General features: G+C 41.1%; 1 protein-coding gene across 1 annotated transcript; it reads right to left on the reverse strand.

Moving 5' to 3' along the window:
• Nucleotides 1–13,352: 13,352 nt before the first annotated feature.
• Nucleotides 13,353–88,532, reverse strand: oprl1 (opiate receptor-like 1). The gene is given in 6 exon segments (XM_026333066.1): nt 13,353–13,797; nt 13,799–14,310; nt 53,343–53,433; nt 54,908–55,090; nt 55,506–55,593; nt 88,484–88,532. Coding segments are annotated over 5 exon segments (903 nt in total). The 5' UTR covers nt 55,584–55,593; nt 88,484–88,532; the 3' UTR covers nt 13,353–13,758.
• Nucleotides 88,533–115,703: the final 27,171 nt, after the last annotated feature.

Below are 115,703 nucleotides of genomic sequence, written 5' to 3' on the forward strand. Positions count from 1 at the left end.
AGCTCTCAGCCTGGGTTCAGGAGGCAGACACTCTCTGTACTTTTAAGGCTAGACTTAAAACCTTCCTCTTTGACAAAGCATATAGTTAGGGCTGGCTTCAGGCAACCCTGAACCATCCCTTAGTTAGTTATGCTGCTATAGGCCTAGACTGCCCGAGGACCATCGGTGCACTGAGCTCCCCTACCCTAACCCCCCCTCCCCCCTCTTCTCTCCCACCTCATGTATATTCCACCATTGAATGTTACTAACCTTGTGCTCTCTCTCTCCCCTAGTTTGTGCTCTCTCCCTCCCTCTCTCTCTCTCTCTCTCTGTACCTTCTGCAGGTGTCCCTGGTCCTGGAGCTGTTTATCGCTGATGTGCAGTTACTGGCCCCACCAACTTGCAGTGTCTATTTGTTGTTTATTGTTGCTGTTCTTTTCTCTCTGCTCTATCCACTCACCCCAACCGGTCGAGGCAGATGGCCTCCCAAACTGAGCCCGGTTCTGCTGGAGGTTTTTTTCTTCCGTTAAAGGGAGTTTTTTCCTCTCCACTGTCGCCAAGTGCTTGCTCATAAGGGAATTGTTGGGTTTTTAGTTTTAGTTTTTGTAAAGTGCCTTGAGATGATTTGTATTGTGATTTGGCGCTATACAAATAAAATTGAATTGAATTGAATTGAATTTTCAACAGTGTTGAATTTGTGAGGAAAGTACCCTTTCGCCATACCATCAAAGCCTAAGGTGGCTGGTGTTTTAGCCAGACTCATAGGCAGAAAACTGTATGAATCAATCCACCGCTGGCTGTAGTCGTCATCGTACATCATGATTACAGACTACCTTTCATGATGACTAGGGGGATAATGCATTGTCTCACAAGATACTCGAGCACAACATAACTGTCAAACCCTGCTGCGTTATGAGCCATGAACGTATAGCCCTTGTACTTCTTGCGTCTAAACTGTCTGATAAATGCTGCCACACAATCAACACCTGTGTAACAAAACAGGTGGGGTCAGCCTTTTCACTCATTTCCACGGCACAAACATGATTCGCTTCGTGTCTCCCATCACGGTATCTGGTGTCAAAGTCATACAGAATGTAATTATCAGGGAGTTCCTCCTCCTCTACCTCTTTAGGCGGTGGCGGCTGGATGTAGCACTGATGCACCATACCCCGTCTAAGGACACCGCAGTATCTGCACCCGTGGGGCTGAACATCTGTGTTTAGGGCTCTGTATATAAGTCCTGTAAATTTTTCCACACCCCTCACAATATTTAATTGTAGCACAGGGAATCATATTGTGTTTAGGGTCAGGCAATTTGTGGTTCTGGAAACACTGCATTGATTTACAAATGCGCTTGCATACATCACATTTGACTGTGGGGCCAGGATGCTGCTGCTGCTGCTCAAACATGGTGAAGCAAACATTACACCTGTGTATGCAATTATGCAGCAAGGGTGTCTCGTAGGTGTTGTAACAAAATTCACAGACATATGAGCCACCAAAAAAACCTTTAGGGTTGGTTATCAGGTAATGGTGCTCAGCATGTAGATAAAGCCAGATGGTGCGGGGATCCGTGTGTTTGGAAACAAATTGGCCGTTTTCTACCAACGCCACCACCACCATGATGAAAAATTATTATCTTTGCATCTATTTCCCTCTCAAATCTAGTGACATCACTAAAACCCACCTACTGTTTGGGGGAAAGACCTACAGATTCCTGTAGTTCTTTAGCTCTGTGTCATATTTCCAGATCCCCCGTTGAGGTTATCATACAGGTTATCACACCCTGCCATTTTTGGCCAAAAGAGGTGGAAAACAGATTTTGTGCATCTGTTATGTAGTCGGTTAACACTGGTACTGCATGTGATACATATGCTTCTAAACGTGTGTATTTTGTGTCAAGGTGCTTCACTGAGGTACAGAGGTTTGACAATAGTTCTACCACATTGTGATTTACAAGGTCCGTGTTAGGTCCCAAGGTCTGTGTGCTAGCATCTGAGGCACCAGCAGGTGCCACATCAGCAGAATCAATAACTAGAGCTGACACACCGCTAATCTGTGAAGCCACAGAATAACAATCATCACTGTCTGACTCGCTATCTGATGAGGAACAAGTCTCAGAGTCACTCGTGTATGCAGCACCATCTAGCAACTTAAGCATAGACAACTGCTTGCCACCCTTCCGGACCAGATCAACAGGAAGAGGAGGAGGAGTGACATTGGGCGTATGCAAAAGCGACCTCTCGCGCACCGCCTCAGCCGGCGGTGTGGTGTCCTGACTGTACAACAACAAATCGCCAAAGTTTATGGTAGGAAAACATACAGCCACATCACCTTGAGATGAAACAGCCGCATCCTCCTGCTCGCCTCGAGTTGAATCAGTTGCTGCGGAATTCTCCTGAAGATGCAGTGGCCATGCTGAAGTGTCCTCCACCTGAGGACACATGAACTGTAGCACCCCCTGCTGTTCCAGAAAGTGTGTGGCGGCTGCAGTCTCCGCTGCCCACTCCGACACCCACAGCTCGGTCTCCTTATCGAGCAGCGGTGTCGCTGTAACACAAGTATCGGTCTCCTTCTTTTCCTTCTTCTGCTCCTCCTTCTTCTTTGCAGTTCTTGCAGGGGCGGCTCTCAGTCTCTTGGCTGGATGAAAATCATCTAGATATAAACACAGACAAACCAATTAAAAAAGTATTTAAAACAGTGTTATACACAACCCGTTTATTTAAATGTGTTGAAATGCACTTTTTTTTCTCAATCTCATACCCTCACTATCATAATCACAGAGCTGTTTGCGCGGAGTTATCACACGCTCACGACGGAGATTCGATGGTCCGGGGAGCTCGGCCTTCCTCAGCAGTCCGACCGGCTTCACCGGACGCTCCGTGACTCTTGAGCGGCTGGCTAGCGCTGGGGCTTCCTCCTGTCCCTCCGCTCACCGAGCTCTCGACACCCGCTACATTACCAGATTGTATAAAAGATAATCAGCTACACCACCCCGATAATACAATACTTAGTCTATTTTTTTAATATAAACCTACCATCACATGCATACTCATTGCTTATTTCGGTTAAAATAGCGTGCTCTCTGCGTCTCTTTAAAGACAGACGGCCTCTTTGCGGCCCTCCAGGATTTTCTGTAAAGCACACCAACAACTTGTAAAAATCACGAGTTTCTGCTAAGCAATGATCCTACTTTAAACATGAATACATATCAAAATAACTCTCACCTTTATCACGCAGGTATGCACTGCTACATTTATCCGACTCAGCGCTGGAGCCTGCTGAGCAGACCATATTACTGAATCATCTCAGTAACAGGCACAGACCGAAATAAAATATATTATAAAAATTATAAAAGAAGAATACATACCTCCAGCAGCTGTTGGATCTGGAGAATCCTTATCCAACAACGAAATGGTAGCGGCACCTGGTGGAGTCACGCTATTTTGAAATACAACGTATTCAATGCAGACGATCTGATATACACGCTATTAAATCGAGGAACAAAGGACACACATACCTGATGAAAAGATCATCATGGTTGTTCCCAAGAGTTCTTACTAATACACAAGCGGTAGAAAAGGCTCCCACGCACCTGTTGCAGGTATTTAAATGCCCGTGACACGTGATACACACAGACGCAACAGCATTCACGTCAGCACGCCGCATCCCACAAACAATGTCATGACCAATAGGAAAATAGCGCCGTCCGGTGGGAGGAGAGAGTGACGTCAATTTTATCGCTTTATTGTTTTATGACTGTCATAAAAAGGGTCATAAAAAGTGACCCCGCATGTGCCCACAAGCTAAACCAAGTATATACTACTTACCTGCATTCTAGTCATCATCGATCGATTCTCTAAATTCTGTCATCTTATACCTCTTATACCTCACAGGTCTTCCCACCACTCTCCAAACAGTGGAGCTCCTGTTTAACCCTCTGGGGTCTGAGGGGGTTTTTGGGGCCTGGACAAATTTTGACATGTCCTGACATTTGTGCTTTTTTCAGTGTTTTTTAAACATATTAATGTCTAAAGTCTAATAACACTGTAATCAGCACAAAATTGGCTACAATAATATGTGAGCATCAAGTTTATACATTATTGTGTTTTTGAGAAAAAAGTGTTTATGCATGGCTAGTGAAAAACTACAATTTTTTACTCACTGAAATAAGACCATAAAACACAAACAGGACATTGGTTCACAAGACTTTGGAGACCAGCATGTTGTAGGCTAAAGTGTTTACTTCAGAGTGATGTGAATGTCATCTTGTTCACACATTCACAGTAAACAATACACTGATTTGAATTTTCTAAGACACTTTTTGTCCAGAAAGGCCATATGCAAGAGGGTGTGTCTGAGGATGAATAGTTATGTGATTTACCTGAGAACACAAAAGACGCACTGAACGTCCAGACAAAGGCGCGCATAATGCCTGGCATTTCCAAGGAGTGTCCTGCCTCTTACCATGCTTTGCTTTACAAAGCACACAGATCCGGCGACCAGCAGTGGCATCTGAGGCCTGCTCAGCTCCTGGAATTGGCACATGGCCAACACTAGTCCGGTTTGGTGTCATTTTCTGTGACACATCACAGAGCTCTGTAATTAGTTCCTCCATAAACTCCTTGTGGCTCATGGTGCCATAAAGCTCTGTGTACAATATAAGCATTGGTGGCAGCAATGTCCAAGAAGTGTAGAAACAGCTTTCTGTACCACTTCATCGTCTTGTGTTGTGTCGTGTAGTACTGCAGCAGCTGATCAGACAGGTCAACGCCACCCATGTGCTGGTTGTAGGCAGTCACAGATGCAGGACATGGAAAACTCTTTGTCCTCCATCCATTTTGTGTTTTCACCCTCCTCTGCACAGTGTCCCCTGTATGAGCAGCATGGATGGTGGAACAGACAGACACCTCTCGTGTGTCCATCCATTTTGAACGTTCCAACAACTTGAAACCCCATCTGGTTGGCTTGGCTTTCATGTACTGTGTTTGTACATTCCTGTGTTTGCTTTGCATGCTACCATTCTTTCATCCACTGCCAAATTTTGTCTTGGATGATAAATGGTCTTACATGCATGCCGGATTGTGTCCATGAGTGGTCTGACTCTGAAAAGACGGTCGTGTTCAGCTGTGCCCCTCTTTCGATCATTGTCCTTGTCTGCATCTGGGTGACTCATGTGCAGATTCCATGAAATGGTGCGGTATCTGTCCCTTGACATGACTGTGGCAGGAAAAGCAACAGAGAAAAGAGTGTCCTGACGCCAGTAGTCTCTGATGGACCTCAACTTCACCATGGCCATGTAGAAGAGTAGCCCAATGTAGTGGTACAGCTCACTGATGCTGACGTCTGTCCATTTGTATTTGCAACCCTTTGTACGTGCCTTAGCAGCCTGAGCGTTGGTGTTTCGACACAGAGTTGACACAGCAGCTTCAGGAAAAAACATTTTGAAGAGACTCATGGGAGTGTGTGCATCACAGGGTCTTAGCTGTGGTCCAGGTTCATGTGTGGGCAGGAATCTCAGAGCCTGTGGAGCCATGTCAACATCAGTCTCTGTTTTCCATGACAGAGTGGGCTGCTTATTTGCTTTGGCTCTCTTTGCTGCTGGTTGTTTTGTGCCGTTTTTCCGACATCTGAAATAATAAGAAAAGTGAATAAGTAAACCTCATTATTAACAGTATTGTGATATTTACTGAAATTAGTACCAAAAGGGACACATTTACCAGATAGCACACATTTTACCATACAGCAAATAAATAAAATTAACATCTGTAGCATCTGCTAAGCGAAAAATTGAACAATACCTGCGTCCACTTCTGGTGCGAGATGCAGGCGAAGGCGACAATGGTGCACCCACGGTCCTAAAAGAATGGTGAAAATCGTTAGTATGTATTTTTCACGGTACCTTGGTATATGCACACAAAACGGAATGCCAGTAACAAGGAAATTATGTTGCGACACTATCAACCACAAATAATATTGGGTAATATATAAATATATAGGTGATACTATATAATGTTTGAATCTGAAGCTGATAGAAACATTGATCTATACATAAATAGCCGTGCGACATTATACATCATGAAGGTAATAGTGAAAAGCTTACTCGTCAGGAATTATATCCACCGCTGGGTCCAGCCAGTCCTCGAAATGTAAACGTTCATCATCTGAGTCACGTTCTTCCTCTGAGGACAAATTAAATTCTTCGTCGCTGTCCAGAACCATACGAAGTGCTTCCTCACCCGTGTAACGCGCCATCATCCAAATGCGTAGAAAAAGAGAGTAAATTCTACGTTGAAGCTTGACGTTTTATGTCATTTCTCGGGGGCGTGCACATAATTACCTAGTTCACCTCAGATTATTTACATGTGAACAGTGAACAGTGTACGAGGCGGGACCACATTACCTGTAATGAGGTGAGACAGGAAAAAATGGACTTCTCCTTACGTTCATACGGATTAAATAAAAAGTGATGATTTGTTTTCGACCTGGATGGTTTCATTTAACAGAAAACATTTCAAGCTTTCTAGCCATATAATTCTTATTTTTATGAGGCAAGTATTCACTTATATTCCGGTTGTTTTATTTACGTGTCTGTGAAGAGAAATGGCAGAGACAGAAAAGACCGAATGCGCACCCTGTTGGTTTTCTTTATTTAAAAAAAGCACAACGTTTTGTTGTTATTATGATGGTATACCACTAAAAGTAGACCCTTTACAGATTTGAATGATATACTTCTTTTATCTGTACGATCAGAATTGACGGAGTAATTTCAGTTTGTTTCAGCCTTATCAGAAAAAGATGCGTCAAAACGCGCCGGCGCGTGCGTCGACCCCAGAGAGTTAACTACTCATAACAGATTTCAGTGACCTGATAGAACTTTCTGTTGCATTTGCTGAATCAGTCGAACAACAGGTCAAACTCGCCCACACCTAGTTCCCAGTGTCCTCTCACAGGTTTGTGCACATTCAATGTCTGATCTCACAGACTCAGAACCTGTAGGCTGCAAATCTCCTGGTGGTTCCAAAACAACAGGTTGAAAATCAGTCAGTCTTATATGACAGTCCGTGCAAACAGAAGGATCACAAAGAGACAATCCATCCACCATGACAGTCAGCTGCAGCTGTCAGCTGGTCTCCTGTAGAAGCTGGAAGTTGAGAGATCCATGAAACAGTGTTGAACTTAGAAGGAAGGACACGCAGTTCCACATAAAGGAAGACTTGACTCAAACAGGGGTCAGCCTGTTGCATAGCTACCTGCTGGTCTCTGGGTAGGGGTCGGACACTAGAGTCTTCAGGTGGCCGAATGGAGTCAATAAGATGAGGTAGGAAGAAGGCCTGAGGTGGCAGGCGATCTTAATTTGCAACACTGATCCAGAACAGCAGACACTGCCTGTGAGTAGACATTGTGACTTTGTGAACCTACTGCTGCATGCACTGAGGTTGCTGTCACCTGGTGGTGTGTCTGTAGCAAAGCAGAGTGATCACAGGTGCGAAGAAAGGCATCTTGCACGCTGTCTGGTGTCACATTATTCGCTTCTTCAAGGAGTCCACCATAGGGAACTCTGGTTAGGTGACAAAGCACACTTGGCCTTCTTAGGGCCTGGGATGTAGCTAATCTAGAAGTTATAGGGAGCAAGTCTTGCCCCCCATCTTTGCTCACAGGCGTCAAGCTTTGGCTTACTGAGAATGTAGGTAAGTGGGTTGTTGTCAGTCCACACCGTGAATGGATGACGTGACCGAGCATGGTTGACAGATCTGAAATCTGTTATGAGTAGTTAAACACACACAGACCCACACGCGCACACCTAACTATCATACTTCGCACCGGCATAGGACTGCAGAATCTTACTGTCCTGTCTCACAGGTTCTGAGTCGCAGCTTGTTCAGCAGACGACTGACACATTTCCTCAGCAATTTCCATGTCATCATAAAGCAAGCATCTCCTAACCCCATCAGGATCTGAGATACCCTCGTCCTCTTTGATCGCATTGTCAATCTCGGCAAACACATGTTGCAGTCCATACCAGTCTGCCCTCTGGATGAAATAAAAATCCTTAAACCATGAGACACAGTCGCTGTACCATACCGGATAGGGGTGTATGCTCCAGGCTGTATGGATAGGCCGCTGCACACATTTTCCATGTACAAAACTACCTGCCACTCACTATATTTAAACTTGTAAACGTACCCTGTTGCACCCTCATACAGCCACTCGCAGGGACCTGCAGTACCGCTAGACACATGCCTTCTATGCCACTTACGCGGCGCATTAGGAACAGCAGCACTATACGTACCTAGGTCACACGACGCATGCCATTGTTTCCGCCAACGCGACCGCCGCCGCTTCCGCCCCTGATAACGATGTCGCTAGAGATACCGCTGTGGCCCATGGTTGCGTGAAGTCGTCCTTAGATAAAATCATACTGAATGAGGCACATACAACAACATTTATACAGTATAACAGACACATCCCACAAACAACGCCATAACCAATATGAAAATAGAGCCGCCCGGTGGGAGGAGAGCGTGACGTCGATTTTATGGTTTCATTGTTTTATGATTGTCAAAAAAAAGGGTCATAAAAAGTGACCGCCCCCCTCGCCTGTGCCCACAAGCTAAACCAAATATATACTACTGATATCAACATGTTATCTTATCTTAGCGATTTTATTAATTTAATATGCATGTAGATAACAAAAAAATGTTTTTTACTTACTCTTTATAATAAAAACAACAAAAAAACTTTGAATGGGTACTGTTTTTGTTAACTAAAGAGGATTATTTTTGTCATAGTTTGTATAAATAATGCTAAATGTGAATACTGTATTATGATGTGCAGCCACAATATCCTGTGAGCGCCTGATCCCGTCAGATCTCGGAAACTAAGCAAGGCTGGGCTTCATTAGTACTTGGATGGGAGACCACCTTGGAAGACCACAGGCCACTAGACTCAGCCGCAGAGGTTACCTGAGTAACTTGTGCCAAATTAAATAACATTTACAGTGAAAACAGTAAAACACTGAGTCATACATGGTCATTGTTTATTTAGTCATTTCATATGCAGAGAAAAAAGTACAATTTAAAATTCACGCCTCAGCATAAGATCTCTATGCATTGACAACAAGCCAGCTAGCATAGCAGTTCATTATGCCATCTACAGAACAGAAACAAGTAGGTTTAATATATGAAGCTACAGCCAGAGTCATGTGATACAAACAGCTCTGTCATCTGATCCCATTTATTTCAACTGATATTCAAATCCAACTCCAAGTAGTAAATTATGACATATTTAAAAGTATTTACTGTATTAGGCATCTAACTGATGGTCTGATTTAGCCCAGACTGCAAAAATGAGAGAAGAAGCACAGAAACTAGCTCATGTCATAATGTTTGCAAGGATTTGAGGGTGAAAAAGGAGAGGTAATGTTTAAGAGATGGAGTGTTGGCAGAATAATTCTTTAGTGGTCAAGCCCTAAGAACTGTTTAATTTCATGACTCAAGCAGTGAGCAAAATGCAGTCCACAAGTAATACATAGATACATACCTGATAGTCTCCCACATGGCAAAAAACACAAATGTTACACAGTTTTTATTAGCAATAATCGCAATAACAACATCAACATTTCATTATTTTACTTGATTTGGATTTTCATCAGGTTTTTCATTTAACATTCATGTGGTCCGTAAAATGTAAACAAATGAAAGGAATCTCCCTGTGTTACATATACATATCCTTACACAAATATATTTGATTTATACACAAACACTAACAAGAAAAGGTGGTCAGATGTCAAATGGTGATCAGAACCATGTTTTATACTTTTACATAAATGTAATATTTAAACAGAATGTCTATACAGAGCTAACAGTGTACTCCCTCTGTATTGTTAAGCCGAAGGATTCTGTCGTTTTGGAATTCTCTGTGAAATTTTGTGCTACAAAAACTACTAAACCGTAATACAAAATATCATTGCGTCTTCAGGTTTAACAGTTTACAGTTAAGCACAAAGAGCCTCACATCTGTGTTGTAGTGTCTTCATAGAAATGAAGTCAGTGTCCTTGATGCTCTTGCCATTTTTCCTACACAAAGTCTGCTAGGTTGTACAAAAGATGACCAGTAAACCTATCTTGAAGCAGAACAGATGGACTACATCATCAAGTAAGTTAAAATGTACTGTATACCAAAATCATGGAGCTCCAATCAGGCTCTGTTAACATCTATAATGGATAGTATTATGCTTGATAAAGACAAGACTCCGTTTTCCTTTCAAATTCACTCAAACTTTTAAATCTTGTTTTTAGGGATTTGCAGGTACCACTGGACTCTCAGTGATAACGTACTGTGGATTTCAACATAAAACAATAATGTAAAATTTGAAAAGACCCATGCAGATACAGTGAGAACATGCGACTTCCATACAGAAAGGGTTGAATGAGTTTTGAAACAAGAACCTTTTTGCTGTGAGGCGGCAGTGCTAACTACTCAGTGCTGTCAGCTCCCGTAATAACGATAGAAAAAGAATGTCTTTAATCCTGTATCTGTGACACTCAGAGCTGAAAATGTTTCCCCGGCCACTCTAAGTTGAATCTGAACTAATAGCAACTGCTTTTTATAAAAAAACTTTATTCAATATTGTCAGTGTAGAATTTAAAGTATCATGGTGTAAAGGTGTGCTTACATAATTGAACTTCACTGTAAGGAAGGAACCAAAATATAACACTTTTGAAATAATGCACTCTCAATACACCACTGAGTGTTATTAGGTTAGTATGGCTAATTATCATACCCAAAAAGACAAGTTGTCTTAAAATCATCATTTCATTTTTTCTGTGTCCGTTCTATATTCACTTAAAACCATTGCAATGTCTGATCCAGAACTCACTTTTGGTTTGGTACCAAGTGTAGAAAATACTGTTACTATGGATACATGCAGTTTAACATGATGTGCACTGATTTAGTACTGTTCATCATAGCTAGGTTTGCTGTGTCATGGACTGTACGACTGACACCTGCAAACCAATCAAGAACAGTATTTTCAGTGACCACGGCATAATGTGCACTTTATCAATACAACTCAACACAACACAAATCCATTTTATAGAAAGTCTAAGGGAGTGGATAGAAGAAATATCCACTAAATGCCCACTAAATGAATTACATACTTATGCAGCCATTTAGAAAATGCAAGCACAAAATTGGCTAATCCTCCTGCTTTATGAGTCCTGTTCTCAGATGCTTTATGAAAACAGGTCTGGACTAGTATAAAGTAACAGCAAAGCACCAGTAAAAACTAACACATTTTATCCAGCCAGAGAGGAAGCTTCAGTAACAGACTTCACTTGATATTTAAGGCAATGTAAGTTAAAAAAAAATGTTCCTCTCAAACAAAAGAAGAACAAACAAAAGAAGACTAAAGTCAGACAATAATATGTAAATGAACAAAATGCTTTATAGATGCAGCAAAGAGCAGCTGCAGTGAAGGAACTGGTTCAACATCAGTACTTAAGTAAGTACACAAAAAATGCACAGCAAAACATAATTGATTGTGACAGCACACACAATCAATTTACTAATCTGAAAAAGATTCTGTTGGTAAAAAAGTGAAAAATAAAAATATGGTTAAAGTTAAAGTTAAGAGAGGTTCATCAAATAAACTACTATATTAGGAGCACAAGATATAAATACACAGTTAACAGGGATGCCAATCCTAAAACCGAATCCACATTCATTCTTTAAGCCAGAACAGATGAACTTGGAAATGGAGAGACAAGCTCCATTGATATTACATCTGTTGTTTGTCCTAGCATTGACATAATATCGTCTCTATAACTCTAACTTAAAAGCATGTGGGGAAATATTCTACTTTATTTTAATTTTTTGTCATCACAATATCACCCATATAAATCCTATTCCAAATTGAACTAGAACAATGTAAAATCTTGATTAAAAATATCAAATTTCCAGTTCAGAACATATTTACATTTTTCATTCTATCTTATATTTGTCTTATTTTTGCCAGTTCAAGTGTGTCCCAAATGTTTATGTCCACATATTGTATCTAATTTAATCCTGTCAGTATAATTTCTGAATCTGTCCAGGGCTTTGAGAAAGTCATGTGATTTCTGTTTCAGGGTTGAATTCCACCTTAAGACACTAAGAAGAGACAGCCCCTTTGTCCCTTGGAGTGGGGTCCAAGTAGTGTGACTGGCTGCTTTGCCACTGTGGTGCTGGGAGTCACTCTTAACACCCATACCCAACCCTGTGTAAATGTCCCGACCTCAAAATATCTCAAACCCAGAGTTCATCATCAATATTCCCAAAACCAAATCACACCCCTAACCTGTGATTAGTTTCACCCCTAAACAGCTACAGAACTGGGGAAAACAGTATTCCCAGATGTGTCATTTTACAAAACATCTGTGATTATGATCCCTATTATGTTGTTGTTAAGTTCTGAATGATCATCCTGAACAGTTTCAGTTTTGCAATCATAAATGTGTTGTAAATAATATCTGGTAAGCATTTTAAGATTGTTTCTCCATTTTTGTCTCAATTAAGAATGTAATTTTGACAACTGCAAAAAAATTTTCACCCTTGTTATAAGATGTCTTCTAAAACCCTAGCTGCAAATATGATACAGGTACATCAACCATTTGATACAGGCTGATTAATATTATACACGTGAACCCACCACAGACAAGCAGTGTCAGTCATCTTGCAAGAAGAAAAGGGTTGCTACCCTACCTTGACTGTGAGGGGTAAAATGTTGTTTAGATTACAATTTCCAATGTTGCTCCAAATGAGAAAAAAACATTCATATGACCCATTCTAGGTCCACAGACACAGAAATCTGTTTCAGTCTTGTAGGTAGCTTGCTGTCCACAGTCTGAAATATTTTTTTGTGCCCATAATGTCCTGACAAGGGTTCAGCAGCATATTACCAATGTGTGGACCCCATATGGAGATCAGTATCTACTGCTTCCTACCACTGATGACAAATAGTTCTTTACACTGAATCGCCAACTCATAATGATAAATAAATTGCAGTGAAAGTGTATATCATCCATTTTACACTTCCAAGAAAGAGTTACTTTTCCTTGGCAAGTCTTCATTCTGTGGTCTTTACCTTATCCATGGTTTCTGCTGGTATATCATTTGTAATTTTTCTGTATATTCCAAAGTAGAGTTTGGTGGTTTCAGGGATTTGGAATCTGCAACTTCTTCATATCAACCATCATATCAACCAGTAGAGTCAAGCATCTTTCTAGAAATGCATCAACCTAAATTCATATTAATATAATACATCTAGAGATGTACCATCCTCAATTGCTACATCCATTATTTGCTGTTGTATTGGAGCTGCAATAAATGTCAAAAATTGCTCTTTTATGTTTAAATCCAAGACATGTTGATCCTTAAGCAAGTCATGAGGTTTTCCTGCAGGTACCAAAGACTGCAGAGCCATTCCAAAACATCTTACTGTCTGTGGACTGTGTGGGTTGTGCTACTTCCATATTTGGCACTAATTTGTACCCAGATGTCCTTCCTACCCAAGCATCCACTGAATTTCATTTCAGTTTTTATTCTAAATTCTTTTCCTATCAACCCCATCCTCCTCATCTCCCTCCCCCCCACCCCAGGCTAGTCTTCTAGTTGGGGGACGGGAGGGCTCGTGCCGCTAGAGAGCTGTAATCTGAGTCAGTTCTGTGTTGGAGCTCCCACTCCCTTGTATTTCTCCCCTTGGTGGGGGCTCTACCCCCATCAAGGGGAGCTCCACGCCTAGTCATGCTGGATTAGGTGTCCCTCCCCCAGGCCCCATGCCATCTCCAGCTTTGCAGCTGTAGGCAGCCGCCACCTCCCTGGCAATACTTCTCATCCTGCCAGACTGCTGGGTATCAAGACGGAATGGAGATGGATTGCAGAATTCACAGAAGCAGCGTTTAAAGTTCTCATCCAAGAATGCATAGAGCACAGGATTTAAGCTGCTGTTGACATAGCCAAGTGCAATGCAGAAGTGCATCAGGACCAGTGTGGACAAGCTACTCAAGTTGAAGCCTAGTGACTGAGCCAGGACCATGATTTGGATAGGTGTCCAACAGACGACGAATGCTGCCACCACTACCAGGACCATCCTGGTGATACGTCGCAGGTTGCGGTCCTTTTCTTTGGAGCCAGAGAGAATGCGAACACTGCGTAGGCGCCTGACCATTAGGCTGTAGCAGATGCTGATGATAGCCACAGGGATGAGGAAGGAAAAGAGGAAGACACAGGTACCAAAGACTGATTCCCAGTGACTCTTTGGTTCAGGTAAAACCACAATGCACTCAACACCTAGATACATTGAAGAAGAGGAGAGGGAGAAAAAAGGTTAGCTAAAACGGTTAAAATATGTAAGAGCAGCAGTACGGTACAATGACACATTAGTTCAAGGATGTTCATACAAGTCTTATACATTATACATACATGTAGATTATACAATGAAACTTAAAAACTACTTTTGCATAATACAACAAGCAATATGGGTGATATCTGAATCGAAATGTATTTATTAATACTATTTCTGTAAAACGAAAGATCCTTAAAGGCAAGGAAAGGCAAATTTATTTGTATAGCACCATTGTGTCCACCACACTAGGCAATTCAAAGTGCTTTACAAGGCATATAATTACATTAAAAGCATGGAAAAGAGCATTTATAAACAAAGACATTTAAAATAAAATAAATTTAAATAAAATAAAGTAAATTAAAATAAGATGTAAAAGCACCTTAAGAAAACAAGGATGAGCAATTATTTGAAGGCAGCAGTAAACAACAGTGTTTTCAGTCCTGATTTGAATGAGCTGACAGTTTGAGAAGACCTGGTGTTCAGGAAGTTTGTTCCACAAGTGAGGAGCATAGTAACTGAATGCTGCTTCACTTTGTTTGGTTCTGGTTCTGGGAACACACAGTAGACCTGTCCCAGATGACCTGAGGGGTCTGGAAACCTCATAGGGAACTAATACATCTTGAATATATTTTGGTCCACAACCATTTAGTGCTTTATAAACTAGCAATAAGATTTTAAAATCTATCCTTTGACTAATGGGAAGCCAGTGTAGTGATCTGAGAACTGGTGTGATATGGTCCAGTTTCCTGGTGTTTGTAAGGACTCTGGCAGCAGCATTCTGGATAAGCTGCAGCTGCCTGATTGACTTTTTGCTAAGACCTGTAATAATAATACTACTTTTATTTATAAGGCGCTTTAAGAACAGCAAGAGCTGACACAAAGTGCCGTACACCAAAACAAAGAATTTACATATATATATATATATATATATATATATACATACATACATATATACACACATACACACACATACATGAATAAGAATTTTAAGAGTAAGTTAAAAGTTTTTAAAAAAATAAAAACAATAAAAACAGTCCATGATCATTCCATCACGCCGGTCCAAAGGCTTGAGTATACAAATAGGTTTTAAGTTGTACTTTGAACATAGCTAATGTAGGGGCTTGTCTTATGTTCAAAGGCAAATTGTTCCACAACCTTGGGGCAGCAACAGAGAAAGATCTATCTCCACGGAGCTTCCTCCTCGTTTTTGGTACCTCAAGAAGCTGGAGGTCGGCTGATCTAAGGGAGCGGCTAGGAGTATAAGGGTGAAGGAGTTCAGTAAGATAAGGAGGGGCAAGACCATTTAAAGATTTAAAAACAAATAATAAAACCTTAAAATGAACCCTAAAAGACACTGGCAGCCAGTGGAGTGCAGCCAGGATTGGTGTGATGTGCTTGTATTTTCGCGTTCCAGTTAAAAGACGCGCCACCGCATTTTGGACCAGCTGGAGACGTAAAAGGGATGTCTGACTAACCCCAAGATACAGAGCATTACAGTAATCAAGGCGTGATGTAACAAAGGCATGAATTACTAGCTCAAAGTGCTGCTTTGACACTAGAGGTCGTAGTTTTGCCAAACGCCTTAAGTGAAAAAAACCGGATTTTACCACTGCACCGATTTGCTTATCGAATTTAAGATCCCTATCCATTTTGAAACCTAAATTAGTGACCAGTGGTGTAAGATATGATGTCAAGGGACCTAGATTAACACCGGAAGATACACTAGAGGCACTAGAGCCAACCAACATTACTTCTGTCTTTGCCTCATTAAAATGAAGAAAATTTAACGCCATCCAGGCTTTAATGTCATCAAGACATGCGAGCAAACGTGCAATTGAGAAACCCTCCTTTTTCTTCAATGGAAAATAGACCTGGGTATCGTCTGCATAAAAATGGAATGATATGCCATGTTGTCTAAAGATGTGACCCAGAGGAAGCAAGTAGAGGGAAAAAAGTAAAGGACCCAAAACGGAACCCTGGGGAACCCCGGAGGACAGGGGAGCAGAGGAGGATTCAAAGCTGGCAAGACCCACAGAGAAAGTTCTAGCTACCAGATAAGATCTAAACCACTCCAATGCAAGACCACGGATTCCCACAACGTCATGCAGGCGGGAAATCAAAATGTTGTGGTCAACTGTGTCAAAGGCAGCAGATAAGTCAAGAAGAATAAGAACCACGAAATCGCCAGTATCAGAACAAGTAAAAATATCATTAAAAACTTTAATTAAAGCTGACTCTGTGCTGTGGTGTGGTTTAAAACCGGACTGAAAGATCTCTAGAATCTCATGCTCATCCAAAAACGCTTTCAGTTGAGCATAAACAACTTTTTCTAAAACCTTCGAAAAAAACGGTAGTCTGGAAATAGGTCTATAGTTTGCCAACACAGATGGATCCAGACTAGGTTTCTTTATAAGCGGTTGCACTACCGCATGCTTAAAATTAGAAGGAACAACACCAAACGATAAACTACTGTTAATAATGTTAAGGACCAATTTGCCTACACAGGGAAAAACTTCTTTAAAAAACCACGGTGGAGCTGGATCATGTGGGGAGCCTGAGGGATTCAGAGAGCCAACCACATCCTCTAGTTGTGACATAGATATTGGTTGGAATTGAACAAAAAAGACAGCACAACAAGGAACAGACACCGAAGGAGCAGAAACAGGCAATGAGATAAGAGACCTAATAGTGGCAACCTTATCCACAAAAAACTGAAGGAAGTCATTACACAACTCAACAGAAGCTTCTAAGCAAGTAGACTGTGGAACATGAAAAACAGAATCAATAGTGTTAAAAAGCACTCGTAAGTTGTGACAGTTTGAGGAAATGAGATTTGAGAAATGTAGCCTTCTGGCCTCTTTAACAGTGTTCTGGTAATTATTCCAGCAGTCCTTCCATATTTGGAGAGAAACTTGCAGTTTGTCCCTTCTCCACGTACGCTCAGCCTTGCGACACTGCCGCCTGAGAGCTCGGGTTCCATCGTTGAGCCACGGGTCAGATTTTGCTTTTGGCCGCTTGGTCATAAATGGGGCCACAGAATCCAGGACAGAGAGACAGGAAGAATAAAACCAGGTAGTTAAGTCGTCACAGTGAGCTGAGATGGAGGCAGGTGGGGGACCAAGGCACTCGAAAGCAGCAGAAAAGCAACCAGCAGAAGAGGAGTTCAATGCCCGGCAGCGTCGAGCAGGAGCAGGGATTTTGACGATGCGGGTGGAAAACCCCACCTCAAATAAAACCGGCATATGATCGGAAAATGCTACTCGCCAATCTCCAAGTTGAGTACGGGCAGGCCAAAAGAAAAAACAAGGTCCAACGTGTGGCCTTGTTTGTGTGTAGGGCCAATAACAGACTGCACCAAATTAAAAGAATCAGCAATATTTAAGAAGTCCTTCACCAAGGGTTTATCAGGGCAACACACATGAATATTAAAATCTCCAAGAATGAGGACACAGTCGTAATTCGGCATAATCTCGGAAAGGAAGTCAGAAAAGTCATTAATAAAATCCTTATTATATCCAGGAGGCCGATAGATGACAGCACACAGCACAGGATTAGACCGACCGATTTCAATAGCGGCCAGTTCGAAACTGTGAAATGTAGATATAAAGGAAGGCAACTTACATTTAAAGTCCTCCTTAAAAACAATCGACATACCTCCTCCTCTGCCTGATGTCCTTGGAAAATTGAAATAGCCACAGCCAGGTGGCAAAAATTCAAAAAGAGCCATGGAGTCTTCGACTGTAAGCCATGTTTCAGTCATACAGAAGAAATCCATGTTTTGAGAAGTGACAAAATGTCTGAGTATAAAAGATTTATTAGTCAGTGATCTGACATTTAGCAAGCCAAACCTGGTGGGAAATAGATTCTGGGCCTGAAGTCCAACAGCTGGCGGGGCACGGGGCAGTAGCCTCAGGTGTCGAAGATTTATTCCACGAGGGCGAAGACGGGGAGCCGCCAGATACCGAAACTGAGGCCCCTCGTCCTCCAAGAAACCCGCAACTGGAACCAGACAGCCGCAGGTCGGGCCCAGAAGGCGCCATGACACACAAAACCGAGGGGAACATCCACATCCAGTCCCGGAGGCAGTTGAGGCACCACGCAAACCAGCCCTCGATCGCACCAACCAACCCGCACGACATCCGCGTCTCCGTCTTCGCCGCCTAGGTGGGAGCATGCGATGGCACAGGTAGTACGGTGGTCCGGAAAACAGCGGAGGCAGCGGGTTTTGTCCACAACCGTCAGACAACAACACTTCACGGGCAGCCGATCGGAGATTTAGTAGTGTTTGACGGTCATAGACCAGGACCGACGTGATCATTTGAGGGTAATACACTAAAAATATTAACATAGCAGACATGAGAAGCGAAAGACGGCCAGCCATACACAGCGGCGCCATCTTGTGTAAACACGCCATTACAATAATCTAACCTACTGAAGATAAATGCATGAACAAGTTTAAAACCTGCATATTCCTGTTTATGAACATTCCACAAAAATTGTGCTTGACATAGCTAAGTACATATGATTGCAATGAACAGTATGTATGAGGACTTTAAGAGAAAAATTTGCAAAAAGATTTTGACAGAAATCTTGCCTTCTAGTCACTAAATGGAAAGAAAAATCATTATCTGATATGTATATCCTCCTGAGAACCAAGGAAAAAAAATATCTTCCGACTTAACTTTTTTTGTGATTTCCTGCCTATTTGGAGCTAAAACAACAACTCACAATTTAGATTTTTATAAAAATATTTTTATTTAAAATTTTATAGCATGTCCACTGTAGTTGACAACGGAGCTATTTTATTGTAAAATACCAGCGGCACTTCAAAATCTGTCACAAACAAACAAAAACTGTCTGCAGAAAGACTTTTAAAAGATTAATCACAAAATTTCAAAGCATTTTAATTAAACTTTTTAAAATAAATTGAACATGAATGAATGAACACCCAACCATCAGGATGCCTGGATAGCACGAGACTAAATCTGTTATTTTTTCCTTCATTCATTCTACATTTCTTCATCGTCTTCCACTTTCTTTTCTTAATTCATTACATTTTTAGCGATGGTACTCCAAGAAGCAGTTTCTCTTCTTTGTAATGCAGAGGAACATCTTGCAACTGATACATCTCATGTATGTTTTGCCCTTACAACCTTGGTTTCGGCACCTCTCAGCATGGTTGCAGGCTACCATCTCAGGCATGTGCCTTGCCCCATATTTTCTTAATGATGCTTCTGGTTGTGGAATCCTCTTTTTGAGGGGTGGCTCATACTCTTCTTCACTCTCATCACTGTCTTCTAGTATCCTGTCAGTGTCATCAGGTTCTAAGTAGTTCAGAAGCTCATTTGCCAGATGCAGTTTGAAGTCTAGGAACTGCTCAGTGTTTTTTGCTGATCGGTTAAGCACAACGCTGTCAGACTTGTACTGGATCCAGGAATTTGTAATGGCAACATCAAAGAAATGAGCAATCACACGCATAGTCCATTTCTTGGTTCTGCTTGCCATGCGAGAGAAGCTCAGCATGCGATCACAGAGGTCTACACACCCCATGTTATAATTGTACTCCCTGATGACTGTAGGTCTTTGCACCTGGACCTGGATTTTGTCTTTGTTTGACCATCTGGTGCAGACGTCTTCCGGATCTTTTCCATGTGCAGTAGAATCCATCAGCACTGGTTTGGGATCACTTGTTCATCAATGCAGACTTTTACTGGTTTTGGGAGGCTAGGGCAGCCTTGCCTTACTCTGTCCAGAAGTGGTCTGACTCTCCAAAGAATGTCTTTCTTCTTTGTTTGTTCTGTTACATCCAGATCATTTACAATCTTTAACACTGGGCCACTGGATGGTGAGGGTACAAAGTAGGGGAGAGCCAATTATTCAGTGCCGTGAAATAAGCAGCTTAGGTTCGATTCCAGTCTGAGTGTTATTGTGGCAGTAAACTTACTTTTGAAGTTTTATTTGTCTTAACTTCATTAGATATTTTTTTTACACAGGTAACAGAACACAAACAGTCACATAGGCACAAGGTAGCAGGGCATGTTGCTTATACCTAATGGCGTAACGACATTAATTATTATTATCTCCAACAACTATGCGGTGCATTTATACCATACAATGCTGGTCGTCTGGGCACAATGTGGTTTATTTTGGTGTAAATGTTTGCTATCATGGAGTGATGCATATACTTTGATTACATACATAGATGCAGGTACTGTATACAGTCAGGGAAAAGAGGAGAAAATCAACTCTTAGTGACTTTTTTCACAAAGTAAATCCTTAGCCATGCATATTAAACAATGAATGACACTGTGTTAAAGATGATAAAACAAAGCTCTATTGGTGACTCTATAAACAGATTTTATTGCGATAACATGAGCTGCTTAAAAAAGGCTTCATTAACATAAATGATCAATTCAGAATCAAAACTACTAAGATAATCTATTTTTACTGACTGCTAGATTATGCATTTGGTTGTTTTGTTTCTGTCGGGGACTAGTCAGTTCTCAGGACAATGTGCATGTCCAGAGTCAGTAGAGCTTCTTAAAAATAGAATCCCCAGACAGCAAAATCACCAGTGTTAAATTCTGAGGGTGTTAATTTAACTTTAATTTAACAAGTAGGGGTGGGATCATGTGGAAAAGACACCATACAGTTCACTCAGCTTAAATTAATCATAATGTGAACCCTGCACAGCTGGGAGGGAGTGCAGCGTCATTGTGCATACATTTTTTTACTGTTTACTGGAGTGTTCATAGTTAAGCTCTGTGGATCACAGGTCAACCTGTCTAGATTTGCATTATCAATCACAGAAATCCCTTTTCTCTTGTGCCCTTCATTTTCAAACCAGTCAAGTTTAAAGACATTATATTGTATAACTTAATTATGGCGTTTCAGTCTGTGTCTAATCTTATGTCGGGTTTCAAGGTCTTTCTGTACTTTAAAGAAATATTTAGTAACCATCCATCCATCTTCTTCCGCTTATCCGGGGCCGGGTCGCGGGGGCAGTAGCCGAATCAGGGATACCCAGACTTCCTTCTCCCTGGACACTTCCTCCAGCTCTTCCAGGGGGACACCGAGGCGTTCCCAGGCCAGCTGGGAGACATAGTCCCTCCAGCGTGTCCTGGGTCTTCCCCGGGGCCTCCTCCCAGTGGGACATGCCCGGAACACCTCCCCAGGGAGGCGCCCAGGAGGCATCTGAAACAGGTGCCCGAGCCACCTCAACTGACTCCTCTTGATGTGGAGGAGCAGCAGCTCTACTCCAAGCTCCTCCTGGGTGACCGAGGTCCTCACCCTATCTCTAAGGGAGCGCCCGGCCACCCTGCGGAGGAAGCTCATTTCAGCCACTTGTATCCGCGATCTTGTTCTTTCGGTCATGACCCAGAGCTCATGACCATAGGTGACAGTAGGAATATTTAGTAACTTCATTCGTAAATGAAAACACATTTTCATTTTATTGCCTGACGAAGCAACAGTTATAATATCATACACTCCTCTATATTCAGTGATTCTGAACGACTGTGTACCTCAGGTCTGCAGTACTGCAGTAAAATGACAAAAATATTCATATTCCACCTGTAGTAAAACAAACAGCAAGCAAGTTAAACTTTATCAATCTGAGCCATCCTGAGTGTAGGACAAATGGTCTCTGTGCAGCTGTTGTGAGTCAAGTGCGTGGGGACCATCTCCAGCTTGGAGGACAGCTTGTTCTGATGCATCAGATGTGTTTTAACATTTCGCTAATGACTTATTGATCCAAGAACTCGGAATCTTTCCAACATCACCCAAATCCATGGTAGTCACCATCCAAGTATCAACAGCCTCATTCCCAGTGGCCAAATAATCCCTCCAATATACAACTGCAAATCATGCTGTCACTCTATCTAAACTGGTCGGAATAGGAGCAACTGTCAAAAGTTCTCCCTATCCATCTTAACTACTGGCACCTTTTCAGTGTTGAATGGAGAGGCACACTTTATTTTACAATTAGGCATAACTTTGGCTGCAAGTAAAAAAAAAAACAGTCCTAAGCTATTTTACACCCTGTCAAAAGTGCATGGTGCGTGTGTGTGTGTGTGTGTGTGTGCGCGCAACTGCGGCAAGGTCTGTAAGACAGAAAAGGGCCTAAAAATCTTTCAGGCCCAGATGAAATGCTTGGTACAGGAGACTGCAGCACAGCACATAGGACCAGGATACAGCTAGCATCAGCAATGCAACAGCAAAAGGAGATTTAGAATGACTCCATAACCTGACCTCCATCATTACAGGTTTCGCAGCTGAGAGGTTTGGTGTTGAGGAGCCCAAGACCAGCAGGCCCACCTACACCAAGAACTGCAGGGCAGATAATATCCAGCAGCTTCAGAAAAAGCTGTCGACAAAGCTGTTCAAGGGAACAGCTGAGGAAGCAAAGCCACCTCTCGCTGAGCTCTGACACACCTTCAGTAAGAATCTCATGACCCTGTGCAGAGCTGAATGGCACAGAAGACATAGGACTGAGAGCCAGGAAGCAAACCTCCTTTCTAGTTAACCTCTTTGGCTTCACAAAGTGGCTGTTAGGGCAGCAAGCATCTCAATTACACTGAGGAAGAGGTAGATTGATTCCTGCACAACACATTGAGTGATCCAGACAGAGAGCAAGAACTAGGAGCGCAGAAAGCCCCCTTGAATATATCAGCACCCCAAGTGGAGTTTAACCCTCTGGGGTCTAAGGGTGTTTTGGGGCCCTGGACAAGTTTTGACATGCCATGACATGCCTATTTCATTTGCTTTTAAACATATTAATGGCTAAAGTCTGATAACACTGTAATCAGCACAAACTGGGCTACAATAATATGTGACCAGCATGTTTATACATGATTGTTTTTGGTTTTTTTTGAGGAATTTTTTTGAGCGTTTATGCATGGTTAGGGAAAAACTAAAATTTTTAAGTCACTGAAATAAGGCCAGAAAACACATACAGAACACTGGTTCACAAGACTTAAGAACTGCATCTTGAGTCTAAAGTGTTTGCTTCAAAATTATGTGAAAGTCATCTTCACTGATTTACAGAAAACCATACACTGATTTAAATGTTCTAAGACACTTTTTGTTTAGAAAAGACATATGCAGAAAAGTATGTCTGATCATGAATAGTCATGTGATTTACCTGACAAGACAAAGACCCGCACAAAGACTCACATAATGAGCCTTTCAGTCAGGAATCTGGCCGAGAGGGAATTAGTGCAATACAATGCAGGTGAGGTGAGTAGCTGAACATCCGGGTAAGCGAATCACTTTTGTCTTGCAGGCGTGTCGTGTTGTGTGTGTTGTGTGGTTCGTCTGCAGACTGGCGGCAGACTAGCTGTGGTTTGGCACACCTGGGAACCGGCTAGACTTTGAACGGTTCACTGGCTGCTGCATTCCGGTGCTGGTCGGGTACCTTTCTGTTTTGACCGGTGTTTGTTGCTATTTCCTGACTTAGCGCTCGTTGGCCTACCGGTTAGCTTAGCTAGCTAGTTAGCTTGCTAACATGGCCTCTCCCTCTCTCTCTCTTTCTTGCTCGGTGTGCCACATGTTTAGTTATTCCTCTGCCTCCTTTAGCGATAATGATACCTGTATTAAGTGTAAGGTTCTGTTAGCCTTGGAGGCGAGGATCACTGATTTGGAAGCGCGGCTCCGCACCTTCGAACAAAAGCCAGCTAGCCTAGCCCCGTTAGCTGGTGTGGAGCCACCGAGCTCAGGGTCTGTTAGCGGTCCAAGGGCAGCTCCGGAGCAGCCCGGAGAATTAGCCTGGGTGACGGTCCGAAGGAAACATACTCCTAAGCAGAAGCCCACGGCTCATCACCTGCCTGTTCACGTTTCTAATAGATTTTCCCCGCTCAGCGACACACCCGCTGAGAAACCAACTCTGATAATTGGCGATTCCATAGTCAGGAACGTGAAAATAGAGACACCAGCGACCATAGTCAAATGTATTCCTGGGGCCAGAGCGGGCGACATCGAGTCAAATCTGAAGCTGCTGGCTAAGGCTAATCGGAAATATGGGAAAATTGTTATTCACGTCGGCAGCAATGACACCCGATTACGCCAATCGGAGGTCACTAAAATTAATGTTGAGTCGGTGTGTAACTTTGCTAAATTAATGTCGGACTCCGTAGTTTTCTCTGGACCCCTCCCCAATCTGACCAGCGATGACATGTTTAGCCGCATGTCGTCGTTCCGTCGCTGGCTGTCTAGGTGGTGTCCAGCAAACGATGTGGGCTTCATAGACAATTGGGCCACTTTCTGGGGAAAACCCGGTCTGATAGCGAGAGATGGCATCCATCCCACTTTGAATGGTGCAGCTCTCATCTCTAGGAATTTGGCCGAGTTTCTTAGCCGACCTAAAGCCTGACAATCCAGGGTGGGGACCGGGATGCAGAGACTCAGTCTAAAACGCTTCTCTGCAGTTTCCTTAGAGCCGCCGCCCCCTTCAAACCACATAGAGACTGTGTCTGCCCCTCGAACATATAAATCAAACAAATCAGAAGTTAACAGAAGAGGAGTTATTCATAAAAACTTAATAAAAATTAAGACCACTCCTCTTATTGAACAGAAAAACAGAACTGTCAAATGTGGATTATTAAATATTAGGTCCCTTTCTTCTAAATCTCTGTTAGTAAATGATTTGATAACTGATCACCAAATTGACCTACTTTATCTTACTGAAACCTGGTTACAGCAGGATGAATATGTCAGTCTGAATGAATCAACCCCCCTCAGTCATAAAAATTATCATGTTCCTCGAAGCACAGGTCGAGGTGGAGGAGTAGCTGCAATCTTCCAGTCAAACTTATTATTAAACTTTCATCCTCAGAACAGTTATAACTCATTTGAGAGCCTCACTCTTAGTCTCTCACATATAAAACTGGAAAACACAAAAACCAGTTCTACTTGTCATTTTGTACCGTCCACCTGTTCCTTACTCAGAGTTTTTAACTGAATTCCCTGACTTCCTGTCTGATTTAGTGCTTAGATCAGATAAAGTCATTATAGTGGGAGATTTTAACATTCATGTAGATGTTGAAAATAACAGCCTCAGCATTGCATTTAATTCTATATTAGATTCAATTGGTTTCATTCAAAACGTTAATAAACCCACCCACTGTTTTAATCACACCCTTGATCTTGTTCTGACCTATGGCATCGAAATTGAACATCTAATAATTTTCCCCCCAAATCCTGTTTTGTCAGATCATTCTTTAATAACTTTCGAATTTAAAATGATGGATCATGCAGCGTCTGGAAGAAAATTCCACTACAGCAGATGTTTATCTGACAACGCTGTTAATAAATTTAAGAAAATGATTCCATCTTTATTTACATCTATGCCAAGTATAAACATAATGGAGGGCAGCTGCCTTAATCCTACTCCCTACCAAATTGATCATGTTGTTGACAGCGCTGTAACCTCACTGCGTGAAACGCTTGATTCTGTAGCCCCTCTGAAAAAGAAGTTAGTGATTCAGAGAAGACTAGCCCCATGGTATAATTTACATGTTCGTACCTTAAAGCAGGCATCACGAAGGCTGGAAAGGAAGTGGCGTTCCACAAACTTAGAGGAAATTTTTCTAGCCTGGAAAAACAGTCTACTAACATATAAAAAAGCTCTCCGTAAAGCCAGAACTGCATACTATTCATCACTAATAGAGGAAAATAAGAACAATCCCAGGTTTCTTTTCAGCACTGTAGCCAGGCTGACAAAAAGTCACAGCTCCGTTGAGCCCAGTGTTCCCTTAGCTCTCAGCAGTGATGAATTTATGAGTTTCTTTACAAATAAAATCACAACTATTAGAGATAAAATTCAGCAGATGCTTCCTATACCTGCAATAAATGAATCTTTTACTACAGTAGCTCTTGAATCATCTGTAGGACCTCAGTTATGTTTAGACTGCTTCTCTCCTATAGATCTCTCTGAATTTACATCAGTAGTTGCTTCATCGAAATCATCAACGTGTCTCTTGGACCCCATCCCGACTAGACTGCTTAAAGGCACCCTGCCATTAATGAACTCATCTTTATTGGACTTGGTAAATTTATCTCTAGTATCAGGCTACGTACCACAGGCCTTTAAGACTGCAGTAATCAAACCTTTACTCAAAAAGCCTAGTCTTGATCCAGGTGTCTTGGCTAATTATAGACCAATATCCAACCTGCCATTTATTTCTAAAATCCTAGAAAAAGCTGTTGCTAAGCAGCTATCAGACCACTTACACAGGAATGAACTATTTGAAGATTTCCAATCAGGATTTAGAGCACATCATAGTACAGAAACAGCACTGTTGAAAGTTACCAACGATCTTCTCTTAGCCTCAGATAATGGACTTGTTTCGATACTTGTCCTCCTAGACCTTAGTGCAGCATTCGACACCATTGACCACAACATCTTATTACAGAGACTGGAGCATGTGATTGGTATCAGAGGAACAGCGTTAAAGTGGTTCCAATCCTATTTATCGGACAGATTCCAGTTTGTTCATGTCCATGATGAACCTTCCACACGAACAAAAGTTAGTTATGGAGTTCCACAAGGTTCTGTGCTAGGACCGATTCTGTTCACCCTGTACATGCTTCCTTTAGGATATATCATTAGGAAGCACTCTATTAATTACCACTGCTATGCGGATGACACTCAGTTATATCTATCTATTAAACCTGTTAACACAAACCAGTTAACCAGACTTCAAGCCTGTCTAACTGACATAAAGGCTTGGATGACCAGTAACTTTTTACTTTTAAACTCAGAGAAAACAGAAGTCATTATATTTGGGCCTAAAAATCTCAGAAATAACTTTTCTAAAATTATAGCTACTCTAAATGGCATAGCCCTGGCCTCCAGCACTACTGTAAAAAACCTTGGAGTTATTTTTGACCAGGACATGTCCTTTAACTCACACATAAAACAAATTTCTAGAACTGCATTCTTTCACCTGCGCAACATTTCCAAAATTAGGAACATCCTGTCTCAAAATGATGCAGAAAAACTAGTCCATGCGTTTGTTTCCTCAAGGCTAGATTACTGTAACTCATTACTATCTAGATGTCCTAATATCTTAATAAAAAGCCTCCAATTAATCCAGAATGCCGCAGCCAGAGTCCTGACAGGAACTAGCAAGAGAGATCATATTTCTCCTATATTGGCTTCTCTTCATTGGCTCCCTGTAAAATATAGAATAGAATTTAAAATCCTTCTTCTCACATACAAATCCCTTCATAATCAAGCTCCTTCATACCTTAAAGACCTCATAGTACCATATTATCCCAATAGACCACTTCGCTCTCAGAGTGCAGGCCTACTTGTGGTTCCCAGAGTTCTCAAAAGCAGAATGGGAGGCAGAGCCTTTAGCTATCAAGCTCCTCTCCTGTGGAACCAGCTCTCAGCCTGGGTTCAGGAGGCAGACACTCTCTGTACTTTTAAGGCTAGACTTAAAACCTTCCTCTTTGACAAAACATATAGTTAGGGCTGGCTTCAGGCAACCCTGAACCATCCCTTAGTTAGTTATGCTGCTATAGGCCTAGACTGCCCGAGGACCATTGGTGCACTGAGCTCCCCTACCCTACCCGCCCCCCCCTCCCCCTTCTCTCCCACCTCATGTATATTCCACCATTGAATGTTACTAACCTTGTGCTCTCTCTCTCCCCTAGTTTGTGCTCTCTCCCTCCCTCTCTCTCTCTCTCTCTCTCTCTGTACCTTCTGCAGGTGTCCCTGGTCCTGGAGCTGTTTATCGCTGATGTGCAGTTACTGGCCCCACCAACTTGCAGTGTCTATTTGTTGTTTATTGTTGCTGTTCTTTTCTCTCTGCTCTATCCACTCACCCCAACCGGTCGAGGCAGATGGCTGCCCAAACTGAGCCCGGTTCTGCTGGAGGTTTTTTTCTTCCGTTAAAGGGAGTTTTTTCCTCTCCACTGTCGCCAAGTGCTTGCTCATAAGGGAATTGTTGGGTTTTTAGTTTTAGTTTTTGTAAAGTGCCTTGAGATGATTTGTATTGTGATTTGGCGCTATACAAATAAAATTGAATTGAATTGAATTGAATGCAGATGCAAACATTCGTCACCTGAGTCTCGTTTTTCCTCTGAGAATAAAGTAAAGTATTTGTCGCTGTCTGGAATATAGAAAGCACTTCTTCACCCGCGTAGCCATCACTCAAACGCACAGAAAAAGTGAGTAAATTCTATGATGAAGCTTGATATTTTATTCCATTTATCGGGGGCAAGCACAGAACTACCTGGCTCACCTCAAATTATTTCCATATGAACAGTGCGCTCAGTACGAGGCAGGATCACATTAGCTATAATGAGGTGAGACAGGTGAAAAGGTACCGCTCCTTACGCTCATACAGATTAAATAAACAGGGATGATTTCTTTGCGACTTGAATTGTTTCATTTAAAAGAAGACCCTTTACAGATTTGAATGATATATTGCTCTTATCTGTACTATCAAAAGTGATGGAGTAATTTAAGTTTGTTTCTGCGTTATCAGGAGAAGATGCCACAAAACATGCTGGAGGGTTCATCAACACCTGAGGGTTAACATCTCAGAACCAACCTGAAAGGAAGTTCAGCAGGTGGTAACAGCAGCCAGGGCCAGTTCTGCCCTAGGCCCCAGTCAAGTACCCTATAAGATGTACAAACATTGCCCAGGGCTTCTTCGAATGGCGAAGAGGGACCAGTGGAAGCAGGTGGAGGAAGTCTCAATCCCTAAGGAGGAGAATTCAACCAAGCTGGAGCGGTTTCGATCCATCTCACTTCTCAGCATGGAGGGCAGTATCTTTAGCATCCTAGCCAGATGGATGACAGACTTCCTATTGAAGAACAAGTACATCACAGGAGCTGAAAAGAGGAAAGCCATCAGTCCACCACAGAAGCCACAGAGAGAGCTTGAAGGTGGATTTGGGTTTGGTTTTCGCTGGCTTTTTCTCCAAAACATCTAACATGAGTTGTTCTTCTGATGTATTCATTCCTGATCCTATCCATCCTCGTCACTCTCAAAGAGAACCTCAACATCTTCAGCTCTGCTACCTCCAGCTCTGCCTCCTGTCTTTTTCTCAGTGCCACTGTCTCTAAACCATACAACATTGCTGGTCTCACCACTGTCTTGTACACTTTTCCTGTCATTCTTGCTGTCACTCTTTTGTCACATATCACACCTGACACTTTCCTCCACCTGTTCCAACCTGCTTGCACGTCTCTTCACTTCTTTTCCACACTCTCTGTTGCTCTGGACTGTTGACCCTAGGTACTTAAAATCCTCCACCTTCTTCACCTCTACTCCCTGTAACCTCACTGTTCAACTTTAGTCCCTCTCCTTTACACACGTGTACTGTTTTACTGCAGCTAGCCTTCATTCATCTCCTTTCCAGAGCAAACCTCCACCTCTCTAGATTTTCCTCCACCTGCTCCCTGCTCTCACTACAGCTGACAATGTCATCGGCAAGCCTCTTGGTCCACAGAGATTCCTGCCTAACCTCATCTGTCAGTCTGTCCATCACCACAGCAAACAAGAAGGGGCTCAAAGCCGATTCAGGGTGCAGTCCCATCTCCACCTTGAACTCCTCTGTCACCCCTACAGCACACCTCACCACTTACAGCTCTTATACATGTCCTGCACCACTTGAACATACTTCTCTGCCGCTCCAGACTTCGTCATACAATACCACAACTCCTCTCTCGGCACCCTGTCATACACTTTTTCCAAATCTACAAAGACACAATGCAGCTCCTTCTGGCCTTCTCTGTACTTCTACTTCAGCATTCTCAAAGCAAATATTGCATTTGTGGTACTCTTCCTTGGCATGAAACCATACTGCGGCTCCCAAATGCTCACTTCTAACCTCAGCCCAGCCTCCACTATTCTTTCCCTTAACTTCATTGTGTGACTCATGAGATGCTTTATTCCTCTGTAGTTTCCACAACACTGCACGTCCCTTTGTTTTTAAAAATGGGCACCAGTACACCTCTCCTCCATTCCTCAGGCATCCTCTCACTCTCCAAGATCTTGTTAAATACTATTTGAAGATTTCCAATCAGGATTTAGAGCACATCATAGTACAGAAACAGCACTGTTGAAAGTTACCAACGATCTTCTCTTAGCCTCAGATAATGGACTTGTTTCGATACTTGTCTTCCTAGACCTTAGTGCAGCATTCGACACCATTGACCACAACATCTTATTACAGAGACTGGAGCATGTGATTGGTATCAGAGGAACAGCGTTAAAGTGGTTCCAATCCTATTTATCGGACAGATTCCAGTTTGTTCATGTCCATGATGAACCTTCCACACGAACAAAAGTTAGTTATGGAGTTCCACAAGGTTCTGTGCTAGGACCGATTCTGTTCACCCTGTACATGCTTCCTTTAGGATATATCATTAGGAAGCACTCTATTAATTACCACTGCTATGCGGATGACACTCAGTTATATCTATCTATTAAACCTGTTAACACAAACCAGTTAACCAGACTTCAAGCCTGTCTAACTGACATAAAGGCTTGGATGACCAGTAACTTTTTACTTTTAAACTCGGAGAAAACAGAAGTCATTATATTTGGGCCTAAAAATCTCAGAAATAACTTTTCTAAAATTATAGCTAATAAGGGAATTGTTGGGTTTTTAGTTTTAGTTTTTGTAAAGTGCCTTGAGATGATTTGTATTGTGATTTGGCGCTATACAAATAAAATTGAATTGAATTGAATTAAATAGCCCAGTCAGAAACTCTACTGTCATCACTCCTAAACACTTCCATACTGCCTTTCCTCTCTTCATCCTCTTCAACGACTTCCTTACTTCATCCTTACTATCTTTGCTACTTCCTGCTCCACAACAATCACCTCTTCTACTCTGTGCTCTCTGACATTTTCCTCATTCATCAACTCTTCAAAGTATTCCTTCCATTTTTCCATCACACTTGTGGCACCTGTCAACACATTTCCATCTCTGTCCTTGATCACCCTAACCTGCTGCACATACTACCAATCTCTCTCTCTCTCTCTGCCTCGCCATCCACCTCTCCCTCCTTAGAGTCCAACCTATCATACAAATCCTCATATGCCCTTTGTTTGGCCTCTGCCACCTCTACCTTCACTTTACGCTGCATCTCCCTGTACTCCTGTCTGTTCTCTTCTGTCCTCTCAGTGTCCCACTTCTTCTTAGCTAAACTTTTCCTTTTAACACACTCCTGAACTTCCTCATTCCATCAAGTCTCCTTATCTGCTTTCCTCTTTCCAGATGACACACCAAATACCCTCCTACCTGTCTCCCTGATCACTTTAGCTGTAGCTGTCCAGTCATCTGGAAGAACCCCGTGAACTCCCAGAGGCTGTTTCAGCTCCTCCCTGAAAGCCACACAACACTCTTCCTTTTTCAACTTCCACCACTTGGTCCTCTGCTCTGCCCTTGTGCTCTTCATCTTCCTCACCACCAGAGTCATCCTACACACCACCCTCCTATGCTGTCTGGCCACACTCTCCCCAACCACTACTTTGCAGTCACTGATCTCTTTCAGGTTGAAACATCTGCACGAGATGTAATCAACTTGTGTGCTCCTGCCTCCACTCTTATGTGTCACCTTATGGTCCTCCCTTTTCTGGAAAAATGTGTTCACTACAGCCATTTCCATCCTTTTTGCGAAGTCTACCACCATCGGTCCTTCTGCATTCCTGCCCTGCATACCAAACTTACCCATCACTTCCTCGTCACCTGTTTCCCTCACCAACATGTCCGTTGAAGCCTTCCCCAGTCACCACTCTCTCACCACTAGGGATACCCTGGATCACCTCATCCATCTCCCTCCAGAATTTCTCCTTCTCTTCTAACTCACATCCTACCTGTGGGGCATAACCACTGACAACATTCAACATCACACCTTCAACTTCAAGCTTCAGACTCATCACCCTATCTCTCATCATCTCCAGAACATTCCTAGCAAAATCATCCTTCAGGATAACTCCTACTCCATTCTTTCCATCCAGCTTTAACCCTGCTTTTAATCTATAGGCCTTGCTACCTTTCCACCTGGTCTCCTGAACACACAAGATATCCACCTTTCTTCTCTCCATCATATCAGCCAACTCTCTAGTTTTCCCTGACAAAGTCTCTATATTCAACATCCCTACTCTGTCCTACACTCCTGCCCTTTCTCTTCTGTCTTTGCCCACAAACATGCCTTACTCCTCTCCTTCTTCGACCAACAGTAGTCCGATCAGGTATGGAAGTCATATTTGTGATTCGCATGTTTGATTTTGCTTACATTTTATATTGGATGCCCTTCCTGACACAATCCTCTGCATTTACCCGGACTTGGGACTGGCACATGAAGACACTGGATTGTCCCCCCCTGTGGTTGTCCTATAGGGCTTTAAAATACACAGCAAAATAGTCTAGTAAAAATATTTTATGAAAAAGGATGAAAATGCTTTTTTTTAAATTATAAATTTAAGGAGTATACTGTGGTGTGGCATGAATACATAATTTTAATTTAAAGCATGTTCATTAAATTGAACAGCGCTGTCACGTACTGTCTCAGTTTCCTGTGTGTGTGTCTTATTTTGAAGTGTTTCCCTTTAGTTTTACCTTGTTAATCAGTGTCTGATTGGTTTTAACTGTGTCTCGTTTTGTGTATTTTAATCTCAGTTTCTCCTCTCTGCATTTGCTGGTATGATTTGTCTCCATGTTCTGATTTCCTCTATCTTGGATTTTTGTCTCCTTGTTCTGGTTGCCTGATCTCGCCCTGTTCCCTATCAAAAGCTACACTTGATGCTGAGTTTCAATAACACTGATGGGAACATTCTTTGTTCAGTTGTGAATCACGTGTGCCAAACACGCCAAGAATTGGCTTAGGTAACCTCAGCGGATGATGTCATTTGATTATGTGCACCTGAGGTTCTAAACAGACGTGAAACGAACATACCTTAAGGTTTTCTTGTTTTCAGAGACCACTTTGTGTGTGTGTGCATGTTGATTCCTGCATTTCACCATTGTTTCTTGTTTGAAAAAAAAAAAAATCGAACATGTCCCGTTCGTTGGCTAGGAGATGCTTGCCACCTCCTCTGATCGCTCCTCACATGAAGACGTAGTGTTTGGGGGAATTACTCAAGGTGGTGGCTAATGTGGTGGCCAGGCTTGAGATAGACTGGCCACACGAGCAAAAGAATCCCAGGCATTCCAAGTTAGATTTTTGTCGGGTGGCCAGAGTGAGAGATCCCAACATCAATCTCTCCCCTTTTTTCCAGACCTCCATGACGAGTTGTCTCGCTCATGGAGTAAGCCATATTCGTCGCATATCTTTGCACCCACAACGTCAATGTATTTGACTATCGTGGGTGCTAAGGCGCAGGGGTATGTGATGATGCCTCAGGTGGAAGAGATGCTCGCAGGCTATTTCTCCCATCCTCACTGGTGGGGAAAGCGTTCCAAAGAGCGGGTCAGGCTGGCGCTGCCCTGCACACCATGGCAGTTCTGCAGGCATACCATGCTGACCTGCTGAAAGACCTGAGTACGGGTGGGAATATTAGTGAGGAGGCGTTTTCAGAGTTGCGTCGAGCCACAGATCTCTCTTCGTGTGACCAAGCAGACGTCCCTTGGCCGTTCTATGGCTGCTTTGGTTGTCACAGAGACACACCTGTGGCTAACCTCATGGGCATCAAGGATAGGGACAAGGTGTTACGATCTACGATTGTTTCCCTGTTCTCACACACTCTTATCAAAATAAAATCTGTAGCATGTGCATCGAAATGATTGGCAATCACCCTGTGTAACTCTAAGCCAGCAGAACTGGCCCACTGGGTGACATAAGTTTTGTCCTCGTCACCCCTCTGGTTGAGATCACGACAGATCATGTTGCGGAATAGAGCCCAGTCTTTCACGCTCATGGTATGTATCCCACCCAGACCCCACTGATCACCATAGGCCGCATCTTCCACACACAACATTACCCGGGTACGTTTACAAGTTTAAATATAGTGGGGGTCACTATATTTAAACTTGTAAACATACCCGGTAGCTCCTTCATACAGACGCTCACAAGGATTAGCAAGATCGCTTGCAGCATGCCTTCTCGCCAGCTTACGTGGCGCATTAGGGACTGCACCAAAGCACATACCTAAGTCGCACTCAGCACGAATTTGATATCCAGATGGAAGAATTTATGAATAACTAACTTTTCAGTCCATTTGTCACCATTTGTTTTTCTGGTGTGTGTTGAACATTAAGGCTTTAAGGGCTGCTAGCATTTCTTCCTTCATTTCAACTTTCCCTCCTTACCTCTCTTAATCTTGTAGAAACTGCTTCCACTTTTTCTCTCCCCCTCTATTTTTTACATGGTGATGACATTTCTGACAGCGAACCTTGTGGATACTTAGATCTATAATTTCTGTCTCATTCTGCCAAGAGGCTGGCTGACAGCTCAGCAGCACATGGTGCACAACATTTAGACCTCTGCTTCACAAGAACATACAGAAACAAAAATAAGCACATGTTTTCACTCCACTGTCCACTCTTGTCAGAATGTAAGACCACCTGTTTGAATGTACTGTACTCTGATGTGGTAACCTAATAAATTACAGAGCACAAAATATGCATTAATTACCCAGTAATTGTTTTATTATCAATATTAAATTGTTATAATTACATATGAATTATACATTAATTAGTAATCACTAGTTGTTCAACTAGTTCAATAATTACATGGTAATTTGCAGTGTGAAACATTTATTTAATATGATTATCTGGCACTTTGACCACTATTGTGGCATATGTACACTACCATTCAAATTTTGGGGTCACCCAGACAATTTTGTGTTTTCCAAGAAAAGTCACACTTTTATTTACCACGCGTTGTAAAATGAACAGAAAATATAGTCAAGACATTGACAAGGTTAGAAATTTATTTGAAATAATTTTTTCCCTCAAACTTTGCTTTCGTCAAAGAATCCTCCATTTGCAGCAATTACAGCATTGCAGACAGACAATTGGGTTTAGATCTGGTGACTGCGCTGGCCACTCCATTACAGATAGAAGACCAGCTGCCTTCTACTTCTCTAAATAGTTCTTGCACAATTTCGAGGTGTGCTTGTGTCATTGTCCTGTTGTAGGATGAAATTGGCTCCAATCAAGTGCTGTCCACAGGGTATGGCATGTCGTTGCAAAATGGAGTGATAGCCTTCCTTATTCAAAATCCCTTTTACCCTGAACAAATCTCCCACCTTACCAGCACCAAAGCAACCCCAGACCATCACATTACCCCCACCTTGCATGACAGATGGCGTCAGGCACTCTTCCAGCATCTTTTCAGTTGTTCTGCGTCTCACAAATGTTCTTCTGTGTGATCCAAACAACTTCGATTCGTCCGTCCAACACTTTTTTCCAATCTTCCTCTGTCCAATGTCTGTGTTCTTTTGCCCATATTAATCTTTTTCTTTTACTGGCCAGTCCCAGATATGACTTTTTCTTTGCCACTCTGCCCTGAAGGCCAGCATCCCAGAGTTGCCTCTTCACTGTAGATGTTGACACTGGCGTTTTGCGGGTACTATTTAATGAAGCTGCCAGTTGAGGACCTGTGAGGTGTCTATTTCTCAAGCTAGAGACTCTAATGTACTTATTGTCTTGCTCAGTTGTGCAGCGGGGCCTCCCACTTTCTACTCTGGTTAGAGCCTGTTTGTGCTGTTCTCTGAAGGGAGTAGTACACACCGTTGTAGGAAATCTTCAGTTTCTTGGCAGTTTCTCGCATGGAATAGCCTTCATTTCTAAGAACAAGAATAGACTGTCGAGTTTCACATGAAAGTTGCCTTTTTCTGGCCATTTTGAGCATTTTATCGACCCCACAAATGTGATGCTCCAGATACTCAACCTGCTCAGAGCAAGGTCAGTTTTATTGCTTCTCTAACCAGCTAAACTTTTTTCAGCTGTGCTACCATGATTGCACAAGGGTTTTCTAATCATCCATTAGCCTTCTGACACAATGAGCAAACACATTGTACCATTAGAACACTGGAGTGATGGTTGCTGGAAATGGGCCTCTATATACCTATGTAGATATTGCACCAAATACCAGACATTTGCAGCTAGAATGGTCATTTACCACATTAACACTGTATAGTGTATTTGTGATTAGTTTAAAGTTTTCACGTCAGTTTCACGTTTGATGCATGGCATTACTGCTAAATACAGTTTTTCTCTTAAATATTTTGGAGTTGCTCTTTTGCTTTAAAGAATGAATAATGTCATATGCAGGTTATAAACAATGCATATCTAATTTTTGGTCTTTTATGAAAAGGCCATATTCCATATGTTTAATGAAACTTGTTTTTATTTAATTTTAAGTTATTTTGCATATTACAATAGTTTAACTAAATTACACTTAAATTAAACCCAATATATTTTAGTCGACTAAAACTAAAACAAAGCAGATGACTAAAATATGACTAAAACTAAAATTGCATTTTAGTCAAAAGACTATGACTAAAACTAAATTAAAATCTGCTGTCAAAATTAAAACTGCTGTGAAGCAAACTACAAGATGCATGTCACCAAAGTCTTGTGAACCAATGTTCTGTTTGTGTTTTATGGGCTTATTTCAGTGACTAAAAAACTGTAGTTTTTCACTAACCATGCATAAACAATGTTTTCTCAAAAACACAATCATGTATAAACTTGCTGCTCACATATTATCATAGCCCAGTTTGTGCAGATCAGACTTTAGCCATTAATATGTTTAAAAGCAACTGAAAAAAGCACAAATGTCAGGACATGTCAAAACTTGTCCAGGGCCCCAAAGCACCCTCAGACCCCAGAGGGTTAAGTCAGACACAAACCCAGTGTAGGCTATGATGATGTGTACTTGCGCATCCCGCGTCACTAGGTGGATCAGTTACTTTTCAAATGTGCGCGCGCATTTTACGTCTTACAAGATTAATTCTGATTGGATCTTTTCCAAAAACGTCTCACTCACATTTTCAAAAAGTGAGTAAATTCTATGATGATTGGCGTTTTATGTCATTTGTTGGGGACGTGCACACAATTACCTGGTTCACCTGAGATTATTTCCGTATGAACAGAGTACGAGGCGGGATTGCATTATCTGTACAGGACAAAACGTACTTCTCCTCACGTTCATACGAATTAAATAAAAAGTGATGATTTGTTTGTTTGTTTTTGACTTGAATTGTGTCATTTAAAAGAAAACATTTTAAGCTTTATAGCCATATAATTCTTATAATTCAGACAAGTATTCGCTGAGATTCTGGTTGTTTTACGCGTCTGTGAAGAGAAATGGCAGAGACAGAAAAGTCCGAGAGCACACCCTGTGGGCTTTCTTTATTTAAAAAAAGCACAACGTTTTGTTTTTATTATGATGGTATACAACTAAAAGTAGACCCTTTACAGATTTGAATGATATACTTCTTTTATCTGTATGATCAGAATTGACGGAGTAATTTAAGTTTGTTTCGGCCTTATCAGAAAAAGATGCCTCAAAACGCGCCACCGCGTGCGTCGACCCCAGAGGGTTAAGCTAGCTCCCACAAAATGCCATTTCATGAGATCGTCTGTGAAATTTTTGGGGTACATAGTAAGCAGGGATGGCATATCTACAGATCCGGACAAGGTCAGTCATTGTTGATTTGGATGAGAAAGATTTGATGGGCACTGACGTTCCCTGTCATTCCAAGATAAGATCGTTTCTTGGAATGGTTGGGTTCCATCAGCAATTCTTTGAGGGATACTCAAGTATCAGCAAGCCTCTGTTCACACTGACATCTGGTGTGAGGAAGCCAAGACATGCAAAAGGCAAAAGGTGCTTACTTGTGGCTAGAACACTTACCCATGCAGACTGGACTCCTGACTGCAGAGATGCCCTTAGCAAGCTGAAAAAGGCTTTGCTAGACAATACCACTTTAGTTCACCCTGATTTCAGTAAACCCTTCCTGCTGTCTGTCGATGCCTCTTCCTATGGCCTTGAAGCTGTGTTGTCTCATCTGGCTGAGGGGGCTGAGGTGGCACGTCCAGTGGCATACGCCATTAGATCTGTCAACCATGCTCGGTCACGTCATCCATTCACGGTGTGGACTGACAACAACCCACTTACCTACATTCTCAGTAAGCCAAAGCTTGACGCCTGTGAGCAAAGATGGGGGGCAAGACTTGCTCCCTATAACTTCTAGATTAGCTACATCCCAGGCCCTAAGAAGGCCAAGTGTGCTTTGTCACCTAACCAGAGTTCCCTATGGTGGACTCCTTGAAGAAGCGAATAATGTGACACCAGACAGCGTGCAAGATGCCTTTCTTCGCACCTGTGATCACTCTGCTTTGCTACAGACACACCACCAGGTGACAGCAACCTCAGTGCATGCAGCAGTAGGTTCACAAAGTCACAATGTCTACTCACAGGCAGTGTCTGCTGTTCTGGATCAGTGTTGCAAATTAAGATCGCCTGCCACCTCAGGCCTTCTTCCTACCTCATCTTATTGACTCCATTCGGCCACCTGAAGACTCTAGTGTCCGACCCCTACCCAGAGACCAGCAGGTAGCTATGCAACAGGCTGACCCCTGTTTGAGTCAAGTCTTCCTTTATGTGGAACTGCGTGTCCTTCCTTCTAAGTTCAACACTGTTTCATGGATCTCTCAACTTCCAGCTTCTACAGGAGACCAGCTGACAGCTGCAGCTGACTGTCATGGTGGATGGATTGTCTCTTTGTGATCCTTCTGTTTGCACGGACTGTCATATAAGACTGACTGATTTTCAACCTGTTGTTTTGGAACCACCAGGAGATTTGCAGCCTACAGGTTCTGAGTCTGTGAGATCAGACATTGAATGTGCACAAACCTGTGAGAGGACACTGGGAACTAGGTGTGGGCGAGTTTGACCTGTTGTTCGACTGATTCAGCAAATGCAACAGAAAGTTCTATCAGGTCACTGAAATCTGTTATGAGTAGTTAACTCTCTGGGGTCGACGCACGCGCCGACGCGTTTTGACGCATCTTTTTCTGATAAGTCCGAAACAAACTGAAATTACTCCGTCAATTCTGATCGTACAGATAAAAGAAGTATATCATTCAAATCTGTAAAGGGTCTAGTTTTAGTGGTATACCATCATAATAACAACAAAACGTTGTGCTTTTTTTAAATAAAGAAAGCCAACAGGGTGCGCTCTCGGACTTTTCTGTCTCTGCCATTTCTCTTCACAGACGCGTAAATAAAACAACCAGAATCTCAGCGAATACTTGCGTCATAAAAATAAGAATTATATGGCTAGAAAGCTTGAAATGTTTTCTTTTGAGTGAAACAATTCAAGTCAAAAACAAATCATCACTTTTTATTTAATCCGTATGAACGTAAGGAGAAGTCCGTTTTTTCCTGTCTCACCTCATTACAGGTAATGTGGTCCCGCCTTGTACACTGTCCACTGTTCACATGTAAATAATCTCAGGTGAACCAGGTAAATATGTGCACGCCCCCGAGAAATGACACAAAATATCAAACTTCATCATAGAATTTACTCACTTTTTCGGCGCGTTTGGATGATGGCGCGTTACGCACGTGAAGCGGCGCTCCTTACATTCCACACAGAGACAAATAGTTTAGCTTGTCCTCAGAGTAAAAACACTGATTTTAACTCAAATGAGGATCGTTTGCTCCTCATTGTGTTGTATTGTACAGCACTAATCCGTCCCATCTACATTGACTGAAAGGCTCATTATGCGCGCCTTTGTCTGGACGTTCAGTGCGTCTTTTGTGTTCTCAGGTAAATCACATGACTATTCATCCTCAGACACACCCTCTTGCATATGGCCTTTCTGGACAAAAAGTGTCTTAGAAAATTTAAATCAGTGTATTGTTTACTGTGAATGTGTGAACAAGATGACATTCACAGCACTCTGAAGTAAACACTTTAGCCTACAACATGCTGGTCTCCAAAGTCTTGTGAACCAATGTTCTGTTTGTGTTTCAGTGAGTAAAAAATTGTAGTTTTTCACTAGCCATGCATAAACACTTTTTTCTCAAAAACACAATAATGTATAAACTTGAAGCTCACATATTATTGTAGCCAATTTTGTGCTGATTACAGTGTTATTAGACTTTAGACATTAATATGTTTAAAAAACACTGAAAAAAGCACAAATGTCAGGACATGTCAAAATTTGTCCAGGCCCCAAAAACCCCCTCAGACCCCAGAGGGTTAAATGTGTGCTTTGGTAAATGTCTATGACTTGATTGTTTTTTTGTTTGAACTAGTGTAGTCTGTGACTACAGGCGGTGTATTTATGTTTAAGTGGACCTTGATCATACTGTAGAACTTACAAGATGTCTAACTGAATGTAACATGTAACTGGGCATGTTTTTCCTAAGGGTGCTGAAAGGTTTTGCAATACTCTCTCATCCTAATTCTTTAGGAATAGTCATTGACTGGATTACATTGATATCCATAATGGGAACAGTACTGCACAGATAATTTTTTTTCTTAATCATTTCTGGTTGTAAATAGTTGTTTACTGCACTTGTACCTGGTGTGTCTCTGCTCTGTGATATTTCCATTGTATTGTCACTTGGTTATTTTGTTGGGGGTTGTGTTGGAAAGTGGAGATCAGTGGAGGGAACTGTAGCAGAGTTAATGATTCCACTTGTCATAAATTGCCAATACTTACATAATAAGTCAACTGTTGGTGTTGCTCTCCGAGTAAGCGAATCACTTTTGTCTTGCAAGCGTATCGTGTTGTGTGTGTTGTATAGTTCGTCTACAGACTAGCAACAGACTAGCTATAGTTTAACACACCTAAAAACTAACTAAACTCCAAACAATTCATTAACTGCTACATTCCGGTACTAGTCAAGTACCTTTCTATTTTGACCGGTATTTATTGCTATTTCCTGACTTAGTGCTTGTTAGCCTACCGGTTAGCTTAGCTAGCTAGTTAGCTTAGCTAACATGGCCTCTCCCTCTCTCTCTCTTTCTTGCTCGGTGTGCCACATGTTTAGTTATTCCTCTGCCTCCTTTAGCGATAATGATACCTGTAATAAGTGTAAGGTTCTGTTAGCCTTGGAGGCGAGGATCACTGATTTGGAAGCGCGGCTCCGCACCTTCGAACAAAAGCCAGCTAGCCTAGCCCCGTTAGCTGGTGTGGAGCCACCGAGCTCAGGGTCTGTTAGCGGTCCAAGGGCAGCTCCGGAGCAGCCCGGAGAATTAGCCTGGGTGACGGTCCGACGGAAACGTACTCCTAAGCAGAAGCCCACGGCTCATCACCTGCCTGTTCACGTTTCTAATAGACACACCCGCTGAGAAACCGACTCTGATAATTGGCGATTCCATAGTCAGGAACGTGAAAATAGAGACACCAGCGACCATAGTCAAATGTATTCCTGGGGCCAGAGCGGGCGACATCGAGTCAAATCTGAAGCTGCTGGCTAAGGCTAATCGTAAATATGGGAAAATTTTTATTCACGTCGGCAGCAATGACACCCGATTACGCCAATCGGAGGTCACTAAAATTAATGTTGAGTCGGTGTGTAACTTTGCTAAATTAATGTCGGACTCCGTAGTTTTCTCTGGACCCCTCCCCAATCTGACCAGTGATGACATGTTTAGCCGCATGTCGTCGTTCCGTCGCTGGCTGTCTAGGTGGTGTCCAGCAAACGATGTGGGCTTCATAGACAATTGGGCCACTTTCTGGGGAAAACCCGGTCTGGTAGCGAGAGACGGCATCCATCCCACTTTGAATGGTGCAGCTCTCATCTCTAGAAATTTGGCCGAGTTTATTAGCCGACCTAAAGCCTGACAATCCAGGGTGGGGACCGGGATGCAGAGACTCAGTCTAAAACGCCTCTCTGCAGTTTCCTTAGAGCCGCCGCCCCCCTCAAACCACGTAGAGACTGTGTCTGCCCCTCGAACATATAAATCAAATAAATCAGAAGTTAACAGAAGAGGAGTTATTCATAAAAACTTAATAAAAATTAAGACCACTCCTCTTATTGAACAGAAAAACAGAACTGTCAAATGTGGACTATTAAATATTAGGTCCCTTTCATCTAAATCTTTGTTAGTAAATGATTTGATAACTGATCACCAAATTGACCTACTTTATCTTACTGAAAACTGGCTACAGCAGGATGAATATGTCAGTCTGAATGAATCAACCCCCCTCAGTCATAAAAATTATCATGTTCCTCGAAGCATAGGTCGAGGTGGAGGAGTAGCTACAATCTTCCACTCAAACTTATTTTTAAACTTTCATCCTCAGAACAATTTTAACTCATTTGAGAGCCTCACTCTTAGTCTCTCACATACAAACTGGAAAACACAAAAACCAGTTCTACTTGTCACTGTGTACCGTCCATCTGTCCCTTACTCAGAGTTTTTAACTGAATTCCCTGACTTCCTGTCTGATCTGGTGCTTAGATCAGATAAAGTTATTATAGTGGGAGATTTTAACATTCATGTAGATGTTGAAAATAACAGCCTCAGCATTGCATTTAATTCTATATTAGATTCAATTGGTTTCATTCAAAATGTTAATAAACCTACCCACTGTTTCAATCACACCCTTGATCTTGTTCTGACCTATGGCATCGAAATTGAACATCTAATAATTTTCCCCCCAAATCCTGTTTTTGTCAGATCATTCTTTAATAACTTTTGAATTTAAAAATGATGGATCATGCAGCGTTTGGAAGAAAATTCCACTACAGCAGATGTTTATCCGACAACGCTGTTAATAAATTTAAGAAAATGATTCCATCTTTATTTACATCTATGCCAAGTATAAACATAGTGGAGGGCAGCTGCTTCAATCCCACTCCCTACCAAATTGATCATATTGTTGACAGCGCTGTAATCTCACTGCTTGAAACGCTTGATTCTGTGGCCCCTCTGAAAAAGAATTTAGTGAATCAGAGAAGACTAGCCCCATGGTATAATTTACATATTCGTACCTTAAAGCAGGCATCACGAAGGCTGGAAAGGAAGTGGCGTTCCACAAACTTAGTGGAAATTTTTCTAGCCTGGAAAAACAGTCTAACATATAAAAAAGCTCTCCGTAAAGCCAGAACTGCATACTATACATCACTAATAGTGGAAAATAAGAACAATCCCAGGTTTCTTTTCAGCACAGTAGCCAGGCTGACAAAAAGTGAGAGCTCTGTTGAGCCCAGTGTTCCCTTAGCTCTCAGCAGTGATGAATTTATGAGTTTCTTTACAAATAAAATCACAACTATTAGAGATAAAATTCAGCAGATGCTTCCTATACCTGCAATAAATGAATCTTCTACTACAGTAGCTCTTGAATCATCTGTAGGACCTCAGTTATGTTTAGACTGCTTCTCTCCCATAGATCTCTCTGAATTTAAAATCCTAGAAGAAACTGTTGCTAAGCAGCTTTCAGACCACTTACACAGGAATGAACTATTTGAAGATTTTCAATCAGGATTTAGAGCACATCATAGTACAGAAACAGCACTGTTAAACATCACCAATGATCTTCTCTTAGCCTCAGATAATGGACTTGTTTCTATACTTGTCCTCCTAGACCTTAGTGCTGCATTTGACACTATTGACCACAACATCTTATTACAGAGACTGCAGCATGTGACTGCTATCAGAGGAACAGCGTTAAAATGGTTCCAATCCTATTTATCGGACAGATTCCAGTTTGTTCATGTCCATGATGAACCTTCCACATGCACAGAAGTTAGTTATGGAGTTCCACAAGGCTCTGTGCTAGGACCGATTCTGTTCACCCTGTACATGGTTCCATTAGGCTTTCTGTCGTTAGGAAGCACTCTATTAATTAGCACTGCTATGCAGATGACACTCAGCTGTATCTATCTATGAAACCTGTTAACACAAACCAGTTAACCAGATTTCAAGCCTATCTAACTGACATAGAGGCCTGGATGACCAGTAACTTCTTCCTTTTAAATTTAGAGAAAACAGAAGTTATTGTATTTGGGCCTAAAAACCTCAGAAATAAGTTTTCTAAAATTATACCTACTCTAGATAGCATAGCCCTGGCCTCCAGCACTACTGTGGAAAACCTTGGAGTTATTTTGACCAGGACATGTCTTTTAACTCACACATAAAACAAATCTCTAGAACTGCATTCTTTCACCTGCGCAACATTGCCAAAATTAGGAACATCCTGTCTCAAAATGATGCAGAAAAACTAGTCCATGCATTTGTTACCTCAAGGCTAGATTACTCTAACTCATTACTATCTAGATGTCCCAGTATCTCCATAAAAAGCCTCCAGTTAATCCAGAATTCTACAGCCAGAGTCCTGACAGGAACTAGCAAGAGAGATCATATTTCTCCTATATTAGCTTCTCTTCATTGGCTCCCTGTAAAATACAGAATATAATTTAAAATCCTGCTTCTCACATACAAATCCCTTCATGATCAAGCTCCTTCATACCTTAAAGAACTCATAGTACCATATTATCCCAGTAGACCACTTCGATCTCAAAGTGCAGGTCTACTTGTGGTTCCCAGAGTTTCCAAAAGCAGAATGGGAGGCAGAGACTTTAGCTATCAAGCTCCTCTCCTGTGGAACCAGCTCCCAGTCTGGGTTCAGGAGGCAGACACTGTCTGTACTTTTAAGACTAGACTTAAAACCTTCCTCTTTGACAAAGCGTATAGTTAGGGATGGCTTCAGGTAACCCTGAACCATCTATTAGTTATGCTGCTATAGACCTAGACTGCCCAAGGACCATCGGTGCACTGAGCTCTCCTACCCTAACCCTAACCCTAACACTCCCTTCCCTTCCCCTCTCTTCCTCTCCTCCCCCTTCACATGTACATTCCACCATTGAATGTCAATAACCTTGTGCTCTCTCTCTCTCCCCTAGTTTGTGCTCTCTCCCTCTCTCTCTGTTCCTTCTGCAGGTGTCCCCGGTCCTCGAGCTGTATATCGCTGATGTGCAGTTACTGGCCCTACCAACCTGCAGTGTCTATCTGTTGTTTATTGTTGCTGTTCTTTTCTCTCTGCTCTATCCACTCACCCCAACCGGTCGAGGCAGATGGCCGCCCAAACTGAGCCCGGTTCTGCTGGAGGTTTTTTCTTCTGTTACAGGGATTTTTTCCTCTCCACTGTCGCCAAGTGCTTGCTCATAAGGGATTTGTTGGGTTTTTAGTTTTTGTAAAGTGCCTTGAGATGATTTGTATTGTGATTTGGCGCTATACAAATAAATTGAATTGAATTGAATTGAATTAGAAAAATATGTGAAAAAAATTAAAAGAAATTATTATTAGATCAAAACAGTAAAAATATGGGAATGAAATTCAATTCAATTCAATTTTATTTGTATAGCGCCAAATCACAATACAAATCATCTCAAGGCACTTTACAACTAAAACCCCAACAATTCCCTTATGAGCAAGCACTTGACGACAGTGGAGAGGAAAAACTCCAAACTTTAACGGAAGAAAAAACCTCCAGCAGAACCGGGCTCAGTTTGGGCGCCATCTGCCTCGACCGGTTGGGGTGAGTGGATAGAGCGGAGAGAAAAGAACAGCAACAATAAACAACAGATAGACACTGCAGGTTGGTGGGACCAGTAACTGCACATCAGCGATATACAGCTCCAGGACCGGGGACACCTGCAGAAGGAACAGAGAGAGAGGGAGAGAGCACAAACTAGGGGAGAGAGAGAGCACAAGGTTAGTAACATTCAATGGTGGAATATACTTGAGGTGGGAGGAGAGAAGAGAGGGGAGGGGAAGGGAAGGGGGGGGTTAGGGTAGGGGAGCTCAGTGCACCGATGGTCCTCGGGCAGTCTAGGCCTATAGCAGCATAACTAAGGGATGGTTCAGGGTTGCCTGAAGCCAGCCCTAACTATATTCTTTGTCAAAGAAGAAGGTTTTAAGTCTAGCCTTAAAAGTACAGAGAGTGTCTGCCTCCTGAACCCAGGCTGGGAGCTGGTTCCACAGGAGAGGAGCTTGATAACTAAAGGCTCTGCCTCCCAGTCTGCTTCTGGAAACTCTGGGAACCACAAGGAGACCTCCACTCTGAGAGCGAAATGGTCTATTTGGATAATATGGTACTATGAGGTCTTTAAGGTATGAAGGAGCCTGATTATGAAGGGATTTGTATGTGAGAAGAAGGATTTTAAATTCTATTCTATATTTTACAGGGAGCCAATGAAGAGAAGCCAATATAGGAGAAATATGATCTCTCTTGCTAGTTCCTGTCAGGACTCTGGCTGCGCAATTCTGGATTAATTGGAGGCTTTTTATGGAGATATCAGGACATCCAGATAGTAATGAGTTACAGTAATCTAGCCTTGAGGTAACAAATGCATGGACTAGTTTTTCTGCATCATTTTGAGACAGGAAGTTCCTAATTTTGGAAATGTTGCGCAAGTGAAAGAATGCAGTTCCAGAGATTTGTTTTATGTGTGAGTTAAAGGACATGTCCTGGTCAAAAATAACTCCAAGGTTTTTTACAGTAGTGCTGGAGGCCAGGGCTATGCCATCTAGAGTAGCTATAATTTTAGAAAAGTTATTTCTGAGATTTTTTGATAAATAAATGATGATAAATTCAGAGATGAGAAAGGAATAAAAATGTAAATGATTCAATTCAATTCAATTCAATTTTATTTGTATAGCGCCAAATCACAATACAAATCATCTCAAGGCACTTTACAAAATCTAAAACTAAAAACCCAACAATTCCCTTATGAGCAAGCACTTGGCGACAGTGGAGAGGAAAAACTCCCTTTAACGGAAGAAAAAACCTCCAGCAGAACCGGGCTCAGTTTGGGCGGCCATCTGCCTCGACCTCACATTCTGCAAATGAGAATATGATGTCAGTGAAATTAATTTCATAAGAATGGAATGAAAGAAAGAGATCAGGGAAGGTGATGTGGATGAATTAAAGTACACAGAACAGGAAAAATTTTGTGATAAAGGGATGAATTCAGTAATCGATGATGAATGAAATGATGATGATGGTAATGAAATGAATTAGATGAGAATTAAATGAATCAGAGTAGAAGGATATAAAGGGAAAGGGCATATGACGGAAAATGAACAAAAATGTATAGTAGAAAGAAAACAGAAAAAAGAGGGATAAAGAAAAGGTACAAGTAAAAAAAGACAGAAGACATTAGCAAACAGGAGACAAAAAGTCGAGGCAGATGGCTGCCCAAACTGAGCCTGGTTCTGTGCTTGCTCATAAGGGATTTGTTGGGTTTTTTGTTTTTGTAAAGTGCCTTGAAATGATTTGTATTGTGATTTGGCGCTATACAAATAAAATTGATAAATTGCTGATAAAAACCAAATGTGGACAGCGGATAGAAGTCCAAGTGCCAATGTAGCTCAGCTGCAGAGTAGGCTAATAAAAACGATTATAGGATTAAACTGTAGCTGCAGGTGGAGACTGGATCAATATCTAACACTAAGATGCCATGTTTCCCTGCCAGCTACAACATATTAGTCAATTTAACTGCAAAGTAGTCCTGATAATGTGCTATGTATGGGCATGATTTTAGAAAGTCACTGACTGAAACAATCAGTAATTGTCATTCTATTTCATTATGCCTTTGATGAATAAAACATGAATCAATAAAAAGAACTGCAAAGAAATTTGGAAAGGAGGCTCAAAATACACAGAATGTTCTTTGGTAAACCAGCATCTCCTGCATGCCAGTTAGCATGCCAAGCCCAGTCTATGTGGGTAGAGTTGTGTAGTTCATTTGTAGCTGCCTGGTGTCACTGCTCAGGATTTAATCAAGTTAAAGATGGTGGAAGGTCGTATGTAATAGTGCTGTGCTCTGGCATGGCGCATCTCAAATCAGAAGCTGTACATTTATTTAACATATGTGCTCTGCTACCTTCAGAGGCCTGAAGGAGAATCTTTCCTTACAGTACAAAGCAGCTGTTAAACGTCATTTTTAATCTGATTTAAAACCTTCTGTGAACTGGATACTGCAATAGCAAGACTGCCAGCACAATTATATCACAAACTCATACACAAGCCTATAAGGCAAATGCATGCCAGGAAACACACTATTTAGAGTAGAATTGTTTCCACTGCATGACTTTTCCATTAATATTAGACTATAGATCTTTGTATATGCCTTATAACAAAATATGTGAAAGGCTGAAAGAGAGGTTTTAATGGCAACAAACACACACATGCTCTCACACACACAGTGTATAAGAAGGACCCAGCTGGCAGAAACTGATAACCAGCTATAAGAACAGAAATGAAACAAGTCTATTTCAAACTGAGAAGGAAGCTGCTGTAATTCATCAAGTGTTATCAGGGATCAAATGAACAGTGAGAGCAACTTTGATAAGGAGTCAAACCTTCTGGTTTATAAGCTTTAGAATTTGGTGCAAATCCAGACAGCAGCTCCACCAGCCTCACATAATTTCAAATTGAAAACATTGCTTGCTTCAACTCAGTGTGGCTTTATTCAGACATGACAGATGTCACAATGCCCACATAACATCTGGATCCTGGTGCATGAGAGGGAGCAGTCAGCTGAAAAGTAATGATGTCATGAATGAAGCCAGGAAGATCAGTGTCCTAAATTCTGCCACAGCCTGCATGTGGGTTTTTACAACATATTTTGCAGTTGCTGCCTTAATAACCCCCATAGATGGGGAAGAGTTTGGCATCTCCTCTTTTAAATCCCCTAATAAATATTCTTAGTTTCATTGTTTATTAGGAAGAAAATTTCCTATTATAATGTACAAATATAAAATTCCCATCCATTATGAGAAGAATCTGATTTCATTCCTCTTTGCTCATTATGCTTGATATTGTTTGAAATGAAATTCGTGAGGGGGTATGTTCTGAATATAATTGTGAATATATGAAACTACTTCCTAAGTACTACTTCCTAAACTAAAATGGTTTATTTAATAGCTTGAGTGAATTTATTTTCTTGTTCATAAGATACAATAATCATGTAATACAATTATTGCAATTGTAGTGGCTTATATGAGACAACACAGGAATGCAGTGGTTAGCTAGCCTGGCCAGCCAGACCCACTCCTTTATTAGCAAAAGAATGTGGGTGACACACGCCTTACAGGACTGTAAAGCTGCTAAAATTAGCCTAACAGCATACCTAGCTCGCTATCTAACTGTTAACTTTCTAACATCGTAACAGTGTTGTGCTCCAGGGGTTTTGCTGTCTCTCACAGACGGCAATTTTAGCAAAGGATAACAATGACAACATAACACTGACGCAATGAATAGGTCTATTTTGCATTACATTGTGACAGCGAGTTTAGCTTCACTAATTTAACTCTCTGGGGTCTGAGGGGGTTTTGGGGCCCTGGACAGATTTTGACATGCCCTGACATTTGTGCTTTTTTCAGTTGTTTTTAAGCATATTAATGGATAACACTGTAATCAGCACAAACTGGGCTACAATATCTCCAAATACATGGTTGTGTTTTTGAGAAAACAGCGTTTATGCATGGTTAGTGAAAAACAAAAATTTTTAAGTCACTAAAATATGGCTAGAAAACACAATCAGAACATTGGTTGATAAGACTTTTAAGAAATACATCTTGTAGCCAAAGGTGTTTGCTTCAAAATGATGTGAAAGTCATCTTGTTCACTCATTCACAAAAAACAATACACTGATTTAAATTTTCTAAGACACTTTTTGTTTAGAAAAGACATATGCAGGAAGGTGTGTTTGATCATGAAAAGTCATGTGATTTACCTGAGAAGACAAAGACCAGCATAATGAGCCTTTCAGTCAGGAATGTGGCTGAGAAGGAATTAGTGCAATACAATGCAAATGCAAACTTTCGTCATCTGAGTTGCGTTTTTCCTCTGAGGACAAAGTAAACTCTCTGTCGCTGTCTGGAACATACAAAGCGCTTCCTCACCTGACACCTGACTTTTCTCCTCAAATGCACAGAAAAATGAGTAAATTTTATGATGACGTTTGAAGTTTTATGCCATTTATCGGGGGCATGCACAGAATTACCTGGCTCACCTCAGATTATTTCCGTATAAACTGTGCGCTCAGTGCGAAGTGGGATCACATTAGCTACAAAGAGGTGAGGCAGGAGAAACCGCGCAGCTCCTTACTTTTATACGGATTAAATCAAAAGGGATGATTTGTTTTCAACTAGAATTGTTTCATTTAAAAGAAGACATTTCAAGCTTTCTAGCCATATATTTCTCATTTTTATGAGGCAAGTATTTGCTGAGATTCAGATTGTTTTATTTATGTGTCTGTGAAGAGAGATGACAGAAACAGAGAAGACGAGAGCACACCCTGTCTGCTTTCTTTATTTTACAGCCTTTACAGATTCGTATAATATATTGCCCTTATCTGTACGATCAAAACTGTAGGAGTAATTTAAGTTTGTTTCGGCATTATCAGAAGATGCCACAAAACGCGTCGGCGCATTCATCGACCCGAGGGTTAATGTGATACATCTATAACCTCATCTTCAGTCAGACTGTAGCTGAATTTTTCCAGTGCCACTGACGTTACTCTAACACATCGGTTCTACTCGTGGGGTTCCCTTTTCCCCAATGCCAACTAGTGGATTTAAGTTTCCTTTTGGTGGTCAAGGTGCACTATCCTGTAGCCATGCAACATTGCACTATCCTGTAGCCATGCAACAGATGTTGTTCATGTTGTTCCTGATGTTTCTCCAAATCCATGGCTAGCGAGTGGGTAATTTCAGGCATGGCTGAATTAGTACTGTCTTTCCTTTTACCTGAATCTATAGCAAGGATAACAGACTGCACAGCTTTGTCATAACTTTCTGCATTGGGCTGCCTGGACATTGCGTCCACACTGGCACTTACCTTCCCAGTGGATAATGTAGCCATACACATCCAGCTCCAAGATTCACCAAACTGAGGACTGTGACAGACGCACAGTTAGGTCATTATCCACTGGAGTTTTCTTCAGACTTAGGAGGGGCTTATGATCTATGACCACTGTAAAGGAACTGCCAGCGAAGAAATGCTTGAAGTGGCTAACTGACCAAACAATAGCCCACAATTCTCAGTCAAAAGTAAACCATTTCCTTTAAGAAGGATTGAGGGGGTGGCTTGGATAAGCTATGACACATTCTTTGTTGTCTTGCAGTTTATCCAGCACAGACCCAATGCTGTCCTGAGAAGTGTCACATTCAACATTCAGTTTGAATAGTGCTCCCTTTTGCATAAGAAAATGCAATGTGGCAGCAATGACAGAAAAGTTTCTAACAAACCTATGATGGTAGGAACACAGTCCAATAAATGCACTCACCTCTGTGGTGGTTGTTGCCATAGGCCATTTGCAAACCTTTTCAAGGTTTCTTGCATCTGGTTGGAGGACAGGTTGTCCAACTCAACAAGTGGGTGAAAATATGCAGCCTTCGCCTACAAGTTAGACTATTGTCTGCATAGTTGTTCTACAATTCATATTAAGAAACAAAAACAATGTAGAACGGCTACCTGCGCACTGCTTAAAGTTTCCGTCAACAAAATAGAGTTGACTGCTTTGGCTAATTAATTCTAAGACAAAGAAAACACAGCTGTCACCAGTTTGTGACCTCATTTCTTGATCGGTAGCATGCTCCAGTTCTCTCTGGATGGAGTTAATAAGCAGTTACAGTTTAATAGAACAATGGCTTTATTCAGAACCAACACGGCAAGTACAGCGCAAGAAAATCACACTGCATGCACTCTCTCCTACACACTTTTCCAACCATGCGGTCTTCCCCTAATTGCCACCTTCAAAAACAGTCCCCTGTGCAAAACAACAGGAAGGAACTAAAATTACTCCTGACCAATGGAACAAAACTCATATTATGCATGGCTCAAGATTTACTTTGTGAAAAAAAGTTGTTTTTCTCATCCAGGACTTTTCCTGCCTGTGTACAGTACCCACATCTGCTACCATGGAAAAACCTTGTATGTCTCCATGTGCAGCATCAGATTCCTCCCCCTCCCTCCCTGATGATTCAAGCAAAGTTCTGCTTTCCAGTTCAATGACGCACTTGAGAGAGTAGCTATTATTTTATTGATTAATTGTGCAATTTATATATTCTTATATATATTCTTATCTAGCATATGTATTCTGCAGCCTATTCATTAAATAACTCTGTAGGACCTCTACCTGCACACTTTAAAAGAATGTGCAAACCATCATTTTCTGTAAAGCGTTATGATTTGAGTAAGTTACAAGAGAATAAAAACAGCAGTCTAACTGACAGAGCATAACTCTGACTGGAATCAAACTTGTGTTGTCTGCAGGTGTCCCTGGTCCTGGAGGTGTATATTGGTGATGTGCAGTTACTGGCGCCACCAACCTGCAGTGTCTATTTGTTGTTTATTGTTGCTGTTCTTTTCTCTCTCCTCTATCCACTCACCCCAACCATTGTACTGTGTTTTAATGAAGCCCAGTTAACAATTTTAGCTGATAAAAACAGCTGTGCAATATATATGATTTGAAATAAGTGTTCACAAAGATGTTTTAATTCTAGCAAACTGTACATAATGCAATTTTATTGTTTCATTGGTATATTTATATCTTTGCTGATTGGTTTGTATTAGACACATGACATCAAAGGTTTATTGTGAAATTTGGCAGATATACTGAAAATATGCACCTGCCGTAGGAAGGTTCATAACACTGAGCACCATGTAAGGTATTATGGATCGAGCAGCTGATTTTAAAGTTTTTTGTACTTGTTTGATGAATGAATAGGAAAAGGGGCACATGACAAAGCAGCTTCTATTAGTCAGATAGTGCGCAATGCAAGCTATGAAACTGTGTCAACATATGTAAATACATTCAAGCACAGCACATTTACCATTTACCACATTTAGCCATGTCCTAAAATACACACCCCTATACACACCGCACAGGTATACATCTGTCTGCAAAGGTCTGGGCATTCCTGTGCAAATTACATTCTCTTTTTGCATATGCCACAATTTTTCTAAGTTCATATAAAAATTGTGTGTGCATGTGTGTGTGTGCATGTGTGTGTTAGGCACTTACTGTTATGCTCTTGCTCCTCTTCAACATTTCCCATGACCATGGCTGGGATACCAAAGGCTGAAGCGAGTACCCACACACAGATATTCACCACCTGAAGACATGACAACATGATGGTAAATTACATATGTATTCCAAGAACTTGTACAATATGTTAACCTTTATGTTTACAAATCAAAACTAGAGAAAAATAGTAAATACTTTGCTATGTTTAATATTTTGTTTCAGTAAATATTTATAGTTTTGCATACCAAAAGGCAAAAATTCTAATTCGAAACACCTCTATGTAGTAATATAAAAAAATGTTGGATGTTATATTGAGCAATAATTTCCTTCACGGAGTGTATCCATACTGTGGTTTTTCTTCAAGCTTTTCTTGGTTGTCAGAAACCTTCATAGTAACAGTCATGTCTTCTGATGCTTAACCTGACCCCAACCTTACCCTGACTATGACCTGTTACCTCTGCCTACTCCCCGGTTTTGGGAGAAGGCATTACATAGCACAAAACATGTAAACAGTCTTTCATGTGTAAAATAAGTGGAATTTCCCTTTAAAGTTTACACATCAGTACTTATCAGTACAGATTAGCACAATTACACTGGTCTACAAATTTTGGGAAATTATCAACCTCTGAGATAAAATGTGCTAATTCTTACATATTTTGATTAGCTCAATTAGAAAACAGGTGATAAAGGTACTGGCTGGCTAAAGTTTTCAAGATATTTCATGATAAATATTATAATTACCTGTACACAAGCAAGTAGATCAATGGAAATGACACCACATGTATTATAAGTATTATAAGATGTTAATTATTAAGTATTATAAATGTATCTTCACTTTGATACTAAAGATTATTACCTAACTGTAATTTATTGGTCTTTTATTAGAAACATCAAGGTTTTGGTTATGATTTTTGTGGCTGGTCCAGGTGTGGGTGTAGTTATCCACTTTGCTGTCTAGGTTCGAAATCTCAGACAATTAGGACACAGCAACAGTTGTTATACCACATGGAAGCTTCATCATCAAAAAAATTTCTGCTCTGCATTTGTCTTGGCCAGATAATGCCTTTCTGACATCGGGACATCAGCAGTAATCTGTGTTCTGACAGTGTGCAAGCCAAAAACACCATTTAGATCATTTAGATAATGAATAAAGAGGGAACCCTTTTGTTTAATTTGATGTTAGAACTTGTATTCTGTAATTATTCGATATTATTCACATTATATTTTGTAAGCGTTAAAACTGTCAATTATTTTGATGCAATTTTCCTTTATTAGTGACCCAATTCTGGTAGAATTCTGCTATTTTCACTTCAGAGGCTTTCTCCTTGTAGACCAGTGTTACATAGAGTTCTGCAATATCCCATCACTACTGGAATAATAACAAATCCTTTGCCTTTTTTGTGTTTCCCACAATGTAATAGCTCACACAAAGACAAGGCATTCATGACCTGCTTAACACCTCTGCTGTGATGTTATGAAAACTGTCATTTCAGGGAGAAAAAAAGAGGAGATGTGAAGCTTTCGAAAGGTGCATATCTCACTTTGAAATTAAATGCTTTTACCTTGGCTTTATGTGGAGTCCTCATGTCCAGAGCTTTGACAGGATGGCAGACTGCCACATACCTGTCCATACTCATCACCGTCAGTGTGAAGGTGCTAGTGAACATGTTGTAGTAGTCAATAGACACCACTGCTTTGCACAGAGCATTCCCAAATGGCCAAAATCCTAGAAACACATCAGTGCCCTGGAAACACCCAGAAATCAAATAATGAATATAAAAATACAACCAGAGGCAGAGCAGAGAACTCCATATTCACTGAAACATAACTTTGGACATGGAATTATTCAATGAACTGGAAACCAGTCAGTGCGGTGGATCACGGAACCGTAATACTTTACAACTAACTAATTAGTGATAACGCCTCTTATGTTCAGTTCCTTGATTTGATCCAACATTTTTCTAAAGTACTGTATGTCAGAATGTGTATATAGTGACAAAATTATATATGCCCAAATTGGACCTTTACATGTTATTGCAAAATGTCTCAATAAATATGATATTCACAATGAATATTATTATTTAAACAGTCAAAAGAACAAAATAAAAGAATAATTTTACATACTGTACTTTTAAAAATTGTTGGTTGTTAAATCTCTACCTGGAATGGTAAAGTAGCCAGGAACAGAGAGTCAGCCAGAGCCAGGTTGAAGATGTAGATGTTCGTGGCTGTTTTCATCTTAGTGTATCTGAGGAGAGAGGAAGCACAGAGATGCATATACATATATTGAATCAACTAAGAAAACCAGACAGATAGCTTATTTTCCTGTAATCCACACATGTTTTACACCTTACTTAGGCATCTGCAGCCAATTCAGGATTTATGGCCTGCATAATCTGTGTGGCTCCAGGTAACTTAGAATGCATAATGTCATAAAGCACTGCTGCTAAAATTGCTGGTTGTAATGAGATCTGGTGGGTGCTGTTATACAAAGCACCGTACAGTAGCAGGGATAAGGATCATAAGGATAAGGATGGTAGCAATCAAACCCATAAACATGAACATGCTAATACCTTGACTGTGCTTGAGGTTTCAAACTTGGTTATTACTATTTTATTTATATACAAATATGGAGATAAACTGCAAGATAAGATTTTCTATTCTTAATAACTACTACAGTCTGTAGAACTGAAGTGGTAACTTTAGGCTGATACTTACATTTGTAATAAAAAAGTGATTTTAGGGAAATACTACCACCCTTAAATCTGATACAGATATACAGTACAATCACCCACAGGATGAATTCCAATGGCTTTGACTGTTTTCTCAGTGCCATCAACAGGTTAGTATTGGAGTTATTACAATGCTTTGGTGTAGAACTGCATACCTGCAAATCAGTGACTTTCCCATCAACATCATCTGTACTTTGTGTTTTGTACAAAGTAGCCAAAGTTAGCATGCTAGTATGCTGAATTAAGATGGTGATCATGGAACCATTACACCTGCTAAACACTATGAGAATTGTCACTGTATTGATCAAAGAATAGAATAGAATAGATCAGCAAAGAATAGAACCTCATTGTCCACCACAGTATAAAATAAGCTTTAGCTCACCAAAACAACAATGTAGTAGAAGAACAAGTAATATGTAAGTAACATATAAACCAAAGATACACTGCAGTGCACAAATTTAAATTGCAGATAAAGTATCTATTTTTGTAAACCTTAAACATGCAGCGAACATGTTTATTATTTAAGGTTTATGAATACTAATATCATAAACAATTCACAGCACCACATCGCTTGATGGTGGATCAACTAGTCAGTTAGTAAAGAATATCAGTCTTTAATCTAAGTGGGAGTTTTCCAAATCAGTCAAAAATGCTGGAAAAACGGCAGGTGATTTTTGCATTGGTGGAAAATGGGATTTTGAGATCAGTTTATGTTCGGATTTAAGTTTGAGGTCTAAACAGCAGTTTAGGAGAAAAGTAGTACCTAAGGAGACCAGATGATAAAAGTTTGAGAAAACCAGCACAGCCATGGTTACTAATCTGACTGCCGAATCGAGTTTACTGAGGTTTGGGCCATCCCGTTGTGTGCTGGTCTGACTGCAGTCCGGCCAGCAGATTTCCAAGGAGGTGTATTCTCGTTCCTATGAAGTCTTTTGGCACAGGCATAGGGGTTTGTTGCTCTTTTTGTCTGGCCACTGCTGGATTGTCCCATGGAGCTCCATTGATGTGAGTCAAGTCAACTTAAGGCAAGTTTACTAAAAAACAACACTACACAGGGTGGAGGGCATGAACTTAGCGCTCAACTCTTTTTGATTACTGGATTGTCTCATCCATGTGGGGAACAGAAGTAGGCCTCTTCTCTGCTTCTCTGTTCTTCTAGATCAGGGGTGGGTAATTCATGTTCCTCAAGGGCCACTGCCCTGCTTGTTTTCCAACTATCCCTGCCCTACACACTGCTGTTTATCTTGATCAGGTGTGTTTATCCAATCATAAGCTGGAAGATATCATCTGAGATGAGGGTGTAAGTCGGGGAAAACAAAATGAATTAGTACCTTCCAGCTTCTGATTGGCAGAATACACCTAACCCATGTAATTCGGATTGGTAAGGCAGGGATAGTTAGAAAACAAAAAGGGTTGTGGCCCTCAGTGCACACCTCTGTTGTAGATTGTACCTTTTCTGTGTTCTGTTTTTTCGTAATTCTCCGTCATGCATGGATTCTGCCACACTGATCAGGGAATTCATCTGATTGGTCAGGCATCGTAGTTGGCGCAAACTGGTTGATCTGAGAAGGTGCTCAATCCTTGATGGTGATTGGTCACCTGACTGATGGTGCAGTTTACTGGTCTGAGCACTGTGTGATGCAAAGAGTCATGTAAGGTCGGAGCAGGATCAATCTGAGTTTTAAGACTTTTTAGTGTTTCCTTAGATGGGAATAATTGTTTTTCTTTCAGTGAAATGAAAGTCAATAAAAGTCACATAGGTATGTGAATGTGCCATAAGCAAGTGTAACAGATAAACAATAATACAATTTACATCTAACATCGTAGTCTGGTAGTGATGCTTTCAGTTGGTCGCATTAGGGGAGAGAGGGGTGATTTGTGCCATAGGGTAAGTTGTGCCACCCCCTATTTCTAGGGAACCATAGAAGAAATTGATCATGTGATCAATTTTTTTTTGAAGACTCAAATCATGTGATCATGTGATTTCACTTATCCTGTCATAATTATGGGTGATCAGGAGCAGTGTCATCCACAAAGGCCACACAATGAAAAGGATCAGAATTCAAATTTTCTTTTATTTGCAGGGAATAGATGCTGTGGTTGACCAGTAGATGGCAGCGAAGAACCGGGGAATGTCCAAGCAGGAGAGGAGAGGTTGCAGCCCGGGCCGAGTCACGGTAACGCCGTGCCGATCACAGGGTGATGGGAATGGCAGGAACGAGTTGGGCCCGCAGAGCAATATCTGACGGAAAACTGTATCTCCCTGGTCACAGGATCCGGTGAGGCCCACTTAGTGGAGTCTTGAGCAAAACAGGGGAAAAACTAGGTCAGACAACAGAGTCAAACTAGTCAGACACCGGGACTTCGATGCCGAGACTGACTGAGAAAAAAGGGTCCACACAAAGGTATCCTCCCGAGTCCGGGGTTAAAAAAAAACAACAAAAAAAAGAACAAGGCTCTTGCCTCTGACTTAGTCAGGAATGTCTCTAGCGAAGGGGCGCGTAAAAAGCCCTAGCTCCCTTGGCAGAAAAAAGAGGAAACCACAAAAAACAAGACTTCAGTCTCTGGCATGAAAAAACTGGGAAAAATGAAAAAACACTTCCCTGTGTATAGTAGGTCTCCACATCCATTTGGGAAGTAGAAAAGGAAAACAGGGCTCTAGTTTTCGTCCAGGGAGGTCGCGGAGCTGTTATGAGTCCCCTTTTGGGACTTCCTGCCGGGGACCTTTATGATGAAAGGGCTTCCGGTTTTCCCCCTGCATCAGTCCCCGGCAGCTTCACATTGGTCACTGATTGTTCGCACCTGTGTCCAATTACTGTTTCTCTGCCGGCTATATGTACTGCTAGTATTCCTTTGTTCAGTGCAGAAGCATTAACCTGTTTCGTTCGTTAACCTGTGTGACTCGTGTTAGCCCGTTAATCCTGATTAACCCGTGTAGCCTGTTAACCGGTGTAATCAGTGTTAATGTGTGTAGCTAATTGTGGATTATTTTCATGTCTTATTATATGCGTCTGCTTGGCAGACTGTGCCGCCTAACCGGCTACTATTTGTTCACCGGGACACCCGGTTGTATTTCTGTTTTCTCTCCTGATCCCTGGAGTCTCCAGGGGGAATAATTAAACCTCTTTTGTCCTGCATTTGGGTCCTGTCACTCCATCCTCCTGCCAGCACCTCAACACATAACAGGAGCATAACAGACGATCTGGCAATCTTCCTCAGGGCGGCACGCTCTACATATCTGGGAACAGATAATGACAGGTGAAGACAATTAAAGCAATCAGAGTAAAGGCGCCCAGAGGGGGAGGTTCAGATCCTGTTGGATCTACAAAATAAGGGTTGTGCCGGAAAACGCCAGGTGACTCAGGTCTTCACACATCCTGCAAAGAGGAGAACCTTATTGCATGGGAGGTAAACACATTTAAGCTCAAAAAACTATTTTTTGCCTTTCAAAGTAAAATTTTTATGATCATGTTTTGTTGATTATCGTGTTTGAACAGTTATAGACAAGTTTGAAAACATTTCACACATGTTTTAGTGCTTTGGTAAGCTACACTATGATTCTATACAGCTAGCATGATGTTAGCTCAAAACTGCTGGATGATGCATTTTTTACAAAATGGTGGGTTTGGGGTGATTTGTGCCAAAGGGCCTGGGTTAAGTTGTGCCAGTGGCACAACTCATCCCAACTTATAAATATTTTTCAAGTGGTTTAACTGGTTCTGCCCAATTGGGTTATGTATCTCAACAAGCCATACTTCCCTTGCCAGAGAGAGAAGATAAAATGGCTGAAAAGGAAAAGAAACAGAATGAAATGCAGATGAAAAGGGCTCTCAAAAAAAAATCAAACTAAACTCAAGAAAATTAAGAAAACGGTTCTGTACAGTAGCTCAGAAGAAAGCATCATGGCCATTCCACTTAATGACACCACTGACAATGATGAAGCAGGGGATGACCTGGAGAACACATGACAGAGAAAAGAAAAGGGGTGAAAAGAAGAAAAGCAGTGAAAATAAGAAGAGAGGGAATAAACCAACCAAACCAAAAAAGAAAGTGGTTGTCTCCGGTAGCTCAGAAGATAGTGACATTTCCATTCCACTTAACGACACCACTGACTATGAGAGTTCAGATGTCCAGAATGATGATGATGATGGTGACAAGGATCTGTCTGCTGGGGACTTTGTCATTGTGAACTTTGCAGGCAAAACCAAATCCTACAACTACATTGGATTGGTTGAGAAGGTAGATGGTGCCGACATCAATGCAAAGTTTCTAAGGCGAAGTAGTAAGAAGTCTTTGGATGGAAAACCCATCTTCACTTTCAAAGAGAATGATGAAGGAGTCATCCCTAGAGAAGATGTGCGTAAGAAACTACCCACACCACAAAAACTTGGAGGCACAGCCAGAAGGGAGCAGAAATTTATATTCCCCTGTAGCATTGACAAGTGGGATGTTATGTAGTAGCCCAGATCTGTAAAAAGGATTGCATTCAAACTTTTCATTTTGAACTTTGAACTAAACTCTGATTTATTCACGAAGCGCTAGGCCTTGTTTCAGAAAATTGACCTTTGATGTTGTAAAATACCTTTAAATAAACGTTACAAGAATAATTTTGTATTGAATTTGTCTAGCTTTTACAAAGTATTACAGTTTCTGAGATCAAAATATACCATTTTACATCAAAAATCAATGGCACAATTTACCCCAATGCATTCTCTTCAAAGGCCACAAGACCACTTTTTTTCAGAAATACTTAATATTTAATTTCTTAAATACTATATTTCAGGTCAAAAGAGATTTGTCCCAGAGATGCACCACATCCTGAAATTTAAGTTCATTTTGTAGTTGGCCTCACTTTAAAGTCACTTTAAGTAAAAACTGGCACAACTCACCCCACTCTCCCCTACATATGTTACATATTTAGCAACAGAAGCAGAAATTAACAGGAACAATGAATGTATCATCACGTTTTGTATCATATGTTTTCAGGTTGTATCTGGAAGGAGACCAGGAATGGTATAAAGGTATCTATGGCTGGTTGTGTCCAGCAGGGAGTGTGTACTCTACAAAGGGCTCTCTTGGTTAGAGCAGATGTGTTAACTCTGCAGGGTCTGTTAATGATCAAAGAGAGTTGCGCTACAAACATAAATAAAGATAGCATAAATAAAGAGTGAGATTTGTGGCTCATTTGCTTTAGTTTAAAATGCTGCTTTTTCAGTGGACAAAGGCACAGATTTCAAACATCATTCAAACATAAAAACTGCTAAGCTACTTTATAGTAGCCTAAAACATCACTGTGCCTACGAATTCAGAGAACTGCAAGCATGGCTGCACACAGCTACTCTTTTGGAAATCATAATTTCATAAGTTCATCATCTGGGGAACAGGGATCTTTTCAATAACATGCTTTTATCTGATGAGTTTTACAGTACAAGAAATGTTCTGAGGTCACTGTGCTCATCCTTTGGGTCTTATTTTTTCTTGAACTGTCCTTTTCTCTGTGGCGATGTGGTCTTGCTCAAGTATGAGCCTGTGGTGTCCTTAGTTTGTGTTACCCCTGAGGTTCAGTTTTGAAAACAGCTCTCTCACTTGTCTGTTGGAGGGGGCACTGTGGGCCTAACGATCCAGTGTCTGGTTCCTCTTATTTTTTATTTCATCTCTCTAGCCCATCTGTGTGTAGTGTTTTTTTTCTTTGAATGACACTCTGATATTTAGAAATAAAGTCATTAAATGTATTTACATTCTGTCTTCAGACTCTGTTGATATATTTGTGACCTTTTGGTTATAACAGTCTAAGGTATATAAAACCTGTGAAAATATCTGAATTCATCCTCTTTTGTCCATATGACAAATGGTAAATCTGTCAGCACCAAGTTCACCATGAATTTAATTAGTAAAAAATGTATGTAGAGTGTATTGGGCCTGTCCTTTGCTGATTTTTGCCTTTTTGGCTTGAGAACAAACTCCTTTCTGCTTGAACTGCATGTACAAAACTAGGAAAATGCATTGTTTCTCCCTCACTCCTCTCCCCTTCCCCTCCAACCTTCCTTCAGATTGACCTCAGGTTCTTTTATACTCCCTGTTTTCCTCAACACATCTCATTCTTTCTTACAATCCTTACACTCCAGCTTTTCCTCTGCCCTCTATCTCAGGTTTTAGAGCTCACTTTATGTACTCAACACCCCTCTCTTTTTTCAGTTCCCTCGCTCATCTGTCTTTTCATCTCAACATCTGTCTTTCAGTCTTTTATCTTTCATCCCTCTCATTACCTTCCTCTCCATAGGTTTCCTCCTCTTCACTTCTGTCTGTATGCCCTCAGCTCTTTCTGACTTCTCTCATCCTCCTTCACTTTTATCTGCACATTTTACAAAGGTGGAATTTATGATGATGTTAAGACTTTTATAATACTTTGTGCCAGGAATTACATTTTGAGTCTTAATGAGTAGACCCTAGAACACAAAGAACCTCTGCTTTTTGTATACACATGCACGTACTGTATGTTACACTATGTCAACTAGAACAAAAGTAAGCTGTCACCAATCAACCCTACTTCCAAGTGTTTGGACTGTGGGAGGAAGCTGGAGTACACAGGAAAACCACACAGACACCTGAAGAACATACAAACTTCACACAGAAAGAACCCGGGTGGATAGGAGCTCAGACTCAGGAGCTTCTTACTTTGAGACAGCAGCGCTAACCACTGCACAACCATGTGTTAGATAAACTTACACGATAGCTAATTTAACAGTGAATATTTGGTCACATCATTTAAATCCTTTTGTTGGTTAAGTAACAATATATATTCAATAGCAGAGACTGATCAGAACCTTTACAAACTAAATCTTGGAAGAGTACAAATAAAATTTAAAAAAGCGTAAAATCTAACCTTCTATTGCATATCACTGTGTGACATTAGAGCAATACAATACTCACATACAATACGCATGGTGTTATATAAGAACTTCTGATGATTGATGGTTGATGGTTGATTGATTGGTTAAAAATGGAGACAAGATCCACAGTCCTCATTTCATTAAAAAATGTCTTTTCAAGGAGTGATGAAGCTAATGTAAGGTTTTAGCAGCCAATAATAACACTGACTTGTAAATAATAATTATGTATAGGTTTACTAATGTGTTTTACTATCCTTTTCATTGATTATTGTAGACAATCACTCCTTCAGTGATTATGGGCAGAGGCTTATCAGCCTGCGGCTTGGTAGTTCCTGCCATGCTGCTGAGCACATTGGGCATTTTCCCAATGAGATGCTCATCATTTCTGTAGCAATGAAGGGGCAGCTTGCTTGCCTGACGCCCTACCTTTGTTTGCAGTGTTTGATATTCCAAGGCGGTCTCTCTTCCAAATAATAACCTGGACCAACCGTGCTTGCCTCCAGAGGGGAGACAAGATCAGGTTAAACCAATCAAGTGCGAAGGGCAAGGCTATCAGACATGCTCAGCATTCCTGTAATGATGGTATGTAAGCATGACATAAGGATTTTAACTCTTTACTTCTCTAATTAAATGAAATAAATAAATTTAATAATCACAGTTTATAGCGAACACTGACAAATGTTTCTTTACTTCAGTTTCTAAGTATTCATTAACTGTACTTGTGAGTGTAAGTTGAACACCACCTACAGACATTATAGTGTAACATGCCGTGTTGCAGAACAAACGATCAGTGAAAGTGGCCACTGATCACAGCAGAGAGACACTTTCATCTGTTACCCCTGGATAATACTTTTTCTTGTAATTCCTCTTTGCCTTTTAACTGTTGCTCTCTATCGCATTCCATCCATCCATCATCTATACCCACTCATTCCTTAACCAGTGTCACAAGGATCTGCTGGAGCCCATCCCAGCTCTCTTTTGGGTGAAAGACAGGGGTACACTCTGGGCAAGTCACCAGTCACTGCTCCGGGTGTGTGTCACTTTCACTTTTACTTTCAGTCCATCACAGAGCCACATAGAGACAACCACACGCTCACACTCACCACTATGGGCAATTTAGAGTCACCTATCAACCTAACATGCATGGACTGTGGGAAGAAACCAGAGTAAACCCATGCAAGCACGGGGACAACATGCAAACTCCACACAGAAAGGTTGTGAACCTGGGATGGTGCTAACCACTCATCCACCTACCCTCTATCACATTCCAATTTCTCCCTGTCCCTTTTCTGCACCTTGCCATTCATGGCTTCCCTCCCTCACCATACCTTCCATCCCATTTTCATTCATTTCTTGAATTCCCCCTCACTCAATTCCTGAATATATTTTAGGTCCCTTCAGCCTCTCCTCTCATCTTTCATTCCATTCTCTCCACATCAATTTTCTTTCCACCTACCTTCCATCTATCTCATTCTTCTTCTTCTCTATCATTCCCTCTGCCTAATCTGCATGTTGCTATAATTCTTCTATCCTTATCTGCCATCTTGTCCCTCCCCCTTCCTTCATACTGAACACTGGCAAACTGAGGGTCTTCAGAGAGAATATTTCATGCTTGTTCAGCTCCCCACCTTACAGCATAGGCTGAGTCTACTCAACCAAACCCTCTACCAAATGATTGTCTTTCTCTTTTTTTCCAGAACATATTTCTTCTTTCCACAGCTAAGTCTGTCTTATCCTGTGGGCTTCTGTCTCTCAGACTCTTCTTAATGTGCTTTAATTCACATTGAGAATTGATCGGAATAGAGATTCCAATCATCTCTCAATGTTCAGCCTTGTTCCCTAGTCATTTTCTCTTTATCCCTTTCTCTTTTCCTCCCCCACTGTCATTCAGTGAACATATAAGTGCATTATAAGTTCAAGACTCCTAGCAGCCGCAGAGGGAGGAAGAGAAAAATAGACAGCAGCATGAGATACAAAAGGACATAAGAAGCTACAGTAATGAACAGACATTCCAATACAACCCTGTTAAACAGATAAGTTGTAATACAGTTGTAAGAGTATATGCAATGGCGCCCCGTTGACCGTGCCCCCCCCCGTCATGTGCTGATTACTTGGATCAGGTGCGTTCAACCAATCAGAAGCAGGACAGTGGCCCTCGAGGACTAGAGTTTGAGACCCCTGCCGTAGACCATAAGGCCAATATTTGTCTCATGCATCATCATACTTAAAGACTGCTCGAAGAAAAGGATAATATGGTAAAGATCACAAAAACCAGATGGAAAAATCCTGTCTGTGTTCCTTTTTTGGAACCTGTGATTTTAAAATTGTATGCTTTTCAGTGGAAAATCGCATTTGTAAGTAATTTATCATCAACTAAAGTTATTTAGCAGTGTTTCATCAACCCATCTACTTTTTTCATTTCAGTGAAGGGAAAAATAATTGAGTTAAGACCATTATAATTATTATTATTCTTTTAACTAAATTAGTATCTCTGAATACAATAACAGGAAATGCTTCCAACAGTATGAAACTGACATTTCTATGGCATAATCTAATGTAATAAAAAATGGTAGTGACGATGTTTCCTCCCCTCACTGTCTATTGCTTACATTCCTAAAATGCAGCTGAAATATGTTCAAGTTTTAGACCTCTCTGCATTCAATCTCCAAAATAAGCATGAAATATTTAGCCATACATTACATAGGGTTTACTGCTTTATACCTCCCTCATTCCCTCCTCCCAGTTAATACTCCAGCTCACGCTCAACCTCTGTTGACTAATTCTGTCTTTGTGAAGGTCATCATATAAACCAGGGGTATTCAACTAAAATTTAAAGAGGTCCAGTTAGAGAAAATTTCTTGAAGCAAAGGTCCGGAATATCATAATGTCTAACTAGTTAGTGTGATATATATTTAAGTAGCCTAGTAGTTTTAGCAACATCTGCATGTAATCAATACCTGACTGTCAAATCAAATGAATTCATAATCTTTATGTTGTGTCTCATAATGGCATTTCACATTGGCACTTTTAATAAGTGCCACGGTTTCTGAACATATGAGACACACTGGTTTAGTGTACATTCTGTATTAAATGCTCTATTTTCGCAGTCCACTTTTCTTTTTTTGGAGGGCGCAATTTGTTCCTTATTTTTCTCTCCCTTTCTCCGTCTCACTCGCCTGTTTCTCTCCCTTTGTTTTCTACATGTATCGCCTTTTTTCTTTTTCTTTGTAACCGTCTTTTCATGTGTAACTTGCCTCTAGCTCTGTTTACACTGTAGAGTCATAATGTTTACCACCTGGAATGCACAGACTTGATTGGCTGAGTGGTATCACGTGGGATGGTTCAACTCGCATGCAATTGGTCTATGCGTTTCCACTACCGTAAAGTCTACAAAAGCCAGTGGAAATAAAAGCGCCCCGTTAGGTGTTAAATCATAACCTTCTCTTTTGGCTGTAGGTCCAGGTCCGTATTGGGCAGCTTTTGGGTCCGCACCTGGACCACGGTCCACCTGTTAGTGACCTAGGATATAAACACTAAAACCGGCATCCTCAAAATAAAATCCTATCTGCAAGCTAATCCCGCTATACTGACTACAGCTTCTAACACTGTAGCCATAAAGCTCATATTAAGGGATTTTCCAAAACCAAACTATGGTAAAGGTTAGACAAGTAAAATACTTGATTTGGGTTTGGCCACACAAAATAAAAAAATAAAAAATCTTGGACTGCAGACTAAACTCTCACAGGTAAAGTTAAATTTGCACAATAAGAAGGATCTCAAGCTGAGTGGAAAAAATAACTTATCGTTAATCAATGTTACTGTCCTTACTGACACGGGCACACACAAACGCACAAGCAGACTTAGCTGGAATTCTAGAATTCTAGGTTCATGTGACAATTCTGTCTAATATGTATCTATAGTATCTCACAGAAGTGAGTACACCCCTCACATCTTTGTAAATAGTTTATTATATCATTTCATGTGACAACACTGAAGAAATTACACTTTGCTACAATGTAAAGTAGTGAGTGTACAGCTTGTATAACAGTATAAATTTGCTGTCCCCTCAAAATAACACACAGCCGTTAATGTCTAAACCGCTGGTAACAAAAGTGAGTACACCACTAAGTGAAAATGTCCAAATTGAGCCCAATTAGCCATTTTCTCTCCCCAGTGTCAAGTGTTGCAAGGTCTCAGGTGTGAATGGGGTGCAGGTGTGTTAAATTTGGTGTTATTGCTCTCAGTCTCTCATACTGGTCACTGGAAGTTCAACATGGCACTTCATGGCAGAGAACTCTGAGGATCTGAAAAAAAGAATTGTTGCTCTACATAAAGATGGCCTAGGCTATAAGAGGATTGCTGAGACCCAGAAACTGAGCTGCAGCACGGTGGCCAAGACCATACAGCAGTTTAACAGGACAGGTTCCACTCAGAACAGGCCTCGCACATCGTTGACCAAAGAAGTTGAGTGCACGTGCTCAGCACCATATGCAGAGGTTGTCTTTGGGAAATAGACGTATGAGTGCTGTCAGCATTGCTGCAGAGGTTCAAGGGGTGGGGGGTCAGCCTGTCAGTGTTCAGACCATACGCCGCACACTGCATCAAATTGGTCTGCATGGCTGTCGTCCCAGAAGGAAGCCTCTTCTACAGATGATGTACAAGAAAGCCCTCAAACAGTTTGCTGAAGACAAGCAGACTAAGGACATGGATTGCTATTACCGTGTCCTGTGGTCTGATGAGACCAAGATAAACTTATTTGGTTCAGATGCTGTCAAGTATGTCTGGCGACAACCAGGTGAGGAGTACAAAGAAAAGCGTGTCTTGCCTACAGTCAAGCATGGTAGTGGGAGTGCCATGGTCTGGGCTGCATGAGTGCTGCCGGCACTGGGGAGCTACAGTTCATTGAGGGAACCATGAATGCCAATATGTACTGTGACATACTGAAGCAGAGCATGATCCTCTCTTTTCAGAGACTGGGCCACATGGCAATATTCCAGCATGATAACGACCCCAAATACACCTCCAAGATGACCACTGCCTTGCTAAAGAAGCTGAGGGTAAAGGTGATGGACTGGCCAAGCATGTCTCCAGACCTAAACCCTATTGAGCATCTGTGGGGCATCCTCAAACGGAAGATGGAGGAGCGCAAGGTCTCTAACATCCACCAGCTCTGTGATGTCATCATGGAGGAGTGGAAGAGGATTCCAGTGGCAACCTGTAAAGCTCTGGTGAACTCCATGCCCAAGAGGGTTATGGCAGTGCATGAAAAGATATAATAAACTATTTACAAAAATGTGAGGGGTGTACTCACTTCTGTGAAATACTGTATATATACAGACAGCAGCAAGATAAAGTAAGTGAACCCTGCATTTATGCATAAATTTGTCTTATATATAAGATACTCACTATTACATCTAATTTATTGTAATAAACTTCCCAGCCGCACAGACTGGGGCCTGTCAGACAAGCAATCAGCAATCCAGGAGACAGCGGAGGAGCTGACACCCATCCTGAGCAGTTTCTCACTCATCAGGAAGGGCTGAATGGTGTTAAAGGCACTGGAGAAATCAAAGAACATGATCCTCACAGTGACTTTCCCACCATCCAGGTGAAAGTGAGCACATTACAGCAAGTAGATGACAGCATCGTCCACACCAACATGAGGCTGATACGCAAACTGAAGAGGGTCCAGGGCAGAGGCCACCAGGGGTATGAGTTGGGCAAAGATGATGTTTTCCATAGCACCGGTATCCTTTCCAGCTTTAGACTCAGGTTGACAATGAGTTGCAGGATCCTAGACAGCTGTGCAGTACAGGTCTTTAGGACCCAGGGGTTGACACGGTCTGGGCCTGCTACCTTGCCTTGGTGGACTCTCTCCAGCTGTCTTCTCACCTGGCCAGTGTTAGAATAAGGGCATTGTAAATTGCTGACTGTGTTATGAGAATTGTCATTTTGCAGCTTAAGGGATTTTGCAGACAGCTTTATGCAAAGGGTGCAACCAGGCATGCCTCAGTTGAGCAACCAAAATAACGGTGTAAATGTCACAGTTGGGGATGTTTCCTGTTTTTCTGCTCAACTCACCAAGACATGTACATATATGGATGTGAACTCTGTATGAACTCTGAAGATAGCCTATGCTTCAACTCTCACCTATTGTGTAAAGTGAGACAATGCCTGGAAGTCATGTAACGACATCACTGTATAAATAAAGAGTGCTGGGCGAGACTCGGGGCTGCAGCCGGGGATAGCATTGAGTGTGCATCTCCTAACAGTCACGAGCTCAACCTAGAACAAAGAAAAGAAAGTCTCTGTGTAGATGTTTAATTAGAACCAACAGCCAGTGTCACCTTCTAAATGTTAACATCTGTTTCTGAGATAACCATACGCAAATCATGGTGTATGGTTGTTCTGAGCATGGTGTCTGTGGCAGGAGAACACAGAGCAAGCCACTGCTCTCAAATGTACTGAGAAGAACATGCACTCAAACTATGATCCTAAATAAATAAGTTTACTACAGAATGACACTGGCATTTTCTTCAATAAGAGGTGTAAGTTCATGAAACCCCTTAATAGTCAGACTTGCATACTTCAATTCAATTTTATTTGTATATTGTTGCTGTTCTTTTCTCTCTCCTCTATCCACTCACCCCAGAGTGGATAGAGGAGAGAGAAAAGAACAGCAACAATAAATAACAAGTAGACACTGCAGGTTGGTGGGGCCAGTAACTGCACTTCAGCGATACACAGCTCCAGTAACTTTTTACTTTTAAACTCGGAGAAAACAGAAGGCATTATATTTGGGCCTAAAAATCTCAGAAATAACTTTTCTAAAATTATAGCTACTCTAGATGGCATAGCCCTGGCCTCCAGCACTACTGTAAAAAACCTTGGAGTTATTTTTGACCAGGACATGTCCTTTAACTCACACATAAAACAAATCTCTAGAACTGCATTCTTTCACCTGCGCAACATTTCCAAAATTAGGAACATCCTGTCTCAAAATGATGCAGAAAAACTAGTCCATGCGTTTGTTTCCTCAAGGCTAGATTACTGTAACTCATTACTATCTGGATGTCCTAATATCTTAATAAAAAGCCTCCAATTAATCCAGAATGCCGCAGCCAGAGTCCTGACAGGAACTAGCAAGAGAGATCATATTTCTCCTATATTGGCTTCTCTTCATTGGCTCCCTGTAAAATATAGAATAGAATTTAAAATCCTTATTCTCACATACAAATCCCTTCATAATCAAGCTCCTTCATACCTTAAAGACCTCATAGTACCATATTATCCCAATAGACCACTTCGCTCTCAGAGTGCAGGCCTACTTGTGGTTCCCAGAGTTCTCAAAAGCAGAATGGGAGGCAGAGCCTTTAGCTATCAAGCTCCTCTCCTGTGGAACCAGCTCTCAGCCTGGGTTCAGGAGGCAGACACTCTCTGTACTTTTAAGGCTAGACTTAAAACCTTCCTCTTTGACAAAGCATATAGTTAGGGCTGGCTTCAGGCAACCCTGAACCATCCCTTAGTTAGTTATGCTGCTATAGGCCTAGACTGCCCGAGGACCATCGGTGCACTGAGCTCCCCTACCCCCCCCCCCCCCCCTTCTCTCCCACCTCATGTATATTCCACCATTGAATGTTACTAACCTTGTGCTCTCTCTCTCCCCTAGTTTGTGCTCTCTCCCTCCCTCTCTCTCTCTCTCTCTCTCTCTCTCTCTGTACCTTCTGCAGGTGTCCCTGGTCCTGGAGCTGTTTATCGCTGATGTGCAGTTACTGGCCCCACCAACTTGCAGTGTCTATTTGTTGTTTATTGTTGCTGTTCTTTTCTCTCTGCTCTATCCACTCACCCCAACCGGTCGAGGCAGATGGCCGCCCAAACTGAGCCCGGTTCTGCTGGAGGTTTTTTTCTTCCGTTAAAGGGAGTTTTTTCCTCTCCACTGTCGCCAAGTGCTTGCTCATAAGGGAATTGTTGGGTTTTTAGTTTTAGTTTTTGTAAAGTGCCTTGAGATGATTTGTATTGTGATTTGGCGCTATACAAATAAAATTGAATTGAATTGAATTGAATTGTATTGGCACTTGGCACAGATATAAATAAAGATGGAATCATTTTCTTAAATTTATTAACAGATTAAGTCAGATTAAGATCTGCTGTAGTGGAATTTTCTTCCAAATGCTGCATGATCCATCATCTTAAATTCAAACGTTATTAAAGAATGATCTGACAAAATAGGATTATGGGGAAGAACTATTAAATATTCAATTTTGATGCCATAGGTCAGAACAAGGTCAAGGGTGTGATTGAAACGGTGGGTTTATTAACATTTTGAGTGAAACCAATTGAATCTAATATTGAATTAAATGCAGTGCTGAGACTTATTTTCAACATGAATGTTAAAATCTCCCACTATAATGACTTTATCTGAACTAAGCACTAAATCAGGAAGTCTGGAAATTCTGTTAAAAACTCTGAGTAAGGGACAGGTGGACAGTACACAATGACAAGTAGAACTGGTTTTTGTGTTTTCCAGTTTGGATGTGAGAGACTAAGAGTGAGGCTCTCAAATGAGTTATAACTGTTCTGAGGATGAAAGTTTAATAAGTTTGAGTGGAAGATTGCAGCTACTCCTCCACCTCGACCTGTGCTTCGAGGAACATGACAATTTTTATGACTGAGGGGGGTTGATTCATTTAGACTGACATATTCATCCTGCTGTAGCCAGGTTTCAGTAAAACAGAGAAATCAATTTGGTGATCAGTTGTCAAATCATTTAGATTTAGATGACAGACACCTAATATTTAATAATCCACATATGACTGTTCTGTTTTTCTGTTCGATAAGAGGAGTGGTCTTTTTATTAATTTTTATTAGATTTTTATGAATAACTCCTCTTCTGTTAACTTCTGGTTTATTTGATTTATATGTTCGAGGGGCAGACACAATCTCTATGTGGTTTGAGGGGGGTGATGGCGTTTTAGACTTCATCCCAGTCCCCACTCTGGATTGTCAAACTTTAGGTTGGCTAATAAACTCGTTTCCTTTATGTTTGAGGGAAAAATACAATCTGATGATAATTAATATTTTTAATGTTTTTTTTTCACTTTTGTGTATCTACATTTAACAGTGTAATATTATTTTCTCTATTAACAGAGGGAGGAAGATGATGGTTTAAAGCAGTCTATCTGACGACTCTTTCATCCACCAAGCTGTTCAGTTTCAAATATTATTAATCATTTTGAATTATTTACGCCCTGCCAGTCTGCACTGTGTCAGTTTCAATGAGCCGTCACACACTGGCATAAGGGTGTGTGTGTGTGTGTAGGTGTGCATGAGTGCACATAAACTTGACTTTGGCAGCTCATATTGTGACGTATGAGTTTGATGTTTATACCAAGATAAGTTGAACATAACGGATTGTTTGATAAGACAAAAGGGTGCTGTCTCACGGGACTGGCTGAAGAAAGTGCCAAGAGGCTTGGACCGGCCTGAGCACCAACGAAAGGAGAGCTAAGTCTAAACCACGGTTACTCCCCACCAGTATAGACCAATCAGGTAGTCACACATTTTCATACAAAAGTTTGTGTAATGCTAAGGATAGCATCTTCATTCTTCAATGCATTAAATCTTCTAAATAGAGTTATTGTGATGAATCCTCACTGCAGAAAACGAACGTGCTTACAATTGTCAAAATCTACTTCACCAAATATTCTTTATTTGCTGATCTAAACCCACTTTCCTGCTGCAAAGTGATCTATATTACATTGTTTAATTTTACATCAGCAGTTCCTATCTATATCATCTGTGCTGCCTTGTCCAGTGACACCACGGGCCACCAAGCTGGTGCTCCTCTGGCACAACTCAACCCGATTTGTATATTCCACTGACATCAGTGAGTGCTGACAATGCAGTTTTCCCAATACTGGGGGCTAATGTTGTTCAGATGGCTCATCATCCTACTGGAAAGCCGAAGAATTTACACGCATCCATCTCTTCTACTTTTGCCATACTGAAGCAAGAGGGGTGTTCCACATCATATTTTGATGATACTGTTAATCATTTCAACAATATATGTGCTTCTGCTCTAGAAGTGGTTGCTCCTTTAAAGAAATCTACTGTTTCTATCAAAGCAAGCTCCAAGTAGCCATGGATAAATTGCAGTATTTGCAAGGCTCAGTGTACAAGAGCAGAGCGGTGATGGAAGAAATTATGCTAGGATGTGCTCAGTTCTTATCCTCCTTTATCTCAGTGCTGCCTTTGATACAGTAGATCACTGCATTTCATTGGAGAAATGGAGGCACTGGGCTGGAAAAACAGGTACTGCATTAAAATGGCTCTCCTCATACCTGTCAGATAGAAGGTTCTATGTTTCTTTGAATAATTACGTCATCCTTAAAGTATAATCCTTAAAGTAATAAAGTATGATGTCCCACAAGGGTCAGTGTTGGGGTCAGTTTTATTCTCCTTTTACACTTTACTTTTACATTCTCCTTTTATTACTCCTCTTGTACATATTTACAAATGTGGAGTTTCTTTTCACTGCTATGCCGATGACATGTAGCTGTACCTGCTTGTTAGTCTCAAGCTAAAGCATGCTGAATTATCTTCATGAATGCCTAGGTGAGATTAAAAACTGGATGGGTCAAAGTTTCTTACAGCTCAACTCTAACTAAAAAGATATTTGTAAAACAGTTTTTTAAAAAACATTCTGCCATGTACTGGTCCTGAGCAGGCTTGCATTGGCTTCAACAGCCATCGAACTCAGCCCCCCCATCTGCGGCCAGCGGAAGAGTGCAACATGCTTTACAGCATACGTCACATGTTTTACTTGTATCCTGGGTGGAGTTAGCCAACAGCTAACTATAAGACGAAACGATCTATCAAAATTCTCAAAACAAACGCCGTGGCAGAGCCAGTGAAGAAACCAAAGAGGGTTTTGTCGGAGAGAGCGAAGAAAAGAGAGTGATCCGACACAAGCCCAGACACGAAAAAAGACATGCAAATGTTATGTAGCAAAAAGCCTTTAATGTCATTTGGCCATATATTTGACCTGTTAAAACAATATGAGCCAGGACACAACCTAAGATCGTCAGAGAGCAATCTTCTGTGTGTTCCAGATGTGAGACTGAAAAATAGAGGTGATAAAGCTTTCAGTTAGAACCTCCAAGTTTTGGAATAACATGCCTGAGGATATCAGATTAGCAAAGTCAGTAACCTCTTTTAAATCTGTTCTTATTTACTTACCTTTATCGAAGAGCCTTCCCAGATTTAATTTAATTTAATTGGTTTAATTGATTTGCTATAGTTTTTCATTATCCTTCATTGCTTTATGCTGCATTTTATTTATTTAACTTTTGCTGTGATATTTCATCTTCTTTTATTGTTATTGTTACGATAGTGTTTTATTGTTAATTACTGTCTTATGCTCATTTGAAAAACTCTAACACAAGTTTAGAAACGTTCTCTATAAATAAAGCTTGTTATCACTATTATATTATTAGAGCTGTCAATTGATGAAAATATTTAATCGCAATTAATTGTGTTATTGTCATGTGGTAACTCGTGATTAATCACAACTTAATCGCACATTTTTATCTGTTCTAAATGTACCTTAAATTAATACTTTTCAAGTTTTTAATACTCTAATCAACTTGGGCATAGACAAACATGGATGTATGTTTATTATTAGTGAAACCATCCTAAACATGCAGCATAAAGAACATAGACATGTTTCAAAGACGGGACACTGTAAACAAAAACTTTATGGTAAATGAGTGTAAAGTTTTTGGTTTTTCTAAAAATAGTATACAAAAGTGTAAATTTACATTATCTGTAAATTGAAATTGAAAATGATTTGAAATTGAAGCAATAGAGAAAGGAAACTATGGATATTAATGAAACTCATTACATTATTACATTTCAATATTCACACTAAAGCATGAGAAAGTTCAAAAAAAGTCGGCAGAACAGTTACTACGCTGAAAGAATTGCTATTGTAATCACCGTAATCCTTTGAGCATGAGCATTAATGAGCCTGTCAGTCAGAAAACTGGTCAATGACAACAGTGCGCGCTGTCTTTTTGAAAATACGCAAGTTTGTGCTTGGTGTGTCAATGGGTGTCTAGCTGGACGTTACTAATGAATTACGTGGATTAATACATATTTTATTTCTGCTTGCCAGTTTCCCTTTTGAGTTGTGGGATGTAAATGGAGAACAAAAGAAGAAAAAAAAACAAGGATATGGACTCACTGAATAACCATGAGGTGGGGACTGCACATTAAAACTGAAATCTAGGCAGTATCAGGTAAGAAAACATTTCCCTTTTCTGTACATTTGTTGGGAAAAATGTGTTATTCATTTAGCATAGCATTATATTTAGCTGATTTATTAATATTATTTGTGTACAGTTTCTGCAGATAGGTTTACATTTACTTATTTAGTATCATATATATAATTGTGTGAACTTGTATTAGTTGTAGGTATTAAAGAATGTGTTGTACAATATAGTGTGACTAGATACAGAGACTTAGGAGTAGAGGTGGTCACCCCCAGAAACCGTTGTTTTGGTAAACGTGAATTACAGGTCAGACAACTGCAGAATCAGGGGTACCTAGAAACGGTCAGTAAGGAATTCTTTAGATTTCACAAATGGGCGCTGTCTCACGGTTGAAGAAAGGGGCCGAGGGGTCAGGACTGGCCCAAGCACCAACGAAGGGCGAGTCAAGTCTAAACCCCACCTGTAGTCAACCAATAAGATGTGACTGCTGGCGTGAGGGGTCAAAGATAAAAGATTGAATTATTGTAATCACTGGTGTAAAGACCATATATGGGAAGTGAAATATTACTGAGCATACACTGATGTAAAGGCCATATATGGGAACGAGCTGAGCAGCAAGAGTTACAGTTGAGAAGGGCGTAATCGGACTATATAACCACTGTGTGTTTCCTTGTTTTCAGTTCTGTGGCTGCATGCATTAGAAATAGTGTCACAGAACTCCAGATATATCTGACTGTATTTGCTCATCTAATCTGTTTTGCTGTGGAAACAAAAGTATAGAATCTTCAATAGGCTACTGACTGCTCTCTTCAAATAAACCAACTCGGGGGGACACAGGTGTAGTGCATGTCCCAACACTGGCTAACATATGTCATGTTTTCCTTTATTCTGCATCCCTTTCTTGCAGCTAACTGCTTGCAGACTGCGATTTTCTGACCAAGAAAGGGTCCTTGTACAAGCATTTGGAATTTCAATTAAAACTTGTGTGAACAAAAAAGAATTTCTCCTCTGCTAATTTCCAATAAACAAACATGCTTATGCATTCGTAACCTAACATAATGTTTGCGTTCATGTTAAACTGTTATTATAGCTAATTGTTCACTAACTAAGCTAGCTTAGTTAGCTTAAATTAGTTACTAAGATAAGGAGTTACTTCGTGCTTTAAGTTAACGTTTCTCGGGTTTTTGCTTCGTCTGTTTGCTGGCAACAAAGCTCTTATGCTATTTGCGTTGCTTTGGTTGTTGTCAGCATAATGTCATTGCAACATAACATTAGTTAACGTTGCAATAAAGTTCAGTATGCATAGAGGCGAACAAATTTGAGATGACGTAACGTGTATATTTAATAGGCCCCTTAACACTTAACTGTATTCATTTGCTGTGCATCACACAGTGAGGATATTAACTATATCCCCCAAAATGCACCAGACTGATCTGGTCTGTGAGGTGACCACGAAAGTTTGAACGTGCCAATCTACTTCCAGCTCTAACACGGTCTTGTCATGAACTAGGACGTGGTCAGGAGCACACTTCACCCACACAGGACACAGGAGTGAGGAAAAGGAGTCTTTTATTAACAAAACCAAGGCTAAAACAGAAACAAACACACCAAGCTGGAGTAGGACAAGGCAGGGAAATTCATAAGTGTGAACACGGGCAGAAACAGAAAGGAAAACAAGGTACACGGGTCTAAGTGAAAACAAGAATGTGGGAACAGAACATGAATACTAAGGGGAAACAAGGCATGAGGGTCTGGGTCACACACACTGAGGACTCACAAACCAAGAGGAAAACATGAACGTGGGAAAAGAGAGACAAGGCATGAACAAAGGAGTTACGAGGACAGGGTGGCAAGACAAAAACCAAAAACATAAGAGGAACGAGACAGACACGCAAGACAGCGACAACACAGTGACAAAAGAAAAACCAGAACAACTTAACTTAGATCTGTGTGAACAAAAGGCAATCCAGGATCAACAAAAGTCCAAAAGAAACCAGGAAAAACAAGCGGAGTCAAATGTGGCAAAGAAGTCAGGCAAACAAGGCGTGGAACGTAGGTATCGCAATAGACAACCTGGCAAGGAACAAAGGCAGAAACAGGTGTATAAAAAGCATGGGGTGAAAACGAGGTGCAGGTGAAAACAATAAGTTAATTGGGTCAAAAATCAAGGGAACAGAAAACAACAAAACTGGTTCCTGTCATGATCCTTCCAAAATAAACCCAAAACAGGAAGTGCATGGTGCGGATCATGACAGGTCTGTGCTTCAGTGCCGTGTACGATCAGCACAGAGTGTGTGTATAATGTCAGAAGTCTGTTGACAAGCTTATATGCATGTTGCAAATACTAAACACTAACAGTAATTGGTCCGTAGCTCTGCCATGTGTATAACGATATCAGAAAATGTAAAACTTTAGAGCACAACTTTAAATTGTGTTATTGCTTTTTGACTTTTTGACTTGAAGTTGTAATCATGTCTGGTGTCATGGACTGACATTCAATAGATGTCACCTGTACAGACTGCTTAGGTTCCCCCCGCCCCTTTTTTGGCACATGGCCAAAAAACACATACCCAAATTAAACTAGCTGTTGTTCCTACACTTTTAAGAGTTATATTGATGACCTTGGTGCCGTTTGAAGGAAAAGCTTTCCAGTTTACTATCGGCACGCTGTAAAATATGAAATATGACTCCCCCTCCCCCCGCTAGCTTCGACTGCTGCTTGCCCACCGTTGTCTAGGCAACTGTTACAGTAAGAGGGGGGCATTTAAAGCCTACTTGCGCTCTGTAATGTACAGTACAGGATAGGAGAATTCAGTATTTACAGTGTAAAACTGTAAAGGAAAAGAACACAACACAACAGTACATTTGTTCCTTTCTCTACCTGTTGAACATGACGTCATGATAGTGTGGGAATGCAGACACACTTTGTGTGACAAGTACTGCAGCATAGTGTGTAAAGTGTAATTTTATATGTTTAGACACGTGACAGGGTCACCGCTCTTTACTAGAGGGGAGACAAAAGGGAATAACAACTCCATATATGGTAATAGTCTGAATTCCTTTTGTGGAAAAGTACTGGCATGTAGGGCGGTGGCTAAGCTATATACATTCTATAGATCTATAGATTCTATAGATTCTATAGATCTAATATATAGATCTCTCCGTGTGTCCCATGAGGGATGATCTCCAGAGCGCTCTGTATAGTTTAAATAAAACCTGTAATCAGCTGAACCACTCCAGCCGCCTCTGTGTACTTCCTCATCAACGGACCTGGGTAAGTCACGGGTGTATTTAACAATAGTAATGTTACAAACCAGATGGAGACACGGATTTATGACATTTTTAGTTTAGTTTAGTTACTACCGGGGAGCTTTGAATACATGGTTAACATTGTTAATATACAGCTGAATACATTAAAGGAGTTTAGAATCAGTAGTGGTGTTTAATTTGTGAGTATTACAAGTTTTACACTCCACTTTAATTGAAGCAGTCTATCTATTTTGTGTTTTTAAGTTAGTTGAGCATATTTCACAGTAATCTTGGTTAGGTTATATTTTGAAAAAGAATTTGAAATAATGTAAGTGGTTTTTAAGGTTTATTGAAGGTGTTTTATTATAATAATTTAGAAAAAATCTGAAAAATGGTGGTGTTTTCCTGTAGACCCCTTGGCAGTGTCACTTTATTGAAGGTCTTGATTGTAATACTTTAGAAAAAATAGTAAAATAACAGTATTTTCCTGAAGAACCATTAGCATTGTGACCTATTGTAAAGTGTTTGTGTTAATTTAAGAAAAATCTGTAAAATTGCAATATACCTTGAGCATTTTCACTTATTTGAAGGTATTCAATAATAATAATAATTCAGGAGAAAATTGTAAAATAATTTTTGTCAGCACAACCTTGAGCATTGCCACTTTACTGAAAGTGTGTAACCCTAATAATTTAGTTAAAATCTGTAAAATAATTTTCCTCCAACCTTTTGACATTCTCACTATATTGAAGGTGTTTGATAATAATAATACAGGTGAAAACACTAAAATAGTATTTTTCAGCAGAACTTTGAATATTGTCACTTTGACAATCCTAATAATTTAGCAAAAATCTTTAAAATAATTGTATTTTACTGCAGAAATTTTGACATTGTTACTATATTGAAGATGTTTGATAATAATAATAATGGTGAAAACCATAAAATAATATTAGTCATTTACAGTTTTTTTACAGATTTTTTTTTTTTTACAGTGTAGATATGTTTGTCAAAGAACTTGTTCATGTCTATTAAACACATGTTAAAAAGAACATAGAAAAAACACAAGTTTCCACTTTTTCTTTCTTTGCACTGAGCCAGTTGCTCAAACAGACAAGCATGTTTACATTTTCAGATGAGAGGGCAGCTCGTGTGTTCTGAACATGCCCTGACAGTGAAAATAATCTTTCACAAGGTATGGATGTGGCAGGTGTTGCTAAGTATCTGCAGACATCATTTTGTAAATGAGTTTACCGTTCAGAAGACCATTTCCTTTCTCTATTTTTGTTTGCTGCGGCACTCTTTACTGTCTATGGCTGCATTTTCGATTTCTCCTACTATGGGCTAGGCTACCGGTCAAACAGGAAATGCGCACTTCGTGGATAAAATAAGTGCCATTAAAATGAGCCTGTGTTAACGCCCTATTTGTTATTATTATAAATCCTTAAAATGCATCCAGTTAATCCAGAATGCTGCAGCCAGAGTTCTGACAGTAACTAGGAAGAGAGAGCCTATTTCTCCTATATTAGCTTCTCTTCATTGGCTCCCTGTAAAATACAGAATAGAATTTAAAATCCTTCTTCTCACATACAAATCCCTTCATGATCAAGCTTCTTCATACGTTAAAGACCTCATAGTACCATATCATCCCAATGGTGTACATCATGCCTTTTGGAACCAAAAAATGACGTATGTTTTATTTCTGCGTAGCTGAAAGGGGATTCAACGATGCACTGTGAGTGACTATGGAAATATGTATGGTGTCAAATAGTTGATTATTGTTGGCTGTGTTGTGATAATTGCAATACTCATTTTAACATAAACTATTTAAGTATTCAGCCATAGGGTTGACATTTACTTTCTGTAGTACAAAAGCATTGTTGTATGCATTGACACCAAAAATATTAGATAATCAGCATGCTCTTGCTAAGCACAATAACACAAAATTTATTGTTTTAATTCGTGTCAGTACACTCCACTGTTGTCCTGGTAACAACAGTTTAATTTGTGGTGTCTAATATAAACTATGCTTTATTAGCAGTGGGTTTGCCTATAATATCAATGAAAAGACTAATAACAGATGAAAATTGCATTGCAAAACAGGGAAAGACACATCCACACAAGTTGTATGCCAATACATTATTATGCCATGGTGTGTAACAACACAGTGGAGGGCAGCCACCTTACTGTAATTTTACTCCCACACAAGTCAATTATTTTGCTGCAGTCTCACTGAATATGACATTCAATACTGTTGCCCCTGAATCATAGGATGCTAACGCTGCTGTACAATTCGCAATCTGCACCTTGAAGCATAACCTTACCCATGATAATGCGTAAGGGTATGACACCACACAAAGACAAACAACCACACACACACTCACACTCACTCCTATGGGCAATTTAGAGTCATCAATCAACCTGACATACTTGTTTTTGGACTGTGGGAGGAATCCGGAGTACCCAGAAGGCATGAAACTGTTACAGAAGACACAAGCACGGGGAGAACATGCAAACTCCACACAAAGGCTGCGAACCCACAACCTTCTTGCTGTGAGGCAACAGTGCTAACCACTCAGCCACCATGCTGTTAACATAAACAATAATGATTCATTTTCTCAATTACACTTGAAAATGCCACAGAAGATTCAGATGTTCTTTAAACGTCCAACTGTGATCCCAATGAGCATAGTTATTAAACTGTCATTTTAATAGGTAATAAGGTAAAATTAATTAGTGATTATAATGTTCCTTTAGTTCACCATCAATCATCCCACTCACTGCTGTCCAACAGGTCACAACAATGGAGAGTTAAATTGTTGCAATGTTTTTGTTTCTCATACACTGACTGTAATAATGCAACCACAAGGAGGCACAATCCAGTGTCTTCATGTGCCGGTCCCAAGTCCGGGTAAATGCAGAGGGTTGTGTCAGGAAGGGCATCTGACATAAAATCTAAGCCAAATCAAACATGCGAATCACAAATCTGACTTTCATACCGGATCGGTCACGGCCCAGGTTAACAACTGCTGTTGACCTACAGGGTGCCAGTGGAAATTGGACTACTGTTGGTCGAAGAAGAAGAGAAGGAAGGCGTGTTTGTGGGCAAAGAGAGAAGAGGAAGGGCAGGAGTGTAGGACTTAGAGTAGGGACTTTGAATGTAGGGACTTTGTCAGGGAAAACTAGAGAGTTGGCTGATATGATGGAAAGAAGAAAGGTGGATATCTTGTGTGTTCAGGAGACCAGATGGAAAGGTAGCAAGGCTTATAGATTAGGAGCAGGGTAAGGTGAAGGTAGAAGTGGCAAAGGCCAAACAAAGGGCATATGAGGATTTGTATGATAGGTTGGACACTAAGGAGGGAGAGGTGGATTTGTACAGGTTGGCGAGGCAGAGAGACAGAGATGGGAAGGATGTGCAACAGGTTAGGGTGATCAAGGATAGGGATGGAAATGTTTTGACAGGTACGACAAGTGTGATGGAAAGATGGAAGGAATAAGATAAGATAAGATAATTCTTTATTGATCCCACAGTGGGGAAATTCAATTGTTACAACAGCTACAGGACAACAGTAAGGTGCAAGAATGAAAAATAAAATGTGTGCAGAGATTAAACATTTAACAAATTTACAAATATTTACAATATTTACATAAGAATACTATACATAATATGTCTAAAATAAGAATAAAAATAAACTACACAAGATAAGCTAAGAAAAACCTCTTGAGTTTGTTAGATTGATTGGTTGTATAATCTAACAGCGGTGGAAATGAAAGACCGCTCCTTCCCACACGGAGGGTGTAACAGTCTTTCACTGAAGGAGCTGCTCAGCGCCTCCACTGTCTGATGCAGTGGATGAGAGGTATTGTCCATCATGGATGTCAGCTTGGCCAACATCCTCCTCTCACCCACCACCTCCACAGAGTCCAGTGGACAGCCCAGGACTGGCTGCCTGCTCCTCAGCAGACCACAGCGTAGTGGATAGCAGAGGCTACCACAAAGCGTAAAGAGTCAAAAAATGTCCTTAAGAGAGGCACACTCCAAAGGACCTCATTCTCCTCAGAAGGTGGAGGCGACTTTGGCCCTTCTTGTACAGGGCATCAGTGTTATTAGTCCAGTCCAGTTTATGGTTTAGGTGAACACCCAGGTACTTAAAACTGTCCACTATCTCAATGTCTGAGCCCTGGATGCTCACCAGTGTGTTGTCCTCCTCCAGATCACCATCTCCTTCATCTTACTGGTGTTTAAGCACAAGTGGTTGCGCTCACACCAGTCCACAAAGTCCATGATGATGGTTATGGAGGGGGTTTCGTGTGGAGTGGTGTGAGTGTGTGGGGGCAGGTGTATCCGCTGGACTGTAGATGTGTGAAGTGGGGGGAGGAGGGGTGGAATCAAACCTGTTGAAGAACAGGTTTAACTCGTTGGCCAAGCCCTGGTCTTCATCAGCCGTCCCTGTGCCTCCTCTCTGTCCATGGCCAGACATGGTCTTCAGGCCTCTCCACACATCTCGAACGTTGTTCTGCTCTAACCGCTATTCCAGCTTCTTCCTGTAACTCTCTGTCCCCTGAAATAAAAGCCCTCCTCTACTTTTTCAGCAGGGCTCTAAGCTCAGGGGTCACCCAGGACTTGGTGTTAGAGAAACACTGCACCCTCTGGGTCAGTACTGTGTTCTCCACACAGAAGCTGATGTAGTCTGTGATGCAGTGGGTCAGGCTGTTGATGTCTTCTCCATGAGAGCTGCAGAGTGTCTCCCAGTTTTGTAGTCTGAAAACAGTCTCTCTGTCTCTCACTGGCTTCATCAGTCCACACTTTCACAGTCTTCTTCTGTGCAGGTTCTCACTTTGGGGTTGTATTCGGGGAGCAGCTGCAGTTGTGATCAGAACGGCCAAGTGGGGGGAGGGGGTTAGAGTTGTATGCATCCTTAACGTCTGCATACAGCAGGTCCAGAATGTGCCTGCATGTGCATCACCGCTCCGTGCAGTCGCTCACACGCAGCCGCTCACACGCAACCGCTGCACCATCTTTCGTTAATAAACACCGCAGTCCTCCTCCTTTCCTCTTACCACTCTCTCCCAAACTCCTGTCCGCCCGAACCAGTTTAAATCCATCCAGGGCGTCCACAGAGTCCAGTGTCAATACGTTCAGCCACGTCTCAGTAAAACACATGAGGCTACACTCCCTCTACTCCAGCTGAAGCTGGGTCAGCGTCGTAAGCTCGTCCATCATATTGGAGAGGGAACAGACATTTCCCATAATGATGGTGGTGATGGTAATACTTTGAAGAGTTGCTGAATGAGGAAAATGTCAGAGAGCACAGAGTAGAAGAGGTGACTGTTGTGGAGCAGGAAGTAGCAAAGATCAGTAAGGATGAAGTGAGGAAGGCATTGAGTAGTATGTGAGTGGAAAGTCAGTTAGTCCTGACGACATACCTGTGGAGGTATGGAGGTGTTTAGGAGAGGTGTCTAGAGTTTTTGACTGGGCTACATAACAAGATCTTGGAGAGTGAGAGGATGCCTGAGGAATGGAGAAGTGTACTGGTGCCCATTTTTAAGAACAAGGGAGATGTGCAGAGTTGTGGAAACTACAGAGGAATAAAGCTGATGAGTCACACAATGAAGTTATGGGAAAGAGTAGTGGAGGCTAGGCTGAGGTCAGAAATTAGCATTTGTGAGCAACAGTATGGTATTTCATGCCAAGAAAGAGTACCACAGATGCAATATTTGCTTTGGGAATGCTGATGGAGAAGTACAGAGAAGGCCAGAAGGAGCTACACTGTGTCCTTGTAGATTTGGAAAAAGTGTATGACAGGGTACTGAGAGAGGAGTTGTGGTATTGTATGATGAAGTCTGGAGCGGTAGAGAAGTATGTTCAAGTGGTGCAGGACATGTATAAGAGCTGTAAGACAGTGGTGAGGTGTGCTGTAGGTATGACAGAGGAGTTCAAGGTGGAGGTGGGACTGCACCAAGGATCAGCTCTGAGCCCCTTCTTGTTAGCTGTGGTGATGGACAGGCTGACAGATGAGGTTAGGCAGGAATCTCTGTGGACCAAGATGCTTGCCGATCACATTGTCAGCTGTAGTGAGAGCAGGGAGCAGGTGGAGGAAAATCTAGAGAGGTTTGCTGTGGAAAGGAGAGGAGTGAATGTTAGCCACAGTAAAACAGTAAATGAGAGGGACTCAAGTAGAATGGTGAGGTTACAGGGAGTAGAGGTGAAGGTGGAGGATTTTTAGTACCTGGAGTCAACAATCCAGAGCAACAGAGAGTGCAGAAAAGAAGTGAAGAGATGTGTGCAATCGGGTTGGAACAGGTGGAGGAAAGTGTCAAGTGTGATGGTAACAAAAGAGTGTCAGCAAGAATAAAAGGAAAGGTATACAAGACCAGCAATGTTGTAGACCAGCAATGTTGTATCGTTTAGAGACAGTGGCACTGAGAAAAAGACAGGAGGCTGGAGGTAACAGAGCTGAAGATGTTGAGGTTCTCTTTGGGAGTGACAAGGATGGATAGGATCAGGAATGAGTACATCAGAGGGACAGCTCATGTTAGATATTTTGGAGAAAAAGCCAAGGAAGCCAGATTGAGATGGTTTGGACATGTTCAGAGGAGGGACAGTGAATACGTTGGTAAAAGGATGCTGAGGTTAGAGCTGCCAGGAAGGAGGCCTAGAGGAAGACCAAAGAGGAGGTTCTTGGATGTAGTGGAGGAGGACATGAGGATAGTTGGTGTGGGTGAGGAGGATATAGAGGGTTGAATGGAGGCAGATGAGTCGCTGTGACAACCCCTGAAGGGAGCAGCTGAAAGGAAAAGAAGATGCACTGACTTTAATCTTAAACCAAGTTGTCACACTAAACTCAAATGACCGACATGGTAGAGACCACCATCTTGTCTCTATAAGGAAGGTGAGTACCCAAAATGTGGGTGTGAATGTGTTTTGGTCCCCACAGTATGAGTAACACTGGCACACGCACACACACTCACACTCACACTCTCTCTCACACACACACACACACACACACACACACACACACACTTCAAAACCCCACTTTATTAAGCCATTCAAAATGTCAAAATTCAACCCAGTGTAAAATAGACTGGAGTAGCACTGGTGAGCACGAGTGGACACTACAAACACACATGAGCATAAGTAAGAGTGCAATTAAGTCAACTGAATCTATCTCATCGCACACATACTAAATCTGACTTAAATTCACTCAGGGATTTTCACAGATTGAACTGATTGATTTGATCAACCTGTTAATTACCTATTTATTTTATACAAAACAGAAAATTATGAAAAGAAACATCAAATTCACACGGTGCAAATTGTTCACTATTCATTATTCACTCTAGTTATTGTATTGCATACTATTATATTCAGAATGCGGTGATATAAAACCAAGAAAAACAGTCATTACGCATTGTGAAGAAGCTGGGGACAAAGGACTGAGGCATGTGTCTTTTTAAATGACATACTGTACAATTCATCTATTATGAATATTGTTGTCAATTAATGTTATATGTGTCATGATTTCCCTTTGGGACTTCCTGCTGGGGAACCTTTATTTTGTAAAGACTTCCTTTTTTCCCCTTGCACTGATCCCCGGCAGCTTCACGTTAGTTATCTGTGTTTATTGGTTTCACCTGTTGTCTATTGTGTTTATCCCTTTCACCCGTGTGTAATTGTTTTTGTGTTTCTCCCTATTTATACCTCCCTCTTTCTTTTGTTCCCTGCCGAAGCATTAGTCAGTTTAGTTAGTTGTGTTAGGAGTAAGGTGTGTTTTTATGACGACCGTTTCACCCGGTCCTAGTAGGGATACCGTCTCACCCAGTTCCCGTGGTTTTCTGATTGTTTTGTGCCCTGGAGTTCCCAGGAGGAAATAAAGCCTTTGTTTGTCCTGCAATTGGATCCTACCTTCTCTTCCGCACTTCCACTCCGACACCAGCTCATGACAGAATGCTTCGGCCAGACAAGGACCCAGCGGACAGCGAGAGGAGGACGCCGGAGGAGAAATTGAGCGGGGGGCGCCTTCAGTGGTTTGTCGGTCGCCTGCAATCCTCTGGGAATTACCGGGACGTAATGGACCTGTGCCGTCAGGTAGAAGGAGACTTTCGTCACCCTCCCCAGTTTGTGACAAGGAAGAGGGCAGCCTTAATTGGCTTCTCTGTTTTCTAATCTGCAAACCATTCTGGAAACTAGCCTCACAGCTCGTCTTCCTCTCCATGAGGCAAAGCAGTGGTGCCTACAGCCCAGCCGCAGACTCCCTGTGTCCGGCGTCCCAGCCGCCAGACTCCCGCAGTGGTGCCACCAGGCCGGAACTTCCCGGCAGCGCGGCCCCGTCCGAGCCTCCAGTTCTGCAGCCTCAGCCATGGCGTCGCCACCGCCGTAAGAGGCAGAAGTCGAGACCTCAGTGTCCCGACGCTCACGTCCCCGTTGAGGTTCCTTCCCAGCAGTATGACCCAGGTTCCATCCTGGATCCCCGAGCCTCAGTGTGCCGACGACAGCGTCCCCACTGAGGCTCCGCCAAGGATTCGAGCCCCTCAGTGTGCCGACATGGCTGTCCCCGCAAAATAACATGACAGGTGTGGTACTTAGGATATGTAATACATAAAAGGTACCCCCCTACACAACTTTTGTTTGTTCTACTGCTATTTTGTTGAATTTATGGTTGTCACTGTTGTGTTATGCATTGTGCCACTTATACAGGAAATAAGTCACCTGTAGAATTAAGGCAAATCATAGTGTAATACATATGTTACGCGGCTTGATGGCAGTAATGGCGCTGAGAGGACTGACAACAAGGCTCTTACAGCAAAAAGTAAATCAGTTCAGTCCTAAGCGGGAAGCAGTTCAGTGAAAGCCATCGCTCATCAGTGCTGTATTAATTTATGTCTACAGGTGAGCAATGTGTGCAAGCATACTATAGTAACATGATTATGTATTGGTAAGGCAATGTTCTGTTAGCCCAAGTAGCATTTTTGTATTGTAGTGGTGGTATATAGAGTTTATAACCATTGTTTAGCTACACATAAGCTTATGTTGGTTCATTTTTATTAGTAGACACAGATATCTCATGTTTGGTTTTATGAATGAAGAATGTACTTTATTCTTTTTCCTGTTACCGTGGGTGATTGTAGTGAACGCGATTGCTTATGGGACTAGCGTGCCCAGTACGGCAAAAAGTAAATCAGTTCAGTCATAAGCGGGAAGCAGTTCAGTGAAAGCCATCGCTCATCAATGCTGTATTCATTTATGTCTACAGATGAGCAATAATAAAAGAAAAAACACTTCCACACCATCGATTGTCTCCATCTGTGACGTGTGTAACATAAATTTTGAGCCCAACGTGGGGGTCGAAATTAGCCCTCAGAGACACCATACTAAAGAGACGAACCCAGAAGTGACTCAAGAATCAAGATGGAGCAACTACATGATGAGATTATTGCAGCACTGTGGACCCTGGATAAACCAGACCTCCTCAAGGTGTGCCATCATCTGAAGTGCAGTGAACCCTCAGGCGAGGGGTTTAAAGGACAGACCTGTCGAGGTCTTATACAGCTTGTGGAAAGCACAATAGATGAAATCAAAGAGGGTGAAGATTCTCAGGTGTTCCAGCAGTTCATCAGTGATCTCCAGTTGTTCATACAGTCATCCAGGCACTAAAGCCTCACCACAGCATAGTAGCTATATGCCCTCTCAACGCCAAAGCAAGCTTATCAATCTCACTGGGAGAAGATGCGTGGTCCAGTGCTACCTTGACAATGTACCAGTGGCAGCTTTATGGGACACTGAGGCTCGGGCAAGTCTTATAAAGACTCACAGATAAACACCACATATGTTAGTGCACATGTGGGAGCCCAATATGCAGGCCAGAGCCTTCTGTTCATTCTGTTTGTTCTGTCATCATTACCAGAGGGCCTGTTCATTCAAGAAGGACTGGTTACTGTCACACAGTGAAGGTCAGTATATATTCCCTTATTGCTAATACCAATAAACAAGACCTCACCTTATTTCCTTGCACCATCTTGGGTCATCTAGAAGAAATAAAGGCAGTGTATCCAATCACAGCTCAATGCTCTGAAAAAACAACAGAAGATCTTAAGAATGACAGCAGATTTCCAATCCAGTTAAATGAGGTTACCAGCAATTCCCAATCCAACCACATGTTACCTCAGTGGAACCCCCCAGTCAAACTAGGCCATCTCAGCACTGACCAGCAGAGCATAGTGAGACAGCTACTATGAGAGGAGTGCCATGAGTCAAGGTCGCCTTACTCATCACCAATTGTATGTGGAAATCAGGAAATCAGTACCAGACAGGCACCCAATCCCAAGGATTCAAGACATGCTGGATTCCCTTCATGGCAATTCCTGGATCTCTGTCCTCGATCAGGGAAAAGCCTATCACCAGGGATTCCTGGACCCTGAGAGTTGCCCCGTCACAGCTTTCTTAACACCCTGGGGCCTGTATCAGTGGAACCGCATACCATTTGGTTCAAGCTCGGCCCTGCAGAGTTCCAAAGGAGCATGGAGGACTGTCTAAAGGGACTTCGGGATATTATTTGTCAGCCCTATTTAGATGACAACCTAGTGCACTCCCCATCCTTTGAAACTCATGTGCAGCATATGCAAGATCTCCTCCAGAGATACCAAAAACATGGTGTTAAAAGCTCAGTCCACACAAATGTGATGTATTTAAGCAACAAGTTCCATTTCTGGTGAAATGGTGTCAGAACAGGGCTCTACTATGGATCCAGCTGAAATAGCCCCAGTCCAAGCACTCAAAGACAAACCAGCAACCACAGTTGAGTGTAAGGCTTCCTCTCATACTACAGATTTTACATTCCTAATTTTTCCAGGATAGCCAAGCCGCTATACCGGCTATTGACCCAGCGCACAGACAAAACATCACTACCTGTGTCTACAGCAAAAGCAAAAAAAGTCAGTACAAAACAGAAGGGACGACCACCACTTAATACACCCCATCATTTGGACTGAAAGTTACCAGGAGGCTTTAAATGAGCTTACACAGCACTAAGGTATGCTGATTTTTCACAGCCATTTATACTCCATTGTGACGCCTCACAAGATGGCCTAGGACTGGTACTGTATCAACAACAAGCAAGCAAAATGAGGGTGATCGCGGAAAAGAATTACCACATGCATTCTGGAAAGCTGGAATTCCTAGCTTTAAAATGGGCAATCTGTGTGCGCTTTTTTGACTACCTCTTTTATGCCCCACATTTTATTGTTTACACAGACAACAACCCCCTAACATATGTCCTCACCACAGCAAGATTAAATGTCACTGGTCATCGCTTGGTAGGGGAATTGGCCGATTTTAATTTTACAATCAGATACCGGCCAGGCAAGACAAATGCTGATGCTGACGGCCTGTCCAGGCTACCTCTTGACATTAACCAGTTCATGGCACAGTGCACTGGTGAGGCAAAACAAGATGTTATAAAAGCAGCTGCAAAAAGTGTTTTGTTACAGAAGAAGAGCATGTTTTCTGAGAGCCACATTATCAGTCAAAATGCCATTCATCTGTGCCATTCATCTGTGCAAGACAGCACATCTCCCCTTCTGGCAAGACTCTGTCACCAGATGAAATCAGGAAGAGTCAAGAAAATGATGCAGTGATTGGGCCTGTCCTGCATTATAAAGTTAGTGAGTATCAGCCCAAAGGGCAAGCCTTTAACAAAGAGTCACCTGATGTAAAGATTCTTCTGAGACAGAGGAACAGACTTCAGGTGAATGATGAAGGTGTCCTCTTCAGGCAAGTAAATGGTAAAGATCAGCTCCTCCTTCCGAAAGAACACCACAACACTGTCTTCAGAGAACTTCACAAAGAAATGGGACATTTGGGGGCAGAGAGGACACTAGGACTGATAAGGGACAGATTTTATTGGCCCAGAATGCAAAGTGATGTTGAACATTTTGTGATGCATGCCTGTGAATGCCTTAAAAGAAAACGTCCCAGTAAAGCCAACAGAGCCCCACTGACCTCCATTACCATTACTTACCCCTTTGAGCTTGTGTCCATAGACTTTTTACAACTGGAGACATGCAAGCATGGATATGAATATATCCTGGTGGTAATGGACCATTTTACATGCTTTTCACAAGCGTATGCGACAAACAGCAAGTCAACAAAGACAGTGGTAGACAAAGTCTTCAATCACTTTGGCTTCCCTGTGCGAATCCATCATGACATGGGACGTGAATTTGAAAACCAATTGTTTTCCCAGCTCCATAAGGTCTGTGGTCTTTGTGGCTCCCACACCACACCTTATCATCCGCAGGGAAACGGCCAGGTGGAGCGTTTTAACAGAACACTCCTCTCAATGCTGAGGACTCTTACAGACAATGAAAAAACAGACTGGAAAGAATCATTGTCCAAGGTAGTGCATGCGTACAATTGCACTCGGAGTGAGGCCACAGGGTTCTCACCATATTATTTGCTGTTTGGCCGCACCCCCAGACTCCCTGTAGATATACTGTTTAATCTACGAAGTCAGGATCAGCAAGTCAGTTACGAGGATTATGTGCAAAAGTGGCAGTCACATATGAGAGAAGCCTAAGAAATCGCATATACAACAGCACGGAAAGAAGCTTCAAGAGGCAAGTACTACTATGGCCGAAAGACACATGGTGTACAGCTGTATCCGTGTAACAGAGTCCTGCTTTGTAATTTTAAGGAGAGACAAGGACCTGGTAAGCTTCTGTCATACTGGGAAGATACTGTGTACACAGTAGAAAGCCAGAAGAGTCCAGACATACCCGTGTATGAAATTAGACCAGAGAAGGGAGGTAAAAGTCGCACAGTGCACAGGAACCCACTTCTCCCATGTGGCAGCTTACCAGTGGAAATAGTTGACAACAGGCCACTGGATAAGCAAAAGAAAAAGAAACAAACATGATTAAGGAAGAAACAACAGTCATTACAAGTAGATAGACATGGACAGACATGGACAGTGAAGAAGGTGTTCTTGTGTGGAAATCTCCACGCCTGCATAACTTTGAAGACAGCAGAACTCATACTCAGACTCCAGAGGTCGACACTGGGGATCAACAGCTGCAGGGCCCCCAAGTAGTAGGTAATCAGCTTTAAGCATGAGAAGAGGAAGGTGAGCTGCAGGAAACACAGGACCAACTAGACCAAGAGCAACACAGTGAGCATTCCTCTGGTGAAGAACAGCTTCACCAGAGAGACAGAAGTCCTGACGCTGAGGAGGAGTGGTCAACACCCTCATCTGACAACGTCTCCCCACAGAGAGCGTCGGTGGCCTAGGGTCCTCACCTATGATCAGCTGGGACAGCCAAATATGAGACAAGTGAGTATAGATCATATGGAGGGGAGTGCCCCACCTACATGCTCCCAGAGACTGTGGAGACCATGGGCGTCTGACATCACACAGGCAGCTTGTTAAAGACTGTAGTAATGCTGACACAAGCATAACCACTCAGCACCTCTTTTTATTTTGAGGTGTTTCTCCTTCCTCTTTACCTCTGAGAAACGGTTTCTGTTATATTGTATAATCAGGTCATTTGTCTACTGGGAACATCTTTTCATATTACTGTTTTCTCCTTGTTTTGAACAGACAGGACACCCTGTCATGCTTGGAAGGACAATGGCGATGACATCCATGGGGAAAATATGGAGCCATAACTCCCTGGAATTAGTTATTCTCCATTACAAATATCTTAAAAGACATTTTGATGAAGCAGTACAGACATCTGGTGTGCTTTTTAGTGTCTTCATTCTTCATGTCAAACTGGCTTGTTCAATATCAAAGTCATATATTTCTCATCTTGAAACACAGTTTGAATTAACATGAGAATAAAATGCACATCAAAAATATATAAAGTCACTCCTGAGTTAAACCATGCAATTGATTGGTTTTATAATTTCCAGCAAAGTAAACAAGGTTATGGTGTATATAGATTTCTTCAATAAATTACAGTCCCTAAAAATCTGATTTTGACATTATTGAAATGAGATGAGATGAGATTAACTTTATTAATCCCTGAAAGCAACAGAGGTAGTCTTTTAGTAAATTAACCAATTTTTTCCACCAGTTTGTCTGGCTTCCTGCAGACATCTTTGTTGTCCTTGCCCATTATTACATAGAATGTCTATGTTCAGTGACCAGTGAAACTTGTCCAGCTGGATGCCTAGGTATTTGTAGTCAGGCAACACTTCATTGTCCGCACACAGATGTTGACTGGATGAGGACGGGCCTTAGATCTTTTAAAATACACTATCTTCGGTTTTAGAGGTGTTCAGTTGGAGGCGGTTTTTTTTGACTCCAGTTACTGAAGCCTTTTTTGTGAAGCATGTATACTTTATACTTCATTGACTTCTCCTTCTCTGTCTCTCTCCTGCTCGGTGTGCCATGTGTTTAGTTATTCCACTGCCTCCTTTAGTGATAATGATACTTGTAATAAGTGCAAGGTTCTGCTAGTTTTGGAGGCGAGAATCACTGATTTGGAAACATGGCTCCACACCTTTGAACAAAAGCCAGCTAGCCTAGCCCCATTAGCAGGTGTGGAGCCACTGAGATCAGGGTCTGTTAGCTGTCCTATGGCAGTTCTGGAGCAGCCCGGAGAATTAGCATGGGTGACGGTCTGATGGAAACATACTCCACAGCTCATCACCTGCCTGTTCACGTTTCTAACCAATTTTCCCTGCTCAGCGACACAGAAACCAGCTCTAATAACTGGCGATTCCATAGTGAGGAACGTGAAATTAGAGACACCAGCGATCATACTGGCTGGCTAAGGCTAATCATTAATATGGTAAAATTGTTACTCATGTCGGCAGCAATGACACCCGATTACGCCAATTGGAGGTCACTAAAATTAATGTTGAGCCTGTGTGTAATTTTAAGTCCATAGTTTTCTCTGGACCCCTCCCCAATCTGACCAGCGATGACATGTATAGCCGCATGTCATCATTCCGTCACTGGCTGTCTAGGTGGTGTCCAGCAAACAATGTGGGCTTCATAGACAATTGAGCCACTTTCTGGGGAAAACCCGGTCTGGTAGTGAGGGATGGCATGTATCCCACTTTGGATGGTGCAGCTCTTATCTCTAGAAATCTGGCCGAGTTTATTAGTCAGTCTAAAACGCCTCTCTGCAATTTCCTTAGAACAGCCTAGAACAGCTACGTACCACAGGCTTTTGTCCCCAATCTGACCAGCAATGACATGTTTAGCCGTATGTCGTCGTTCCGTTGCTGGCTGTCTAGGTGGTGTCCAGCAAATGATGTGAGCTTCATAGACAATTGACGGCTCCAAGTTAATATCTGCTCAGGCTCTAAGGAAACTGCAGAAAGGCGCTTTAGACTGAGTCTCTGCGTCCCGGTCCCCACTCTGGATTGTCTAACTTTAGCTTGGCTAATAAACTAATTTCGATTCCATTCCATTCAAAGGGGGATGGATGCCGTCCCTTGCTACCAGACCGGGTCTTTCCCAGAAAGTGGCCCAATTCCCTATGAAGCCTACATCGTTTGCTGGACACCACCTAGACAGCCAGTGACGGAATAACGACATGTGGCCAAACAATTACAGAGTCCAACATTAATTTGGCAAAGTTACAGACCAGCTAAACATTAATTTTAGTGACCTCCGTTTGGAGTAATCGGGTGTCATTGCTGCCGACGTAAATAACAATTTTTCCATATTTACAATTAGCCTTAGCCAGCAGCTTCAGATTTGACTCGATGTCGCCTGCTCTGGCCCCAGGAATGCATTTGACTATGGTCGTTGGTGTCTCTAGTTTCACGTTCCTCACTATGAAATTGTCAATTATCAAAGTTGGTTTCTGTGTCGCTGAGCAGGGAAAATTGGTTAGAAACCTGAACACCAGGTGATGAGCCTTGGGCTTCTGCTTAGGAGTACGTTTCCGTCGGACCGTCACCCATGCTAATTCTCCGGGCTGCTCTGGAGCTGCCCTTGGACCGTTAACAGACCCTGAGCCTGAGCTCGGTGACTCCACACCTGATAACCTGGCTAGGCTAGATGGCTTTTGTTCAAAGGTGTAGAGCCGTGTTTCCAAATCAGTGATCCTCGCCTCCAAAGCTAACAGAACCTTAATATTAATATTAATATTAATAATAATATTGTCAATGCACAGCATTGTTAATACCCAAATAAACAACTCTTCACTGACAGAACCGGCTTCACAGTGTGAAGTAATCTTCCTCGTCCATCCCCCATGACACAAACACAGCATTAGCCATGGCTTCCCCAAAACAACCCATCAAAATGTTTTCTGACATGCTGACTAGTCTTGCCAGACCCTTCCAAAGCAGTTATAAAAGACTACTACCAAAAAGATTTATGTCAGTACTTTATTACCTCAAATACTGTACCACCTTTAAGCTAAAAGTCCAGATGAAGCCAGAAGAGGATGTAGCAAAACAAAAAACATGTCACCTGAAACACAAATTAGAATCTGTATGATCCCAAAACACCAGCAAAAGCTCTCCTCAAACATAGGTTTACTTGCTCTTTGTATGTGATTTTTCACCTCTTCATTCACAGAAGCCTTTTGTGTAAAGAACATCCAAAATCAATCTCCTGGTAACCATCCATGGTGCAATTTCAGAATATATAGTACATCCTCCATCCTAAGTTCTGTCAGATGCACGCACACACACACTCATCAAATATTAACATCTCAGCAGGAGCAATATCGTTTTGTTCTAGTACATTCTTGAAAAACAGTGGTTGAAAGTAATTTCCCCTGATGCTGTTATCTAACACTGAAATAAATTGGGAGAAGATTCAGTCTGAAGAGTCATTTAGTCTCCTAACTTGTCATTTCTGCTTCAGGACAGACACTTGAAACTGAAAAAAAATATAGTAACGACTTCCTATTTACTCCTAAGTGCAATCTCACTTTATGATTGGAAAGTTACAAAACATCAGTAACTCATTCAGCAGGAAAAATGGTTCACTGGTGTTCCCACGCCATATGAGATGTTTAGTTTTTCCAATGTACACTGCTCAAAAAAATAAAGGGAACCCTAAAATAACACATCCTAGATCTGAATGAATGAAATATTCTTATTAAATACTTCATTCTTTACATAGTTGAATGTGCTGACAACAAAATCACACAAAAATTATCAATGCAAATCAAATTTATTAACCCATTAACACATGGAGGTCTGGATTTGGAGTCACTCTCAAAATTGAAGTGGAAAAACACACTACAGGCTGATCCAACTTTGATGTAATGTCCTTAAAACAAGTCAAAATGAGGCTCATTAGTGTGTGTGGCCTCCACGTGCCTGTATGACCTCCCTACAACACCTGGGCATGCTCCTGATGAGGTGGCGGATGGTCTCCTGAGGGATCTCCTCCCAGACCTGGACTAAAACATCCGCCAACTCCTGGACAGTCTGTGGTACAACGTGGCGTTTGGTGGATGGAGTGAGACATGATGTCCCAGATGTGCTCAATTGGATTCAGGTCTGGGGAACGGGCGGGCCAGTCCATAGCATCAATGCCTTCGTCTTGCAGGAACTGCTGACACACTCCAGCCACATGAGGTCTAGCATTGTCTTGCATTAGGAGGAACCCAGGGCCAACCGCACCGGCATATGGTCTCACAAGGGGTCTGAGGATCTCATCTCGGTACCTAATGGCAGTCAGGCTACCTCTGGCGAGCACATGGAGGCTGTGCGGCCCTCCAAAGAAATGTCACCCCACACCATTACTGACCCACTGCCAAAACGGTCATGCTGGAGGATGTTACAAGCAGCAGAACGTTCTCCATGGCGTCTCCAGACTCTGTCACGTCTGTCACATGTGCTCAGTGTGAACCTGCTTTCATCTGTGAAGAGCACAGGGCGCCAGTGGCGAATTTGCCAATCTTGGTGTTCTCTGGCAAATGCCAAACGTCCTGCACGGTGTTGGACTGTAAGCACAACCCCCACCTGTGGACGTCGGGCCCTCATACCCCCACCTGTGGACATCGGGCCCTCATACCACCCTCATGGAGTCTGTTTCCGACCATTTGAGCAGACACATGCACATTTGTGGCCTGCTGGAGGTCATTTTGCAGGGCTCTGGCAGTTCTCCTCCTGTTCCTCTTTGCACAAAGGCGGAGGTAGTGGTCCTGCTGCTGGGTTGTTGCCCTCCCACGGCCTCCTCCACGTCTCCTGATGTACTGGCCTGTCTCCTGGTATCGCCTCCATGCTCTGGACACTATGCTGACAGACACAGCAAACCTTCTTGCCACAGCTCGCATTGATGTGCCATCCTGGATGAGCTGCACTACCTGAGCCACTTGTGTGGGTGGTAGACTCCGTCTCATGCTACCACTAGAGTGAAAGCACTGCCAGCATTCAAAAGTGACCAAAACATCAGCCAGAAAGCATAGGAACTGAGAAGTGGTCTGTGGTCACCACCTGCAGAACCACTCCTTTATTGGGGGTGTCTTGCTAATTGCCTATAATTTCCACCTGTTGTCTATTCCATTTGCACAACAGCATGTGAAATTGATTGTTACTCAGTGTTGCTTCCTAAGTGGGCAGTTTCATTTCACAGAAGTGTGACTTGACTTGGACTTACATTGTATTGTTTAAGTGTTCCCTTTATTTTTTTGAGCAGTGTATTATGCTCTATCCTAGTGTCTATTACTCAGTGGATGTGCACGAAAAACCGTGAATGGAAGTCACCCAGGAGTTATACTAATCCAATCCCTGAACAACCTCAACTAGCTACTATCGACATGAAGGAGCAGCAGGTCAGTTCCTTCCAGCTGTCTGAACTGTGTACCATGTCTCTAAAACTGAGCCCAGCCTCTCTATAGGGGAAACTCATTCTAGATCCTTGTATTTCCATTGCTACCTGAAGCTTATAAGCTTACTGAAAACCTCAGTCAAAACATATGCATGTCAGAGTGTAACATACTAAAAGCATTTAGTAGGTAAAGAGACATATATTTTGTTTGGGGCCAGTTGAAACTTTAGAAAAACAATTGTGACTTACATGAAGATCAGAACACATTTTTTTGACCAATTTATGCAGAAATCCAAGTAATCCCAAAGGGTTCACATACTTTTTCTTTCAACTGTATTCATGAATTTTATATTGTATTTCTAATTGAACACTCTTAATATTACAAATTGAACCTTTAAACTGAACAGTATCTTATATTTTATTTCAGTTTTTTTTTGCTGAGCACCCCTGTTTCTTCTTATTTGACATTCTTCATGGTAACATTGACCATATGTTAATTTGTACATGTCAAACTCTAAGTTGAACTTCAACATCTCTACATAATTACCAGCTTGTTCTGATATAATGAGCAATTGTAAGCATAATATAGATGGCATTTTCTGAAAATATTACGAGGCAAACTGGAGCAAAAAAATACGATCAGGAGTAGTTCTATAATCCATTATGTATTAAATCTTATATTAAGTCTTAATGGGAACAAGATAAATGATTCCTAGAGCTTCCTAGAGAGCTTTCCACTGTACATTTTTTTCAGGTGTAGAGGAATAAACTGCTCTGCCAACAGACATAATGTAGAACATCAGTGATTGCAGTGGTATAACTTTATAACCTACATGGCAGTAATTAACACATTTAGATGCTCACAATCTAATATATGAAAAATAAATCAATAAATATGTCCTTTACAGTCAGGTCTTTGGAGTTTGCGCTCTCCAAAGGGAAATGATTTCTTTCTATTCAGCATCCTCTGAAAGAATAACCTCATAGATAACCTAACAGAAATAACCTTCCTGTAATTTAACACAGGGTATTCGTGTGTTGAGAAGACTATTTTATTGAATTTCAGCATCAGAGAGCCAATGGTAGGTTTTCACTTATTTTACTGTTTTACTCTGTTACTCTGTTCTGTTCTTGTGTTTGTATATGAATACTGGGACTGAAATATGAAGTTCCACAGGGATCCATTCTTGTGCCTTAGTTATTTCCACTTGCATGCTATTATTAGGAAATACAATTACGTCTCTATTTTTACACTAAAATACAAATCAATTTAAACTATGCTTGCTGCAAGTCTGGATGGTGTCAACCATGCTACAGTTAAAGCAACAAAGTACTCGTGCAACAGTGACAACAGTGAAAGCTTATGATACATTTTCATGTATTTGATGTATGACATATCATTTGAATTGATGGGTTCAGTTTAGAATTTGTTGAGCGATATTAACTGCAGAGTCCATATGAGAGGAGGGTGGAGAAAATAGTGTGCATGTGCAGATTAGAAAAAGAAAAAAAAAGCAAAAAGATCCATACAGAGAGACTTGAGATGTGTAAAATAGGATGGTGAGTGATTGAAAAGAAATTATATTTGTCCCATGCTTGTTGCTGCTTTCAAATTAACTGTATTTCATAAAATTCCTTGAATTGGCTTTAGTGACTGATAGTAGACTAAATGGATAAACCAGCATACACACTTAACAGTACTCATGGCCCTTAACATGGCCAAGGTTTTTTGAGTTTCATTTACTGTGTAGCTCAGTGGAGACATAAATTAACTCTGCATGCACTCTGGATTAAATCAGCCACAAAATGGCATATTATGCAACCACTATTTACTGTCCTATTGTATAGGAAAAAAACAGCAACATTTGCACAAGTTGTGAGTCCATGTATAAAAATAATACTTCTTTGAATGATGTTGAAAGCTATACATTACTTTTAGCAAATGTCAATTACAAATTGTAATCAACTCACTGTTGTAATGCAATTACAACAGTGAGTTGATTACCTGACGACGTTTTTCGAATGATTAAGTGTATATCCTATATAACATGCCCCTTTATACAATAGATCTTATTTTTTTTGCAACTGCTCAACGTAGTGATTAATGCTTATTTTAATTTTTATATCTGAAGAGCAGAGCACTAGCCTGAAAACTTCAATCTTTGCCAACTGTGAAAGGTCAACAACTTGTTAGCTAACTTACTTCAGTAATGAATTTCTGACATTTGGTTATTTAGAGTAGGCTCAGTTATTCCATCCATCCATCCATCCATCTTCTTCCGCTTATCCGGGACTGGGTCGGGGGGCAGTAGCCTAATCAGGGATACCCTAAGAGCACAGTGGCCTCCATATTCCTCAAATGGAAAAAGTTTGGGACGACCAGAACTCTTCCTAGACCTGGCCGTCCAGCCAAACTGAATAATCGTGGGAGAAGAGCCTTGGTGAGAGAGGTAAAGAAGAATCCAAAGATCACTGTGGCTGAGCTCCAGAGATGCAGTAGGGAGATGGGAGAAAGTTCCACAAAGTCAACTATCACTGCAGCCCTCCACCAGTTGGGGCTTTATGGCAGAGTGGCCCGACGGAAGCCTCTCCTCAGTGCAAGACACATGAAAGCCCACACAGAGTTTGCCAAAAAACACATGAAGGACTCCCAGACTATGAGAAATAAGATTCTCAGGTCTGATGAGACCAAGATTGAACTTTTTGGCGTTAATTCTAAGCGGTATTTGTGGAGAAAACCAGGCACTGCTCATCCCCTGTCCAATACAATCCCTACAGTGAAACATGGTGGTGGGAGCATCGTGTTGTGGGGGTGTTTTTCAGCTGCAGGGACAGGACGACTGGTTGCAATTCAAGGAAAGATGAATGAGGAAAAAGTACAGAGATATCCTGTAAGAAAACCTCTTCCAGAGTGCTCAGGACCTCAGACTGGGCCAAAGGTTCACCTTTCAACAGGACAGTGACCCTAAGCACACAGCTAAAATAACAAAGGAGTGGCTTCGGAATAACTCTGTGACCGTTCTTGACTGGCCCAGCCAGATCCCTGACCTAAACCCAATTGAGCATCTCTGGAGAGACCTGAAAATGGCTGTCCACCAACGTTCACCATCCAACCTGACAGAACTGGAGAGGATCTGCAAGGAAGAATGGCAGAGGATCCCCAAATCCAGGTGTGAAAAACTTGTTGCTTGTCTTCTTGGGAATGAAGACTCATGGCTGTACTAGCTCAAAAGGGTGCTTCTACTCAATACTGAGCACAGGGTCTGAATACTTATGACCATGTGATATTTCAGTTTTTCTTTTTTAATAAATTTGCCAAAATTTCTACATTTCTGTTTTTTTCTGTCAAGATGGGGTGCTGAGTGTACATTAATGAGAAATAAAATTAACTTTTTTGATTTTGGCAAATGGCTGCAATGACACAAAGAGTGAAAAATATAAAGGGGTCTGAATACTTTCCGTACCCACTGTACATCTCATATATTTAAGTCAGTAACCTAAATCTATTATGATGTGCTGAGTATCAGTAGGTTTGGAATCGGTTTGCTGCACTTTTTGCCTGAAGGAAATGTATTTGTGATTTCTTTTAAAAACTGGATAGTTGGATAGCTTGCAAGACTGGTATTTTTTATGCATTCATGAAGTGCAGCTGAGCTCGTCAGTTATGACTGAGATTTCCGTGAATTGCTTCTGCATTTTCATTTTTTTTGTTATAGGGCAAAAATTATAATCTAGTAATTTAATGTGGAAAACAATAGCAAAAAATTCAGGTGAATTTGTATCATTAGGAATGTATTTAATAATTATGAATTATTGTTTCAAGCTCAAACAAACAAATTATTGCAGAGATGGAGTTGTGAAGTGAGGCTGCAGGAGGCAGCTGGAGGAACAACGCTGTCTTCAAAGCTCTGCACTGAAGGCGCTGGGAAAGACAGGCCAATTACATCCATGGCAACAACTAAGGAGTTTATAATAATAATAAATAGCAAAGTTTTATTAATCCAACTATTGAAATGTGCATCACCCATCCTTTTTATGTTGGTCTCAACATGCCTCTGTTTCTTTTTGTTGTTCACACGTCACCTGCTTGTTAATACACACGTTCACACACATACACACACTTTATTATAAAACTTCATTCTTTTAGTAGAGGATCCAGGATGCAGAGGACCAGAGCAGTTGTTTTTCACACACCAGCTCTTTTATTTAAATTCAGAATTATATCACACAGTTTTCTGCTGTTGTAGCCCTCAATAATGCCTTGTTCTTTTTCCACCGATTGAAAATTTAATAAAATATTACTTATTGAAAACCTAACTTTGCATCAGTTATCCTTGTTATGTTGCAGGCAGCTTTAATATGAGCTAAGTATTCTTTTGAAGGTGTTCTGTCCTGGTTTGCACGATTGACCAAGCTTTTTAATTTTAAGCTGTTATTTACCATTATTTGACTTCATACATGGTTATGAATCAGCATTAAAATAATACAAAGGATGTGTGGTGGGCCTGGGATGGCTACCTTTGCATCATTGAAAGTGCTGGACAGGACAGATGCTAACAAACAATATAAAAGGTTGACAGATCTTTGACAACAGGGTATCTGCAGGTTTCTAAGAGCTAGATTTAAGACTTTTTAAGACCTTTTTAATACCACGCTGAATGAAATTTAAGACCAATTTTGTAGAAATAAAATAAAACATCCCACAATACAACCAATTACCATAACACACTGTTTATTGATATAAACTGTTTACACACTGTTTTGATTTATTGAGTAAAACAAAAATAAAATGCCAGGTGTTTTCCAACAGGTTTCCGCACCCGCTTTGTCTTATTCACACCGCATGTGGGTCTCCAAAGCTTTCATACCCATTGTTCCGAGTTTTAAATTTTTTTGCACAGCCTGCACCGGACCTCGAACACTTTGCCACTAACTGGACTTAACCACGGCGCAAAATTAGGGTTTTGTAACCAATTGCCATTAAATTTATATTTACCCATGGCAAAAGACTAACGCTGAAACTTCCCCGCAGTTCACGCAGCTGCCGGAAAGCATGTGTTAAATAAACTCCCCTCAAACGCGTATTTTAGTTGGTTCCGCCTATTTTGTTCTGTGTAACAAATACGCGAAAGGCTTTCAAATTGATTTCAAGATGAAAATAAAATCTTCTTTATGGGGTCAGTTAGATTTCATTTTAAGACCTTTGAAACGCGAATTTAAGACATTTTGATGCGAATTAAGGCCTTAGTTTTATAATATGGAATTTAAGACTTTTTAAGGATCCGCGGACACCCTGGACAATGTTGGTAATGAATTTAGGCAGATCTTGCGAAACCAACAACAACGAATATCTAATAAGCCTAAAAGCAATGGGGTATTACAATTCCCAAATAATACTGGTGGAGAAGTACACGCAGAATAATGGGGGTATGGGAGGCTAACATACATTTAGCTTGCATATGCCACCATGAAATAGACTTCCCTCAAAAAAATAAAAACTAATAGTACTGTATTGTTGTCACTCCGCCACTCCAGATGCAATATATGAATGTAGAATCATAACTAGAAAATTGCATTTCCTGCGGAAGATGCGTGTGAATGCTGAAAGCTGAATGAATCTGCCCAACAATGCTGAAAATGGCTGAAATGCATTGCTGAATAAGCTGAAGGCTGAAATATAATGCTGAAGAATCCTGGAAGCTGAAATGTAAAAATGGAAAAAAATTGTTTAGCTAAAAAACTGTCATGTCCTGCACTTTGTGACTTCCTGTTTCTTTTATTTTGAAGAGATCATGACAGGATCTGGTTTTGTTTCGTTTTGGTTCACTTTACTTTAACATGATTATTTTGATTTGTTTCACCTGTTCCTTGTTTGGTCTTTCTGTTCATATACCTTTGTTCAGTCACTGTTTCCTTGCCAGGTCGTCTGCCCACCACTGCCTAACACTACCTGTGTTTGCCTTTGCCCATGAGTGAGTTTCAAGTTTGCCTTGCCATTTTTTCACGTTTGGGTTTCCTTCTTGGTTTTTGTTCATGGAGCACCTGATTGGTTAGTAATCCTTGTTCTTTTGTATGTTTCTTAAGTTTCCCTGCCTTGTCTTGTGTCACTGTTTTTATCCCTTGTGTTCATGTTCATTGTTTCCCAAGTGTTCTTGTCTAGCTCCTCTGTGTTCATGTTATTTCCTTTCCTCCATGCCTCGTCCCTCCTTTTCATGTTCATGTTTTCCCCTTGGTCTGGTTAGTCCCCAGTGTGTGTGACCCAGACCCCCATGCCTTGTCTCCTCTAGTCCTCATGCCTTGTCCCCTCTAGTTCATGTTTTGTGTTTTTCTTGTAGTCTGGTGTGTCTGAACCCCTGTCTCGTGTCCCTGTCCTTGTAGGCCTGTGTGACCCCAGTGTGTGTGTCCCAGGTCCCACGTCTTGTCCCCTCGGTTTTCATGTTCTCACGTTTTCTGTAGTTCTTGTTCCTGTTCTTGTTTTAAAGATCTTGTCTCCTGTGTTCTGGTTTTTGGGAATAAAGTCTTGTTTTTGAACCTGGAGTACCAGAGTGGGTGCATCATTGGTCTTAAACTAATTTTAAAACCCCGACCTTGACAAAAACTATTCAAAATTGCTGGAAAGGATGGAAAGAGAATGATATGATGAAGTAGAAATAAACTGACTTTCAATTGCTAAAGAAAGAAGTGTTAAACTAACATAAAAGAAGACACTATAGTGAAGGAAGGAATAACTAAAGGAATTAAATATGAGTTGAAAAACAATGGAAGAATGAAACAGCAAAAAAGTGAAATTGCAGAAAGACTGTATAGACAAAGAATGTGCAGTTTAAAAACGGATAAATATTGCTAAAAAATACGAAGGTAAAAGCTGTGCAGCCAAGCCAGAAATATTTGAAGGAAGGTTTTCTGAGAGAAAGGAGAAGAAGTGACTGAAAAAAGGAAAGAAATGAAGCAATATGAATAAACAAGATGTGCAGGGGTAAAAAGGCTGAAAGGGAGGAAAAATGTGCTGGAAAAGAGCAAATATTAGCATTTCTTAGCTTCAATTTTGAAATCATGAAATAAAAAGGCTTTTATTTTGAAAAGGCAGCATGCTGCAGGAGATTCATGTCACCTTGAGTTGAGATCTGAACTTTAATTTTCAATATTTATTTAGAACACTGCATCAACTTCCTGTAAATAACTGTAGACTTTTATTGTAGAAGTTCAACCATATCCTCCTAAACAAAACACCATGCCTGACATTTAAAATGGCTTCAGTTGGTCCCTAAAGCTGTATGCCAATTACAAAAGTGTATTTTAATGTCACGTTGCTGTTTCTGGGCTTTTATATTGAAAGAATGCTATAAACCAGCTTTTATTTTGAAAGGACAAAGTGCTGCAGCAGGCTAGTGGGACCTTATGTTAGAATCTGGACTTTATATTGAATATTCCTTATACTTTACAAAAACTATATCTTCCTGTAAATAACTGTAAAGTTTTATTGTGAAAGTCTGAACATGGCCTGCTGGGAGAAGACACCATGGCTGACATTTAACCCTCTGGGGTCGACGCACGCGCCGGCGCGTTTTGACGCATCTTTTTCTGATAAGGCCGAAACAAACTTAAATTACTCCGTCAATTCTGATCGTACAGATAAAAGAAACATATCATTCAAATCTGTAAAGGGTCTAGTTTTAGTGGTATACCATCATAATAACAACAAAACGTTGTGCTTTTTTTAAATAAAGAAAGCCCACAGGGTGCGCTCTCGGACTTTTCTGTCTCTGCCATTTCTCTTCACAGACGCGTAAATAAAACAACCAGAATCTCAGCGAATACTTGCCTCATAAAAATAAGAATTATATGGCTAGAAAGCTTAAAATGTTTTCTTTTGAGTGAAACAATTCAAGTCGAAAACAAATCATCACTTTTTATTTAATCCGTATGAACGTAAGGAGAAGTCCATTTTTTCCTGTCTCACCTCATTACAGGTAATGCGGTCCCGCCTTGTACACTGTCCACTGTTCACATGTAAATAATCTCAGGTGAACCAGGTAAATATGTGCACACCCCCGAGAAATGACACAAAATATCAAACTTACTCATAGAATTTACTCACTTTTTTGGCGCGTTTGGATGATGGCGCGTTACGCACGTGATGAAGCGCTTCTTGTATTCCACACAGAGACAAATACTTTAACTTGTCCTCAGAGTAAAAACACTGATTTTAACTCAAATGAGGATCGTTTGGCTCCTCATTGTTTTGTATTGTGTTGCACTAATCCGTCCCATCTACATTGACTGAAAGGCTCATTATGCACGTCTTTGTCTGGTCGTTCAGTGCGTCTTTTGTGTTCTCAGGTAAATCACATGACTATTCATCCTCAGATACACCCTCTTGCATATGGCCTTTCTGGACAAAAAGTGTCTTAGAAAATTTAAATCAGTGTATTGTTTACTGTGAATGTGTGAACAAGATGACATTCACAGCACTCTGAAGTAAACAACATGCAGGTCTCCAAAGTCTTGTGAACCAATGTTCTGTTTGTGTTTTATGGTCTTATTTCAGTGAGTAAAAAAATTGTAGTTTTTCACTAACCATGCATAAACACTTTTTTCTCAAAAACACAATAATGTATAAACTTGCTGCTCACATATTATTGTAGCCAATTTTGTGCTGATTACAGTATTATTAGACTTTAGACAATATGTTTAAAAAACACTGAAAAAAGCACAAATGTCAGGACATGTCAAAATTTGTCCAGGCCCCAAAACCCCCCTCAGACCCCAGAGGGTTAAAATGGCCTCAATTGGTGCCTGAAGCTTTATACCAATTATAAAAGTCCATTTGTTACGGCCCCTGAGGTGCCATTTGACACTCCCTAGGACAACGCGTCTGTGATCCTTAGATGTTGGCTGATGACGTATGGTGTGCGCCAGCTGAGACGCGTCAGCCAATCACTTCGTCCGGTTTATAAGGACCGGAAAAGCCTTACTCAGGCGTGAACTGGGATTTTACATGAACAGTTCACCATTTCGTAAAACCTTCTGATCACTTGTCTTGTTACAAACTCAGTAGTGAGGTTCAGATCTGTTTGTCAGAGTACACTGAACGATTCGGCACATCGTTCAGCGTACTCGTGTGTGTGAATATTGTTTGCACGTTAGTTGGTTTAGGCAGCGTCTTTTGTTTTGTCGTGTTAGTCTTGATGTTCGACTGTTTGTATGTTTGCAAATGGTCTCGTTGTAATTTCATTGTCAGTGTCAGAATAAATGTCAAACAGTAGTCAATTCATTACATGAGCTGTTTTATTCGCCTTCTCCCATTCACTTCCCCTTTCCTTTTATATTATGTTGGGTCCCAGTCGGGCGGCGACGTAACACCATTTTAAGGCTATGCTGCTGTTTCAGGACTTTGATTTTGAAAGAAAGTTATAAAAAGGCTTTAATTTTGAAAGGAGAGTGTTGCAGGAGACTCACTTGATCACAGATTACAATCCCAACTTTATTTTCTGTATTTATTATCGACCAAAGAAAAGGGCGAAATAATTTTAAAAAAAAATAGAAATTATGTGGGAGAGCTGATACGCTGTCGAAAATACGATGAGTATTTTAAAGTCAAAAAAGCAGATGAAAGAAAAAAGTGGCAAGGAAGCAAAGAATTTGATAAAGTTGAAGAAGCTGAGAATTGGAAGGAAAATGAAGTTGAAAGTAAAGAAAAAAGGCAAGAAGTTAGCATGAGAACAGGGGCACTGAAGAAAAAGACAGATGAAGAAAGTACAGGATGACTAAGAATGGGTTGAAAGGGAATGAAAATAAGAAATAAAGGTGAAGAAAGACAGAATTAGGAATATAAAGAAACTAAAATAATCAAATAAAGGGGGTGAACATGTCCTGCCTAGTGAAGACAGCAAGGCTGACATCAGAAATGTGCTCCAATGGTGCCTAAAGCAATTTGCCAGAAGCCAAGTGCTTGGTAAGGAGTGGAAAAAGTATGAAAAAATAATACAATGATGTGCATTGCTAAAAAGACTGTAAGGGAAAGAATGTGCTGGAAAAGAGCACATAGTATTTCTTTGTTTTTATTTTGAAGCCATTTCATAAAAAGGCTTTTATTTTGTTGTGTTTTGACATGTCTAAACCAGACTTGGAAAGACTCATCCATGCTTTTATCTCTAGCAGGTTAGATTACTGTAACGGCCTGTTCACGGGGCTCTCAAAACGAGCTGTAAGGCAGCTACAGTACATTCAGAACGCTGCTGCACGGGTCCTGACTAGAACCAGGAAGTACAACCACATTACTCCTGTTCTCAGATCTCTGCATTGGCTTCCTGTGTCTCAGAGAATAGACTTCAAAACAGCACTGCTTGTGTATAAGTCTCTTCATGGCTCAGCACCACGTTACATCTCTGACATGCTGATGCCATATGAACCATCTCGAACTCTGAGAACATCAGGGACAGGCCTTCTGCTCGTGCCCAGAGTCAGGACTAAACAGGGAGAAGCAGCGTTATATGTTATATGCAGCTAAAACCTGGAATAGTCTTCCTGATGATGTTAGACAAGCCTCATCTCTGGCAATGTTTAAGTCCAAGCTAAAAACCTTTCTTTTTGGTGTGGCATATAACATATGACCAGACTAGCCCTGACAGTGTTTTATCCAAACCGATGTATCTGCACTCAGTTTCCTTTAATATTAATTTTTAACTTTTTATTATTATTTATTTTTTCTTTTTTAAAACTGTCTTGTCACTACTTTTGTCCAGTTGGGGGCGACAATCGGACTCACGGTCAGTACTCTAATTTGATTAGGTTGGGAACCTTCGATCTAAAGCCAATTGGGTCAGGGACTCAGGGGTTAGGAACCCTGGCGCTTTAGTGTTATCCTTAGAATAGGGGTCTAAACAGCTGTAGACTTAAATAAGGGGTTTGGAACCTCCAGCTGTAGTCTACTCGATCCTAGATGTAAGAGTCCGGGACTCAGGATCATCTCTGCAGATAGTCTGTGTTGAGGTACTTTTAGTCAATCAGGGATGGGACAAACTGAAAGTAGGGGACCCACAAATATGGGTCAGCGTGGTCCGATAGTCGATATCACAAGGGGCAAATATGGTAACAAAGTGGTGGCATGCCTTTTTATGTTTTATTCTTGCTTATGTATTTTTAACCTGTCTTTTATTTCTGTAAAGCACTTTGAATTACTCTGTGTATGAATTGTGCTATATAAATAAACTTGCCTTGCCTTTATTTTGAAAAGGCATCGAGCTGCAGGAGACTCATGTGACCTTGATTTAAGATCTGAAATTTAATTTTGAATATTTATTATACTTTTAGACCAGTGCAGTCATTTCCTGTAGACTTTTATTGTGAAAGTCCAATGTCCTCCTGGAAGAAGACATCATGGCTGACATTATAAATGGTCTCAGTTGGTGCCTGAACCTGTATGCCAGTAGCCAATGTCCATTTTAAGTTCATGTTACTGTTTCTTGGCTTTTATTTTGAAACAATGTAATGAAAAGGCTTTTATTTTGAAAGTACAGAGTGCTGCAGGAGACTCACATGATCTTATATTACAATCTTAACTTTATTCTGAATATTCATTATACTTTTCAAAGGTGTAATAATGTAATAATAATAACTGTAGACTTTTATTTTGAAAGTCCAAACATGGCCTGCTGGGTGAAGACATTTAAAACATCCTAAGTTTGTTCCTAAAGCTGAATGCCAATAGCCAAAGTCCATTTGAAGCTCATATTAGTGTTTGTTGGCATTTATTTTGAAAAAAAAAAACAATTGAAAGGCTTTTATTTTGAAAAAAAAAAACAATTGAAAGGCTTTTATTTTGAAAGGACACTGTGCTGCAGGAGACTGCCGAATCAGCATTCACACTAATTAAAGTGTAAAAATGATTTGGCTTATTTTAATATTTACTTTCCAGTAACATCCACGTCCCTAGAGCCAGTGTCAACGTTCAGGGATTGGGTCGTTGAAGCACTCGTCTTTGACCACTGCCCGAGCCAGAGAGCACTTGTTCACAAGTGAGGGAAGGACAGAACATGAGATTGACAGATGGATCGGGTCATTGGCAGCAGTAATGCGGTCAGTGTACCGGTCGTCGTGGTGAAGAAGGAGCTGAGCCAAAAGGTGAAGCTCTTGATTTACTGGTCAATCTATGTTCCTACTCTCACCTATGGTCATGAGCATTGGATCAGGAGGAAGTGTCCAGGAAGTCTGGGTATCCTGCTTAGGCTACTACAGGAAAGAGAACGCCATGTTTTTTCTCAGCATTTGACTGTTTACACTCACCAACTTCGCTTAGCTCTATTCATATCTTATATTACAGAGAGAAGGAGCGTGGCTGACATGAGATGTTAATTAGAGCCTCATCTGCCATTCCGTCACAGTTTCTGCCACTGTCAACTGCAGAAGCTGCGCATACACACACAGCACACATACACTTAGGCATGCAACACCTTCCTCTAACAGTAATGTATACAGCGGCAGCCCTCCACATGGCCAACACTCTAATAGTTTTGTCATCTGTTATCCATTATCAGGAAATCTATTAACTCCTGTCGACAGTACACCTGAGGGTTTTGATTTGTAAAAAGCCTGCACTTTAGCTTCATGGATAACTCATTTCATAACTCATATTCACAGGGCAACATAACTGTGACGTTGTTTCATCAAACCATCTGTAGCACAGTTGCTCAGCTGAACAAACTGTTTAATACTTTAATCAATTAGTCTATAACTAGGTCCTAAAAGCTTATTTTCTTTAAAAAATAATCTGCTAGTGACAGTGAGAGTGCCAGACACTGCCTGCTGTGAAAGGGTTGGTAGCTTTTTTGTAGAATTCCACCAGAATGCCTTCAGAAGCTTCCTATACTTCAAACTAGCAGAACTTGTAGGGCTAATGCGGTTTATTCATTCTTTGTCCTTTTTATTCGATTCTGCCCACATGAGGACGTGACAAAGTTGACAACCAATGACAGGCAACAGGTTCAGAAACAGGTTGGCCCTTAGTTTTTCAGGCCTATTTGTGTTAACTGAAATGACTGACATGGGTAACCACTAAAAAAAAAACAAAAAACAAAAACAAAAAAAAAAACATATAGCAACAGGTGTACATCACTAATTAATCATCAGTAATTCTCAAGAATTGCAGGGCTTTGTTTAAAATTACTGTGTGTAGTGCAATTTCTTTCACTATGAACACTGTATTTCTTAGATGGTGTTTACCCCAGCTGTTGCCCACAGCTGCCTCAAATATACAAGCTAAACATATTAACCAACCTGCAAAGCTGAATTTTTTCTGTTCTCTATGTGGCAGTATGAACCGCAGTTTAGCCAGTCACTTAAGGCTCGGATTCCATTGGCCATTCGCTCTAGTTGGCATCCTATAAAAGTGCCCTCCTTGTTGTTTTTTCTTTTTGTTTGACTTCCGGCTGTTCGCTTCCGTGTTTATCGACGCCTTGCGGCAGGTAAGAGAAGCCCCAGATTTTGCCCCATAAATGTTCCTTTTTATACTAATTTTAGCGTCTATTTTTTAGCGCGAATTGTGTTCATTCACCTGCGGAGAGACTCGCCACTTGTTACTGATGAACGGTAAGGATTTTCGCTCGTTCGGTTTATTTAGCTCTGTTGGTTAGCACTAATTTAGCTCTTGCTGTTACAGGCAATTACTGGAGCGTTTCCTGAGCTGCTTCCTTATAGGAGCTGTAAGTAAGTTTAATGCTGGACGGGGTGCATGAGCTTGGTATTTCAATTTTCTAATTTATTTTTGTTCTATCTACAAGTTGCTGTTTTGCCTTTGTTTTTATTAACTACTGCTGCTGCATATGGAGGCTACTACCCTACGGCTGCATAGCCATTCTTATGTCGGCCGCTGCTTCGCTTATGTGTCTATTCTGAGTGCTGGACGCTGCAGGCTCTGCCGTAGTCCTGTTCCTTCTGGGCCTCGTGGAGTTTCTCTTCAGTCCTAACGTGGGTGGTGCACTTGGGCTGCGGGGCAGATTAACTTTTCTGTGTGTACGAGCCAGACTGACTACTATTCATGCTACTGGACTGGGTTGTTTTGCGGCTTGTAGCTCGTACCAGTTTGTGTTCGAGCCTTGCTTTATAGCAGCTTTAACGGTGGTGGTCCTCTGTATTGCACTGAGATTTGGAGTGAATTGTATGTGTTGTTTGCATTTCATTTGCTCTGTACCAGTACTGTGCTAAATGACAATAAAGTTGAATCTATCTATCTATATCTATCTATATTTGCTCTGTTTGGTTATTGTATTTGTTTGTAGTAATTTTTTATTTGTGTGTGACAGGAGCTAATGGCCTGGTGTCGTGGTGGTGGATGTCCATGGTGGTGGTTCCCCTCTTCTTGGTTTGTGGTGCACAATTTTGTTATTCTTTTTTACTGTGTTTTGGGTGGTTTTCTAATTTTAGCACAGTTTCCCTTTGGTCTCTATTCCCCCATGGCCGAGTCTTGGCTCCTGGGATTGATTTGGGTGAGAGGGTGTGAGTGTGTTGGGGGAAGGGGTCTTATTGTGGGTTATTCTTTTTTTCGGTTTGTTTATTAATAAAGTAATTTAATGGTTATGTGTTAGTGACCTCTGATTGTTTACCGTGAACTGGAACATGGTCTATCGTCCCATTTTGTAGAGCTTATCTGTGCGCCTTTATAAATCTTTTCTCCAGTTAGATTCCCCAGGTGGGATTCCTGGGGTGGCGTTGTCCAAATCATAGTGCTATTCATCGCTCCCTATCACGCCACATCTAGAACTCAGTTTAATTCTTTGTTTTCTCATCCTTAGCCTACTCTTACACCTTTTCTTCCTGGGGTGTCTCCCTGACATTTGGCAGTCTCTTCACAGAGCTTATGCCTTCATTGTATTTTTGTTTTTAGTAAAGGACCTTATGTAAGCCTCTGCTCAGCGATTTAAAAAAAAAATCAGATCATTAATGTATAACTACTTCTAAATTGCCACCCACACTATGGAGTTACTCAGAGGTTGCCATCAATGGCTTTTTCAACACTCCTAGAAGCATTCAAAGTAGTGGGGGAAAACAGCATTTTTAAGATCATTTTTTTAAACATAGGTTTATACTTCATATTAGATAGCCTTAAACAGTTAGAATGAGGTGTCCAGAAAAAAAAAAAAACTTTGTGGGAATGCTTTACTGTGGAAATCTTCCACTACCTTACATATCCTATATACTTGCAACAGTACAAAGACATGCAGGTTTGGTTAATTGGTCATGCTAAAATTTCCCATGGGAATGTTTGTGTGTCCCTGTGTGTCAGCACTGTGATAGACTGGCCATTTGTTCAGGGTGTACCCCTGCCTTTCACCCAATGTCACTTGGGATGGGCTTCAGCCCCCTGCAACCCTGGATAGCAGGATTAAGTGTTCCAGATGAAGGATGGAGGGATATCAGCTATTTATTGATTTCTGAAAACAGCTTAGCTGAGGGCATTAGCAAGGTCATGAAATGACTGATCTGTAAATTTTATAGTTGAACAATTCATTCCAAGATTTTTTTAAACTTTCAGCAATGAAGATGTTCTTAAAAAAGAGACATCAAATGTTTTCTGTTTGAATGTAGCCACTTTTGTTATTCATGATGCCACCAGGTAAGATTGGGTGAAATGACTCTAACTGGTTCTATAATGGTGACTGTGGTGACTGCCAATGTTTGTTTGCATGATGATGAAGGTTCAGTAAGCTTGCAGATGGAACCGTCGTGCGGAGAGTTACCATGACAACAAAGGACTGTAAAGCATTCTGCTATGAGTCGTATTCTAGATAAGGTAGGTTTGGAGGACTTGTTGATATTTATTTTCAAAACATCCACAAGATCTGTCTTAACTCCAAAATCCCCATTTACGTAGAACATTGTCAGTTTGAGCTTTATAATATATATATACTGTCTTCTTTTATTTTTCTACTCTGACCCTAAACTCATACATCCTGTGTTTGAATGGTAATCTTACACACACCATGTCTGTGGTCTCTAAACATTACTTGCCACATGTATTGTGCTTTAATTGGTTGGATGTAGATTGAGACCTGCGCAATGAACAAAAGAAAATATAAAGCTATATTCTACTGAAATTTTGTTTGTGTTTGTGCAACATGTTTGCTTTTGTGTAAATATTTCAAGTAATCAGTCTTATGTTCAATACAAATAACACCATCCCTGACTATCTCCTATCTGAGACCACATACCATGTTAGTTCTCATCATATCTATGACCACACTATTGTTCTGAGGGCATGGGTGTAATCATGTGTGAAATTAGTTTGGATAAGGTTTGATGGGGCTACTTGTCTCAATGGATGAATTCAAAGCCCATCTAATTACAATCGGAGCAGGAGAAGCAAGGGCCAGTGACCTGTCGCTCCTTTGTTTGATGCTAATCAGGATCATCTGACAGGAGGAATTTGTCAAAACTGTCTATGATTTTTGCCTCTCGTCTTGCCCAAGTTGGCTAAGATTGGCTCCATTTCCCTCTGCACCTCCTTCATAACATGGTTTACATCACTTTGAATCTTATCACTTAAGACTGAACTAACCAAGTACTGTCTTTAGACCACCTCCTCAGTTTAGTGATGACTGATCTGGTTTGATGCAGATGTTTTTTTATTTTTCCCCTCCCTTTAAAATCATGTCTCCTCTGGCCAAGATGTGTATAACTACAGCCTCTGATTTCACATGCTATGCAACATCCACTTTTATGTACAGCACTCTTTTATGTGGTGAGTACAGTATAGGTCTGGCCTGTGCTGTATCAGTCCAAAACGAAAATCAGCCTGTTATTCTCACTTCATGTCATCCTCTCCTACCAAATCCTGCTGTAGAGTTTCCCTGTAAGACTGAGTCATCTCTTCCCCCCTCCTAGAGGGATCCAGGTTTAGAAGCCTGACTCTCCTTCATTTATCACCTCTCTGTCCTCTCACATCTTTATCTTATTTTGTCCCCCCATCTCCCCCTGATGTTTCCCCTTCTCTTCCTCCTGTCTCCTCAAATTTAAACTCTCTGTACTCTTACTCCATTTCCACTAACTTGCTTAATTTCTTCTCCTCCCCTTTAACCTTTTCTCTTGTCGTCTATTGGTTTGTCTGTGTAACCTGAATGCAGGATTCCCAAACATCAAATTAACCTTGCATGTTTTTTTACTTCCTAATGCTCTCTCCTTCGCATTTTGTCTTGTCTCTCACTTTTTTTATTTTTTTAAAATTACCATTTGCTTGCTGATTTTGTCTGTCCACCATTGCCTGTTGCAGCTACTTCAACATTTCTCCTAATTTTTTTTTGTCTTTTATTCACATCAGAATGGTTTGAGAAGTTTCTTAGTTTCTTTAAATTTTACAAAAGCAATTGGTTCATTCAAACCCAGGTTTATAATGTACTTTTTTCATTTAAGGGCAAAACATGTAGTCCTCTTTTCCATTACAAATGACACTGAACAACCCTAAACAAGCAGTGTCTCACTGTTGCTCCTCCTACATTCCTCCTCCATTTTCTTTCATTGTTGAGCACCCCAACCATCTTCATCTCACCAGCATTATCCATTAAAAGGACTCATTGGATTCCTTTCATGCTTTCCATCTCACATTTTCCATCCTTAAAATAACTGAATTTATTTATGTTCTGAAATGTCAGGTAAGTTAACATGTTTGTCACAAGATAACTTTCAGTGTCTGCATTTTTTAATGAGAGGATTTTTATTCTCAGGGGAGTAATGAAACACAGGAACAGACAAAATGAGCTGTTAGATGAAGAGCTCCTCCAACTCCTCAGTCAGATGACAAACTTTAATAGGCCCTGCTGTTATGGGAAACTACTTACATCATGTGCAGCATGAAATCTGATCACAATTGCAGTTATTTTTGACCTGGACTGCTTGTGTTTTTTTCCCCTCATTGTCAAACAGTAAAGACCATGCTGTTAGGCAACGCTGCACACTTGCCTCCCTCTTGAGATCACCTGCTTATACCAACACATTTCAAATTGATGGCCACAAATCCACTCGTCTGTCTCTCTCTCCTGCTTCCACTCAGTTGAGCTTCAATTCAAGACCCTTTCCTTGCTGTAATTCTTTCTCTCTTGCTTCATTACTTTAAACTCATGCCTCTCACTTCAGTCTCTCTTTGTCCTTCACAACAAAACTGTAGGCGGTCTGCAATTAAATACTTTCATCTACAAAGATGCAGCCACACAAACACCATTAGGTTTTTTTTAAGTCCATTATAGAATTAGACTATAGTTAGTTGTGCCATCTGCTTTTGCAAGTTAAAACAATATTTACAAAAGGCAGAAAGGTAGTCAACACAACAAATTGTAGTAATGTCTTTTTTTCCTCAGAATTTTGTCATAAAGAGGCGTCTTATCAGATGCTCCCATCAGCTGGAAACATTCCCAGTGTGTACTGAGCTGCCACATTTATAGCTTAGGTTTAGTTAACGAAATCCAGCAAGCAGTGCAGCAGT

The sequence above is a fragment of the Mastacembelus armatus genome, chromosome 7, assembly GCF_900324485.2.
Source record: "Mastacembelus armatus chromosome 7, fMasArm1.2, whole genome shotgun sequence".
Taxonomy (NCBI): Eukaryota; Metazoa; Chordata; class Actinopteri; order Synbranchiformes; family Mastacembelidae; genus Mastacembelus; species Mastacembelus armatus.